Source organism: Orcinus orca, chromosome 16 (genome assembly GCF_937001465.1).
Source record: "Orcinus orca chromosome 16, mOrcOrc1.1, whole genome shotgun sequence".
NCBI lineage: Eukaryota > Metazoa > Chordata > Mammalia > Artiodactyla > Delphinidae > Orcinus > Orcinus orca.
The window spans coordinates 35,219,323-35,359,696 of NC_064574.1; the positions used below are offsets into that span (position 1 = coordinate 35,219,323).

At 38.4% G+C, this 140,374-nt stretch overlaps 1 protein-coding gene across 1 annotated transcript; it reads right to left on the reverse strand.

The window, feature by feature from the left end:
- Window positions 1-39,492: 39,492 nt before the first annotated feature.
- Window positions 39,493-104,717, reverse strand: HAO1 (hydroxyacid oxidase 1). The gene is made up of 8 exons (XM_004276456.3): window positions 104,557-104,717; window positions 97,463-97,614; window positions 78,725-78,980; window positions 70,313-70,488; window positions 48,998-49,089; window positions 42,350-42,508; window positions 42,165-42,234; window positions 39,493-40,248 (listed from the first exon to the last, which is right to left on the reverse strand). The coding sequence occupies exons 1-8, from the start codon at window positions 104,691-104,693 to the stop codon at window positions 40,178-40,180; spliced, it is 1,113 nt and encodes a 370-aa protein (XP_004276504.1). The 5' UTR covers window positions 104,694-104,717; the 3' UTR covers window positions 39,493-40,177.
- Window positions 104,718-140,374: the final 35,657 nt, after the last annotated feature.

Sequence of the window (140,374 nt, forward strand, 5' to 3'; positions counted from 1 at the left end):
GCTTTTTCACACCCATGAGTCTTTTTGCACTCTGTCCCCTCCAGGTAGAATGGAAAGCCTGCCTCTCGACCCCCAAACATCACATCTCTTTTTCTTGCTGGTGAGCTTTTCAACCAGTGAGACTCTGCTCAAACAACCTTTCTTCCAGTAGTGCCCAGAATGTTCACTAAGATTCTACTGGCTTTTATCAAATGAACTATAGTTATCTGAGTCTACCCCTCTCCTCCCGCTAAATATTGAGGTCCAAAAAACAGACACCTTCTCCTGTTCATCTGTGTATAACAGTCTCTAATATATGCTCATACTAGACTCTCAAAAGTACTTGAATTAGTAAGTGAAGGAATAAAGACTCTTGTCAGGGAAAATTATCCAAGACTTGGAAATGTATTTTTAAAAATTACATTCTGTAAGGGTGACTGCTAATTTGTAGAAAATGATAAGCAATATGAATGATCACTGCTCACAGAATCACAGATGAATTATATAAGTTCCAGTAAGCCAAATTCTCATGTTTTAACATATTACTGGTTCCCTCATTTATTGAGTTAAACAAAATCTTTTACACGTACTCATTTTATATTTGCGTGAGTCATGATTTTACCTTTTTGAAAATTATGCTTTGACACTATAACTGAATATCTTTATTTACTGTGTCTGCGCATAAACTACCAAATAGTTTAGTGTAGGTTGAGTATGTGTTAATAGAATACAGAGAATGTTTTCTATTGAACAGCCTAATACAATAGTTGCAAGGTAATATGAAAGTAAAACTACTATACCTGTTAAAATAATAACACTAAATGAAAACATCAACAGAATAATACAATAGAGCCTGGTATATATACATATTAATATACACATATTCATATACATATGTTAAAATGTCACCAATATATTGTAGCCAATATGTTTTCCATACAGTAATTCTCAGTTTGTAGGTTTCTGAATCACAAGTATGTATCACACTCTATTAAAAATGTGGTCATAAGGGCACAATGTTAACTGTGTTGCTTAATCATTATTACTCACCCTTGCCTGTTATTTGCTTTTCCATCATTCTCCCTAACTAAAGCATATGTATCATTCCCCCACAGACATGGTCCCACTTATTCAAGTAGAAATAGGAGTGTTTCTCCATAAAGGCAGCTGAGCAGATCACATTAAGCAAAAGTTCCAGAGCTAATGGCCCATTAGTCATAGTCAACTGATGATCCACCGAAATGACTGACCAGGTAACTGGGTCAACTAGCTCAAGGGAATAGTTTATGAAGCCAAGGAAGCATTTCATTGGGTCGTCAAGGAGCCCTTCCTCACCCCATCCCCAAACACATAACCAGAAGATTTGTGCATTTGGTAGGGCTGACTACATCATTCCCTAAAATGGGAATAGCTCTCACTTTCCCAAAGACAAGTACCCCAGCTTCAGCCTCCAACTACAAACACAAGATGTGGTACCAAGAGCCTTGCAGTGCAAATTTCTCATGGAGATATGCACACTTGAAAGGAATAGGAGGAGTACACCCTCTTCCTAGGACTGAAGTTCAGATTCCTTCTAAGAAAAGGTCATTATACTTCTCAGGTTAAAAAAAAAAAAGCACCACATCACTTCTTAATATATATATTACATATGATTAGAACTTTATTCTATTTTTCTCCCTCTCTTAGCTGGCATTCCTCAGGAGTGGAAAAAAGAAATCAAAGGCATTCCCACACAAAAGTCCACATTGAAGTATGTTTAAGTGTCAGATTAAAACTAACAAAAGACAGGAAACAGGGAGTTAAGACCTTTCTCAGTCCTGAACTCACCCTATTGTGCCTAGGTACCAAGGGGTCAGGAAAGAACGCTTAGGTTCAGAATTAGCCACTTCTGTTTCCTTTCACTGCTGAGATATTAAACTTCAAAAAATATTAAATGGACAAGAAATCCCCAAGTGCCCATAACCCATACAGGGTGGTAATCTGTGCCTATCTCTAGCTTTGAAAGGCATGTTTCAACCTTATACATTTTCAGAATTAGAAAAACATCTGCTCCCTTTGGTAAATCCCCTTTCCTACCTATCTATTTTGTGGCTGTTCTGAGTCCTGTCACTTTCATGGAAGGAAGAAAGAAAGAAAAGAAAGAAAGAGAGAAAGAAAGAAAGAAAGAAAGAGAGAGAGAAGGAGACAGAGAGAGGGAGAGAGAGAGAGAAAGAAAGAAAGAAAGAAAGAAAGAAGGAAAGAAAGAAAGAAAGAAAAAAAGAAAGAAAGAGAAAGAACGAAAAGATGCCAAGAGTAGGAAAAAGCAGGGATTTCTTATCAGGTAATGACCACAACTTATTTATTTTTAGTTTTCTTACATTGGATCTCAATTTTCTAATCTAGGATGACCTCCAATGTCACGTATGATTCTGATTTTTTCCTGGTGATACATCCTATAGTAGTAATTTTTAAATGTGTCCAGTTTAACTGTGGGGGATGGGGGTGTACCACCTCCTCTGCAAAAATAGACTTCTCTTGGAGACTGTCACATCTTTGCCTGAAGTTCCCTCACCCCAGTGCTTTAATAGACACTACTCAGTTATTTGGAACTGGGAATGCATTCTGTGTTTCGTATAATGATAAAGCATAGTTAGCCTTCCATGATCTCTAATATTGCTGAAGAAATTGGGGGGTTATTAATACATGCACAAGCACACATGTAACAACAAGCATACCTGGGAAGAGATGGTCAGGGTTCTAACGTCTCAGGGTCCTGAGACTCTTCTCCTTGGGTGCTCTTCATGCTGCTTGAGACAGATGTTCAAGCAGGTCTGTCTCTCCAGGGATGAGAAACAGGGTTCATGTTAGTGCAAATCTCTCAGGTGAGTTTGCAGAGCAAGCCTGCACCTGCCGCCCAAGAGGGCCCAGGACCGATTTTCCTTTCCCACCACTTCTATAACTTTGTCTCCTTTTTCAATCCCCAGAAGAAGTGAGCAAATTGCCAATCTTCCTTTGGCCAAGAATCACAAAGCCTTTCTTTACATCTAACAAGAGTAGGAGTAATGTGGAGTGAAAACGGCACACATCGGAACATTCACAGAGTTTAAATAAGAAAGAAGGTAGTGTCCTTTCTCAGTGGGGTCAAAGTTGAAAATTTTCCCCTGTTTGCTGGTGAACACCTCTCCTGCCCCTCTCTCCACATGCAAACAGACAACTTTCATTTTCACTTAAATCTTACAAGAGAGACGCACAGGCATTGAGGAAAATGTCATGCATTAGCCGTTCAAAGAAATAGATCGGGACTTTCAGACCATGAGAAAGTCCACAAAAAGAAAACAGTTAAAGATACAAAGTATGATCATGTAGTTTACCATCAAAACTGCTTCAATTTTGGGAGTGAAAAGGGGCAGGACAAATGCTAAACTGAACTGATCCCTGCCCTCATACAGTTTTTATTCTAGGAAATTATAAGATAAGAGACGTAAAGTGGGAAAATCCCAGGCAAAGGTGGATGTGGGGTTTTCGTAAAGCAAAAGCGACAAAGGTGTCTGCAGTCATTTTCAGGCTTTTGTACTTAGAGAAGCAGTGAGGAGCCAGAGGGTCTTAAGCTGGACAATGCCTGGCTGAACTGAGTTTTATAAAGTGCCTACCGAATTTAGATGCAGGATGGATTTGAGGAGCCCCAAGGAAACAAGTACACATTTAAGTTATCACTCTAGACCTTTGATAGGTAATGGAAGCTTAAAACTGGCTGATATCAGTGGGATAAAAGTGAGATAGTATTGATGTGAAATGAATAGGCTTCTGCAACTTATCTGAAGTGGGAAATCTCACATAGGGTGAACCAAAGGTATTTTTCTGGATACCTGAGTGGTGCTGTTAGCAGTATTTTGGGGGAAACTAAGGCCAAAAAGTTAAAGTTAAGTAATGTGTGCAAGTTCATCAACTAATAACAATATGGCCTTCAGGTCTACTCTTTAGTAAAGATTTCAATATAATAAAAGCCAAAAAGAGGATATGTACAGGAAATTCTGAGATCATAGGAATTGCCTCTATTTTTGCAAGCTGTGGTAAGATGCTGGACTACAAATCTGAAGATGTGCCATTGAGTCCTGCTCAATCAAGCTCTAGCTTTATTAACTTGGAAAATACCCTTCTTCTGGGCTGGGCTCTTTTAAGCATCTGGAGGCACTGGCAGGCCGGCTACTCTGGGAGGGCCTCAGCTAGGACAGCTGTTCTCTGCTTCGTGTTATCTTCCACCCTCCACCTGGCTATCTCAGACTTTTGTAGATGGCAGCAGCAGAGTTTTGAGAGAATGTGGAGTACACAGTCTCCACCACATTCTGTTGACCAAAACAAGTCATAAGGCCAGCCCTGATGCAAAGGGAGGAGCGGAGAATTGGAGCCATTACTGCACTAAATCTATCATCCAAACATAGAGTATGAGGTTTAAGGCCTGGGATTGTGAGATTGTTTGTAACTCCTATATAGGAAGCCATCCTTAAATTTATTTTTAGCTAAATGTTTGCTCTGTTTAATTCACAGAGCTGTTGAAAGAACCTGCTGTTTCTGATTCCACAGTAAATTAAAGGGGAGGCTTTGGGGGGCACAAAGAAACAAATACTATACCACAAACTGAGTTGCTGCTGGTATAATTAGATCTTTGGGTGTACACTTGCAGGGCAAGATTTTCACCCATCTCTGGGGACTTTGGAAGGAGAGAAGGAAGGAAACCAATTGACAGAAGAGCTTCAGATCCCAGTTGATGTTTGAAAACTGAGTTAACACAGAGCAGTCCTTATCCTTGCCATCCAATAATGACCACTTATCATGTCCAGGGAGCATGTGCTACTTCTGGTTGGGAGAGTACTTATCTTTATCTGGAAGGAAAGCTTCCCACCTGATCAATGTAGGACCTCCCAGAACAATCTTAATCAAAGTATCCCCACCTAGAATTTGTGAGGTGATGTTTTACAAAGGAACATTATTGACCTTGATCAAGTCAGGACTAGATAGCAGTGTGTCCACTGTCTCAAAAAACCAATGAGCACTCCACCTCTGATATGTGATCTGTCAGAGACTGGCTAGTTGCTCATTAAAGTGTTTCCTTTTCCTGGGCACACAAACAAAATACATGGGACTGGTTCTTGCCAATGGAATGTGAAGGGAAGCCATCCCTTTTGGTGGAATGTAGGGGTCAGCAAACTATAGCTTACAGGCCAAATTTGGCTTGCCACCTGTCTTTGGAACCCAGCCACCTCCATTCATTTACATACTGTCTATGGCTGCTTTCACATTGTAACAGCAGAATTGAGTAGGTGTAATAGGGAATATGTGTCTCCCAGAACCTAAAATATGTACTATCTGTCCCTTTACAGAAAAAGGATGCCAACTTTTGGTTTAAGGCATCTTAAAGTTGAGTGCCTATTCCACTCTCTCTTCTCCTTGTTTGCTGTCTAGAAGTTGTCAAGATGATTTTGAAGCCATGATTGCACTTTGCAGAGACTCATCATGAAAAAATGTGTGTCCCTGAATGACTGTATGGAACTGACGCCTATGTCCAGACAACCAGCCCACCGCCACTACTTTGAGATCCACACTGGATTATGAGATGGGTAAAAAATTTTTAAATTAGTATGTTAAGATACTGTGTGGCCAGGGGCTTATTTGTCACAGCAGTGAACACTACTTACCTTGGTTAATATAAATGGAAAAAAGATAGTACAAACATGATATTACAAATTTGAGTAACTGCAGCACAGAAAAATTAAGGCATTGGTACAAGGCCTATATCATAACTTGGAAGAGACAGGAGTGGTTACCATTTCCCCCCATACTACGATGAGATGAATTGGCAGAAAACCACTGGAGACCGATTCTAGTACCAATCTTAAGGTCTTCCTCAGGTAACATGACTTGAGGAAAATTGGAATGTCAAGCCCAAAAGAGTATTTCCCTTCTGGTTTGTCACTAATGCCTGCCTGATTTTTTTGTTGTTGTTGTTATTATTATTAAAGGCTGCCTCATTATTGTCTCAGTGCAAACATTCCAGAAAAGAGTACGTCAAAAATCATCAGTTACTCCATATTAAGAAGGACATTATTATACCCTTTGAAAAAGAAAACTAGATAAGCAAGCCAGAAATATATTTTTTATGATCTCAGAGACAATTAGAATCCTAGATACCTGGAAGAGAGGACTATAAAAAGAAATGTAGGTACTTCTTGGAAAAATGGAAAGCCGCATAACTGCCCCCTTTGCTAGGTACGGTGCAGCTCTGGACTCTGATATAATCTAAACAGGTATCAGAAACCTATCAGTTGCCTTGAACTCAGAGGCCAAGCTGTATTCCTGTCCACAGCATCCTTGTCCTTCACCTACCTTTACCCCTTCTCTTCACCAGGAGTCATTTCCTCTGGTAATTCTTCCCTGGCCACTCCCCATGTGTCCTTTTGTCTTCTGTAACCCCTGAAATTAATAAATGCCTCAGGAAAGCATTAATTACACTCCAAGTATCATTGTAAACACCCGTCTCTCCTACCAGATGTCAGCCTGGGGCCACTCCCTGGTATAATTTCTGGGATATAGAATATGCTCAATTAATATTTGTTGAATTAATGGGAAACTGTTCTCTAGGACAGTGAGTTTCCAAATCTGTTTAAGAATTAAAATCACTTGGGGAACACATAAAAGTATGTATTCTAGACCTATTGAATCCGAGTACCCAGGAGTAAGACCATGAAACTGTATTTTTCACAAGGTGATTATGGGGCATTGATTTCCATGTTCCAGTCCTTCTAACCAGGAAATCTTCCAATCCCAGGAAACTAGTTGAGCTGTAGTACTTTCTTTTGGTGGTTCTGCCAGGACCTTAGACCATGGAAGTGAGTTGGAGAACATCATTCATGCATTCATTCCTTCAGTCACAGTTATTGAGGGTCCCCTATGTGTCAACACTAGTCTAGGCTTTGGGGTTACTGTAGGGAAGAGAACAGATAAGGATCCCTGCCCTCATACAGTTTTTATTCTAGGAAATTAGGGGGTGATGATAAGCATGATATGTAAATACAGATTGTAATATGTTTCTAATAAGTGTTGAAAAAAATTAAACCAGGAAAGGAATAGGACTTGATTATAGAGGAGTTCAATTTTAAATAGCATTACCAGGGAAGACCACAGTGAGAAGGTGACACTGAGTAAAGATCTGAAGGACAAGAGATTAAGTATGGTATCTGGGCAAGGAGTTTTCAGGAAAAGAAGAAGTGAACAGACCCCAAGGCAGGAGCATTCCTATCAGGTTTGAGAAACAGGCAGGAGGCAATGGGTGAGTGAGAGGATAAGTGACACAAACCAGGGTCCCAGAGGTTAGAAAGGGCCACATCACTTTTCAGGTCACTGTAAGGTGTTTGCCCCTCCTCTATGGGTGATGGGAGCCATGCATGGATGATGGGTGATGGGGTCTGGGAAAAGGTCTCCTCCTCCATGGGTGAGGGGGCTCTAGGCAAAGGTCTGACTTGCCTTTTAATAACCCCACTATGGCTACTGTGCTGAGATTACACTGAAGTAGGGACAAGAGTTGAAACAGGGAAACCTGTTAGAAAACTGATGTCCTAATTCACACAAGAGATGATGGTGGGTCAGGCCAGGGTGTATGTAGTAAGGGAGGTGGTGAGATGAAGACAGATTCTGAACATACTTTAAAGGTAGAGTCAACAGGTTTTGCTTGTAGATCAGGTATAGGGTAAGAAAGAGGGAGTCAAGAGCGACTCCAAAGTTTGAAGCTGAGAACGGAAATGATGACTTTGTGATTTCACCAAGACAGAGAAGACAGGAAATTAAGCAGATGGGGGATGGATATCAGAAGCTCAGTTTTGGCTCTGTTAAGCTGAAACACCCAAATGGAGATCTAAATGAGGTTAGAGGTCATTATTAACCAATACATTTCTTCCTCACCAATCTCTCTGGCTTTGACCTCCAATGCCTTAATCCGAACCTCTATTTTCTAAGAAAAGGGATAATTACATATGTGAGTAAAATTGCTTTGTGAAACCATAAAGTACTGTAAAGTGTAAGCTATTACAGTTTATACGTGGAAACTCCAGGAAGATGCCATCAGACCCAAAAAGGGCCTTTTATTTGGCCTTTGGAAAAGCAGGCTTTAGGAAACACGCAAGAGTCCATAGCCCCTCAGGGTTGTGGGGCCAGAGAAGTACAAGCTGGGTTATTTGCAAGCAAATACAGTGCCTTTTCTGGAAACCTTCACAGTTAGCTAAACTTTTGGAAAATTAAACACCCACCATTAAATCATAACCTAAGGGAACCTGAAGTAACAACTGACCATCCACCCCCACCTCTTCTTATGTACAGCTAGAGGCAATATGAGTTCAATCAAGAATATCTGAAACCCATGGATTTCCTTTCTAAAGTAACCATAGTCCATTCTTTCAATCCATCTCCCACTTCCATCCCATCTTGCAACCACCAGCTCTGCCCTTGCCCCCACCCATCAAATCTTGGTAGAAACAGCTGTCACCACAAAAGCCATAGCTGGGCCAAGGCAGCCAGCTGGCTCTGTGACTCACAAACAAATTAACCTTGGGATTTTATTTTGAGCAAAGGGGCTTCCTATCCTATGTTCTTAGTGGCCATCCATATTTTTGCTCTTGGATAAACAAACACCAACTCAAATGTCACACAAGTCTGAGCCATATTGTGGGTTTTCAGGGCCACTACCCACTACTGCTTTTTAAAAAATATTCTTCTTAATTAAAAGCTTTTATCTCCTGACAACTTTTCCAGTGACCAGTTTAAATGATCTGATCCATGCCTGGGGTTTCATTTCTCAAAGGCGGAGGAGTGTGAACATCATTGTTCCATTAACAATTTAGCAATCAGTTCTCAAAGTCAAGGCGTAGAATTAACAGATGACATCATATGATATTTACAAGTTTTAGGAAATCAGCAAATACATGTGTTGCAGCACAGCACCATCTACTGACCAGATAGGGAAAGAACGTAGGAGAGAGAAAAAGAAGACAAGAAGATACGGGCACAGAAAGGGGGTGAGAAAGAATGAGAAGGCTAGAGAGGAAGGGAAAAGGGGAAAGAAGAAGAAAAGAAAGGAGGAAAAGTAAGGGAAGAGAAGGGAAGGAAGAAAAAGGACTTTGGATTTCTGCTAATCCACTAATGCAAATCTTCATTCCATATGTACAGAAACTGACCTCAGAAAGTTTAGCTGAATTCACCAAGGGGGTAAAAGACTCTCAGGTTGTCTGTTTATAAGAAAAATCATTTTCACATCTTCAAGTTTTAAAAAATAATTAGCTTGGTGTGGTATTGGCAAATGAATACATATATAACTCAAAGGAATAGAATGAAGAATCCAGAAGTAAACTCACACATTGAGTCTATTATTTTTCTACAAAGGTACAAAGACAATTCAATGGAGAAATGATAGTCTTTTCAACAAATTGTGCTGAAACAATTATACAAAACATGTGCAACCTCAACCCATACCTATCACCTTATATAAAAATTAACTGAATATGGATTATAAGTCTGAATAAAACATTTTCAAATGTTAGACTAAACTTTCATACCCAGAATTTATCCCAGGTATGAAAGACCAGTTAAACATTTGATAATCAGCTAGTGTAATACATCACACCAAAAACTAAAAAAGAAAAGCTACACCATCATATCAATAGATATAGGAAAAGCATTTACAAAATCCAACACTCTTTTATGATAAAAAAAAAAAACTCTCAGTAAACTAGGAATAGAGGGGAACTTCCTCAACTTGATAAAGAATATCTACAAAAACCTACAGCTAACATCACACTTGATGGTGATAAAGCAGAAAGCTTTTCCACTATGGCCAGAACAAGTTAAGGATGTCCCCTCTCACCACTCATTTTCAACATCATACTGTGAGTTCTAACTAACATAATAATATAAGAAAAGGAAACAAAAAAATATACAGATTGGGAAAAAAGAAATAAAACATTGTAGATGAAATGATCATCTATGTAGAAAATCTTAAAGAATCAATAAAAACTTCTAGAACTAGTAAGCAAATATGGCAAGACTGAAGGATACAAGGTTAATATACAAAAGTCAACTGCTTTTCTACATACCATCAGAAGTAGAATTTGAAATTAAAAGCACAATGCCATTTACATTAGCACCTCAGAAATGAAATACTTAGGTAAAAATATAACAAAATATGTACAAGTCTACATGAAGAAAATTATAAAACTCTGATGAACAAAATCAAAGTAGAACTGAATAAATGGGGAGACATTCCATGTTCATGGGTAGGAAGACTCAGTATTGTCACAATGTCTGTTCTTCCAAACTTGACCTACAGATTTAATTCAATTGAAATCCAAATGCCAACAAGTTGACTTTATAGATATTGACAAACTGATTCTAAAGTCTATCTGGAGAGGCAAAAGACTCAGAATAGCCAACACGATATTGAAGGAGAACAAAGTTGGAGGACTGACACTACGAGACTTCAAAATTACTATAAAGTAACAATAATCAAGGCAGCATGGTGTTGGTGAAAGAACAGAGAAATAGATCAATGGAACAAAATAGAAAGCCCAAAAATAGACTCACAAATATAGTTGACTGATCTTTGACAAAGGTGCAAAGCAAGACTGAACTTCGCTATTAAAATAAAAAAAAATATCTAGAAACAACTCTTACACCCTTTACAAAAATTAACTCAAAATGAACCACAGACATAAGTATAAAAAGCAGAGCTATGAAATTCTGAAAAAATAATATAGGAGAAAAATCTAAATGACTTTGGGAGTGGTGATGACTTTTTAGATAAAATATCAAAGGCACAATCCATGGAAGAAGTGATTACTAAGTTAGGCTTCCTTAAAATTAAAAACATCTGACTTCCAAAAGACAATGTCCAGAAAATGAGAAGACAAGTTATGGATTGGGAAAATATATTTGCAAAAGACACATCTGATAAAGAATTCTTATCCAAAATATACAGAGTCTTCGAATTCAGCTGTAAGAAATTTAACAACCAAATAAATAAATAAGAAGAACATGAACAACTATATTAAAAAGTGGGCCAAATACCTTAACAGATGCCTCACCAAAGAAGAAGACATATGGCAAAAGCATACAAAAAGATGGTCTACACCATATGTCACCACAGAAAAGCAAATTAAAACAACAAGGTACCACTACATACCTAATAGAATGCCAAAATCTGAAACCCGGATGACACCATATGCTGGCAAAGATGTGAAGCAACAGGAACTCTCGTTCATTGATGATGGGAAAGAAAAATGGTACCGCCATTTTGGAAGATATCTTAACAGATTTTTACAAAAGAAAATAAACATTCTTACCATATGATACAGCCATCATGTTCGTCGGTATTAACCCAAAGAAGTTGATAAAACTTATGTCCACTCAAAATCTTGTACATGGAAGTTTATAGCAGCTTTATTCTTAATTGCCAAAACTTGAAATCAACCAAAATGTCATTCAGAAGGTGAATGAATAAATAAACTGTGGTACATCCAGACAATTGGATTTTACTTAGTACTAAAAAGAAATGAGCAAGTAAGCCATCAAAACACATGGAAGAACTTTAATGTACATTACTAGGTGAAAGGAGCCAATCTGAAAAGGCTACAAACTGTGTTATTCCAACTATATGGCATTATGGAAAAGGAAAAACTATGTCGACAGTAAAAGATCAGTGGTTGCCAAGGGATTAGGTGGGGAGGATGAATAGGTGAGCAGAAAGGATTTTTAGGGCAGTAAAAATACTCTGTATGGTACCATAGTGATGGATACAAGTCATTATACATTTGTCAAAGCCCACAGACTATACAACACCAAGGGTGAACCATAATGTAAACTATGGACTTTGGATGATTATGATGTGTCAGTGTAGGTTCATCAGTTATAACAAATGAACCACTCTAGTGGGGATGTTGATAGTTGGGGAGGCTATGCATGTGTTGGGCATGGGGTATATGGGATACCTCTGTGCCTTCCTATTAACTTTGGTATGAAACTAAAAGTTCTCTAAAAATTAAGTCTTTTAAAAATACTAGAAGAGGGCTTCCCTGGTGGTGCAGTGGTTGAGAGTCCGCCTGCCGATGCAGGGGACGTGGGTTCGTGCCCTGGTCCGGGAAGATCCCACATGCCGCAGAGCGGCTGGGCCCGTGAGCCATGGCTGCTGAGCCTGCATCCGGAGCCTGTGCTCCGCAACGGGAGAGGCCACAACAGTGAGAGGCCCGCGTATTGCAAAAAAAAAAAAAAAAATATATATATATATATATATATATATATATATATATATATATATATATATTAGAAGAAAAATCTTACATAATTATTCACAACACGGGATAGCACTGGGGGAGAGAAACAATGAAGGAACTACTGATTTACCTAATAACATGTATGAATCTCAAATGCATTATGTAAGTGAAATAAGCCAGTCTCAAAGGACTACCTACTGCATTACTTCATTTAGTGGCATTCTGGAATAGAGAAAACTCTATGGCCAGAAAATATATCTGTGGTTGCTGGGGTAGGAAGACAAAGTGACTATGAAGGGCATAGAGGAATTTGGGGGGTGACGAAATTATTTTATATCTTGATTGAGCTGGTGATTACATACTTATTTGTCAAAACTCTCAGAACTGTAAAATAGAAAGAGTGGATTTTACTGTATGTAAATGATACCTTAATAAAAATGTAAAAAGTAATTAACCTTAGTCTAATATGTTACTTATATTGAAAAAAAAATGGAATTAAAAGTATTTTCTACTCTCATACACTATTTGTTTAAACTCATTAATTTATTCTTAAAAGAAAGCACTTGCTAAACAAAAACTAATCCTGGCTCCTGTCTAAAATACCCTACATTTAAAAATAATAGAATATGAATTAGTAAGTTTTTAGTGTAACATGAACAGTTACATCATCTACTTTTAATGATCTAAATGTATTATAGAGAGTGGATTATACTGGCATTTAATGCAATCTTTGACTACACTTTTAACCTGAATGTTTTTCCTTCAGAAATTCTTTCTGGTAGCTTACATTATACAAAGAAATCACTACATAGTTCTGAAAGCTGTCCCTTTCTTTTCAAGCTCCAGATTATATCTTATCAGCCTTCCTGGAGTCATACTTTTGTTCTTACAACCCAGGTGACTTCTCAGCCCCAAAGAGAAGAGTTCAAAGGTAGCCATCTATAGGCAGAACATTTATTGTGTTGGATTTATGCTGCCAAAAGTAAGGGTCAACCAAAGGAGGAAGGGGAGGAGGGAGAAAAAACACTAAAACTCTCACAGCATCGAAGGCCATTTTGCCAAACTAATATTCATTTCATCAGTGGTTTGATCACTGCTCTTTGGATGTTTCTTCCACTAACATGATTTTGGGGCTATACAAAATTTATTTATTTAACAATTATTTCTCATAGGTCTGATAATTATTTCTTGTAGGTGCCAGAAACAAACTTGGGATACGGTAGCCAACAGAAAGACAAAGGACCTGTCCTAAGACAGGTCACCATCTTTGGGAGAATGTAGATGCATTAAGTCAGAAATGATGGCACAGTAGGATCAGAGTTGTCATGGAATCTGAGGAGTTCAGCGAGGAAGGCAAATGCCTCAAAGCAGGGGTCCAAACCAGGGAGGCGTAGTTAGCAATGAAAAAAATTATGAGGTCAGGAACATTAACCTATTTGGTGACTATTAACCAGGTAGACTGGGGAATATAAGCAGTAAGAGGAGACAATCACAGCAAAGCTCTAAAGGTTTACAAGTCTATAACCTTATATAATCATGTAATTAAAGTTTTACCACATGAAAAAATATGCTTAGAAAATATAAAGACTCAATAAAACTGTAAAAAAAACCACAAACTTCTCCTTAATTGATTTGTAGATATCTAATTGAAGTAACCCAATTGATGCTAAGTGTAAACAGAGGGAGCAAATCTAATCTAGAGAAAATTCCATCCCCAAATAATATCATTAATTTGTCTTTAGTTGGGGAAAACATTTTGGCATTAGGGTGGCTTATGCTAGATGACCAAATTCTCATAGAACATTCTCAGTTGCATAAAAAAGCAAAGTGTATTAGTCAGCCTAACCCTTTCTAGTTCTGAAACTCTGTGCACTTGGAGGTAGACTGTGACCAGACTGATTTGATAGATTTCATTTTAGAAATAGGTAGTAATCTCTTAATTTTTATGCATTTCCTGCAACACAAATATCTTGCACATTTACTTTTACTATTTCTTTGTATAGAAGCTTATCATTCATAGAGAAAATGTTCATTCAATCCAACAAATCTTTATCTGGTGCCCACAATATGTCATGACTGAAAATCCTCATTTGTATTATGCACTTGAGTTCACATCGGTCATATATAAGTCTGAAAATGCACATAAAATTACTTAACCAGTAGCTTAAATGCTTAGGTAAGCTTTCCCTCAAACCTCAAAACCAATAGTAAAATGAAGGCTAACATGTCACAAACCTAGCCATATTTTTGATCTGTACCATTTTTTAGTATAGAGTTTCAATAAACATTATTCTTTTAGCATGCCATAAATTCACTTCTCTATAGCTTAAAAAGCTTGTTCATAGTTTTATTGTTCTCAGTTTTAGTGAATTTGTCCATACTCAACCATCAGTCTTTACCCTCCCAAAATATTCATAATAAATAATTCAGAAATAGCACGCCCTTAGTTTTCCTGGATTTTTCCCTCTTCTTTATTTTAGGTCTCATTCTATCCCCATTATCCAAAGAACATTCTGATGTTTAATTGTGGTGGTAACTTAGCAAAAGGTAATAATTTTGAAGGGGCCCATGATAGTTGAAACTTAAGACCAAACAGCAACCTGGCTGACTTTATATATATATATATATATATAGGAGCATAGTTGATTAACAATGTTGTGTTAGTTTCAGGTATACAGCAAAAGTGATTCAGTTATACATATACATGTATCTATTCTTTTTCAAATTATTTTCCCATTTAGGTTATTACAGAATATTGAGCAGAGTTCCCTGTGCTACACAGTAGGTCCTTGATGGTTACCTATTTTATACAGTAGTGTTTACATATCAATTTAGAAAGAGTTTAAGAATAACCAAGAAGCCAGCACATCGATGATTTTCTCAATGAACTGAGCAATGGCGGATAGAAGATTTCTCTTCTTCACATACCCCTATAATAGTCTGAGACATACTCTTTCAGCTATTTAGCTGGAAAATATTTCTTTGAATCCCCGTTTCTCCTAAGCAGTGATACAAGGTGGACTGTTTAAGGCATGCTTTCATGTGGATACGGTATTGCTGCAGGCAGAAGGAAGCACTCCTATAATAAATCCTCTGGGTGGGACTGTTTTATAAGGGTCTTGAAAAGTGGAGAAAAGCAAAGAACCAAGTGTGAAATTTGAGGCCATTGTCACTGACAACACATGGAGTTAAAAGCACACACCTGCCCAAGATATGCTTGGTAAATCGACCAACTTCTCACTCACCCTTTTTTATTTTTATAAACCAAGAGAGGAACACAAGAAGAACAATTCTCACTTTTATTTTTTAACCCAAGAGAGGAAAAAAGTGAATTTTGCAGATTATTTACTCTTACTTTGGGGCAGTCATTATTAACTCTTAGAAGTTAAATCAAAAGAAATACAGGATTCCATCAATCTTGGGCAGTGCTGGAGAATATTCAGTCTCTGTCTTCACTTCCTACATGTGATGCACTTTCAGAATTAGATGTCACAGCATCATTGGAAGCAATTGATTGTTGCCAATGTTGAAGGAAACTGACAAAGGGTAGTTGCTTATTGTCCCCTACCCACATGGTATCTGCAGATATTTTGTTCAAATTCCCTCTGTTAATGTCTAACACATGGTTTGGTACCTGATTTCATTCAAGTGTTAGTACTCTCTTCATAAAATCTGATTGTAAGTCTTCACTAGTGCTGAACCTACATGCCATAACCCTGAAGTCTCGCTACAACTAAGAGCTTTATGTGGAGGATGAAATAAATACCTTAATTGAAATTCCAGTCCTCAATCTCACATCTAAAATAATCTCTACCAACACCTAGTTATTCCTTAGAGAACTGGTTATAGGAAGTGGCTGCTATAGGGGACACAGCTGACCTCCATCCAGAGGCCCTTGAATTCCCTATGCCCTGTCTATGTGCCCATCCACAGCTTTGGTGGGCCTTGATTCCTACAGCCTGCACCTGTTACTTCCTTCAGAAGGCTGACCTTGGACTACTGGAGCCACTTTGCTGCCCTGAGAGCCAGAAGTACCTGGGAATTTGCATCTTCCAAGGGTGTCCCACCAGCCCAGTTTGCTGGATACTGAAGTGTTTCCCAAGATGTGGGATTTTCAGTGCTGAAAGCAGGACAGTCCCAGGCAAGCTGAAATGGTTTTGGTCACCCAAAACACCCCGTCACCACTAGCAGGCAGTCCTTAGTTAATTTTCTGACTAATGCAGGAGTATGAAAGCCCAATTCCCTTGTCTCAAGTTGGGACAAACATTCAGGTACAATTATGTTCCAGAGCTCCTTGCAAGATCCAGCTGAGGCTAAAATTTCCCTTACTTGGCATCTTCCCTTCTGTACCTTGTCTTTCCTCTGTCACTTCCCCATGTCTTCTAGAAGCACTTCCTTCATAAATCATTTGTACCCCCTCCTCATCTCAGTGAAGCACTTCTGGATATCCCCACTGAAGTCACCTGCCTTTCTGTGAGTGTGAGAAAATCACAGGATGTATCTGTTGTTGAAATCCACAAGGCGGTCACAAATTTGACTTCAGCCAAATTTTTGAGCTTCTTCTCCTTAATTAAAATTGATTATAGAGGGCTTCCCTGGTGGTGCAGGTGGTTGAGAGTCCGCCTACCGATGCAGGGGACACGGGTTCGTGCCCCGGTCCGGGAAGATCCCACATGCCGCGGAGCAGCTGGGCCCGTGAGCCATGGCCGCTGAGCCTGTGCATCCGGAGCCTGTGCTCCGCAAAGGGAGAGGCCACAAGAGTGAGAGGCCCGCGTACCGCAAAAAAAAAAAAAAAAAAAAATTGATAATAGAATTATGAGCAGGTGGAAAGCTTATATCATCTTGGTGAGTTTCCTTTTCTTGTTTCCACAACTGTGGTCAACTTGAAAGTGGTAAAGATGGCAGAAATGGCAGCAGAGGGTAAAGGTGGCTCTGATGGGCAAAGAAGCAGTTAAAAGGAGAGAGACACAATTTAAATAATCAACTCCAAGTGATTAATTTGATTATTTATTATTTAGTGGGGCTCAAGGGGCATTTTTTCTGAAATAAAACTAAAACCTCTAGCACATTGTAAAAAAATAATTTTCTCTACTAGGATATTAGTAGAGTTATGTAATTCTATCATTTATGTATACTTACAGATATTCTTCTGAAACCATAACTCAATAAAATATTAACCTGGCCTGGCACTGTCTTTTTTTGTGTTTAAAAGCTCTTGGTCTCTGACCTGCTCTTTCTTTGAACCGTTGAAGTTACTATATGATGAGGAGCAATTTGCAATAATTTACCAAAATAAATAAATAAATATAAAGAAAAATAAGGTAGCTCTATATCCTGTGTGTTTGATTTAAGGAAAAGCGTTTTCCTTTCAGGAGCCTATGAATGTACAAGGTTCAAACAAAGTGCGGGGTGCTAATGAACAGACTCTTCCTGTGCCGGGCCCCTGAACAGAATGACTTCATTCAGGGCTACTGCTCGTGCATGGAAAGTGCTGGTAAAAAATCCCACAGAGTTCAGACGACCTTTTCCTAACTTTCATTTTTTTTTCCCCTGTTTGTCTTTCGGGTCTAAGCCAGGGATAACATAAATATTCATCAGCTGATATTTGCAGTAGCTGTGAAGTTATGAATGAGGCCATGCGGCTTCCCTCTTGTCCCATCTACAGAATGGCAGCTTCTCCACTCAGCTTCCAGCCAAAGGACACTTTCCAAAATCCCCAAAGTGTACTAGTAGGCTTTTCAAATTCAGTCTTTTTTTCTTTTTTCTTTAATGCTGAAAGCATAAATGCTGTCTGCTTAATATTTACCCTGGGATTATAGAAGAAGAAAAAGAAAAACACTACTTTGCCAAGTTTTAAACTTTCAGATGCCTTGACATAACAGGCAAATGTGTTAGTAGCTCAAAATATTGGTGGCATATATCAATGGTTATGATGGTTGCAAGTTTTCTTTTTATATTAAACGCCAGACAGGTAGCTGAGGCATTTATTGTGTGATGAACAGGGAAAATAATCACAGCTTTGATCTGTTTCTGTTGCTTTGTTAGTCACCTGGGCAGGTGTTGGAGAGAGATGTTGGAAAACACTTTTGAATAAGACAACTTCAAATAGGTGCTTGATGTTGAGACATAAAAATATAAAACCTGTGCCTGTCATACAGCCCAGAATGGAGCTAATCTTCTTGTAATCCAGATTTCCCATAAATCAGCCCTTTAGAATCTGGACTTTTTTTTTTTTTTTTTTTTTTTAATTTTCCAGGGCCTCTCACTCAAAAAAAACCTAAGTAGAAAGAGAGTTGTAAATGGGAACGAGAGACTGTGCAATAGCAAAGAGCCAATTGATGAATCAACCCCCAATGGCTAATAAACATAAGTAAAACATGTTTTTATGGGTACAGGATAAATGATGTTGATGTTCAATATTATTTTTTGATTTTGCTTACCAGAGTGTTTTATTAAAAACCCAACATTTGGTCTGTCCTTGTCTCTGTAGAAATGTTCCCTACATGTATGAGTTAGCTGAGTAATTCTAGGACATGAGGATCATTTTTAAGAAGTATTACTCTAAGAGCCATACTTGGAAGAATCTACTTGGGAATGTACTGTATTTCTGAATGTTAAATAACAATTGCAGATCAAAATCTCCTACCATCACTTTTCTGTAGGTTTCCAGGTTCAGCCATGTAGGATAAGATGACATTCTTGACAGTGGAAATAATTGTCTAAACCACAAAACCATAGAGATGGAAGATAGAAGAGCAGGAACTCAGGTGTTCCAATAAGGACCAGATCCCCACCTGGTGAGAAATCTGACTGGAACAGATATTCATGGCTGGATTCCCATCTCCATCTTCATCCTGGAGTCCAGCCTTGCCAGGACTAGAATGGGAGCCAGAGGCAAGTGCACAACTGTATTCTCCCTGGCTTCAGCCCTCAGCAGAATAAGACCTGATGAAGAGTTATTGGAGAGAATCAAAGGCAATGACCTTCTGCAGCAAAAACTAGACAGTAGACAGGAACGATGGATTGTCATACATGCGCAGAGACATTTGGGAGGCCAGATGAGTTAGAGCAGGCAAGAAAGCATTTCTTCTCCCTCTCATCCTTTCCCAGTACTGAGCATTCTGATCTGGAAGTAGCAGAAGGGACAATTAGATGTTGATCCCTCTCTATGAAACTCTTTTTCAAAGCATATTGGATTGCAATGTCAGAAAGAATTCCAATTAGAAACTTGTTACTCTTATCACAGAAGAGAATACCCTTATTCAACAATAGCCTGTAAAATCTTGTGTACAAGTGACTCTATATTTTGATCTTGAGCACAAGCAACCAGAGATATTTGCTTGAGTATTTTTCTATGGTTTTAAAGGACTATTTACCTGTTAAAGGCCACTTCCTGAGTTCTAGCTTTCCTTTCTTCCCCCTGGCCTCTCCAGGAACACTGCATTTTTCCCACCAATACCTCATCTGTTTAAGTACATACTTGGAATTTTCAACAGTACAAGACAACTTCAGGTTAGTCAAGGCACATCAAAGTGCCTTCATCAGTCCATATTGTTCCATCAGAGAGACCCATGTAATTTATATTCCAAATTGGGAGAATTTGGGAGTAAATGGGGCATTTACACTGGGAGAATGAATATAAAACCGGGACTGCTGTGGGCAAACAGGAGCATATAATCACCCTATACATGGAGACTTCTGGTTGCTTCTCTCTACTTTTAGCTTCAGTTTCCTCTTTTGTTCTCTGGATAATGATTTATTTTCCTATTAGGAGATTTAATGTCACTTTATTTGGCTGCTATTCCAAATTATCATCGGTATACCTTACTCAACATATATCCTATTGAAGTTGCTTTGGGAGATGTCATCTTCCTTCTTTCTTTCCGTTGATGGTTTTAATGATTTCTAAAGCATATCCCTTAAACAACTGTGCACCTGTCTGTATGTAGGACAAATACTATCCCAAGAAAAATAAGATTAGATTGCTGATTTCTCTTGTTTCTGAGAGATTACTTGGTGGATACTGGATAACCTACTGTTGGTTCTCTACACTGAAGTACCCTCAGCTCCTAATAGTAGGATACAGATAATTAATTTACAAAGGGGCATCAGACTATTTCCATGGGCTCAGTGTCCACGGATGTTAGAGAAGAGCACTTTGGAGGAATAGCAACTCCAACACATTGGTTTTGGCTTAAGGGCTTCGTGATGCCCACTTATTTCCAGCTCCTCTGTGGTGAATTCCTTTTACTCTTTGGTGATCGTGATGAACCACTGTACCTCTTTTGCTTCATAAAGTTCCATCAGTATTGCAATGTGGAAAATAAAATTGCACCACTTCAAAGTTCATAATTTTTTGAAGTAATAATTACCTGAAGTCTACAGATGCTATTTAAATGGATGAGGAGTGTTCTGACAAGAATTTGTATTAAACAAGTTTTTTTTTTAATTTCTTACCATTTAATTTTGATTTATTTTGTTATTAAAACTTTATCAATTATCTCCAGTTCTGCCACTATTAGTTGACTGGACTTGGGTAAGTCATAACCTTCTTGGTCTGTTTCCGAAACTAAAGATGAATAAGTTGGATTTTTAGCATTTCTTACATTGCATTCCATAGAACTTTAGTTCCATATTATATTAATTGTAGACATACCCGAAGTATTTATGGAAAATACCTGATTTAATAAAGGTAAGTAGATTTCTTTAATATAAGATTTGAGATACATTAATAAGCAGATGTGTCTTATCAAACCACAGGACAACTTTAAATTACTATGATTAATTTATGCACTTCAATAATAAAGCAATCAAGAAGTTAAATTTGCAAGAATGAACACACTAGCCTTGGAATAACATGTTAAACTTCCATCAAACATTCTGTGGTCTGAAACTGACAGTATGTTTCTGGATCACTGATGTGTGGTCAGGCAAAGAAAGTAAGACACTACGCACAGTGGGATTCAAGGCAATTCCCTGGGCAGTTTCAAATTTCCCAGTTGCCAAGTGATGCTATACCCTTCAGGTGTTATAAGATTAAGGTCAAAGAACTCATATGTTTCCTAAGTTTCTTTTTTAGTAAAAATATCTCCAGAAAACATTAGTTAATTTGTAAGGAGGCCCACAAAATAGCACACACACATACAAAAAATATATAGAATGCCAAGTTAAATTTGAATATCAGATAAAGAACACATTTTTTTTAGGATAAGTATGTCCCAAATGTACGGGGTATACTTATAGTAACAACAACAACAAATGCATTTGTTGTTTCTACAAGGAACACCTATTGTTTTGCTGGCCACCAAAATTCCTCAAAATTTCTTACTCTGGAAGCAGCAGCACTCTTTCCCTTCCCTCTTTTCCACACTACCATATTTAGGATTCACAGCATCCCCATATTCATATTGTACCTTTTCTCCCTGACTGTGTTCAATTGATCAAGGGGTGCACAAGTTAGTATTCTGCTTTCCGATAATCTTGAACTGGAACTAGAACATGAATTCTTGGTGGCAGAGCCAGGGGATGTGAATCCAAGGGGCTGCTGGTAGCCATGTGACCTACCAAGATGAAGTTGCCCATCTGCAGTGAGAAAGTAGTGAAGCCAACATTCTGGGAGAACCAAAGGGAGAAAAAAGCAAAACAAGTCCTTGGAACTTTTAAATCCCTGGAACCAAGTTTCTTAAGAGCCAACTGCATTCATATTCTTCCTGAGGCTTGGCGGTTCAATGCTTCCTGTGATTTAGTGAGATACTTAAAAACCCCTCCTATTGCTTGACCTAATTCAAATTGTGTTTTTTCTTTCCAACGAAACGTCATGAGCTATAAAATCTTAATGGGACATTGTTTAGGATGCTTAAGCAAAAATTAATTTTCTCAGAAGAACTAAAGAAATATTAATTACCCTTTTTAGGGATGGACTATTGTGTAATTGAGATGTGGCATACCCACAACACCAAATTTGCGTGGCCAAGACTGATTATGCAGGGAGTGCATCATAGGGCTTGCCCATAGTACACATGTGAGTAGTATTTGGCCACATGGTCTAACATATTCCAAGCAACTCTAAAATTCTATGACTTGGTGACATTTCAACAATTTCTCTTACTCAACTTGGTAGTTATTTGCTACAGAAACGTAATCAAAGAAACAGTGCTGTTTACAAATAGCAAAGACATGGGAGCAACCTAAATGTCCATCGACAGATGAATGGATAAAGAAGATGTGGTACATATATACCATGGAATATTACTCAGCCATTAAAAGGAATGAAATAATGCCATTTGCAGCAACATGGATGGACCTGTAGATTATCAGACTAAGTGAAGTAAGTCAGACAAAGACAAATATCATATGATATCACTTATATGCTGAATCTAAAAAAAAATGATACAAATGAACTTACAAAACAAAAACAGACTCACATTCTTAGAGAACAAACTTATGGTTACAAGGGGAAAGGGTGGGGGGAGGGATAGACTGGGAGTTTGGGATTGACATGTAAACACAGCTATATTTATTTATTTATTTATTTTAGGATCTTTTTATTTATTTATTTTTTAGAAATTCCATGTAATCTCTGAAACACTTATATTAACATATTTCCATACAAATAACCCAAAGAAAGTTTAGTATTAGCTGTTTTTTTGTTTGTTTGTTTATACTGCAGGTTCTTATTAGTCATCAATTTTATACACATCAGTGTATATGTGTCAATCCCAATCGCGCAATTCAGCACACCACCATCCCCACCCCACTGCAATTTTTCCCCCTTGGGGTCCATATGTTTGTTCTCTACATCTGTGTCTCAGCTTCTGCCCTGCAAACCGTTTCATCTGTACCATTTTTCTAGGTTCCACATACATGTATTAATATACGATATTCATTTTTCTCTTTCTGACTTACTTCACTCTGTATGACAATCTCCAGATCCATCCACATCTCAACAAATGACTCAATTTCGTTCCTTTTTATGGCTGAGTAATATTCCATTGTATATATGTACCACTTCTTCTTTATCCATTTGTCTGTCGATGGGCATTTAGGTTGCTTCCATGACCTGGCTATTATCAATAGTGCTGCAATGAACATTGGGGTGCATGTGTCTTTTTGAATTATGGTTTTCTCTGCGTATATGCCCAACAGTGGGATTGCTGGATCATATGGTAATTCTATTTTTAGTTTTTCAAGGAACCTCCATACTGTTCTCCATAGTAGCTGTATCAATTTACATTCCCACCAACAGTGCAAGAGGGTTCCTTTTTCTCCACACCCTCTCCAGCATTTGTTGTTTGTGGATTTTCTGATGATGCCCATTCTAACTGGTGTGAGGTGATACCTCATTGTAGTTTTGATTTGCATTTCTCTAATAATTAGTGATGTTGAGCAGCTTTTCATGGGCTTCTTGGCCATCTGTATGTCTTCTTTGGAGAAATGTCTATTTAGGTCTTATGCCCATTTTTGGATTTGGTTGTTTGTTTCTTTAATATTGAGCTGCATGAGCTGTTTATATATTTTGGAGATTAATTCTTTGTTCATTGATTTGTTTGCAAATATTTTCTCCCATTCTGAGGGTTGTCTTTTCGTCTTGTTTATGGTTTCCTTTGCTGTGCAAAAGCTTTTATCTTTCATTAGGTCCCATTTGTTTATTTTTGGTTTTGTTTCCATTACTCTAGGAGGTGGATCAAAAAATATCTTGCTGTGATTTATGTCAGAGAATGTTCTTGCTATGTTTTCCTCTAAGAGTTTTATAGTGTCCAGTCTTACATTTAGGTCTCTAATCCATTTTGAGTTATTTTTGTATATGGTGTTAGGGAGTGCTCTAATTCCATTCCTTTACATGTAGCTGTCCAGGTTTCCCAGCACCACTTATTAAAGAGACTGTCTTTTCTCCATTTTATATCCTTGCCTCCTTTGTCATAGATTAGTTGACCATAGGTGCATGGGTTTATCTCTGGGCTTTCTATCTTGTTCCATTGATCTATGTTTCTGTTTTTTGTGCCAGTACCATATTGTCTTGATTACTGTAGCTTTGTAGTATAGTCTGAACTCAGGGAGTCTGATTCCTCCAGCTCCGTTTGTTTTCCTCAAGACTACTTTGACTATTTGGGGTCTTTTGTGTTTCCATACAAGTTTTAAGATGATTTGTTCTAGTTCCATAAAAATTGCCATTGGTTATTTGATAGGGATTGCATTGAATCTGTAGATTGCTTTTGGTAGTATAGTCATTTTCACAATATTGATTCTTCCACTCCAAGAACATGGTATATCTCTCCATCTGTTGGTATCATCTTTAATTTCTTTCATCAGTGTCTTATAATTTTCTGCATACAGGTCTTTTGTCTCCCTAGGTAGGTTTATTCCTAGGTTTTTTATTCTTTTTTTTGCAATGGTAAATGGGAGTGTTTCCATACTTTCAGATTTTTCATCATTAGTGTATAGGAATGTGAAAGATTTCTGTGCATTAATATTGTATCCTCCAACTTTACCAAATTCATTGATTAGTTCTAATAGTTTTCAGGTGGCATTTTTAGGATTTTCTATTTATAGCATCATGTCATCAGCAAGCAGTGACAGTTTTACTTCTTCTTTTCCAATTAGTGTTCCTGTTATTTCTTATTTTCTCTGATTGCCATGGCTAGGGCTTCCAAAACTATGTTGAATAATAGTGGTGAGAGTGGACATCCTTGTCTCGTTCCTGATCTTAGAGGAAATGCTTTCAGTTTTTCACCATTGAGAATGAGGTTTGCTGTGGGTTTGTCATATATGGCCTATGTTGAGGTACGTTCCCTCTGTGCTCACTTTCTGGAGAGTTTTTATCATAAATGGGTGTTGAATTTTGTCAAAAGATTTTCTGCATCTATTGAGATGATCATATGCTTTTTATTCTTCACTTTGTTAATACGGTGTATCACGTTGATTGATTTGCAGATATTGAAGAATCCTTGCATCCCTGGGATAAATCCCACTTGATTGTGGTGTATGATTCTTTTAATGTGTTGTTGGATTCTATTTGCTAGTATTTTGTTGAGGATTTTTGCATCTATACTCATCAGTGATATCGGTCTGTAATTTTCTTTTTTTTGCAGTATCTTTGGTTTTGGTATCAGAGTGATGGTGACCTCATAGAATCAGTTTGGGAGTGTTCCTTCCTCCACAATTTTTTGGAAGAGTTTGAGAAGGATGGGTGTTAACTCTTCTCTAAATGTTTGATAGAATTCATCTGTGAAGCCATCTGGTCCTGGACTTCTGTTTGTTGGAAGAGTTTTAATTACAGTTTCAATTTCATTACTTGTGATTTGTCTGTACATATTTTCTGTTTCTTCCTGGTTCAGTCTTGGAAGGTTATACTTTTCTAAGAATTTGTCCATTTCTTCCAGGTTGTCCATTTTATTTGCATAGAGTTGCTTGTAGTAGTCTCTTAGGATGCTTTGTATTAAAGCATTTCTGCAGCATCTGTTGTAACTTCTCCTTTTCCATTTCTAATTTTATTGACTTGAGTCCTCTCCCTCTTTTTCTTGATGAGTCTGGCTAATGGTTTATCAATTTTGTTTATCTTCTCAAAGAACCAGCTTTTAGTTTTATTGATCTTTGCTATTGTTTTCTTTGTTTCTATTTCATTTATTTCTGCTCTGATCTTTATGATTTCTTTCCTTCTGCTAATTTTGGGTTTTGTTTGTTCTTCTTTCTCTAGTTCCTTTAGGTGTAAGGATAGATTGTTTACTTGAGATTTTTCTTGTTTCTTGAGGTAGGCTTGTAGAGCTATCAACTTCCCTCTTAGAACTGCTTTTGCTGCATCCCATACGTTTTGGATTGTCATGTTTTCATTGTCATTTGTTTCTAGGTACTTTTTGATTTACTCTTTGATTTCTTCAGTGATCTCTTGGTTATTTAGTAACGTATTGTTTAGCCTCCATGTGTTTGTGTTTTTTACTTTATTTCCCTGTAATTCATTTCTATCTCATAGTGTTGTGGTCAGAAAAGATACTTGATATGATTTCAATTTTCTTACATTTACTGAGGGTAGATTTGTGAACCAAGATGTGATCTATCCTGGAGAGTGTTCCATGCGCACTTGAGAAGAAAGTGTAAACTGCTGTTTTTGAATGGAATGTCCTGTAAGTATCAATTAAATCTATCTCATCTATTGCATCGTTTAAAGCTTCTGTTTATTAATTGTCATTTTGGATGATATGTCCATTGGTGTAAGTGAGGTGTTAAAGTCCCCCACTATTATTGTGTTACTGTCGATTTCCTTTTTTACAGCTGTTAGCAGTTGCCTTGTGTATTGAGGTGCTCCTATGTTGCATGCATATATATTTATAATTATTATATCTTCTTATTGGATTGATCCCTTGATCATTATGTAGTGTCCTTCCTTGTCTCTTGTAACATTCTTTATTTTAAAGTCTGTTTTATCTGATATCAGTATTGCTACTCCAGCTTTCTTTTGATTTCCATTTGCATGGAATATCTTTTTCCATCCCCTCACTTTCAGTCTGTATGTGTCCTTAGGTCTGACATGGGTCTCTTGTAGACAGCATATATATGGGTCTTGCTTTTGTATCCATTCAGCAAGCCTGTGTCTTTTGCTTGGAACAGTTAATCCATTCACGTTTAAGGTAATTATCGATATGTATGTTCCTATGACCATTTTCTTAATTGTTTTGGGTTTGTTTTTGTAGGTCCTTTTCTTCTCTTGTGTTTCCCACTTAGAGAAGTTCCTTTAGCGTTTGTTGTAGACCTGATTTGGTGGTTCTGAATTCTCTTAGGTTTTGCTTGTCTGTAAAGCTTTTGATTTCCCCATCAAATCTGAATGAGATCCTTGCCGTGCAGAGTAATCTTGTTTGTAGGTTCTTCCCTATCATAACTTTAAGTATATCATGCCACTCCCTTCTGGCTTGTAGAGTTTATGCTGAGAAATCAGCTCTTAACCTTATGGGAGTTCCCTTGTATGTTGTCATTTTTCCCTTGCTGCTTTCAATAATTTTTCTTTGTCTTTAATTTTTGCCAATTTGATTACTATGTGTCTCGTTGTGTTTTTGCTTGGGTTTATCCTGTATGGGACTCGCTGAGCTTCCAGGACTTCTGTGGCTATTTCCTTTCCCATGTTAGGGAAGTTTTTGACTATAATCTCTTCAAATATTTTCTCAGGTCCTTTCTCTCTCTCTTCTCCTTCTGGGACCCCTATAGTGTGAATGTTGTTGTGTTTAATGTTGTCCCAGAGGTCTCTTAGGCTGTCTTCATTTCTTTTCATTCTTTTTCTTTATTCTGTTCCACAGCAGTGAATTCCACCATCATGTCTTCCAGGTCACTTATCCAATCTTCTGCCTCAGTTATTCTGCTATTGATTCCTTCTAGTGTATTTTTCATTTCAGTTATTGTATTGTTCATCTCTGTTTTTTTGTTCTTTAATTCTTCTAGGTCTTTGTTGAACATTTCTTGCATCTTTTCGATCTTTGCCTCCATTCTTTTTCCGAGGTCCTGAATCATCTTCACTATCATTATTTTGAATTCTTTTCTGGAAGGTTGCCTATCTCTCTTCATTTAGCTGTTTTTCTGGGGTTTTATCTTTTTCCTTCATCTGGTATATAGCCCTCTGTCTTTTCATCTTGTCTATCTTTCTGTGAATGTGGTTTTTTCTCCACAGGCTGCAGGATTGTAGTTCTTCTTTCTTCTGCTGTCTGCCCTCTGGTGGATGAGACTGTCTAAGAGGCTTGATGGGAGGGACTGGTGGTGGGTAGAGCTGACTGTTGCTCTGGTGGGCAGAGCTCAGTTAAACTTTATTCCACTTGACTGTTGATGGGTGGGGCTGGGTTCCCTCCCTGTTGGTTGTTTAGCCTGAGGCAACCCAACACTGGAGCCTACCTGGGCCCTTTGTTTGGGGTAATGAAGGACTCTGGGAGGGCTCATGCTAAGGAGTACTCCCCAGAACTTCTGCTGCCAGTGTCCTTGTCCCCACAGTGAGCCCATAGGCCCCCAGCCCCGCCTCTTCAGGAGACCCTCCAACACCAGTAGGTAGGTCTGGTTCAGTCTCCCCTGGGGTCAGTGCTCCTTCCCCTGGCTCCCGATATGCACACTACTTTGTGTGTGTCCTCCAAGATTGGAGTCTCTGTTTCCCCCAGTCCTGTTGAAGTCCTGCAGTCAATTCCCACTAGGCTTCAAAGTCTGATTCTCTAGGAATTCCTCCTCCCATTTCCAGACCCCCAAGTTGGGAAGCCTGATGTTGGGCTCAGAACCTTCACTCCAGTGGGTGGACTTCTGTGGTATATGTGTTTGCCAGTCTGTGAGTCACACACCCACCAGTTATGGGATTTGATTTGACTGTGATTGTGCCCCTCCTACCATCTCATTGTGGCTTCTCCTTTCTGTTTGGATGTGGGGTATCTTATTTGGTGATTTCCAGTGTCTTTCTGTTGATGATTGTCCAGCAGCTAGTTGTGATTCTGGTGTTCTCACAAGAGGGAGTGAGAGCACGTCCTTCTACTCCACCATCGTGGTTCCTCCTCAGCTATATTTAAAATAGACAACCAATAATGACCTACTGTATAGTACAGGGAACTCTGCTCAATATTCTGTAATAATCTAAATAGAAAAAGAATAAATACATGTATATTTATAACCAAATCACTTTGCTGTACACCTGAAATGAACCTAAAATTGTTATGCAACTATACTCCAATATAAAATAAAAATTAAAAAATATTGATAACCAAGGCCTATTTTATAGTTTCTATAATTAATTATATTAAAATGAACTTTGTAACTCACAAAAAAGAAATTTTTACATGACAAAATCTATCCGTGAGAAAATTATACTTCTTAATATTTTAATAATTCCCCTTTTCATTTCTGTTTTGAAAATCAAACCATTTCACAATAGCAATTTATGATCATAAAATGCTCATGTATAAAATCAGTGTTCTCAAAAGACCCCAAATTTTCAAAGCAATCTTGAGAAAGAAAAATGGAGCTGGAGGAATCAGGCTCCTGGACTTCAGACTATACTACAAAGCTACAGTAATCAAAACAGTATGGTACTGGCACAAAAACAGAAATATAGATCAATGGAACACAATGGGAAGCCCAGAGATAAACCCACACATATATGGTCACCTTATCTTTGATAAAGGAGGCAAGAATATACAATGGAGAAAAGACAGCCTCTTCAATAAGTGGTGCTGGGAATACTGGACAGCTCCATGTAAAAGAATGAAGTTAGAGCACTCCCTAATACCATACACAAAAATAAACTCAAAATGGATTAAAGACCTAAATGTAAGGCCAGACCCTATAAAACTCTTAGAGGAAAACATAGGCAGAACACTCTATGACATACATCACAGCAAAATCCTTTTTGACCCACCTTCAAGAGAAATAGAAATAAAAACAAAAACAAACAAAAGAGAACTAATGATACTTAAAAGCTGTTGCACAGCAAAGGAAACCATAAACAAGACAACCCTCAGAATGGGAGAAAATATTTGCAAATGAAGCAACTGACAAAGGATTAACCTCCAAAATTTACAAGAAGCTCATGCAGCTCAATATCAAAAAAACAAACAACCCAATCCAAAAATGGGCAGAAGACCTAAATAAACATTTCTCCAAAGAAGATATACAGATTGCCAACAAACACATGAAAGGATGCTCAACATCATTAATCATTAAAGAACTGCAAATCAAAGCTACAATGAGGTATCACCTCACACTGGTCAGAATGGCCATCATCAAAAAATCTACAAACAATAAATGCTGGAGAGGATGTGGAGAAAAGGGAACCCTCTTGCACTGTTGGTGGGAATGTAAATTGATACAGCCACTATGGAGAACAGTATGGAGATTCCTTAAAAAACTGCAAATAGAATTACCATATGACACAGCAATCCCACTACTGGGCATATACCCTGAGAAAACCATAATTCAAAAAGAGTCATGTATCACAATGTTCATTGCAGCTCTATTTACAATAGCCAGGATGTGGACACAACCTAAGTGTCCATCGACAGATGAATGGATAAAGAAGATGTGGCACATATATACAATGGAATATTACTCAGCCATAAAAGGAAATGAAATTGAGTTATTTGTAGTGAGGTGGATGGACCTAGAGACTGTCATACAGAGTGAAGTAAGTCAGAAAGAGAAAAAACAATACCATATGCTAAAACATATATTGGAGTCTAAAAATAATAATAATAATAATAATTCTGAACTACATAGGGGTAGAACAAGAATAAAGATGCAGACGTAGAGAATGGACTTGAGGACACGGGGAGGGGGAAGGGTAAGCTGGGACAAAGTGAGAGAGTGGAATGGACTTATATGTACTACCAAATGAAAAATAGATAGCTAGTGGGAAGCAGCCACATAGCACAGGGAGATCAGCTCAGTGCTTTGTGACCACCAAGAGAGGTGGGATAGGGAGGGTGGGAGGGAAAAACAAGAGGGAAGAGATATGGGGATATATGTATATGTATAGCTGATTCACTTTGTTATAAAGCAGAAAGTAACACACCATTGTAAAGCAATAATATTCCAATAAAGATGTTAAAAATAAATAAAAATTTAAAAAAATCATTGTTCTTAGAATATTCCATCAGATATTGTGATTTAAATTTTTTTAATGGAATGCTTTAAGTATTTGCTATATTTTGATGTCAAGCATAGAATGTTAGAGTTCATTCTTAAAATTTTCTATAATATCCATGACAAATTTTCATTCATTACTGAGCTGCTTCAGTAGTGCAGACAAGGGCTGATTATGAGCATTTTCCAACAGGGTCTGATATTTCTCAGTTTCATTCTTAACCCTTCGTTTGGTGGAAGCAAAACTATAAATGAATCTAGACTAGGAAATCACCTTGGCTTTTACACCGGATTGGAATGCTTAGAATACCTAATTTATGTTTTGTTTCTGAATGAGTGTCAAAAACTCCAAAAGGTCAGCAGTCCATGAAATAAACTGAAATGGATAGGAAAAGATGGATTCTTGGAAGATGTGAGTCTTATCTATCATCTCTCATTTCCTTCTATTGGGAAAGGTAAAAAATTTGGAGGACCACATGAACCTTCATCATCAGGAAGTTTTGGATAAGCAACAAAAATGGAAAATTTTATAAAAGTTATTACAGTTGAAAATTTTTAATTAAGTTATCATACATCTTTTCAAATTAACTATTTTTTAACTTACCTGAAGCCTTTGAAGAACTTTGGAAGTACAAGTGTTAGCAGAGAGGGTATTTAGTAGAGGGGGAAGAGCTTTTCTTTCTTGAACTCCTGGGAGAAGGCATCTCAGATGGAGAGGCAATTTGGGCATTAACCTCCTGTGCCCTCTTAACCACCCCCTTCCTGAGAAAGATCCAACAACTGTGGGGAGTGTCTTGCTTTCCAAAGACCTTTCTTTCTATGTTTATTTGCTTGCCCTTGCATCATTTTCTCCATCATTTGCCTGCCCAATAAAGGATGAGCAAGAAATGGCAAAAGAGTTGAAAGGCAATCAAACCACCTGGATAAATTGTTAGCAGACCTGGAATAAGATTAGCCAAGAAGCATTTAGCTAAAATAAGGTTTGGGGGGAAATATGTGGATTTCATTTAGATTGTGTTTACATGACAACAAAGCATCTGGTCAAGTTAGTGGAAAGTAGGCAAATTGTTTATGCAGTTGTGTAGACAAAACCACCAGTTGATCCAATAATTGCATTTTCAAATTTATGGATTCTGCCTTTCATATACACTGCCATGCCCATAATCATGAATATCTAACAGTTGCATAAATTATTATTTTTTCTTTTTTTGGGTAGATTAACAGTTTACTAAAATCTCAATCTTCAAATATTTTTGTTGGCTTGTTTTATTGTTGCATTTTTTTTTGTAGCTATATGATTGGGAGTGTTGGAAACAGTGAATTTTAACTTTATTCAGTTAGTTTATTGAAGAATTGTTTAACAGAGTTTCTTTCTGACTACTTTTTAGTGGATTCTTTTTTAAAAATCACTACTGAAGACAGAAATGTTCATGTCATAACACATATTATATTAAATTACTGTTATTCATAAATTCTCCAAAAATTTGGAGTTATATTGCTCATTAATATTTCAACTAGGGGCTTCCCTGGTGGGGCAGTGGTTGAGAGTCCACCTGCTGATGCAGGGGACACGGGGTCATGCCCCGGTCCGGGAAGATTCCACATGCAGCAGAGCGGCTGGGCCCGTGAGCCATGGCCGCTGAGCCTGCGCATCCGGAGCCTGTGCTCCGCAGCGGGAGAGGCCACAACAGTGAGAGGCCCGCATACTGAAAAAAAAAAAAAAAATTCAACTGGATAGCATGGTTATAACAACTAATATTCAAACTAAAAATATATTCTTGACTAGGGCAAAACTATTGTCTACTATTATTCAGAAACTTTTTAAAAATCTGAGAGGTGTGTTCATTAATATTAAAACCAGATAACATGATATCAACAATAAAGGAAAATCTCAACCAAAAGTGTGTTCTTGACTTGGGCAATGCTACGTGTTCATTTGGTAAAGAAATCTGTGCTCCTGGATCAAAGAAATGCCAAAGTTCCTTAGAGAAAGGCTCCTTATTGGTGCCAGTTGGCTATTTAGGATACAGGATTTTATCTACTCAAAAGGACATTATTTCACTCTGTCTAACAAACTTTGCTCATTATTTTCAGATTTCCAAGATGTCAGTCATTACACTACATGCCAAATATTTTTATTACAAGTATTTATATAATAGCTTACGCATACATCATTTCTTAGTTTAAAAGAGCATCACTACTCATTAGTACATACTACTAAATAGTGTTATGACTATTCCACCTAAAGGATGAAAATTTATGTTCAAGATTATTTTCTCACGATGTTGTGTTCAGTCCATGGCTAGTCTGAGCCATGAACTCAAGACTTCAGACAAAATTTCTGGGATCTTCCCAGTAAATCATAAATGAAAAGATTAACAAGAAACACAAACAAAAACCAAAGCTGCTTTAGATCAATATAGTATTTTCTTCCAAATAATTGTAGACATTATTACATTTATTACTGCAATTGAAGTGCCTACAATACAGATAAGAGCTGCTATAACATTTTATTCTTTAAATTGGACTACATTGAAAAGACTTTATGTCACTTGCCCAGGGTAACCATGTAGCAAGGTTGGTCTTGAGTCTATTAAATAAAGTTTCTTCTCGGCCTAAGATTGTTCTGCATGTCTACATCTGGGTTACCCAGGACTATACCAAGTGGCCACATGCAACTACTTAAATTTAGAATAATTAGAATTAAATGAAGTTAAGCATTCAATACTGGGCACATTTCAAGTGCCCAATAGCCATATGTAAGTAGTGGCTACTATATCAGATGGCACAGAAATACAATATTTTCATCATCACAAAACATTCATGGGGTAGTGCTGGTCTAGATAATAAGAATCTTTAAATGTTTGTTTTAACAGAACTAATGTACCAAAATTTATAATAACCACTGATGTTACTATTGTTATAACATTGTTAGTAAGGCTAACATAGAAAATAGAGGACAATGTTAATAATATATAATAATTCATATGAGACATATACTAATTAAGTTGGGACTTTTTTCATATTTAATTTAAAATTAAAGCAATGTGCTAAGCATAGTCTTGTTTTTAAATTGTGAGTCATGGGGCATGTAGCATTACCTCAGCTGAAGGTGTTGAAATTCAGAGATAAAGAAATCATTTTTCAGGCATCAGGTTTTTGTATTTGTTTTTGTTTTTTTGGTGGGTGGTGTTAGCAAGAGGAGGAAAGCACGCCAGTCTGGATTTTGCCAGATGCCAGATGGCAATGCAAAATGTCTGACAAAGGCAAGTGTGACCCCAAAGTATTATACTCATCTCAGCTACCATTCAAATATAAACACATCAGGCCAATTTTCAAACACGCAGAAACTCAAGGAATACAGTTAATTTTGAAAATATAATTTACCAATGAAATCAAAGTTAAGAACCAAGGAATAGAGAAGCTCTGAAGACTATTGTAAGTACTAAACCTATTTCAATGAAAACTAATAGTAAACAATTTTGGAAATTATTGTTACAGAGGAGGATGCTTTATACTTTGATAGTAGACAAATATTAAGAAAATTGGGAGAGAAAGGGAGAAAAAAGAAAAGAGACTAGGTGTAAGGGCTAATTTCTTCATTTTTTACAGTGATGAGTTAATTGATACTGTCTGAAATTGAAATATGTATATGCCAGAAATAACAAATTACTTCAACCTCTTAAGTTTTAAATAATTTTCAAAATACAATGAACAAAAACTTATATGCTATATTTCTTTTTGGACGATCATTTACCTTAATTTTAAGAATTCCTTCAATTTCTCTTTCCCTTCTACTAAATTCAAGTAACACTAAATTGAATATTTTACTTAAATGTAACATTTATTGTGTAGTTTTATTTCAGCAAAGCCATTTCTATCTATGTATCCAGCTGCTATTTAATATATATATATATATATATATAGCAATGTCTGAAATGGTATTCATCTAATATAAATAATAATTATCTCTATGTGGTAAAATATGTGATTTTTTTTTACTCTGTTGAATTGCTTGAAATACGTAACATTTTCACAAAAAGTCAAAGTTTTGAAATAAGTAATATAAAAACAAAATACGTATTTGAACTTATCTCTCCAGATAATAATTATTATGAATAAGACTTTGAATCTCAACTTATAATTCACGATACATTCTCACATATTTCACCATGCTGTGTTCTCATTTCACGGCTGAGAATCTGAGGGTGCTAAGGTTAAATAATGTTTCACATAGCTAGTTACTCAGATCTTCAGGATCCTAACCCAGTGCTTTGGGGTGGGTTGGCTTTCAACTTCATTTAGTGAAGCTTTAATATATAATGAAAAGCATATTGCTATAAACTAGTCCATCAATAAGAAGATCCCCATACTGTTAGACTCAGGAGTTTGACTATAATGGAAAACAAATCAGCTTTAAAGATAGATGATCTAACCAGAGGACACAGGTAGGAAACTGAGCCAGAGTCTTTTCCCCAATGAGGCTGAATCAAATGAACAAACAAAATCAAATTTATTGCTCACTTGAATTCCAGCCCTTGTATTGACATTATTCAGGATAACACAATTCTTGGTTTTCAGAAGATCCTGGAAAATTTTCAGTTGAACCTATGCTTATTATCTAAAATGATATTCAGGAAAATATCAGTAGAAAAACAAACAGATAACTGGATAAAAATAAGCTTTCTTATTTCCCCCAAACAACTATTAGTGAGGAAATAAGATACTGATTGCTCAAGTTAGATTTGGATAAGGACAGGAAATTACATCTTTTTAAATAGGTAAGATTTCCCATCACACAAACATATAATAATACCCTTGTGTCATTTGTGTTAACATTTGTATTACCTAAAATAAACTCTCAACTTGATGTTCTTCTATAACTGGCATGTGACAGAGCACACATTGAAGAAAATATAAGTTCAGAAAGCATCCTCTATCTTTATGTTATAAGAAAACTTCAGTCTTTCCTAAACAGACAAACTTTATTTTGTTGCTATGCAATGGACATGCAGTACAGTTCATCAGACAATAAATAAATTATGGATTTTACTATGAAAGATCTTTTCTCCTTATTTGAGAACAAGCCACCACTTCCTTTCATGCTATACTAATCCACCACAGCCCTCTAAAACTGTTTCACAAATGTTAATGTTTTGGCAAGATAAACGAATGAGTAACACAGCAATGACATAGATGCAGTTTGCAAACTGCAGGATAAGAAGCATCCATACTACTTGATTTATTCCTACAGGCCTGGGATTCTGGGCTCCCCAAGCCTGGTGGAGACAAGGAAGTTTATTTCACACCCACGTTCTTCCACATAGCAGAATATAAGCAAGCTTAAACAAAAGAGAGTCTGATTAATTCTGTTAGCAGGCACCCATTACTGCTACATATCTCAGTCATGATTCTGTGTAGGGGCATAAGAGTGATTTTAGCCATGAGGGAAAGATCTGTGAGGCCAAGATGTTACAAGAGTTGAGAACTCGTGCCTCATGCACCAGACATGGGCCATGCCCATGTTTAATATGACCCGCTCCATGTTTAGATTGTTAAATATTTGCCAGCCTTAAAATCTTCACATAAGAATGTTGATGTCTAGCTTTTCTTGAAAATTCAGAAAATAACACTGAACTTGCATTTTCGCTAAAATCAGTGGGAATCAGCTTCCAGCAGAAAAAACAACCCAAACATGTAACAATAGGAGAATGAATCAATAAATTGTGGCATGTTCATGCATTGAATAAACAGAACTAATTACTGATATACTCAACAACATGAATGGACTTCACATACAAAACAAAAACAGTAGTACGTACTGTATGATCCCACATATGAAGTTCAAGAACAGCCAGAACTAACCAATGGGGATGGAAATTAACGTAAGTTTATTTCTGGTAGAGGCGGTCATTTGGGGATGATGGAGAAGCTCCAAATCTTGATCTGGATGCTGATGGTCACGTGAGTGTATGTGTAAAGTGTTTAAACCTCTGACAAATTTGAGCACTTAACACACATCACTGTAAGTATTTTGTGCCTCTATAAGAAATAAATTTCAACAAGAAGAATCAACTGGCTGAAGAAAAGGTGGCCTTTTTAGGTGGGGTGTCATCCATATGCAACAGCTGGCTCATTACATGATCTGCTTGGCAAATAGGAATTGATGCTTCTTGCTCTAGACGAGACCGGTGGTTCTCAAAGTGTGTGTCTACAAGAGTGGTATCAGCCTCCCCTGGGAGCATGTTAGAAATGAAGATTCCCAGGCCACACCCCAGACCTGCTGAATCAGAATCTATGAGTGTGGCCCCAGCAATCTGTTTTAGCAAGCCCTCCAGGTGATTATAATACACTCTCCAGCTTGAGAAGCACTTCTTTAGGGCACCATATACATTAAACACACAAGAAAAGCAGTCTTGGCCTATATTAAACTATCTGTTCTCTATTATCCCCTCCCTCAACATATTTTAAGAAACTCAGGAACAGAAAAATCAGTTGTCTTCCTCAAAGAACTTCTTTCAAGTTCAAGTGAGAAAATACCCAGCAAGGGATGTGCAACAAACATGTCCCCCTTTTTGTCTCAGACATCAGACAGATTTGGTTTTAACGTTGTTACAACTGGACTGGAGACACTCTCAAAACATGTAAAAACAGCTTTATATCTTCCTGATTATGGAAACAACACACATCATGAAGCATTTAGTTGTATTATGACTCTGAAGAAAAAATGGATATCTACGTTTTAGGAGGTAGTGTGGATGTGGGGGGTCATAAAAATGTTTAGAAATTCACAAATTAAGACCATTCAGGGGCTTCCCTGGGGGCACAGTGGTTGAGAATCCGCCTGCCAATGCAGGGGACACGGGTTTGAGCCCTGGTCTGGGAAGATCACACATGCCACAGAGCAATTGGGCGTGTGAGCCACAATTACTGAGCCTGCGCGTCTGGAGCCTGTGCTCCCCAACAAGAGAGGCTGCGATAGTGAGAGACCCGCGCACCGCGATGAAGAGTGGCCCCCGCTTGCCACAACTAGAGAAAGCCCTTGCACAGAAACAAAGACCCAACACAGCCATAAATAAATAAATAAATAAATTTAGAAAAAAAAAGATCATTCATCATCATTCTCATAAGACTCACTTAAAATGCCATTGTGAAGATCTCCATTTGCTGAGAAAGCTATCAAGTTTTTAGCAGCTACAAACTATAATGTAGCCAAAGTGGACGTTCTTTGCAAACAGCAAAGGCACTTCTGAATCAGTTGGTGGGATCAAAGAAGTGCTTATTATAGACCTATTAACTGATCAATATTAATTGGAAAAGTACAAAACAATTACGTGATATGACAGTCATATTCTTTCTTAGTATTTGGAGAAAAATTTAATTTCTTTTTATCAGATAAAATGATTCTTTTTTTAACTTTTTTTTAAAATTTATTTTTAAATTTTTTATTGTATTTTATTTTTTTATTTTTTATATTTTTGACCGTGCCATGCAGCATGTGGAATCTTAGTTCCCCAGCCAGGGATCGAACCCGTGGCCCCTGCAGTGAAAGCATGGAATCTTAACCACTGGACCACCAGGGAAGTTGCTAAATGATTCTTCTTTATCAGACCTAGATATAAGTTCAAAAAGAAAGATATATGTTTGTGTCCATCATAGTATTTACAAATATCTTAGCATTTAAAGGAAAAGAGAGAAGGAGGGAAGAAAGGAGAAAGAGAGACACAGAGAGAGAGACAAAGAGAGAGATCTGAGAATGATCAAACAGTATAATAAAACAAGAAGACATAATATCATGGTCATATTTCAAGGTAGTGATTCTCTCAATTGTTTCATTCAGTACTTCACACTAAATGAACAACCAGAGAGATGGTGAAAAGACAATTTCAGACTCACCTTGGTTACCAAGTTTACCTATAATCTGTCAAATACCTGGTTGGGGAATAAAAGTCACGTGACAAGGGCTTCCTGGACAGTTCACCAATACAGTCACACAGGACTCCAGGCTCCAAAGGGGGCCTCAAGCGTAAGTTTAGTGTTCTGTTGTTGGCTTGAAATTCTTAATAATTTTATCGTTAAGTTTGTGTTTTATAATAAAGGATGATGGGACCATGGAACACATGCTGGGGCCTGGTAGTCTAGAATCACACATTATCCCCACCCCGCACCTCCCCCCACCCTACCACCCTGCCACCACCTCCCCACATTTCCTGAACGAGTCCTTGGCTGCTGGCTGAACCACCGGCCCAGTGGCAGTGCCGCCATCCACCCCCAGCAGGAGTTGGGACAGATCACAGGATGGTATTCAGGCACCGGTGAGGATCCCCATGCCCAAGGAAACATGACATTAAATAGCAAAGAAAAGGGACCTTGACAGGTTAAGAGAAAAACCTTGAAAGAAAGGAAAAGGCCTTTTTCCTGCTTTTTTGAACAGGGGGCCCACATCTTCACTTGGCATGGCCCTCACAAAGCATGTAGCTGGCCCGGCACGTGACTGTGAGTGGAAAGAAGCAAACGAGTAAAGAAGAGGAACTAGGAGGTATAAGAGAATGAATGGGTATGCACAGGGAACAGAGAGGTAGTTCGGGCTCAGAGATTAAAATAGTTGAATTCCACAGTTACAAATTGACCCGATATCTTCTTTTCAAAAAATGCTTTATTTCTCTCTGAATAAGAAGCAATCTATATCATAAAATACTCAGATATATTCTGATACTAAAGCTGTGAATGGAAATCTACATTCAAAGAAGTAGAATAGCCCAGGGTGTTAAAAAGTATCTAGAAAAAACACAAATTACCACCAACTTATCCTAATTCTCTCAAGTGCTATCTCCTTAGTGTTGTGAATTCAAATCTCCTGTTTCTCCAGGCACATCCAGCCTTCTGAACCTGCGCTTAGATTTTAAGAACACAGTTTTAGGGATATCCACACACAATGCAGGTTAATAAACAGGGAGATCATTATCTTTTTACCTCTGCACTAGCTATGTCCAATTTCACCCAAGGATATCTTTTGTTTTGTAGCACGTGAGGCTGCCAGGGGATGACGTTGTCTAAATCCATTTTCAATGTTTTCTTTTTAACAGTTAATATATTTCCAGGATGCAAGTCCATTTCTTTCTAAAAGGTCCTAGGACACTCATTGAAAAGTCAAAAGCAATGAACTTAAAATAGCAAGGGATTGCTATTTTGTTGGAGAAGAACGACACCCTTTGTATCGAAGTGGGGAATTACAGACTGTGGTCACCCTCTGCACAGTGTCTCTTTGTCAAGTAATACACGCCAAAAAAAAAATAATACAGATGGGAAAATATTGTGCACTGTCAGATCTTGGAAACGGCCAAAAGATTTTTCCTCACCAATGTCTTGTCGATGACTTTCACATTCTGGCACCCTGAAAAAATAATGCATACATTTAATATGAAATGAATGCAATAATAATCAGGCAGGTAATCGTTTTCCCAAGGAATGTAAAACTTGACAAATGTAAGGTTTATGATTCAAGGTAAGCTTGCCAAATCTTATGTGGCATGAGACCATTTTTATTACCTAAACAGTCCTTAACACAAAATGACTGGCACATATTTTTATTAACACAAAGAGTATATTCTTTTCTGCCACATTTAATAGAGAGTCAGTGGCTGAAAGCTCTCTTTTAGGATATGTCTGTAGCAAATTAAAATGCAGAGTGAGGATTCAGAGAATGGCGTTCTTCTCACTGATGCTGTGTCCACACAGCCTCAGCTCAGGAGTGTGTAGACCACTGATCTCCAGAATTCTATCTGTGGGGACAATCTGAGTGACATGAATCACAGAAAAGGAAGCCCTCATTACTTTCAAAAGTGGAGGAGGTGATAATTGACTCAAGGTGATTCTTTCCATCTAGAGGTCCATTCTGAGTCAAATTCAGTCACTAGGAATAATGGTGATTATTTACTTGTTCGTTCCTTCAGCAAATACTTATTATTTACATGCTATGCACGGCTCTAGACACTGGGGATACTGCAGTAAAGATAACAAAGATCCCTGCCTCAGGATTCTTACTTCCAGAGAGGAAACAGAAAATACATAATGCATGTAATTAAAAAATTAATTATGTGATAGATTATCTATAGAAGGTGTTAGGTGTTATGGGAAAATAATGAAATAGTAACAGGGAAAAAAACTGGAAGTTGAGTGGGTGGAGAACAAATTGCCATTTTAAATACGGTGGTCTGAATGGGACACTGTGAGAAAGTAGGATGTAAGTGAGACTTGAAGGACATGGGAGAGTTAGCCACGTAGATATCTGGGGAAAGAGCATCCAGGTAGGAGGCGCGGCCAAGGCCAAAGCCCTAAGGCTGAAATATGTCTGACATGGTCAAGGATAATCAAGGAGGCAAATGTGGCCTGGGTGGAATAAGCAAGAGTGAGAGTGGGAGGAGCTGAAGTCAGAGAGGTGACAGAGGTCAATCACATAAGACCTCGTAGACCATCGTAAAGACTTCAGCATTTACTCTGAATAAATTGAGAGCCATTGGAGGGTTCTGATCAGAAGAGTGATATGACCTGAGTTCATGTTTAAAAGGATAGTCCTGATGCTGTGATCAGAATAGACTGGGACAGGGATGGAAGCAACGATAGACAGGCTGACCCGAAATTCCCTAGGAAAGAGAGACAACGATGGGAAGGATACACAGGAAGACCATCACAATATCCAAGATGAAGAAAGATCATGAAGGCTCCAGACAGGCTGGTGGCAGAGGAGGTGGTGAGTAGGTCTCTTTTACAGAAAGCACCTCTGTGGATGTGAGGGTATGAGAGACAAAAGGAGTCAAGAGTGACTTAAGATTTTTGATCTGAGCAACTGAGATAATAGTATTAACATGAACTGAGACTGGAGAGTTGGAAGGTAGAGCAGGTTTAAAGGGGAAAGTTGGCAGTTTAGTTTTAGACAGGTAGACTTTGAGATGCCCCTTAGACATCCAGATGGAGCTGTTGACTAGCCAGTTAGATTTCTCATTCATGTGTTAAGAGAGGAGGAAGGGTTCAATGTAGTGTTCACCATTAAGGTACTAGTAAGACTCACCAAAATATCCCTGAGAAGACTGTCAAAGGCTAAGTGACCACTCCAGACAGCACACACTGTGGAGTTTCTCCGTCCAGAGAGCACTCTGCACTACAGCTGTGAGTATGCAGCCAACGTTAAATTGAATTACACTCTAAATGATTCCATCCTCTTCCCCTTCAAATTCACTTCTCTCCACCAAGGAGCCTGGCCTAAAGACACCCAGAAGAAAAGAAGTTGTAAATGAGAGTACCAAGTCTTACCACTCAGAGCCATGGCCAACCAGAATTCTTCCTTCAGTATCTCAAGGACATCCTGAACGCCTTTCTCTCCCTAAGCAAATAGAAGACACAGATCTTTTGAGTAAGTCAGTCTGAATGGTTTCACAGATTTATTTCACAGTTGAGTCATCCTGTTTTATATATTTATTGCTTTGTCCTCTCATTACCTGCAAAGCCAGGCCCCAAATGATTGGTCTCCCCACAAACACAGCCTTGGCTCCCAGGGCCAGAGCTTTCAGAATGTCGGTCCCCTTCCGTACACCCCCATCCAGGAAGACTTCCACCTTCCCTTCCACAGCCTCCACAATTTCTGGCAGAACGTCAATCTGTGGAGACAAGAGGTCAGTAAAGTGATACTATGCATGCTGAATTGTTCTCCAATTCAACTTCCTCAGGCCACCAACCACCTGACAGGGCTTAGAGTGAAAGAGGCTAGGTTTAGAATCAACAGTAAAGCTATTCCCTCCTAAAATAAGAGGTGCAAATGCTAGTAACAAAAAACCAACTAAATTTGGAACTGACTTATTTTTCTATCAAAATCCAAGGGTTTTATTCTATTCCTGATATTCAAATTCAAATATCATGATCCAAAAAATATATAAACACAATTTAAAAGCACGTAATGATCTTAAAAGACACAGAGCTGTTTTTTCATTAAACACATAAATATAAATGAATTATCTTGCTCATATAAATTATTCTGAACATTATTTACTCATTGAAAAATGAGTTGTTAAAATTCATACTCAGGTTGTGGTAGAAGAAATGGTATATAAAAATGCAAACACCACCAGTCACAGAAAATCTTAGTCTCTGATTTTCCCATCCAAAATACGGGAATATGTACAATAATGTAGCAAATATATATAATAATATAGGAAACATCCAGCTGTACATTAGAGAATTCTCCCTGATAACATTTTTCTTGCCTTTAAGGAAAATGACCACATGAAACTTGAAGATCCTCATCTTGATTGGCAATTGATGATAGGCTTATATCAGCACTAGAGAATATAAGATCCTCATTGAGGTCGATCTGGTAGATTGCACTATTGTTCTTAATTCTTCACACCACTTTGAACCCACTTTTTCCAAGACCACTTGGCAGTGTTTCCTACTAAAAGAAACAGAGTGCACTTGCCACTACTCGACAGTGGCCTTGGCCTTGCAACTACTTTGGCCAATGACACTTGAGCAGAGGTGGCAGAGTGCCGTTTCTGGGCATAGGCCTTAAGAGACCTCGTGCATTTCAATTTTCTCCTGCACCTTGCATGGGAGGAGAATCCCCCAGGCAGTGCTTTCCCTTTAGCTAGACCCAGAGAAAATATTCAGCAAGCAGAGCTGCCCCATCCAAGCCCAGCTGGACCTGAAACTTGGAGCACAGCCATCTAACCAGTACCAAATCTAGATCGGCAGACCCCCAGTTGACACAAAGATTCATGGGAATAAAGACTCTGTTGATTTAAATCACTGAGTTTTTAATCTTTTGTTTTCTAGCTCATAACGTTGGCTAATAGCCAACAATTTTAATAGCTAGTAACTGATACAATTGGCTACTTTGATGTGAATCTTTGCACTTGAGGGTGGAAACAATCCTCAAGGTGACCTGTAGATGAAAATCTGTAGAAATTATCCACTTTCATCCCCAAGTATTTAAATATAAAATTAAGTCCATACATTCAAGTGCAGTTTTTCTAGAAATAATTGTGCTGAAATCACTCAAAAACTTTCCCACTTCTCCCCTAAAATTTTAGAGGCTCAACTTAAAGAGAGTTTTGTGTAAAAGGTTGAAGACCAAACCTGACTACAGATTTGGAGGAAGTGAAGGCAACAGTTGGAGCAGGGCCCCTAAAATGTTTGGCAGGTAGTGTGATTTTCCCCTTTTCCTTTTGGCTTTTCTGCCTGGCCAAACATGCTTTGGATCCATTTACATACGTCCCTTTACCTATACATAGTCCTCTTTTTACAGTCAGGCAAGTTACATCAACATATAAATGCTACAATTTCCAAGTGATGATGCAAGCTATAATTAAGCATATTTCCCCATTTGAAACCAAAACCAAAGAAAAATATTAGCTAGCTTGAGTTCAATACACATTTTCACAGTCACGCAAATCAAGTCTGTTTAGGATATTTCCAATGCCCAAACTAGCCTAAAAAATAAACTAATAAGGGTACTTAAAATGTGAATCCTGGGTTATAAAATTTAGTCCAGATTGGTGTTTCCTGTGTCCTTGGACAAGGATGTTCTATCCATAGCTGAGCATTTCTATCCTCCCTTTCTTCTTTCTGGAGCTGCAGTTTTACTGTGTATATATTATGCAGAATAATTCTGATCAGAGCAGATTAAATAAGTAAATGTAGTAGAAAAATCCACTATTTTATGACTGTTCTGTTTCCCTTTTTTTCAGCTTGCTACACATCTAAGAGACAATTCATTTCAGCTTTTCTTTCCTTAAAGGTTCTTTAGACAACTAATTTCAGGCTTATCTCCAGCAGAGTTAATCTACAGGAAAATACGGTAAGATTCCAATGTACTACTACTCACTCATCCATCCATTCATTGATTTTTTTTTAACATCTTTATTGGAGTATAATTGCTTTACAATGGTGTATTATTTTCTGCTTTATAATGAAGTGAATCAGCTATACATATACATATATCTCATTCATTGATTTATCAAACACTTTATTGATTACCTGGCAGATTCCAGGCATTATGCCAGGCAGTTTAAGGAATCCAAAATGAATCCCACAGGGATCTGACTCCCAAAGAGCCCCCCTCTTTCCTGTTCCTGCTCAAGGTACACACTTCCAGGTCCCCCCTGTCCCACAAAACTTCCACTCACAGGGGGCTTCCATCTTTCTACATTCTTATAGCATCCAGTCCTATACTCTTGATTTCCAAACCAAAGCAGTTGAGCACAAACAAAAGCAGAAAAGCCAGAGGTGCTTTAGTTAACAGTGAAGGAGACAGATTCCAGGCCATTGCCCACAAGTCCTCCTCTGACTCTCTACCCATCACGCTTCACCAGGCAGCCCTGCCTGGGGGTGGGGATGTGAGTTCTACTAAGCACGTTTAGAAAATCACTGGTCCATATAGGTCTGGCGATTGTTTGCAACTGTAAAAATGACTGCAACTATTTCCTACCCTATCTCCATTTCCTTGCAACATGACATTTCTACTCCTCCCATCATGAGGGAGAAATGGGGCCAGAAGAGTCTACTTCCTCACCCCTTGAATCTAAACCAGCCTTGTGACTTGCTTTCACCAATAGAACAAGAGAGAAGTGACAGTGTGCCTGTTCTAAGCCTAGAGCTCAAGAGGCTTTGCATATTTCCACTTGCTCTCTAGGAAACCAGGCCACCTAATATGCTAGATGTGAGACGATGCAGAGTCATCCCTGCTGATGTCATCCTACACTAGTCTGCCCTAGTAGACCCAGCAATGGACCACATACGCATATGAGTGAGCCCAGCCAGGACCAGAAAAACCTCCCAGTGGATATCAGCTCAAATTGCCAACACACAAAGTTGTGACATGAATAAATGGCTGTTGGATTTTAGCCAGTAAATTTCAGAGTGGTTTGTTACACAGCAAAAGCTAACTGATATATCAAGTGTCTCTCAAAGGTAGAATTTCATGAATTCCTTTCAGAAGGAAAAATGAAAGATCTCATAGAATATGCCCAAGGACTCAACTTTAGAAACACTGATTTAACAACCCAAAGTTTATTTTCTGAAAAGGTTTTACAGTTGAGAATTTTGACTAGAAAGGAATGTCATATTTTTAAGTTTAAGGTATTTTGGGTCCAGTTAGCATCAAAACAAAAATGAAAAAAGAATTCTCCTAGGGTTCAAAGACTCCAGAGAATTTGTCTTTAGACCCCAGTTTGAGATGTTCCAGTACTGTGGATTTTGGAAATTGATTTGATTCTGCCATATCATTCGCTAATTACTCCAAGACAAGTCTTGGCCACATTATTACCTTCAGGGTAAGGATCTTAACATGAACTTATTTTTAAACTCTTTGCTGTAGCAGGGGTCTGGCAGTGGTTCTTGGTAGCATTGCATTAAGATGGACTTAAGTCAAACTCCTGTTCTAGGACTCTTAATGATAAGTATTTCTCCATACAAAGAAACTCTGTGATTTATAGAAATGTAGAAATCATATAATCCAGATGTTCTATTTTTGCAACCAACACAACGTTATGAAGAGGCTCAGGCTGAAAAGTTTGAGCAACTTGCTCACCCAGCTCTCACCCCTCAGAGGAGGCAAGACAAGGACTTGAACCCAAAACTCTGGGTTCATTTCAATGCTCTGCCAGTGAAATCATGTTGCCTCTTTGGCTCTGAATTATGATGTCACAGAATGTGCAGGAGAGCAAGTCCTTCTGTGTATCTACTGAAAAGTTCTACACCACAGCATCCTCCAAGCCTTTTGCCACACACCTCAAAATCACCATACTGAGAGAAAAGCACCTTCACTATAAACTCAATACTGTTTCACATTCCTCTCATTGTCATGCACCTTAAATTTCCTCTAAAGTAGGAGGCAAAACTCAAGCAAGCATCTCCTCTCATGCACACATCATGCAAAGGAGAGGGTAATTGTTTTTCTTAAAATAGTCTCTGAGACCACAACTCAAAAAACTCTTTTAGATAAGTTTCCATATTCCCTCAGCCAGAAGGAAATAAATCACACCATTTAGATATTTTTCCCTTAAAATCTAGTTAGATTTGATTTCAGTAGATTTAAATTTTATTTTTAGAAAACAAACTGAATTTGGCCTGCACACTAAGTCTACATCTTCATACAAAAGAGAGTCATAAATCAGCGGAAAAGCCTTGAACTGTGACCATCTTCTCCCTGCCCAAAGGAGCTCTTCACCCTCCACTGCAGGCAATGTTTAATATCACCTAAAAAGATGGGTCTTTATAAGTAATGCTGAATTGGAAAGAGCTGACAACTTCCAATTTTATGATTTTAATTATTGACTGCGTGCAAAGACTTGGTTCATTCCTATCATTAGCCCATTAGTGCTTCACGAAAAAGTCTGAGTGCAAATGCGTATACCCAATAGCTCCCTGTCATCATTCAATCTGCCCTAACCTACACAGCATCCGTGGCTTTAGCTAAATCAGCCTGCTAGTTTAATGCAACAGTAATCCACTACTACTTTACTAAATTATTTGAATAAATTCAAATATTCATCCCAATTAAAGCCATCCACTATTAACTATGACTAAATGGTTCTGACAAAAGGGGGAAATGCATATGATGATCCAGCTCAGAAATGATGGCCTAGGAAGTCCATCCACATTATTTTGTAGATACATATTTATTTAAGTTTTGTTACATGATGCTAGCTTACTTTGCCTATGATAGATAATTGAGATTATAGAACACTAAAGTTTAAAGGCACCAAAGAAGTAATCTAATTGATTTTTAAACTTTAAAAGATGAAAAAACTGAAATTCGGAGGGACTATTGAGTCCTTCTGCCCCATAGCAGGTCAGGCCCTTCTCTCTTTCCTTGGCTCTCATAATTATGTGGGCCACCTCATTGATCTTCCTGTCCCCTGTAATGCCACAGTCCAATTTGTGATACTCGTTGCTGCTAACTCAGGGCTTTGCTATTGCATATTCAATGACATAATATTAAAGGACCTCCTCCCAGACCTCTCCTAGCAGGTGTATTTCCCAGGACTCCCAACTCCCACCAGGTAGTGCAAACAAAATGGATTCCTTGGTATTCCCCAAACACATCTCACTCTTTCCCATTCCACTTTTAGACTCACACTCGTAAAAACAGGGGTCCACATGAGAACAGAGCAGAGGTGAAAGGCAACTGCAGTCCCATTGCCTCATCTAAAAGAATCTTGGTCATGTTCCCACAAGTGGACAGCCTGTAAGGGGACCCCACCCCACTCCACCTACAGCTTCTGGCCTCCATTCTAGATCATGGATCCATGAAATCCACCCCTAGATATGTGTCTGCCTCCATGACTTTTGGTCCACTTCTGGGCCCACCAATCCTTGATCTTAAAATCAACCCCTGGTTGGACTCCTTGGCTCTTGGCCTTTTTGGAGCTAATTGCTCTCCTTTACAGTTTTAACTCCATCCCAAATCATTCCAACCAGCTTAGTTTACTTTTATATCTGGATTCTGGACTCTTATTTGCCTAGCACAGTGTGTACAGTGTATACAAAACATAGATTCACATTGGATCTCCTGGGTAGCTGTCAAAAATACTAGTGCCTCTGCCTCCCCTGGTCCTGCAAGATTCTGATGGATGGATCTAGGGTGCAGCCTGGGAATTAGGATTCTTTACAGTTTCCCAGGTGATTCCAATATGCAGCCAAGGTAGTTCACAGCTCCAACAGAGTAGCTTGTTTGCAGCAGACATCTCCTCACCTGGACCACAGGATTTCTACCTCCTTTCCCCACCTGCCCTCACTCTGCAGTTCTTCAACTCCCACCTCCAGGAAACTCATGGCATAATATTTTCTTTCATACTCCAATTTATAATATACTTATTGGTATATTTATGAAAACAGGAATAATCCCTGCCTACTAATGGCTTGGTATTTAACACAGACTTTTATAAGTTTACAAATAAATAGACCAAATAGTGATCTAATTTAGGTAGTTACTTGCCACTAAACTTAAAATCTGAGCTCTTACCTATATTCATACATATTTTACCTTGAGTATTCACACAAAAATATATACACAAGGAAAGACAGTCATAGAGATAGCCAAAAGTGGGATAGAAATGGGAATACCAGTTGAGGCATTTGCCAAAACTCACAGTGGCTGGCACCCCGTCGAGCTGTCGACCCCCATGATTTGACACCAAGATCCCGTCCAAACCATGTTTAACTGCCTCCCTGGCATCATCACCTAGAAAGAGCAAGACAACCATTGTATGGAAAAGGCAACTTAATAAAGGCTTGAGTTCTGAGGCCAAAGCATCCCAGTCAAAGGGAGCCTGACCTCATACATACGTATCTTGCTTGGAAATTTTAACACAGAAATACACTCAAGGGTTAAATCTGGAATTATAGTGATGGCTTCTTTGGCCAAAAAAGGTTAACACTTAGAACAATTTAATGATAAAATAGAATTATCAATAGACAGAAAATTGACATGCAGTTAAAAATGTATTTCCCTGAAAAGTAAATACTCTTGCTAAGTAATTTTGTTATTAACAAGATCATATTATTTAGCATTTAATATAAATATTCCTCTACAATTTAATAACATAAAAGAACATCCAAGTAGCAAGCACTTTCAGTACAACAGGTGATGAACAAGTCTATTTCCAAAACATTCCTTAATATAAAGATATAACTTTAATAATTATTTTAAGTAATAGTGTTCTATAATTAAATGTATTTTTCCCATTGAAATATACAAAAATGTAATATTAAAATTATATGCTACACCTCTAATCATGCTTCAAAATTTATTGGTTTCTGAAAATATAGTTTTAAATAATAGATTAACATTTTCTTAAATCAGTTTCCAACTTTTTTTATACTTTATATTTTAACTATTATTTTCAATATTCTCCCAATAAAAAATATTTTCTAACAGAATTACAAAAATAACACTGGTTCTCCAATTTAACACTCAAAGATAGTCCAAGGTTGTAGTGAAATCAGATTTTGGAAACTTAAGCAGATAGATACAGAACATTGTATATATTCATAAATTCAGCAATGGAGATCAAAGGCAGACCTGACAAGAATAATAAAAAAAGATTCACAGGAGAATTTATAATTCTGGTTGTTTGAAAGTTTTATGCTAAATCACCATCTTCCAAACTGTGTTTCATGGAATACTGCTTTTTAAATGTTCCCATTTTTCAAAATAATGCTAGAAATATTTTTCTTCTAAAATTATAGGTACATGGAAATGTTAAACCCATGTGGTATAGACTGAATATTTGTGTCCTTAAAAATTCACATGTTCTAGATTGGTCCAAGATAGCAGAGTAGAAGGATGTGCATTCACTCCCCCTTGCGAGAGGACCAGAATCACAACTAACTGCTGAACAATCATCGACAGGAAGACACTGGAACTCACCAAAAAAATACTCCACATACAAGGACAAAGGAGAAGCCACAACAAGATGGTACGAAGGGTGCAATCACAATAAAATCAAATCCCATAACTTCTGGGTGGTTGACTCACAAACAGAAAAACAATTATACCATAGAAGTCCACCCACAGGAGTGAAGGTTCTGAGCCCCGTGTCAGGCTTCCCAACCATGGGAGGAGGAATTCCCAGAGAAGCAGGCTTTGAAGTTAACTGGGATTAGATGGCAGGACTTTGACAGGTCTGGGGGAAACAGAGACTCCACTCATGGAGGGCACACACAAAGTAGAGTGCACATCAGGACACAGGGGGAAGGAACACTGACCCTATAGGAGACTGGATCAGACCTACCTGCTTGTGTTGGAGGGTCTTCTGCAGAGGCAGGGGGCGGCTGTGGCTCACCACAGGGACATGGACACTGGCAGCAGAAGTACTAGGAAGCACTCCTTGGTGTGAGCCCTCCCAGAGTCCACCATTAGCCCCACCAAAGGGTCTGTAGGCTCCAGTGCTGAGTCATCTCAGACTGAACAACCAACAGGGGGGAACTCAGCCCCACCCATCAGCAGACCAGCAGATTAAAGTTGTATTGAGCTCTGCACACAAGAGCAATGCCCAGCTGAACCCACCACCAGTCCCTTCCATCAGGAAGCTGGCATAAGCCACTTAGACAGCCTCATCCACTAGAGATCAGACAGCAGAAGCAAGAAGAATGACAATCCTGCAGCCTGTGGAACAAAAACCATATTCACAGAAAGATAGACAAAATGAAAAGGCAGAGGACTATGTACCACATGAGGGAACAAGATAAAACTCCAGAAAAACAACTAAATGAAGTGGAGATAGGCAACCTTCCAGAAAAGAATTGAGAATAGTGATAATGAAGGTGATCCAAAACCTTGGAAAAAGAATGGAGGCAAAGGTTCAGAAGATGCCAGAAATGTTTAACAAAGACCTAGAAGAATTAAAGAACAAACAAACAGAGATGAACAATACAATAACTGAAATGAAAAATACACTAGAAGGAATCAATAGCAGAATAACTGAAGTAGAAGAATGGATAAGTGGCCTGGAAGACAGAATGGTGGAATTCACTGCCATAGAACAGAATAAAGAAAAAAGAATGAAAAGAAATGAAGACAGCCTAAGAGACCTCTGGGACAGCATTAAATGAACCAACATTCACATTATAGGGGTCCCAGAAGCAGAAGAGAGAGAGAAAGGACCCAAGAAAATATTTGAAGAGATTATAGTTGACAACTTCCATAACATGGGAAAGGAAATAGTCACCCAAGTCCAGGAGGTGTAGAGAGTCCCAGGCAGGGTAAACCCAAGGAGAAACACACCGAGACACAAAGTAATCAAATTGACAAAAATTAAAGACAAAGAAAAATTATTAAAAGCAACAAGTGAAAAATGACAAACAAAATACAAGGGAAGAGGCTGAACAGGATGATGGCAGAAGAGTAAGACGCAGAGATCACCTTCCTCCCCACAGATACACAAGAAATACATCTACTTGTGGAACAACTCCTACAGAACACCTACTGAATGCTGGCAGAAGACCTCAGACCTCCCAAAAGGCAAGAAAGTCCCCACGTACCTGGGTAGGGCAAAAGAAAAAAGAATAAACAGAGACAAAAGGATAGGGACGGGACCTGCACCAGTGGGAGGGAGCCGTAAAGGAGGAGAGGTTTCCACACACTAGGAAGCACCTTCGCGGGCAGAGACTGCGGGTGGTGGAGAGGGAAAGCTTCGGAGCTATGGAGGAGAGCACAGCAACAGGGCTGCGGAGGGCAAAGCGGAGAGATTCCTGCACAGAGGATCGGTGCCGACTGGCACTCACCAGCCCGAGAGGCTTGTTGTCTCACCCGCCAGGGCGGGCGGGGCTGGGAGCTGAGGCTCTGGCTTCAGTCGGAGCGCAGGGAGAGGACTGGGGTTGGCAGCGTGAACACAGCCTGCAGGGGATTAGTGCACCATGGGTAGCTGGGAGGGAGTCCGGGGAAAAGTCCTGACCTGCTGAAGAGGCAAGAGACTTTTTCTTCCCTCTTTGTTTCCTCGTGTGCAAGGAGAGGGGATTAAGAGTGCTGCTTAAAGGAGCTCCAGAGACGGGCGCGAGCCGCGGCTAACAGCGCGGACCCCAGAGAAGGGCATGAGACGCTAAGGCTGCTGCCACCGCCACCAAGAAGCCAGTGTGCGAGCACAGGTCACTATCCACACCCCACTTCCAGGGAGGCTGTGCAGCCCACCACTGTCAGGGTCCCGGGATCCAGGGACAACTTCCACGGGAGAACGCATGGCACGCCTCAGGCTGGTGCAATGTCCCGCCAGCCTCTGTCACCGCAGGCTCGCCCTGCACTCCGTACCACTCAATCCCCCTGGCCTGAGTGAGCCAGAGTTCCCGAAGCAGCTGCTCCTCTAACCCCGTCCTCTCTGAGCGAAGAACAGACACCCTCCGGTGACCTACATGCAGAGGCGGGGCCACATCCAAAACTGAGCCCTGGGAACAGTGAGAACGAAGAAGAGAAAGGGAAATCTCTCCCAGCAGCCCCAGAAGCAGCGGATTAAAGCTCCACAATCAACTTGATGTACCCTGCCTGCACCTGTGGAATACATGAATATACAGTGAATCATCCCAAATTGAAGAGGTGGACTTTGAGAGCAAGATTTATTATTTTTTCCCCTTTTCGTCTTTTTGTGAGTGTGCATGTGTAGGCTTCTGTGTGAGATTTTGTCTGTATAGCTTTGCTTCCACCATTTGTCTTAGGGTCCTATCCGTCCGTGTTTTTGTTTTGTTTTGTTTTTTGGGGGTTTTTAAAAATTTTTTCTGAATAATTACTCTTTATTTTAATTATTTTATTTTATTTTATCTTACTTTAATTTATATTATTTTATCTCTTTCTTCCTACCTTTCTTCCTTCTCATCTTCCTCCCTCCCTCCCTCCCTCCTTCCCTCCCTCCTTTCTTTCTTTCTTTCTTTCTTTATTTATTTATTTATTTCTACTTTTTCTTCCTTTTCTTCTGAGCCATGTGGATGAAAGTCTCTTGGTGCTGCAACCAGGAGTCAGTGCTGTACCTCTGAGGTGGGAGAGCCAACTTCAGGAACTGGTCCACAAGAGACCTCCCATGTCCACATAATACCAAATGGTGAAAATCTCCCAGAGATCTGCATCTCAACACCAGCTCCCAGCTTCACTCCATGACCAGCAAGCTACAGTGCTGGATACCCTATGGCAAACAACTAGCAAGACAGGAACACAACCCCACCTATTAGCAGAGAGGCTGCCTAAAATCCTAATAAGCCCACAGACACCCCAAAACATACCACTGGACGTTGAACTGCCCACCAGAAAGACAAGATCTAGCCTCATCCACCAGAATACAGGCACTAGTTCCCCCCACCAGGAAGCCTACACAACCCACTGAACCAACTTTAGCCAATGGGGACAGACACCAAAAACAACAGGAACTATGGACCTGTAGCCTGCAAAATGGAGACCCAAAACACAGTTAGATAAGCAAAATGAGAAGACAGAAAAACACACAGCAGATGAAGGAGCAAGATAAAAACCCACCAGACCTAAGAAATGAAGAGGAAATAGGCAGTCTACCTGATAAAGAATTCAGAATAATGATAGTAAAGATGATCCAAAATCTTGGAAATAGAATAGACAAAATGCAAGAAACATTTAACAAGGAACTAGAAGAACTAAAGATGAAACAAGCAATGATGAACAACACAATAAGTAAAATTAAAAATACTCTAGATGGGATGAATAGCAGAAAAACTGAGGCAGAAGAACGGATAAGTGACCTGGAAGATAAAATAGTGGAAATAACTACTGAAGAGCAGAATAAAGAAAAAAGAATGAAAAGATCTGAGGACAGTCTCAGAGACCTCTGGGACAACATTAAATGCACCAACATTCGAATGATAGGGGTCCCAGAAGAAGAAGAGAAAAAGAAAGGGACTGAGAAAATATTTGAAGAGATTATAGTTGAAAACTTCCCTAATATGGGAAAGGAAATAGTTAATCAAGTCCAGGAAGCACAGAGACTCCCATACAGGATAAAACCAAGGAGAAATACACCAAGACACATATTAATCAAACTGTAAAAAATTAAATACTAAGAAAACATATTGAAAGCAGCAAGGGAAAAACAACAAATAACACACAAGGGAATCCCCATAAGGTTAACAGCTGATCTTTCAGCAGAAACTCTGTAAGCAAGAAGGGACTGGCAGGACATATTTAAAGTATGAAGGAGAAAAACCTACAAACAAGATTACTCTACCCAGCAAGGATCTCATTCAGATTTGAAGGAGAAATTGAAACATTTACAGACAACAAAAGCTGAGAGAGTTCAGCACCACCAAACCAGCTTTACAACAAATGATAAAGGAACTTCTCTAGGCAAGAAACACAAGAGAAGGAAAAGACCTAAAATAACAAACCCAATACAATTAGGAAAATGGGAATAGGAACATACATATTGATAATTACCTTAAATGTAAATGGATTAAATGATCCCCCCAAAAGACACAGACTGGCTAAATGGAAACAAAAACAAGACCCATATATATGCTGTCTACAAGAGACCCACTTCAGACCTAGAGACAACTACAGACTGAAAGTAAAAGGATGGAAAAAGATATTCCATGCAAATGGAAACCAAAAGAAAGTTGGAGTAGCAATTCCCATATCAGACAAAATATACTTTAAAATAAAGACTATTACAAGAGACAAAGAGGGACACTACATAATGATCAAGGGATCAATCCAAGAAGAAGCTATAACATTTGTAAATGTTTATGCACCCAATATAGGAGCACCTCAATACATAAGGCAAATACTAACAGCCATAAAAGGGGAAATCGACAGTAACACATTCATAGTAGGGGACTTTATCACCTCACTTTCACCATTGGACAAATCATCCAAAATGAAAAGAAATAAGGAAACACAAACTTTAAATGATACATTAAAAATGATGGACTTAATTGATATTTATAGGACATTCCATCCAAAAACAACAGAATACACATTTATCTCAAGTGCTCATGGAACATTCTCCAGGATAGATCATATCTTGGGTCACAAATCAAGCCTTGGTAAATTTAAGAAAATTGAAATTGTATCAAGTATCTTTTCCGACCACAACGCTTTGAGACTAGATATCAATTACAGGAAAAGATCTGCAAAAAAAACAAACACATGGAGGCTAAACAATACACTACTTAATGACGAAGTGATAACTGAAGAAATCAAAGAGGAAATTAAAAAATACCTGGAAACAAATGACAGTGGAGACACAATGACCCAAAATCTATGGGATGCAGCAAAAGCAGTTCTAAGAGGGAAGTTTATAGCAGTACAATCCTACCTTAAGAAACAGGAAACATCTTGAATAAACAACATAATCTTGCACCTAAAGCAATTAGAGAAAGAACAACAACAACAACAAAAAAAAACCAAAGTTAGCAGAAGGAAAGAAATCATAAAAATCAGATCAGAAATAAATGAAAAAGAAATGAAGGAAATGATAGCAAAGATCAATAAAACTAAAAGCTGGTTCTTTGAGAAGATAAACAAAATTGATAAACCATTAGCCAGACTCATTAAGAAAAAAAAGGAGAAGACTCAAATCAATAGAATTAGAAATGAAAAAGGGGAAGTAAAAACTGATACTGCAGAAATACAAAGGATCATGAGAGATTACTACAAGTAACTTTATGCCAATAAAATGGACAACCTGGAAGAAATGGACAAATTCTTAGAAATGTACAACTTGCTAAGACTGAATCAGGAAGAAATAGAAAATATGAACAGACCAATCACAAGCACTGAAATTGAAACTGTGATTAACTATCTTCCAACATACAAAAGCCCAGAACAAGATGGCTTCCTAGGTGAATTCTATCAAACATTTAGAGAAGAGCTAACACCTATCCTCAAATTCTTCCAAAATATAGCAGAGGGAGGAACACTCCCAAACTCATTCTATGAGGCCACCATCACCCTGATACCAAAACCAGACAAGGATGTCACAAAGAAAGAAAACTACAGGCCAATATCACTGATGAACATAGATGCAAAAATCTTCAACAAAATATTAGCAAACAGAATCCAACAGCACATTAAACGGATCATACACCATGATCAAGTGGGATTTATTCCAGGAATGCAAGGATTCTTCAATATACGCAAATCAATCAACGTGATACACCATATTAACAAACTGAAGGAGAAGAACCATATGATCATCTCAATAGATGCAGAGAAAGCTTTCGACAAAATTCAACACCCATTTACGAGAAAAACCCTGCAGAAAGTAGGCACGGAGGGAACTTTCCTCAACATAATAAAGGCCATATATGACAAACCGAAAGACAACATTATCCTCAATGGTGAAAAACTGAAAGCATTTCCACTAAGATCAGGAACAAGACAAGGTTGCCCATTGTCACCACTCTTATTCAACATAGTTTTGGAAGTTTTAGCCACAGCAATCAGAGAAGAAAAGGAAATAACAGGAATCCAAATCAGAAAAGAAGAAGTAAAGCTATCACTGTTTGCAGATGACATGATATTATACATAGAGAATCCTAAAGATGCTACCAGAAAACTACTAGAGCTAATCAATAAATTAAGTAAAGTAGCAGGATACAAAATTAATGCACAGAAATCTCTGGCATTCCTATGCATTAATGATGAAAAATCTGAAAGTGAAATCAAGAAAACACTCCCATTTACCACGGCAACAAAAAGAATAAAACATCTAGGAATAAACCTACCTAAGGAGACAAAAGACCTGTATGCAGAAAATTAAAAGACACTGATGAAAAAATTAAAGATGATACGAATAGATGGAGATATATAACATGTTCTTGGATTGGAAGAAACAGCACTGCGAAAATGACTCTACTATCCAAAGCAGTCTACAGAGTCAATGAAATCCCTATCAAACTACCACTGGCATTTTTCACAGAACTAGAAAAAAAATTTCACAATTTGTAGGGAAACACAAAAGACCCCGAATAGCCAAAGCAACCTTGGGAACGAAAAACAGAGCTGGAAGAATCAGGCTTCCTGACTTTAGATTATACTACAAAGTTACAGTAATCAAGACAGTGTGGTACTGGCACAAAAACAGAAAGATAGATCAATGGAACTGGAGAGAAAGCCCAGAGATAAGCCCACGCACATATGGTCACCTTATCTTTGATAAAGTAGGCAGGAATGTACAGTGGAGAAAGGACAGCCTTTTCAATAACTGGTGCTGGGAAAACTGGACTGCTACATTTTAAAGTATGAGGTGAGATCACTCCCTAACACCATACACAAAAATAACCTCAAAATGGATTAAAGACCTAAATGTAAGGCCAGAAGCTATCAAACTCTTAGAGGAAAACATAGGCAAAACACTCTATGACATAAATCACAGCAAGATCCTTTTTGACCCACCTCCGAGAGAAATGGAAATGAAAACAAAAATAAACAACTGGGAACTAATGAAACTTCAAACCTTTTGCACAGCAAAGGAAGCCATAAACAAGACCAAAAGACAACCCTCAGAATGGGAGAAAATATTTGCAAATGAAGCAACTGACAAAGGATTAATCTCCAAAATTTACAAGCAGCTCATGCAGCTCAATAAAAAAAAACCAAACAACCCAAGCCAAAAATGGGCAGAAGACATAAATAGACATTTCTCCAAAGAAGATATACAGTTTGCCAACAAACACATGAAAGAATGCTTAACATCATTAATCATTAGAGAAATGCAAATCAAAACCACAATGAGATATCATCTCACACCAGTCAGAATGGCCATCATCAAAACATCTAGGAACAATAAATGCTGGGCAGGTGTGAAGAAAAGGGAACACTCTTGCACTGCTGGTGTGAATGTGCATTGGTACAGCCACTGTGGAGAACAGTATGGAGGTTCCTTAAAAAACTACAAATAGAACTACCATATGATCCAGCAATACCACTACTGGGCATATACCCTGAGAAAACCATAATTCAAAAAGAGTCATGTACCAAAATATTCAATGCAGCTCTATTTACAGTAGCCTGGAGATAGAAACAGCCTAAGTGTCCATCATTGGATAAATGGATAAAGAAGATGTGGCACATATATACAATGTAATATTACTCAGCCATAAAAAGAAACGAAATTGAGCTATTTGTAATGAGGTGGATGGACCTAGAGTCTTTCATATAGAGTGAAGTAAGTCAGAAAGAGAAAGTGAAATACCGTATGCTAACACATATATAGGCAATTTAAGAAAAAAAATGTCATGAAGAACCTTGAGGTAAGACAGGAATAAAGACAAAGACCTACTAGAGAATGGACTTGAGGATATTGGGAGGATGAAGGGTAAGCTGTGACAAAGCGAGAGAGTGGCATGGACACATGTACACTACCCAACACAATATAGATAGCTAGTGGTAAGGAGCCACATAGCACAGGGAGATCAGCTTTGTGACTGCCTGGAGGGGTGGGATAGGTAGGGTGGGAGGGAGGGAGACACAAGAGGGAAGAGATATGGGAACATATGTATATGTATAACTGATTCACTTTGTTATAAAGCAGAAACTAACACACCATTGTAAAGCAATTATACTCCAATCAAGATGTAAAAATAAATAAATAAATAAACAAAAATACAAGGGAACTCCCATAAGGTTAACAGCTGATTTCTCCGCAGAAACTCTACAAGCCAGAAGGAAGTGGCATGATATATTTAAAGTGATGTAAGGGAAGAACCTACAACCCAGATTATTCTACCCAGCAAGGATCTTATTCTGGTTCAACAGAAAAATGAAAAGCTTTACAGACAAGCAAAAGCTAAAAGAATTCAGCACCACAAAACCAGCTCTACAACAAAGGTTAAAGGAACTTCTCTAAGTGGGAAACACAAGAGAAGAAAGGGACCTACAAAAACAATCCCAAAACAATTAAGAAAATGGTAATAGGGACATACATATCGATAATTGCTTAAAAGTGAATGGATTAAATGCTCCAACCAAAAGACACAGGCTTGCTGAATGGATACAAAAGCAAGACCCATATATATGCTGTCTACAAGAGACCCAGTTCAGACCTAGGGACACATACAGACTGAAGGTGAGAGGATGGAAAAAGATATTCCATGTAAATGGAAATCAAAAGAAAGCTGGAGTAGCAATACTCATATCATATAAAATAGACCTTAAAATAAAGAATGATACAAAACACAAGGAAGGGCACTCCATAATGATCAAGGGATCAATCCAAGAAGAACATATAACAATTATAAATATATATGCACCCAACATAGGAGCACCACACTACATATGGCGACTGCTAACAAATATAAAAGAGGAAATCAGCAATAACACAATAATAGTGGGGGACGTTAGCACCTCACTTACACCAATGGAGAGATCTTCCAGACAGAAAATTAATAAGGAGACACAGCTTTACATGACACAGTAGACCAGATAGATTTAATTGATATTTATAGGACGTACCATCTGAAAATTGCAGAATACACTTTCTTCTCAAATGCACGTGGAACATTCTCCAGGATAGATCACATCTTGGTCACAAATCAAGGCTTGGTAAATTTAAGAAAATTGAAATCATATCAAGCATCTCTTTCGACAACAATGCTATGAGATTAGAAATAAATTACAGGTGAAAAAACGTAAAACACACAACACATGGAGGTTAAACAATACATTACAAAATAACCAATGGATCACTGAAGAAATCAAAGAGGAAATAAAAAAGTACCTAGAGACAAATGACAATGAAAACAAGATGATTCAAACCTATGGGATGCAGCAAAAGCAGTTCCAAGAGGGAAGTTTATAGCAATACATTCCTACCTCAAGAAACAAGAAATATCTCAAATAAACAAACAACTTTTACAGCTAAAGGAACTAGAGAAAGAAGAACAAGCAAAACCCAAAGTTAGTATAAGGAAAGAAATCACAAAGATCAGAGCAGAAAAAAATGAAATAGAAACAAAGAAAATAATAGCAAAGATCAATAAAACTAAAAGCTGGTTCTTTGAGAAGTTAAACAAAATTGATAAACCTTTAACAAGACTCAGCAAGATAAAGAGGGAGAGGACTCAAATCAATAAATTAGAAAAAGAAGTTACAACTGGCAAAGCATCCTAAGAGACTACTGCAAGCAACTCTATGCCAATAAAATGGACAACCTGGAAGAAATGGAAAAATTCTTAGAAAAATATAACCTTCCAAGACTGAACCATGAAGAAATAGAAAATATGAACAGACCAATCACAAACACTGAAATTGAAACTGTGATTAAAAATCTTCCAACAAACAAAAGTCAAGGACCAGATGGCTTCACAGGTGAATTTTTTCAAAATTTAGAGAAGAGCTAACACCCATCCTTCTCAAACTCTTCCAAAAAATTGTGGGGGGAGGACCCCTCCCAAATTCATTCTACAAGGCCACCATCACCCTGACATAAAAACCAGACAAAGATAATACAAGAAAAGAAAATTACAGAGTAATATCACTGATGAAAATAGATGCAAAAATCCTCAACAAAATAATAGCATACAGAATCCAACAATACATTAAAAGGATCATACGTCATGATCAAGTGGGATTTATCGCAGGGGTGCAAGGATTCTTCAATATATGCAAATAAAACAATGTGATACACCATATTAACAAATTGAAGAATAAAAACCATATGATCATTTCAATAGATGCAGAAAAGCTTCTGACAAAATTCAACACCAATTTATGATAAAAACTCTCCAGAAAGTGTGCATAGAAGGAACCTACCTCAGCATAATAAAGGCCATATACGGCAAACCCACAGCAAACATCATTCTCAATGGTGAAAAACTAAAAGCATTTCCTCTAAGATCAGAAAGAAGACAAGGTTGTCCATTCTCACCACCATTATTCAACATAGTTCTGGAAGTCCTAGTCACAGCAATGAGAAAAGAAAAAGAAATAAAAGTAATCCAAATCAGAAAAGAAAAAGTAAAACTGTCACTGTTTGCAGATGACATGACGCTATGCATAGATTATCCTAAAGATGTCACCAGAAAACTACTAGAGCTAATCAATGAATTTGGTAAAGTTGCAGGATACAATATTAATGCACAGAAGTCTCTTGCATTCCTATACACTAACAACAAAAGATCAGAAAGAGAAATTAAGGAAACAATCCATTTCATCATTGTAGCAAAAATAATAAAATACCTAGGAATAAACCTACCTAAGGAGACAAAAGACCTGTATGCAGAAAACTGTAAGACACTGATGACAGAAATTAAAGGTGACACAAAAAGATGGAGTGATATACCATGTTCTTGGATTTGAAGAATCAGTATTGTGAAAATACTATACTACCCAAAGCAATCTACAGATTCAATGAAATCCCTATCAAACTACAAATGGCATTTTTCACAGAACAAGAACAAAAAAATTCACAATTTTTATGGAAACCCAAAAAACCCCAAATAGGCAAAGAAATCTTGAGAAAGAAAAACGGAGCTGGAGGAATCAGGCTCCCAGACTTCAGACTATACTACAAAGCTACAGTAATCAAGACAGTATGGTTTTTGGCACAAAAACAGGACTATAGATCAGTAGAACAGAATATAAAGCCCAGTGGTAAACCCACACACATATGGTCACCTTATCTTTGATAAAGGAGGCAAGAATATACAGTGGAGAAAAGACAACCTCTTCAATAAGTGGTCTGGGACAACTGGACAGCTACATGTAAAAGAATGAAATTAGAACACTCCATAACACGGAACACAAAAATAAACTCAAAATGCATTAGAGACCTAAATGTAAAACCAGACACTATAAAACTCTTAGAGGAAAACATAGGCAGAACACTGTATGACTTACATCACAGCAATTTCCTTTTTGACCCACCTCCTAGGTTATGGAAGTAAAAACAAAAAGAACCCAAATAGGACCTAATGAAACTTAAAAGCTTTTGCACAGCAAAGGAAACTATAAACATGATGAAAAGACAAAACTCAGAATGGGAGAAAATATTTGCAAACGAAGTGACTGACAAAGGATTAATCTCCAAAATATACAAACAGTTCATGCAGCTCAATATCAAAAAAACAAACAACATAATACAAAAATGGGCAGAAGACTTAAATAGACATTTCTCCAAAGAAGATATACAGTTTGCCAACAAGCACATGAAAGGATGCTCAACATCACTAATCATTAGAGAAATGCAAGTCAAAACTACAATGAGGTATCATCTCACACTGGTCAGAATGGCCATCATCAAAAATTCTACAAACAATAAATGCTGGAGAGGTGTGGAGAAAAGGAAACCCTCTTGCACTGTTGATGGGAATGTAAATTGGTACATCCACTAAGGAGAACAGTATGGAGGTTCCTTAAAAAAACTAAAAATAGAACTACCATACAACCCAGCATCCCACTATTGGGCATACACCCCGAGAAAACCATAAGTCAAAAAGAGTCATGTATCCCAGTGTTCATTGAAGCACTATTTACAATAGCCGGGACATGGAAGCAACCGCAGTGTCCATCGACAGATGAATTGATAAAGAAGATATGGCACATATATACAATGGAATATTACTCAGCCATAAAAGGAAATGAAAATGAGTTATTTGTAGTGAGGTGGATGGACCTAGATTCTGTCATACTGAGTGAAGTAAGTCAGAAAGAGAAAAAGAAATACCATATGCTAACACATATATATGGAATCTAAAAAAAAAATTGTTCCTGATGTACCTAGGGGCAGGACAAGAATAAAGACTCAGATGTAGAGAATGGACTTGAGGACACGGGGAGGGGGAAGGGTAAGCTGGGACTAAGTGAGAGAGTGGCATGGACATACACACTACCAAGTGTAAAATAAATAGCTAGTGGGAAGCAGCTGCATAGCACAGGGACATCAGCTTGGTGCTTTGTGTCCCCTTAGAGAGGTGGGATAGGGAGGGTGGGAGGGAGATGCAAGAGGGAGGAGATATGGGGGTATATGTTTATGTATAGCTGATTCAGTTTGTTATAAAGCAGAAACTAACACACCATTGTAAAGCAATGATACTCCAATAAAGACGTTAAAAAAAACCAAAACAAACAACAAAACAAAACAAACAAAAAACAGATCGGGAGATATACCATGTTCTTGGATTGGAAGAATCAATATTGTGAAAATGACTATACTACCCAAAGTAATCTACAGATTCAGTGAAATCCCTTTCAAATTACCAATGACATTTTTTACAGAACTAGAACAAAAACTCTTAAAATTTGTATGGAGACACAAAAGACCCCGAATAGTCAAAGCAGTAGTCAAAGCAATATTTTCTGAGGGGAAAAAACAGAGGTGGAGGAATCAGACTCCCTGAGTCCAAACTAAATTACAAAGCTACAGTCATCAAGACAATATGGTACTGGCACAAAAACTGAAATATAGATCAGTGGAACAGGATGGAAAGCCCAGAGATAAACCCACACACCTATGGTCAACTAATCTATGACAAAGGAGGCAAGGATATACAATGGAGAAAAGACAGTCTCTTTAATAAGTGGTGCTGGGAAAACTGGACAGCTACATGTAAAAGAATGAACTTAGGACATTCCCTAACACCATACACAAAAATAAACTCAAAATTGATTAAAGACCTAAATATAAGGCCAGATGCTATCAAACTCTTAGAGAAAAACATAGGAAAAACACTCTTTGACATAAATCACAGCAAGATATTTTTTGACCCACCTCCTAAAGTAATGGAAATAAAAACAGAGAAAAAATAAATGGAACCTAATGGTACCTAAAAGTTTTTGCACAGCAAAGGAAACTATAAACAAGACGAAAAGACAACCCTCAAATTGGGAGAAAATATTTGCAAACGAATTAACGGACAAAGATTAATCTCCAAAATACACAAGCATTTCATGCAGTTCAATATTAAAAAAACACAAACAACCCAATCCAAAAATGGGCAGAAGACCTAAATAGACATTTCTCCAAAGAAGACCTACAGATGGCCAAGAAGCACATTAAAAAGTGCTCAACATCACTAATTATTAGAGAAATGCAAATCAAAACTACAATGTGGTATCACCTCACACCAGTTAGAATGGGCATCATCAGAAAATCTACAAACAACAAATGCTGGAGATGGTGTGGAGAAAAGGGAACCCTCTTGCACTGTTGGTGGGAATGTAAATTGATACAGCCACTATGGAGAAGAGTATGGAGCTTCCTTAAAAAACTAAAAATAGAATTACCATATGACCCAACAATCCCACTACTGAGCATATACCTAGAGAAAACCATAATTCAAAAGGCCACATGCATCCCAATTCTCATTGCAGCACTATTTACAATAGCCAGGTCATGGAAGCAACCTAAATGCCCATTGACAGACAAGTAGATAAAGAAGATGTGGTACATATATACAATGGAATATTACTCAGCCATAAAAAAGAATGAAATTGGATCATTTGTAGAGACATGGATGGACCTAGAGACTGTCATACTGAGTGAAGTAAGTTAGAAAGAGAAAAACAAATATTGTATATTAAATCAAGGCATTCTGAAATGCCTTGTGATGTTAAACTTTCCACTTATATACAAAGAAGAAAGACTAGGGAGCTAATATAGTCTTCTGGAGCTGTTTTGCAAATCAATTTTATTCCTGCCAAGTCTTTGCCTGGAGAAGAAATTCTTGGAACTCCATGTGGGACAAGACAAGGAAAGTCAACTGAGGGGCTACTGGACTGTGAACTTCAGTGTCAGAATAAGGACAGTATCATGGCATGTTGTGAAGGTCATCCACCCATAGGTTGTCCCAGCACCCATTTAGTTCATTAAAAAGGAGCAAGCTACTATGCCAAGTTGCCTATTATTGCACTAGGGGGACAGGATTATTGGCTGGTATGTGAGCTTCACAAACAGAACTCCAATTAATCCCCTTGCTTTTCAGTTTCCACTTTTCATCCCCCATCTCTGTCACACTAGACACCCAGAGCCCCTTGAGGCATCCCATTATATGACTTGCTCCTGCTGTCAGGGTTCCCATAAAGACTACCTGCAGAGGCAGTTTTCTTTTCATTTTCCTCCTGTCAACCCGACCTCTTACATTTTGTTTCTTTCACAAATTTCTTGAGGTTTCTCTGCTGTTTGTGCCTCTTATTTTCCTTTGCTTTTTTTGTCAGAAGTGTTATATATTTTTGGACTTCTATACTTTAATTTCAGTGGGGTCTTAGTTTTGGTAAGAGTTTTTTGAACCAAAAGCCCAATATACCATCATTTAAAACATGTTTGGAAAATGGTTCTCTAAAGACACAGCCTTAATACAGTGCAGTCCAATCAAACTTTGCTGTGATGATAGAAATGTTCCAGATCTGTGTGATTCCATAAAATAGCACATGTAGCCATAGAGTAATGGGAGTGTGGCAGTGTAAGTGAGAAACTGGACTTTTACCTTTATTTAATTTTAATTAACTTGAATGGCCACATTTGGCTAGTGGCTGCCATATTGGCTAGCTCAGCTTTAATGTCTGCATGAGTTTACTACTCTGATAAAGAGATGTAGTGTGGTATTTTTCTAAAAGTCTAGATATAACCATAAGTAACCTTAATGAACAATGTAAAATGTATTTGGAATTGCCCTGGTTATCTAGTTGTGTATGTGATACCAAACATAAAATCAAAAGTTAAAAAATCAAAATATATGAACTATATATGAACCCCGTGATTGAAGATGTACGAAATCCTCCTATGGATATGCAGATACCTGCCACCGTGTAGCTATAACCTGTGTTTTGAGATATTGAATACTGTCAATAAACTGATCCTACACAGTATGAAAAAGAGATTACACTTTAGGCTTTGTAATAAGACCACTTATATTTGAATCCTATATCTGCTACTTGCTTGCCGTGTAAGTGGCAAGTTATTTAACTTTTTCTTGTGCATCAGTATACTAAATTACAAAATGGGTATAAAGATGCACATAAGATTGGTTTGTGGATTAAAGGAGTTGAATGAATACTTCGAAAGTGCCTGACACATGTTGAGCACTCAGATGAATATGCACTATTATTATTATTATTTTCATCTGATGATGCAGGGAGCGTTAACTAAGAAGATGAGTAGATAGAAGAAGATTCATTTGCTGGATATTTTTGGCAAGTTTGTTTGAGTTTTGTTTATAACAATAAATTTTCATCCTAGTGAGGATTATGGTTATTATGAGCCTTTCATTTTGAAGTAAGTGCTACTTAAGTCATAGTTTGTTGTTTTCTATCATTTCAAGTGGTTTTCTGTGTCCTTCCAGGCAATGCTGGGAATGTAGGGAGAAATGACAGAGTGATTTGCTCAGAAGATAGGATCATGAGTATCTAGAGAAAAAAAGAAAGTAATCATTTAGGACCAGATACGAGCCCCTTTCACTACTTGCTTATGAAATCTTGTCCATAGTTTTACATTTTATTTTAACCCAGAGAGAAAAAATGTTTCCTTAATGAGAGAGTCAAAATGGCTTTAGCAAAATGTTGATGAATCCTTGATATTTTCATTAATCCCTAGAGTTTACTGGTATGCCATTCCACATTTGTTGATTTGCCAGTTAATACACTAATTGATCGACAAACACAATAGTCAATAGTGAACAGCACTATTTCCTATCTTATTAACACATTATTTCCATACTTAATCTAAAATACCAAAGTGAAATGTAAGTACTCAAGATTTACCCTCAAGCCCTTGGAGTTTCTAACTCAGGACTCTGTGCTATCTCAACAGGAGTTTAGTAACTAAATCCTAACTCCATGGCAGCAGCTTTAAACACAATCCAGGAACACTGAATATTCTTTGAAAATGTCTTTAAAAACTGTAGATAGGAAAATAATGAGTTAGAGAAGTTTCTGAGAGACCAAAATCCACTACCGAAGTGAGACAGCCTAGTTTAATTTTGTTTTAATTAAAAAAACCCACAACTCTAAAAAGCATGTGTCTGCTCAAATGCCATTTGTTAGTGTGAGTTCTGGCAAAGACCTAATCCTGCTTCAAGTACATGTTTGGAGTCTGTGTTAGTTTTCCAAAGGCAGAGTTTAACCACAGCAAGAGATTACATCTTGCAGTCCAATTTGCATTCATTAGAATGCAATTCTTAAAATGGTGGTAAGGGGGGATGTTTCACTGAGATCTTCTCAGTTGCCCATGATTTCATGTTCCTACAAATATAATCTGTGTCTTTCTGGGAAAATGGAAATGAAGGAGGATAGATGACTCTCAGTCAGTCCATGTGACTTCTGGATGAAGATCTGTGAAATATTGACACCTGGATTTCCCACAACTGGCCTTGCCACACCTGTCTCCCCTCCACCCAGATTGAGCATGTGTACCACCTGATGTAGCTGTTGTCATAGTGATGATCCTTGTTTGTTAAATAAATGAAATGAATAGTTACAGAGAAACTAGACAATGTAAACTGTACATGTATAGATAAGTTATTTCCTTTCAAATGCCAAATGCCCTATCTCTCCTTCTCTTGCTTTTGTGCTCTCTCTAATTACAGACATTCATGTAGTTTTCACTGAGGATTTTACTTAACAAACATTTGGACTGTGTACTGGGTGCAAAACATAATGAAAATATGACAAGCAAGTAAATAATACATATGGATAAGAAGAAAAAAGAGAGGTGATGGTGGTGGTGGTGGTCCTTGGTAAAAATGACCATAGAATGAAGTTCTAGAAGCCAAAGTATTTATTTTTTATTATTATTATTATTTTTTGCAGTACGCGGGCCTCTCACTGCTGTGGCCTCTCCCATTGTGGAGCACAGGCTCCAGACGCGCAGGCTCAGTGGCCATGGCTCACGGGCCCAGCTGCTCTGCAGCATGTGGGATCTTCCCGGACTGGGGCACAAACCCATGTCCCCTGCATCAGCAGGCAGACTCTCAACCACTGCGCCACCAGGGAAGCCCCAAAGTATTTTTTTAAAATAACACATGATAGTAAAGTCTAATTCAATAGATTTATGTCATATCCTAGAGGACAAAGTTGTAGAAAATTATATATACTGGGAATCCAAAATTGAAAAGTTGGTTAAAAAAATTAAATGACCTTGGTGTTTTTAAGCCAGCTTCTGTGATGAGAGTGAATTAAATACTTGAAACAGAACTAATTTTGTAAAATAACTACACTCTCTCAGATTCCTCACTGCCATTACTGGAGGTCAGCCACAATCATCTCTTGTCTGGGCAACAGCAGTTTCCTAAATAGCCTCCTTGACCACAGCTTTGCCACCTCCATTGAGAAGGTCCATGACACAAAGCATGATTTTTCTAAGATGCTAATCTGATGAGGCAGCTTCCCTGATCAATATTCTTAGTGGTCCTCAACAATCTTAAAGTCTACATTCTCTAATATGGCTTATATGTTTTAACATTGTTAACTTGTGACTGCTGTGTTTTGTCACGATTGAAGTCTGAAAAAGAGTCTTTTGACCTGATATCATGGCAAAACTCAAGGATCAGCTTTCATTCTGTAATGAAACCTTCCCTAACTCACTTTTATAATTGTCTAAACCCTATTTTCACCCTCACCCTTATGCTGCATAGATTTCAATCTCAGCACCTGTTAACATCTTATTGCACCCAAATTCTTGCTTTTATGTCTGTCTCTCACAAGAATGGGGTGTCCTTTAGGCCAAGGACCTCAAATTATTTTATTTTAGCACACAGTAAGCATGATAAATGTTTATGAAATGAATAAGTGAGTGAATAATTGAATGGATGAATGAAGAATGGGGCAGATCTTCAGGTTAATACTTTAGTATCTACAGTTGAATATAGCTACAGGAAGTAGCACTAACAATCATGGACTACAATATGGATGCAAGCAAGGTCAGTGAAACTGTTGTTTAAAGGTGTCTGTAATATCAGGGTATGCTCAATGAAGTATAATCCACAGAAATTTTGAACTAAGACAATGGTCAACAGGAAATAATGTGACAATTTTGTTTTAAAATCACAGATTAAGACAGATCTGGATTTAAACATATCTCCACTACTTAAAAGCTTCATTAGGTCCATTCTTTTACTTGTATTAGCTTATTTTTGTGTACAGAATATTAAATAAAGTCGAGGACATGCCTAGAGTTTTATAAATAGGGGCTATGGGACTCATACATATTCAAGTAAAGCCTATGAAAAAGTTTTGATTCTATGTCGTTGTTAACCCTGAGATAAGTTAATAGAATCTCTCAACCCAGAGACACTAACTTAAACATTTCCATTTAAAATAATATGTTTGGGGCAGTTATTCATATAACAGTACTTAAGGAATGTTTTCAAAGGCAAGAAAACATTTTTGTGGGTGAACACATTTACACTCCAAATTATTATAGTCATTGGTACCTCCCTGCGGGATTTGCATACATGTGGATACTGGGGAAGTGGTCAAGTTCCTTAATACCTATGGCTTGATATTTGAGGATTTTAATGTTCTTGTCAGACTTTCTTTAAAGGGAGGTGATGTGGGATTCACCACACTCAGAAAGTCAGTTCTAGTCATTGGTACTGGGAGGGAACAGGACAAAACTAGAAAATGTTCTTTAAAAAGGTCTGGCTGTCATAATATCATCCTTGGGGCTTTTTGTTGTCTTAGAGCAGCTGTTGGCAGCTTTCAACCAAAGCAATGAACTCAAGACCTTCTACCTAGATTTTGCCAAGCTCTGTGATTTGATGACAGTTCTGAAATAAGGCAATGTCATCCCAATTCTTTAGAAAAGGTAACTTCTTAATTCATGAGAATCCTGTTCTCCTTCAGAATACTACCTAAGAAGAAGGAAATATTTACTCACTAACACCAAAAGGGAGAATTGAGAGATAAGATGTCTCTATTTCCATACTCATTTTTCCTGATTATTTTCCCTGAAAAAGTATTATGATCATATCCATAAAGAATCATAAAATCATGGTGAACTCAAGTAGAGAAATAAACAAACCTCTCAAAATGCCTTTTGCAACAATGGGCAGGGATGTCAGTCTTCTCAGCCATTTAATATCCTCCCAGCTGATAGATGGGTCTATTGCTTTAGCCACATATGCAGCAAGTCCACTGTTGTCTCCAAAATTTTCCTTGGGAGAAAATGCTAAATCATTGGTTTCAAAATTTTTCATTCTGAAATAAAGAATTGCATAAAATGAGATATTTCCCAAAGTTAAAGATATCGTTACAATGACTCATTCAATGAAAAAAAAAAACAGGGTTCCCTTTTCAAATCAATGGGCTGTTCACTCTTCAACCATCTACAGATTGATTGCATTTACATTTTCCATGTTTTGGTGGATGATTCCAGGCTAAATGTGACAATCGAGTGGACTTAATTGGTCACTTACAGTTTATTTTACATCTTAGGTTTTTTACATAAATAAATCAGTTTAAAGGAGAAATGTTTGGCCAAGTTTAAATATCTCTACATTTTTAAGCCACTTTATGAATATAAACAATAAATTTGATGCTATTTTCAGCCAGCAATGCATACTAAGCATAAAGATGAACACTTGCTTGGTGCATTACAATTTACAAAGGGCATTCATATAGCCACAATTTTAAAAGCTTCTGGAAAATAAAATTGATACTCTATAATTCCTATTTTATGTAGAAAATAAAACCAGAGCTGCAGAATGAGATGCCCCCAAGTATAAAACTAGCTAAGGCAGCATTTGAGTTCCAAACTGGGTCTCTTGACTCCTAATTACATTTTCTTCACTCAGATCTCAATTGCATTCTGGCAATTGCATTTGACTTCAGAAATCTTTCAAAGTCCTTGTGGAAAATTCTAGAGGAGACTGGAACTGCAGTAACATGTGTTAACAACTTCTATCTGTTGTTGCTGTAGACTCTTTTCCCTGTCCTACTATTAGCGTGGTGGTGGTGGTGGTGGGCATAGGGAGAATTGGGAAGTGTTTCCCAGCAAATGAGTTGTCAGCTCTTGCTTTTCCCTCCGCCATTTAGTTGCTTTCTCTGAGGCTCTCTCCCTGCTGACTCAGACTCCCAAATCTTCCAGAAAATCCTGAACAAGACATGAGTTTTCCAATTATCAAGACCTTCCTTACTTTGCCTGTGATGTGATGGTTAGTTTTGTCAGCTTGACTGGGCTAAGGGATGCCTAGGTAACTGGGTAGAACATTATTTCTGGGTGTGTCTGTGAGATTAGCATTTAAATCAGTAGACTGAGGAAAGATGTGGGTGGGCATCTTACAATCTGTTGAGGCCCCAAATAGAACAAAAAGGTGGAGGGAGGACAAATTCATTCTCTCAGTTTGAGCTGGGACGTCCATCATCTCCTGCTCTTGCACATTGGAGCTATTGGTTGTCAAACCTTCTGGCTTGACCAGGACTTACACTATGGGCCCCCAGTTCTTGGGCCTTCACACTCAGACTGGGACTTATACCATTGGCTCCCCTAGTTCTCAGGCTTTCGGATTTGGACTTGAACTACTCTGACTTTCCTGGGCCTCCAGCGTGTAGATAGTAGATTGTGGGATTTCTTAGCCTCCATAATTGTGTGAGCCAATCCCTCATACTAAATCTTTCTATAGATATAGATACTAATATATAGATATGGATATCCTATTGGTTCTGTTTCTCTGGAGAACCTGACTAATACATATGACTTTTTCTTGCTCTTGGAGCCTGAGTCACCATCTACGCAGAGGACTCAACTTGTCAAGGGTGTTGGTATATAAATACCCCAGCTTCTTCACACATAGGCAGACTAACTCTGAGAAGTATTCTACAAGATCTCCCAGAGTTTCCCAGCAGAGTTAAATTTTAGTTGCCCATAGCTGTAGCTGTCTTGAAAACATGCCCATTGTTCACTACCTCCCCTCCCTTGCACCTCTTCCTTATTCCTTTCATCTTCCAAAAGAACTACTTGTACTTAAAACAGTGCCTTTCACTCTGCTCCTAAAGGAACCCAAACTGAGACACACCCCATTGAGTTGCTGCCTTCTCCTATGTCTAATTTTGTTAACCCAGCTTAGAACAGTATTTTTCTAATTCACCTGTAAGACTCTGCTACTGGCTTACTCTATACCTGAAGTCTTTTCTCTTAGTCTAATATACTGATATCTTGACTAGATTTTGGCAGTTCTCCAAGCTAGGGATAAAGTCTTTCCTGCCTGCACCTCTGACCACTAACTGGATTGATGGCCATCTGGATACACAATGGCACCATCCATGTGACTTACCTGCCCTACAGACCCAAATCCAATTACCTACTTCATTTCTCTAAAAAGCTGATTTTGAATGATGACAATGATCTGGACTCACCTTGCTGTTCTGCACATTATAAATTACCATGCTAGCAAATGTCTTCTTTGCATAAAAGTACAACTGTATCTCTCGCTTAGTCATAGGTTTTTATTCCCTTCCACTGGCTCTGCCACTGAACACAGAAAGGATCTTGGAGCCAAGCCTATAGCAATTTTTATATAAACTTAGAAGCACATAGGCACACTATTTTTAAATTTTTTAAGAGAATCATAAGACTTCAGGACTTCCCTGGCGGTCCCGTGGTTAAGACTCCATGCTTCCACTGCAGGGGGCATGGGTTCAATCCCTGGTTGGGAAATTAAGATCCCGCATGCTGCACTGTGCAGCCAAAAAAAAAAAAAAAGAGAGAGAGTGAATCATAAGACTTCAATACAAAATTAGGTTTAATGCTTTTAGTGTGCTTTCAGCTAAAATAGCTGGTTGTGTAGCTTGGGTGGCATCTATTAACATAAGGACATGAACATTCATATCCCAAGTAACTCTTTTCAACCACTGGCAAAGTTTTCTCAATAAGGATTGAATAGTTAGTCTAATAATTTCATTGACTCAGGTGGCCATTAAATATCACAGAAAATTCCAACTCCATGAGAGTCATACTGGTATCCATCTATTTGCTGAGTTTTGGTTTGGATTTTAGCTGAAATACTTGGTTTTTTTTTTAATCAACCCACTTATGGTTGTACATTTTATCAAAGACTTTGGTCTTCTGTGGTCATCCTAACTTTAATTAAGCTAACCTTCTGATCAATAAACATACCCTTACTATGGAGAGCTATTCCATTACTTAGAAATGATATTAAGTGATATTAAATGCCAAACTCCTAAATAATATTGTTAATAAGAAAAAGGTCCAGTCTGTCTATCCTATAGCAAAACCAGGGGGAAAAATAAGAATAATATCTGTATGTGTATATTCTCTGCATAGCACCCCACCCCCATCCCAAACAAGCTGCAGTGTTTCAGCAGGGGTGGGGTGAAAGGGTGAAATGGATAGGAAAAAACAGAAACATGGATAAAATTATATAAATAACTGTTGTTATTCTTGGATGGTGAAATGCAGATCAACACTTGAATGAATGTTGCCTTACAGAAATTTCAGGGCACAATGAAGCCTTGTTGTTACTCTAAAACGTTGTTCAAAGCCAGAAGCCAAGAAAAAGTTTTCAGATATCTTGACAGAGACCCACGATGGAGTGTTTTACCCATGGCTCTGAAGGAAACCTCCATGAATGCTATTTTTATTAGAATTATGACATATACACAGAAAAACACTTAAAGCGGCTTCTGATAACCAAAGTACTCCATTTCATAAGGAAGGAAAAGGGCAACATCAAAATAATAACATGATTACTTGGGACTTAATTCTCCAAATCCCAATCTGTTTAATGACCCAAAGGCAAGGGATAGTATTTCTTCTTTGTAAGAGACTCATTGTGCCTTGAATGGCCCCCAAATATGCTTTTTAATCTAATATAAAAATGATCTTAGTTTTTAGTAAGTTAGTATTATAAAAAGGTAACAACTACTAAAGAAAGTTAACTTTATTAAATAACCAGTTGTAACGTTGATAAAGATGACTATTACTGAGAAATATACAATATTTTGCATTGTAAGTATTGATAATGTGACATTAAAGATATAAAGATAAAGCCATATGTCTCCACTGTGGGAAACAAACTATAAAATAACAAACAGTATAACACACGGTATCAACACAATATGAGAGAGAGACATTCATAATACATTATAGAAATTGGCGCATGGAATACTAGCGTTTAATTCTGTGGTTAGGAAAACATCTCTATTGATTGCATAGCCCTGCTAATTTCTTCTTCAATGTGGCTGGGCAGTTGGAAGAAAGGTTCAGGTCAAGGATTTTAAGTATGAGCCCAAACCCTTGTTCAACTTCTTGCTTTATTGGGTAAATCTCTTATGATTTAGCACATTTTTATTGACTGATTCAACCTTACTTATTTAGCACCTACTATGTGCCAGTGTTTTAGTAAAATGGTCAAAAATGCCTGGCCACCTAGGGTTGATATTCTAAGCAAGGGAGACAGAAACTAAACAAGGAACATAATAAGTAATTTATGAAGCATGTTAGAATATAAGTGCTATACAAAAGAAAGGAAAAAAAAGAGCAGAATAAGAGGAATGCAATCTGGTAGATGCTTAACTTGAAAGTTTAAATATGGTAAACATGGTCTCAATGAGAAGATTTAGAGGAAATTGGCAGATCTGTGCTTTTGTAGTTGTGTCCTGTTGCTGCTATAACACACACACACCTAGAGGCTTTAAAGTGACACAAATTTATCATATTACAGTTCTGGAGGTCAGAAGTCCAAAATGTATCTCATTGGACTAAACTCAAGGTGTCGTTAGGGCTGTTTTCCTTCCAGAAGCTGTAGGGGAGAATCCATTTCCTTTCCTTGTCTAGCTTCTAGAAACCACCTACAGTCCCTGATTCCCGATGCTATCACTCATATCTCTGCTTCTCTCATTGCACCTCCTTCTCTGACTTTGACCCTCCTGCTTTGCTCTTATAAGAATGCTTTCCATTACTGTGATAATCCAGAATAATTATCCCATCTTGAGGTCCTTGACTTAATCACATCTGCAAAGTCCATTTTGCCATGTAAAATATTAATAACATATTCACAGTTTCTAGGGATCAAAACATGGACATCTTTGGGAGGTCATTATTCTGCTTAATATTATGTGAATTATACTGTGAACATTTTCCTAACCAAATAATTCAGAGGCTGTTGGGTCATGTACAAAGTCCTCCTTCAAATCCTTTTCTCCCCTCCACCTCCACAACCCAGGATCCCCACACATATTGTGTCTCTATTCTGATCTCTACTGTTTAGTTTTTATTTTTGTTTCCCAACATAAAGACATGTAGAGTCACCTCTGATGTCAAAATGTAAAGGAAGTGAAGTTAGTTATGCATTGATTTGGGGAAAGAACTTTACAGGCAGAGGGAAGAGTCAATTCTGAGGTTCTAAGGGGCAGGTGTCTTTGGCATGTTGAAAGAACAGTAGGAAAGCCAGAGGTTCTAGGAAGAGTGAATGAAGTTGAGGGAGCTGGGCAACGAGATCAGAGAAGCAAGGGGGACACTCACTGGCCACTTTTATCCAGAGAGACCGGGGAAGACAGTGCATTCTGATCTCTTTTTGTGGGCTGTGCTCTGGCTGTTGTGATGAATACATCATTTCAGGGCATAAGGAAGCATGTCCCTGGGCAAATCATCAAAGGTGTAGGTGTTATGATTTACCTTGATCTTAGTCGATGATTGGAAATTTCTTTTCTTTTAACTGCCTTGATGCTGCACTGAAGAGCCAAATCTTAACCCGGGATAAATGAGCCACCTCTGTGGGGCATGGAGATGGAAGGAGGTCCCTGCCTCAGAGCCTCAGGAACCAGTCTGGTAAATTGGCTTCAATCCTCTCCTCTGCCGAGAGCAGACGAGAATTCGCTTTACTCCCCCTGAGTTTCGGGGACCTCTGGGCCACTTATACTGCACACATATGTGTGTTTTGCATATAGACCAAGCAGAGATTACCAAACTCCTGAACTCTGGCTGGTCCCAGACGCCAGGAGTCAGGTCCCGCCCCCTCCCCTCCAGGCAGAGGAAGCCGTGAGGGTTGGAAGGAGCCGCCGCTTTACAGACTCATTCTCCTCTGGATTTCCTGCCTCCCTTGCCTGCCAAACCTCATTCTGAACAGCCCGGCTTCACCTTCTGTGAGTCAGGTCAGTTGAGGAAAGAAACCTGATTTCATATCAGGCTGTAACAGATGAGCTTTTTGGTAGCATGTGGCCTCCAGCGGAAGCCTGGGCCTCCCATCATGTGCTCTGCCTTCACTGCTGAATGTGGGCCCCAGGGTGCTGCCCCCCTGAAGCCCACAGGGACAAACAGGGCCAGTGTATGCACTGGGGGCCAGGGCACCAGCAAGGGGTGTTTCCTGTGTTCCCCGTAGCCTGGATGTGTGGCTCATTATTTGATCATCTTCAGACGGGAGATGTGACAAGCTGGGGAGCCGTGGCCACTCCTGTGCACATTGACAGCTGAAAAGGGCCTTTGTCTCCCAGTCCCTCACGTCATCTGGGCAGGAGCCTGGGAGCAAAAAGGGGGAAAAAGCAAAGCAGCCTTACCATTCCTGGCTAAATGGCCCTGGCACCCAGGAGCAAGAGATACCGGCCAGAATTAACACATGTCATCCCCCATCTAAGTAGATACCGCTCTGAACCACTTGTTATCCTGAGCAAGAAACTGTTTCCTAAGCTTAAAGAAAACCTACTGTATTATTTATTATTGTTGTTCTTGCTAGTAGAAGTGGTAAGAGGAGGAGGAAAAGGAATAGTAAATTCCTTTTTAAACGGCCAAAGCAAAACAATGAGGGACACTTCCTGTCAGAAGCCTAAATACTGGGAAACTAATTATTTTAGAAAATCTAAAAATGAAAGCAACCAAAATAGAGAAATAATGTGAATACAGGTTTCATATTAAGGAAATTTGAAACCATCTACTTTCTGACGAATTTGGCAAGAAGTAGGAATATGTCAGGGACGTTTGTTTTTGTTTTTGTTCTCTTAGAAAGACAGGATGTTTGTGCAATTCAGTGTCTGGGATGCATGGAGCGGGGTGATTGACAGCTGTCGGGGGAGCATTTTGTCATTGGGCCATTGACAGTATCCCATACAGAAATAATATCTTAAACCTACCTAGAAGTGTCACGGAGATAACATCACACAGCTCATTTACTTATGGTTTAACAGCAAGATTTTATGCACAGTAGCTTATACTTAAATAAGTTTACATACAGCAGAGCTATATGACAGTTATGTGACACTTACATAAGGCTATGGACTTATGTGATGCATGAGAGACATCCCATTCTCTAATACATATGGAATTCCTGGCTTCCAACAATCATTGTCCTTATGTGGAATGCTGATTTGATTTTGAATCTTTTAGATTTTGGATCTTTTAAAAGGATTAACTTTATATGTAGACAAAATAAGCAACAGTCCGTTTGAAGTGAGGTCTAGGATTCCAAAGAAGGCATCCCTCATTTCTTGTACTCTGATGGATGCTTTGAAATCCCATCATCAAAATGTCCTCCATTAAAACTAAGATTTGAGTTCCTGGTCAAAGAGTTTTAGCCCTATGAAAAACATAAGGGCAGATTTTGGTGGGAACTGAGGGAAGGTAAAAACGAAGGGGAGGGGAGATCTGTAGCTTAAGGAGGTTGGGGGTCTTTCTCAATAAACTCCATTGAGTTTCTAGTTTTAACTCAAGATGATTCTAATCTTTTACAGGGAAAAGGACAACAATTCCCTGCTGATGGATGGGCTCACAGTTTAGTTTTAGATTACTAGATACATTGTTTTTGCTAAGATGAATGAATGAGTAAATGGATCAAAGAATGAATGAACCAGTGAATAAGTTAATGAATCTTGATCCATGGGTGAACCACAACAAAAGAGGAATATTGCTGAAAGAAGAAGTAGTAGATGAAGGAACAAATGTGTGGCTTCTTTTGTCTCCATTCTTTTAGCTTTCTTCAATCTTCCTTGCCAGATTTGTTCCAAATACAATAAAAATAAAATTAAAAGGGTGCTTTTTTATTTCAGCAGACAAAGAAATAGGGTATTAGGATCACAATAACAAGCTGTTGTTTAGTTTAAATTAAATATCTTCTGTCTATATGGAAATTCATCTTACTCAAAGCCCTTAATGCACTCTGAGACATAATTTTTTTTTGACTTTTACAAGTATACGGCAATTCCTATCTCTGTTTTTATAGCTCAAGTACGTGACAACCATATAAGGGGTGTGATTTGCTGAGGATTATGTGGATATTGGACAATGGCACCATCTCTAGAATCCAGACCTTATCATCCCTAGACAAATCCCAGTCAACCATACTTTGGCACCAACATTTTGTGAAGATCTAATTCCCCAGGGCACCCACGTAGAAACTGGAGAAAGTCTTTAGAGTTGGATCATGACAAGAGCAAAGAGAATTAGAAAACCAGCTCAGGGACCCAGTGATCAGAGACCCATTATTACCTGAGTTGGGGTGGCAGTTTGAACCTGTTACGCACATCATTGAAGCGGTTGCCCAAGTAAGGTGTGTCCACCGTCACAAATATGGCCTTGTAGCCCATCCACTCAGCCCGCCGCACCAGCTGCTTGGTAACCTCACGGTCCTTGTAGATGTACAGCTGCAGCCAGCGAAGTGCCTCAGGACCAGCTTCTGCCACTTCTTCAATTGAGGAGGTGGCCCAGGAGCTCAACAACATGCCCGTTCCCAGTGACCTGCAAGCTTGGGAAGAAAGGAGAAGATCAAGGTCAGTCTGGCATTTTCCCTACTCCAAAGTCTTCAAGTTATGGTTCCAGGGGTAAAGCCATCTACAAGGGCAATTTGGAAATAAGAAGTTAAGTCTTTAAAAGTAAGAAATATGCATTCTTTTCCTCACTCTGTGAACCGATCTTGAAGACAAAAATGACTCAAATAGCCAAAGATGTGCTATGTATTTGGATAAAAAAATTGGAAGCAACTTGAATCTCCAACTTTAGGGGATTAGATAACCTATAGTTCATAAATAAAATGAAATATACACACCCATGGAAAGTAATATTTTTGTGATGGTTAATTTTATGTGTCAGCTTGGCTAAGCAATTGTGCCCAGATATTTGCTCAAATATGTCCAGGATGTTGCTGTGAAGATATTTTTTTAAAGGAGGTTAGCATTTAAATCAGTGGACTTTAAGTAAAGCAGATTACTCTCCATAATGTGAATGGGCCTCATCTAATAAGTTGAAGGCTTTAAGAAAAAGATTGATTGTTCTTGAGGAAGAGGGAATACTGTCAGCAGACTGCCTCCAGACTCAACACCAGCTCAGCTATTCCTGGGGTCTCTAACATGTCAGCCATAGATTTTGGACTTACCAGTCTATACAATTGTATGAGCCAATTCCTTAAATCTCTCTCTCTGTCTCTCTCTCTCTGTCTCTCTCTCTCTCTCTCGTGCGTGCACGCACAATCCCCCTTTCATTCCACCCCTCTTCTTTTTCTGACTATGACAGTTACAAAAGAATAACATTGACAGACATAGACAGTTTTTCAAGGTATATTAAGAAAGCAGGGAATTCCCTGGCAGTCCAGTGGTTAGTACTCTGCGCTCTCACTGCTGGGGCCCAGGTTCAATCCTTGGTCGGGGAACTAAGATCCACATGGCACAGCCACCCCCCCCCCAAAAAAAAAGAAGAAGAAGAAAGAAAGAAAGAAAAAGAAAGCAAAAATCCTCCAAAATAACATATATAACATGATTTGTACAAATGTGATTATTGGTGTATGAACCTAAACAAACTAATTGTTAATTATAGGTGGGGAAGTTTAATTTTTCTTCCTTTTTAACTTTTTAAATGTTATCTTTTAAGCTTTTGTTAAAGGTGCATCTACCATTTATGTTGTCTTTTAAAATTTTATACAATTCATATGTTAGACATTTCAAACAGACATCAGTTACCTCACAATCTTTTAAACAAGATATCAAAAAATGAGCAAATAACTGAAAAATTAGATAAAATCATGTAACTTATTGTCTTAGAGAACTTGAAAGAACATGGGTGATAGGCTTTTTTCCAAAAATAGGTAGTCAAATTGGGGTCAGCTTTAGTGCAGGAGAAACTGATAAAATGTTTGTATGCCAAATGCCAAACATACCAAGAGATAAATAATAAATATATAAAACTGACTGTGTGACCCTGGGTCATTCGACTTACCTGTGTCCCTGCCATATATCAGTTGTGAGTAAAAGTCATCCAAGTGACACTTACAGGGTGATGATAAGAATTAGATGACATGCTGTTTATAAAGCTACTCTGAGAGGTTAAAATGCTTTCATGCTTCTTGAACTTTAGCAGGCAACCAAATCCCCTGGAGTATTTGTGAAAACACAGGTTGTGAAAAACACCCCTAGAGTTTCAGATTCAGTCGGTCTGAGATGGGGCCCAAGAATTTGCCTTTCTAACCAGCTTCCAGGCGGTACTGATGCTGCCAGTCCCTGGACCACACTTTGACATTTAAATAGCATTGTCATTTGATAGTAGAACTCTAAGTTCACCTGGTAACAAAGTGGATTTTGTTTTTGATAAATGTTACTTTTCCTATGTCATTGAAGGTGTTTTTCATCCCTATTTTTCAGGTCACAGGTCAAATAAAGAAGACTTAAGCTGGAGATTATATTATCTATGGGTCACTAATCTGTTTCCCCCAAGTGTTCCTTTGAGAATTTCTCTCATAAGGACTCATGATTTGCAAAATATTGTCCAAAAATACCACATTTTAAGTAAGTAATAATAAGTAGTGATATGTATGAACATCCTGAACCATAGTGTTATTTTCATTGAGTTGTAAATATGGAAAATAACTCTAGGTCATCCAGTGCTGTTTGGAACAAACACTAGAGTACAATGATTGCTGGGATCAGAATCTCCTAACCATCAATTTACCACAAAGAAAATGTGTCCTGAAGAGGATGTGGCCTAAGTAAGGTCACAGAGAGATGGGCAACTGAGTGAAAAAGAATCCAGCATGTCTGACCACTCCTGCAAGGCAATGATTTTCCTAGAATTCCCAGATGCTCAGAAGACTCCCCTGGTATCAAATATGGATAAATGTACTCCTCCAATCCTTCAGGGCCATGACACCCAAGGGACACCCACAGTTTTCCATATGCCTGAGGGACAATACCATGGCCAGAGTTCTGTGAAAGCATGGGAATTTGGAAACCAGTGGGTAAGGCCTGCCATTGGTTTCCAGGTGCAGACTGTGGCTGCACAAAGTGGTCCAGCTAAGAGGACTAGCACATGATAAGGCACATTTTTGTAGTTTATGAAAAAGCATCATGCAGGCAACAGCAGCTCTGCTAATAAGGATCAAAAATCCTCAAACAGATCTCCTTGAATTCATAAGAAATATCTACAGACATTCCACACAGATTGTTAAAACGCTACAAACCAATACACCAATAATATTTACTTTACTTAAACTATCAAATTAGCAGGAGGCTTCAGCCTTAACAAGTATTTTGCCCATTTCCCTTGGGTAAGCATGTCTGGAGTAAGGTAAGGCCAGTCTGTGCCATCTGGTTCCTGAGTCTTCTGGCTTTGATACTAATGGTTCCTGATGCTATTGGTGCTTGAGGTTCATTTTCCAAGATTAAATCATACAGGACTGAAATTTTGAATCAGGGTCCCCCCAAATTCTAAGTTACCATTGTTTCCAGGTATAGGCATTCAGTAAATACTTGGTAAATTAATAGGTTTACTCCAAGACAGTCTCCTGGATGCAGGGGGAATATCAGAGTCTGTGCTGACATATTATGAGTTGAGGCTAAGATGCTACTCCCAAGAGAGAACAGGAGCAAAACTGAGACAGCTCCATGTTTCTTGGAACATATATTACCAATGTGCTATGATCCCCATTAGCTTGTGATTATTTGCTGTGATAAAGAAAAACATTACTCTGAATAGCCAAAGCAATCCTGAGAAAGAAAAACAGAGCGGAGGAATCAGGCTCCCTTGACTTCAGACTATACTACAAAGCTACAGTAATCAAGACATTATGGTACTGGCACAAAAACAGAAATATAGGTCAATGGAACAGGATAGAAAGCTCAGAGATAGGGCTTCCCTGGTGGTGCAGTTGTTGAGAGTCCACCTGCCGATGCAGGGGACGCGGGTTCGTGCCCCAGTCCGGGAAGATCCCACATGCCACAGAGAGGCTGGGCCTGAGAGCCATGGCCGCTGAGCCTGCACGTCTGGATCCTGTGCTCCGCAACGGGAGAGGCCACAACAGTGAGAGGCCCGCATACCGAAAAATAAAAGAAAGCTCAGAGATAAACCCATTCACATATGGTTACCTTATCTTTGACAAAGGAGGCAAGACTATACATTGGAGAAAAGACAGCCTCTTCAGTAAGTGGTGCTGGGAAAACTGGACAGCTACATGTAAAAGAATGAAATTAGAACACTTCCTAACACCATACAAAAAAATAAACTCAAAATGGATTAAAGACCTAAATGTAAGGTCAGACACTGTAAAACTCTTAGAGGAAAACACAGGCAGAACACTCTATGACATAAATCACAGCTAGATCCTTTTTGACCCACCTCCAAGAGAAATAGAAATAAAAACAAAAATAAACAAAAGGGACCTAATGAAACTTAAAAGCTTTTGCACAGGAAAGGAAACCATAAACAAGACAGCCCTCAGAATGGGAGAAAATATTTGCAAATGTAGCAACTGACAAAGGATTAATCTCCAAAATTTATAAGCAGCTCATGCAGCTCAATATCAAAAAAACAAACAACCCAATCCAAAAATGGGCAGAAGACCTAAATAGACATTTCTCCAAAGAAGATATACAGTTTGCCAACAAACACATGAAAGGATGTTCAACATCACTAATCATTAGAGAAATGCAAATCAAAACTACAATGAGGTATTACCTCACACTGGTCAGAATGTCCATCATCAAAAAATCTAGAAACAATAAATGCTGGAGAGGGTGTGGAGAAAAGGGAACCCTCTTGCACTGTTGGTGGGAATGTAAATTGATACAGCCACTATGGAGAACAGTATGGAGGTTCCTTAAAAACCTAAAAATAGAACTACTATATGACCCAGCAATCCCACTACTGGGCATATACCCTGAGAAAACCATAATTCAAAGAGTCATGTATCCCAATGTTCATTGCAGCACTATTTACAATAACCAGGACATGGAAGCAACCTAAGTGTCCATCAACAGATGAATGGATAAAGAAGATGTGGCACATATATACAATGGAATATTACTCAGCCATAAAAAGAAATGAAATTGAGTTATTTGTAGCGAGGTAGATGGACCTAGAGTCTGTCATAGACAGTGAAGTCAGAAAAACAAATACCATATGCTAACACATATATATGGAATCTAAAAAAATAAAGGTTCTGAAGAACCTAGGGGCAGGATAGGAATAAAGATGCAGACGTAGAGAATGGACTTGAGGACACAGGGAGGGGCAAAGGTAAGCTGGGACGAGTGAGAGAGTGACATGGACATATATACACTACCAAATGTAAAACAGATAGTTAGTGGGAAGAAGCTGCATAGCACAGAGACATCAGCTCGGTGCTTTGTGACCACCTAGAGGGGTGGGATAGGGAGGGTGGGAGGGAGACGCAAGAGGGAGGGGATATGGGGATATATGTATACATATAGCTGATTCACTTTGTTATACAGCAGAAACTAATACAACATTGTAAAGCAACTATACTCCATTAAACATGTTTAAAAAAAGAAAAAACATTGATGAATTACATCCACTGTTTTCAACACAGTTTTATGTTAGAAGGAGATAAGGGAGCCTGGGATTTGCAAGGACCACTCACAGAGACAGTCAAAAATTTTCCTACCTCCACTAAGGACAGATCTAAGATTCCGTTGGTACATACCAGCATGACAATTCAGCTTGTTGAAATATTGAAATACTTCCATTCCTGTTTGTAAATAACCATGGCTCCAAAGTAAATGACCCCTCTTCCTGAGTCCCTTCAATGTGACATCTCTCTTTTCTCTCACTAAGGAGTCTCTGGATTCCCCAAACTCCACACACCCACACAATCCAGCAATTTAAAGGCTGGTGCGTGGCAGAGCTGGGTACATCCAGACCACCATTAGAGCACTAGAGAAAAACATCTGAGCATCTCTTGCAATTGGTCAAAGTCTTTGCTCTACAGGTTGCTAAATATTTCAAATATCACCTTGGCCTCAGAGATAAACATGTGTCCTTCCAGCTCATATTATTCTTTGGGGGGCAAAAATTATAAGCTTTTGAATTTTGTAAACCACCTAGCATAGTCAGATTTTGTTGAGAAATTCTAATTCGAGTTATCCTAGTCTAGCGTCAAAAGCTCAAAATGGTTGAAGTCCATTTTCTCTCCCTATTCATTTTCCACAAAGAAACTCTCACCTGCTCTCAAAAGTAGCAACTGTCAGATTTCATTTTACAAAGGGCAGGGGTCAACTTTCATAGACCTCCATTCCCAAAATGTGGTGCAGCAACAGAAAACTCCAAAGCATGTCGCCTTTTCCCAACACCTGGCAAAATGGAGATCATCTCTGAGGTGATATTATTGTAAAGGCAAGGCCTGGCTCTTGCCCATGATGAGGATCCCCAGTATTTATCCAAGTCTAAAAATCTTGGCTTTCATAATAGTGAGGGTATCCTAGAAACAACGTACCCAGGAGGCTACACCATTAAGTAAACATTGATCCCATATGACTATTTCCTTACTTCCACAAGCTCTTTGTTTCATCATCCCTAAGATATATCTTCAAGGATAGACACCTAAACTTTAAATGCTCTAGATATATTCAGACTTTGTTTATATTTGACATTTCTTTTTCTTCTTTATTTAGAGGCAATAGGAATACATTATGCCATTGCTATTAAAAAATGCATATCACTCACACACACACACACACACCACTAAATGAGACACTAGTAAGGTTTTGGACCTTGAAACATCAAAGATAAAACCCTATAAATGACCTACGTGATAACATCTATCTCTCAGAAAGACAAGATCCAATGGATTGAGAGTCAGAAGGCCTGGGCTACAGTCCCAGCTTTGCCAACTGAGGCACATTTCATCTGCAAAGTTTGTCTAACCACAGCTGCTGCCCTGCCCACTTCATAGTGTTGTCAGATGGTCCACTGAGACAATGTTTGTGGATGTTTTCTGGTAAACTCTAAAGCTAAACAATTGTAAAGGGTTAAGTGAGAGAATGTCTAATACTATTTGGGAAAAGAAGTTCTAGATAGCTTTTTAAATTTTCCGAATTTTGCCGAGGACCTGGATTTCTCCTCATTATTCACAATCTTCTCAACACACAGCTTTCCTCTGCAATGGTTTTGATGCGTAAGACACTCATTTATCCTTGCAAATATATGGGCAAATTCTCACTACCTGAAGCAAGAAAGCACTTAAGGGAGAGAGGAAATTTCTCCAGGCCAAGGAATTCTGGGCTAGGGCTGATCATTTCCATTAATACATTCCGAGGGTGTACATCTTTTTGGAAAGTCAGGGACAAAACAAAAGCAAATAATCTAAGAGGTGTAACAAAAACATGCATTTCCCCACTCCTCATGCCTACCCTTTATTTGCCTACAGACTTTCATGGAGAGAACTGTGTGGTAAATCTATGTGGCTGCCAGCTTTTGCTAAGTCCAGCCATCTAGCAGTAATACCTAGAAGCAATGGTTTCAAATTCTCCCTACACTTTTTGGTTTCTCTCCTCTTTTATTTGCAATACAACTGCAAATATAATGATATGGAAATAATGAGATTAGCATCATTGTTTATTATCAGCTATAACCCCTCCCCCAACCCCAAAGTGGGCTATGGGCTAGTGGAAAATGTTGGTGCATTGTGTTTAACAGAATAAAAGTTATCCTCAGACCTATCCAAATGAAGTTTCTTATTAGAATTAAATCACATGCCCTAGGCTGGGGAAATGCTTCAGGGTTTGCAATAATCTGGCATAAGATCAAGTTAATTCTTCCTCCCCAGACCACCATTCAATAGAAATAACTCAGTTTCCTACACTATGAAACCTGTAATCAACTACCAAGGTTTACATCACTTCATATTAGATATGAATTCAGCCACCCCTGGGGTTGATGCAAATGCTAAACTCCGATGTTTAGCGATTTGGCTGGGCTAGAACAGGTAAATAGCTTTGCAAAGCAGCACGAGCTGGCAAAATCCTCCCTGTGGCTACGGAACGCAATTGTACTTCTAAATTTTGCCAAGGTTTCATTTTACATCAAGCCTAATGACAACATTTATTTCTAATCCAGGTAATCTGGATGTGAAGTAGAGAAGACAGGAAACCTATCGTGGCCTTAAATTTTAGGGATGCTAAGTCTGCCTGTCCCAAATCTTTAATTGAAAACTGCTTTGTACACGTCTCTCTTGTGTATCTTAGAGTCTGCTTCGCAGTTCCTGCTCACTGCAGGCAGTCATCACGAAATCAGCTGGCTCTCAGAAGGTCTTAGAGGATCTTCGGATGGAAATGATATTCATGCTACACCCAAAACTGTTTCATCTTTGAGGATTTAAGTTATGCCTTTGGCTGGGAACCACCAGAAACTTTCATTCCAAGTCTTTGTCCAGTGCTTCTCAAGCTTCGACATGCACAGGAATCACATGGGGATGTTGATAAAATTCAGATTCTGACTCAATAGGTCTGGGATAGGACTTAGATTCTATATTTCTAACAAGCTCCCGAGTGATGCTGATGCTTGTTTCATGGACTATACTTTAAGAAGAATGAAGTAGATATCTTCTTTCACAAGGACTCATGCAAGTTAATTGGATATATCTGATGGCCTGAGTAATGACAGGACCTTATAGGAAACAGGAGGGAGAAACTGACCAGTGGTGTTACGGGGGTGGGGGGGCGTGGGGGGGGGGGTAGCAGCTGGCTCCTGTCTTGTCAGTTGCCAGCCACATACTGCTGAATCTTTCTTCTCCATTGTTGTCCCTCTGGAGAGGGGCACAGGTACCTTTGCAACATTTTCTTATGCATTCATCTTTTGCTAGATTTAAAGTCAAGGAACTAAATTGCATTACAGTAACAACCTCTCAGCACACTTAACCATTATCAGACATACTTTATAACCTTGCTTATCCAAGATTTTCCTAGCTTCCTAGATTTCAAATTCAAGGCAAAATTAAGCAACAGAATAAAAATAAAATGACAGAAGAAGAGGAAAAAGAAGAAGATGTTTCTCAAAGTTAAGAAGGCACAATTTACCAATATAAAATAGCTTCCAAATGTTTAATGTCAGCACCAACAACCTTACATATATAAATAAGCTGCTGAATCATCAAATAAAACTAAAGTTCATCATGCTAGGCTTGACAAGGGAGAGAATTATAATACATTTGAGAACGATGTTTATACACCACCACAAAAAAAAAAAAGAAAAACAACAACAGAGAAAATGTAAACTATTAGTTATCAATGGGAGTCAATGTCTGATATTTGGAACATTAATTCATGTGGGATAAGTCATATATCCAGATTAGAGCAGAGCGACTAAGCAATGTGCTACTTTGGGTACAAATTATTTCCTTGAAAATAACTTTCCTATATGGGAAAAGTGAGTTAAGCTTCCAAAATTATGTATTTAAAGGAAAGGGGATAATATGATGAAAGGGCCCAAAGGGGCTTTTTTTAGGTACATTTGATTAAAAAGCTCCTGCAAAACTTAGTCACCAGAACAGCTGTGCTGAAAATTTTGCTGAGAAAACGCATTTTGTCCTCTGCACAGGAAGTCATTATGTAATGGGGAAAATATGCAATGACAAAGTACCAAGCAGTTGTGTGGTTCTAAACTCAGGGTCTGACACACTGAAGTGTTCTCATCCTACCAGTTTACCCTACCAGCCAGTGAGTGGGTCAGCCTTTCTTTGCACAGGAACTATTATTACACAGGTTTGTTAAAGACACAATTAACGTTATTGTCTTAATGTCTAAAGTTATCATTGAGATTACCCAGAAGAAGAATGTTCTGAAGTCAGTCATCTAAGGGAAGAACAAAACTTCTACTATAATCATGAGTGAAATACTTAGAAGTGGTCAAACAAATATTCATGTACGATTTAGAAAATTTAACCGATTTAAATACTGCCCCAAAAGGCCAAGAAACCAGTGTTTTCATGATGGTTCATTGTCTGAATTTGGAACAGTAACCTTGAGCAGTCATAATGTCACTACACCTCAAGAACTCTTTTTCATTGTATGGAAATATTTTCAAGGAACAGTTAGTCCAATGACATCTTAGCCCTCCCTTCCTTGCTCCTACTTTATCTCTGGGGCAGAATTCTGCAATAGACAAAAACATTAGCTTTACTATACCGATTCCCAGGTTATTATTCTGTCATTTTATTCAGTCGTCAGGTCCTGTCATAACTGGCTGATGGCATGGAGATGACACCACAGTGAGATGCCTTTTAATGATGGTTTCAAGGAGTATCAGGTTTACACGTGGTGACTTCAATCAACCTCTCTCAATTTAACAACCTCAGTATTGGAATATATATGTCAGCCTCTGACTTCTCACTGTCACATCTTTAAGGTCATCAGGCACACTAATAATTTGAGAAGAAGCACTCTCATGCTCTTGAGAAAGCTGATCAATAGCTGAAATTCTGGTGCAAAATACTAGAAATTATTTCATTTGATGTTGGTCTTTAAGATAGCTGGAGTCTAATTTTTTAATAGCTGTTTTGGATTAATGAAGTTTGTCTCATTGCAAAGTGATTTCAACACTGAATCTATCACTTTTTGAAAAATTTTATATATGAATTATACATTTTTATATATGCATATATAAGATGTCCATAATCATTAATATATATGCATGTGTATGTAGATGTAACATGTGTGAGTGTATGTACAGAAAGAGCATGTCCACTGACTTTTTTTTTTTCTTTTTGCGGTACGCGGGCCTCTCACTGTTGTGGCCTCTCCCGTCGCGGGGCACAGGCTCCGGACGCGCAGGCTCAGCGGCCATGGCTAACGGGCCCAGCCACTCCGCAGCATGTGGGATCCTCCCGGACCGGGGCACGAACCCGTGTCCCCTGCAATCGGCAGGCGGACTCAACCACTGCGCCACCAGGGAAGCCCCTACTGACTTTTGATTATTGAAAAAGAAGGTCCAGAACACAAAACTGAGATAAAAGAGTTTGAAAATAAAAGCAAGAAAAGGTATGAATTGATTTTTTTTACTACAATGATGCAAAGAGATATCCCTTTCCAAATGTTTAACTAATGTAATTTGGACAAAGTTTTAGTGAACTATCCTTTCTCCTTTATTCCTCCCTACTTTTGTTTCTTCTCTGTAAAAGTGATAAAATAATGGATGAAGACAAATAACTGGGTTAAACTCTAGAGTGAAACAGATCAACAACCTCATCTTAACCACTCACCAACACTAGACATTGGTCAAAGGTGTCCTTCTCCTCCACTGTCAGCTGAGGAGAATGATAAATAATAATGACCTCACAGATCTATTGCGAGGATTAATAATAGGGATGAAAAGTCCAAGCACCTGGTGCATAAAAGGCACTCACCTCAGAAAGAGTAAAATTTCATTTAAAGCAAATCTGGTGCTTTTCCTGGATTTAGATAAAATTAAGAATAATGGTGATATTTTCCTTGTAGGTATGCTGAAATGTATATCTACTTGATCACCTAGTACAACACATAAATATATCAATAAAGCTTTCAAAAATACATCGTTTGGGTCTGGAGTAAAGGAAATGACAATTTTTCCTGCCGAATGGTCTTTCACTCAGTGTTAAGGCTGATCACTTAATCTCGGAAAATCCAGAAAATTCAACAGCTAAAGCTCTCACCTACACCCTAATTCAGTTCTTTGGGGTCTTTGTGTTACTCTGCAATCTGTTCCACCTGCACCTTAATAGGTGGCCAAGTCATAGCTGAGTCCCAAAACTTCACTTTGGAATGTTCTGGTCTTTTAGGCTCAAAAAGAAAGTGTTTAGACTTAATGGTTTTATGACCCATCAAATTCTGTGTGGTAGCCTCTAATTGCATCCAGGGGCAGGAATTTCTTTTTTAAATCTTTTTTTTTTTTTTTTGACAGTTTAATAAGAATTTACTAATATGCCGAGCATTCCTGGAATGCATTAAGTGGGTTTTAATTTTTCTCTATTTGAGGTCCCAGCACTCCCTCATGTGGCATTTGTCCACATAACAAGTCAGAAGCAAAAGGATAAGTAAATATTTAATCTCCTTTTTTCTCTTTCTTTTTGATTTCCCATGATTAAATGGAGCAAAAGAGCTAATGCATACCTCCATGGAGTACAAAATAAAATTTTATTACAGCTACTGTGCATAAAACCAGAGAGATTTTCACCATAATGTCCTAAAAGCCTCAATGCTATAGTAAGCATTTTGTTAATTGGTTCTTTGAGAAATCAGAAATGTTCTACTTATTTTGCAAGATGGAAATTTAACCTAATGAGACCACCTCCCTTATGTGCTACTAGCATTTATGTTTATTATTGCTATTTTCTTCAATATTTTAAATATTTTGGAGAAATGATTCTGTATTCATCCCTGAGGCTTATGTGAAGGATAAAACTTAAAAAATCAAAAACCAATCTAGTAGAGTTTCAAACGATATGCCATTATAAGTAGAGGCATTTATCTGACTGCTTAAATATTATAATAATGGTCAATTATTAAAATGTTGACTAAATCATCCACTGCAATAAATCTCTTATTCATAAAACAATGCATAGCAAACTGCTCTCCACTGAGTGTTTTCTGGTTATTTTCCTTCCATCTTAAAAGAGTTTTAATTTTCATTTGTTTAAAATTCAAGCCCCTTTATTTATGCTCCTGAATTTTGCACAAGGCTCTTATTTCCTAATAAGTTTCATATTCTGTGGCTTATTCCATACTCTCAAAACTAAAAGGATAAAACTGTAAAAACATAAAACACTTATAGTAAATATTACAAGACTATAGCATACAGCTTGCCTTAGGGGTCTTGCTGCAGTTAATGACATTTGGAAATATCAGCAACTGACCAGGGTATCATAGACAGCATTGTGTAAGTGATTAATAACCTTGAGCAAGGTATTTAATCTCTCCAAGCCTCAGTTTCCACATGCACAGGAGTCAGAGAAAGATCCTCAGGGCTTGGGGCTCACACATTTTAAGACAGTGGTCAGGGATAGATGAGTTAATAAATTCAAATTGCCTGGCACACATTAATTGCTAAATAAATGGTCGTTATCATCATTTTCCACAAGACTTTGAAGTATCACTTTTAAAATTTATGTAAGCATTTATTAAACACCTATTTGTTTTCAGCAAGATCTAGAGATCAGTAATTATCTGATCGTTCTCTTCTATCCCAAGAATGCAGTTTTGAGAAATGAAAATCCAATGTAGGCAGATGCTCACTCCACAGTCTATATCCTCCAGGGCTGGCATAGAGTGGAAAGTAAAGGAGAGAGGGGGATTTCAGCAATGTCAGGAGGGGCAGGTCTTGACTTTGGTCTCTTTTTTTGTATTTGATGTCATCTTAAATGGGCACAAAACCAGTTATTTGTATGCTGAAAAAAATTGTAAAGATCATCTACTCCTGTTGGGAGTTTTATGTTTTTGAGTATTCTTTTTGTTTTTGTCTTAGCAGCAGAACTTTTTCTTTAAAGCACCGTTCTTTTCAGTCCCAACAAGCAACACAAGTAGCTGTGTGCTCAGTGACACACTTAACTTCCTTGAGATCATTGGAAACAACTCCAGCCTCCTTGCGACACCAGAAGTGAACCACTGATCACATGTAAGCAGCTCACTTTATCAGTGAGGAAACATAATCCTAGAGAGTGAAACTAGTTAGTGGTGAATTTCCACATAAATCAGATGCCCCAGCTGGACAGCCCAGGGGACAGTTGTAGCCCACAAAAGTATTTGCCTTGGCCCACACATTGTTGCTCCAAACAGTGTTTTAAAGAATTTTGATTTATTTGCCAACATTTAAAAACCAGGACATTGCACATTAAAATCAAGATTTCTGGCTTCTCTTAAATTTTTGAAGATTTGGCAACCACCCCACATCCTCACTCCCATGGGGCATCAGTTAGCTAGTGCCAAGATGTGGCTGCCCTCCTTCGATGGAACCTGCAATCTAGGTTTGGTACCCTCTCCACCACTGAGCTTGCATTATTGTTTTCTTAACTTCATCCCTCCTTGGATATTTACATTACCAGCCTGGCCCTTAAAGTCATTTTTTGAGGTTCCTGCATAAAGCTTAAAACAAAAACATCTTTAACAAAGTAAAAAGAGCAATTTTTTACTCCCACTAAGATATTATAAATGGAGTATACTTTTCTGAAAGTGAGTTTTTAATGTATGGGAGAGAAATATTTTAGGGACTTGGAATCTCAGGGGCAAATAAAAATTGAGCCCCATTTTGGGAAGCTTTTCCTAGTATTTATCTCATGTGACCCTCACAAGAGCCTCTAGAGGTAAGATCTCTCATTTAACTAGGGTTGCCGGCTGTAGCAAATAAACATAGGATACCAGTTACAAATGATTTGGTTTTTATCTGAAATACAACTATAACTAGTTCCCTGTATTTTATTTGGCAACCCTATACTCGTTGCCATTTAGAAAATGAAGAAAGAGTAGCTCCATTGGTCACTCTACAACCACACAGTCATGTAAAGAAGAAAGCTCTGCTCTTGGGCTTAGTTCAAAATGCGGACATGTCCTACAGTGGTGAGGAGAAAGACCAAATGACCCCTGAAGCAAGTCTCTGTGAAGAAGTCTGGAGAACCAGCTGCGAAGGCAAGACCATGGTACCACAGCAACTTCCAGAACTTTCTAGATGCTCATTCTAATTATTCAGGCCAGACCATTCCCTGGGGATTTTATTTCACCTACTCTTACTGACCAGGCTAACAGGAACACTTTCTCCAGAGATGGCTTCTAACTAACCCCTACCCTCTGAACTTGGCCCCAGTTTCTCCTTCTAGCTAAGGACAAAGACCCTGGAAAAAAGAAAACTTGATTAGGGGCCAGATAATTAGGAGGGTGGGGAAAAAAATCCTCCACAGCAACATCCATGCATAGATCTCACAGTTTCCCCAAGGATCAGGCTAGCTTGAGAGAGTTTCCATATTTGGAAATGATAGAGTAAATCAAATATCAGCTGCATAATTCCATGTTGATTTTCTGAGTTTTGAGAAAAGAAAGCAGTGTCTACCAAATACGTACGTTCCTCCACTCTTCCTTAAATTTGCCTGTGGCTGTACAAATACTCAGTTAGTCATTGTCTTGGTTTGCATTCTTCCAGAAACTGACAATGAGACAATGCTATGAGCCTGAGTCTTGTATTTGGGAATGATGGCAAGGTGAGCTGACGGAGTAGGAAAGTGAAAGAGGGATGGGAGGCAGCCAGTGAAGGGTGTGCTAATGGGCAGGTAACTTCTGAAGGCAACTGGGGCTCAGTCTTATTAGGGAAACCCTGGGTGATGGGATTAGAAGATGCTTCAGTTATCCTGATCAAAGAGAGCTGAGGTATTTATCCACCAGCCAGAGGGATGCCCTTCCACTCACCCACTTCCAACCACCACCCCCATTCATCAGCTCCTGCTGCCAGAGAAAATGTTAGGCAAAAAGCTGCAGGTTCTGATAAAAATGCGAAGTAATAAGGGAATATATCCTGGGCACCAATAGCATCTGTTCCAGGCACACATTCTTTCCTTCCAAGTAACCTGCCATCAAAATGTATCAGCCAAGGAATACTCTTTGTTATGAGCGGATCAGCACCTGTTTGGGGGATTAATCTTAATATTAAAAAGACCATCAATCCATAGACAGTAATTGGAAGGTCGAAGAAAACCTTAAGAATGTTGAAATCCTTGAGGGATGATTCTACCACAAATCTGGAATATAAACAGTCATGTCACTGCCCTGACAGGAATGTGTTCAGGATCTTGGCTTCTCCAACCTGGTGTGTATAACCTTTCATTGCCAGTTCCTCTGCGTCCTCAGTGTCACCACATCCTCTTTGTTCTGCCTGTTCTACCTTATGCTAATGTCTATCAAGTATTTCAGTCTCCTGCACTCCCCCGGCGGGGTCTGCTCTGCGTGCACCTTAAGTGACAAATTAATTACTTTTAGGGAATGTGATTTACAGATACATGGGCTTCCCTTCATGATACTTATGGGATTTTCTGGAAATTAAAAGCAGCACAAGGTGGTTAAGAGCCCAGACTCTGGAGCCAGACTGCCTAGGTCTGAATCCCATCTCTATCATTTATGAACTGTGTGACCCTGAGCATCTGCCGTGTGCCTCTGTTTCTCCTATATAAAATGGGCTTAATAATAGTACCTACTTCTTCGGACTGTTCAGGGGATGTGATGTTTTGTTTTTGTTTTTTTGGGGGGTTACGTGGGCCTCTCACTTCTGTGGCCTCTCCCGTTGCAGAGCACAGGCTCCGGACGCGCAGGCTCAGCAGCCATGGCTCACAGGCCCAGCCGCTCCGCGGCATGTGGGATCTTCCCGGACTGGGGCACGAACCCGTGTCCCCTGCATCGGCAGGCGTACCCTCAACCACTGCGCCACCAGGGAAGCCCGGATGTGATGTTTTAATACTTGTAATGTGCTCAGAAAAGTGCCTGGAACATGGTAATCATTTTATAAATAAATAAATCTAAAGGGATAAGACTCCAATAGGCATTTAATAATGTTTCATGGTTAATGCTAGAAGGAAATAATGTTAGATAAAACAGTACTGCCTAGGCTGTCAAATTATAGTTTCTAAGTAAGCTTTCTTCTCATTTTTCTTTCCACCCCACCCCCAGGAAAAGTAAGGAGCCATCAGAGGTGATTTGGAGAGTAAGTCCTATCAATTACTAACTATGAAAACCTGCTTTCTATGGAACTAGCTCTTTGCCCATAAAATGGGGACAGTGACACCTGTCAAATAGCAAATAAAATGATATATGTAAAAATACTTTACAGGCTCCAGGGCATTTTACCAAGTGAGCTTTGCTTATTGCCTTCTTCACTTCCTTTCGTTCGCTTCCACTCCATGGTTCCTTCTCCAGTTTTCTCTCTTCTTTTAAATTTAGCTTTTATTGGTCTCTTCTTGCAAAATAATTCAAAGAAAACTGTATACACATGGACCAAAATAAGAAGACTATAGAGTCAGGAATAGTCCCATCACTCATAAATAAAAATTTGTAAAGTGTGGTCTACGTTCTTGGTCTTCAAAAATAAATATATTATATGACCTTATTATTGTTTGTAACTGCTTTTTAAAAATTATTATATTGTAACATATTTCCATGCCACTCAACTCTTTCTATAATATGATTTTTAAGTGTTTAGCCCATATTTATGCATCCTATTTTTTGCAACCAATCTCCAAATATGGGACATTCGAGTGTTTTCCTGACTTTTTTCTTATTAAAAATAACAGGCATGAAAATCCCTGCAAAGATGTCATTCCTCAAAATCATAATTATTTCCTTGGCATTCCTAGAAGAGAATTCATAACATCACTTGGAATTCATATTTTCAAAGCTTTGATACATAGTGTCAAATTATTTTCTAAAAAGATTATTCTATTTTTCACTCTTCCTACCAGTATTTGAAAATGCACATTTTCAACATGCATATAACCTAATCACCCTATGTAATCTTAAAATAATAATCTGATATTCAGAAAATAAAATTATAATTTTATATTTGATAATTATGGATGGGATAAAAATTGAATGCTTTTCATACATTTATTTGTTATTGTTATGCCTCCATTTGTGAATGTCTTATCTGCCTTTTTTCAATTGCATCTTTTACTCCATTTTTGGGTTATATGTTATTTTATTATTCAAATAAAAGAGCTCTTTACACAGGAAGGACATTAACTCTTTGCAGTCTCATTTTTCAATTCATTTTAGTTGGTCATTTGTTTTAAACTTTTATAGATATTTGAGAGTGTGGAAATTTCCATTTTTGTGTGTGTGCTGATTTGTTTGCTTTTGTTTCACTGGTTGCTATCTATAGCATTCTTGGAAAGTCCTCTCTTATCCTAACTTTAAATAGACCGATACATTTCCCTTTTTTCCCTCTCCTTCTCAATATTTCAGAATTACTGTAGACAAATGGCTGTGGCCACACTTATCTGTGTGTGGTCCTAGAATTAAAGCGACTCCAGACTCTAACCTAAGTCTCTCTAGCACAACCTCACTGTGTCATGCTGACAGTCCAGGCAGTATTTTGTGAAAGACATTTCAAGGAGGGAAGCGAATCCACAAGATCCTTAATTCTTAAAATGAAAATGTTTTAAAATAGTATTTAGTTCCTGCTCTTTGGTCCTGAATTTCCTGCCTTGCTCAGCATCAAAAAAAAAAAAAAAAAAAATCAGATAGACTTCATTACCAACTTTTATATGTGTTTCTGAAGCAGAATGTGGGGAGATTTATCACTGCACATATCCTTTCAAACATTCATAGTTGCTAGGGGACTGGGAAGTTAATAAATTAGCCCTAATTAGGAATTTCTGCATATCATATTTGAATTTCTCATCATTCCCTCCTAAGGCAGTTGGAAATGCTCTACTGGGAATATAACCTATCAGTAAATGAATCATGGTCCAAAACCATGGCAGAAAACACAACCAAGTCACTGCATTTGCTCTTTGATGGTGAGAATCATGTGGTTTGGGGGAAGCAGCAAGGGCTTTGAAATTAGGTAGCCATGAAGTTGAGCCCATCTCTGTACTGCCTAGCTGTGTGACCACGGGTGAGTCCGTTTCTCAGACCTCGATATTTTGAGATATTGATATTGATACTCATAATACGACTAAAAGTCATTGAGCCACTACTCTGTGCCAGGCACTGTTTTAGATACTTTATATATGTGAACTCAGTTAATCCTCACAGTAACCCAAGGAGGTAGGTACTATTTTTATCTCCATTTTACAGCTGATAAAACTGAGTATCTTGCTAGAGTCATACAGCTAGAAGGTAGAAGAGCAGGACATGCAAGAACAGGCATTTTGATGCCAGTCAATGAGCTTAACTTTTGTGAGTATAAAGACATCCAGGGAAGTGTTTGCTTGATGCATACAGAGAAGGGAGTCACTAAATATTAGCCCATTTCTGTCTCTTTGAGTGAGAACCTTGTTCCTACCTCGCACAGTTGCAAGCTCCCCATCCACGTGAGCCATGCGCTGCATGGCAGTAGCCCCGATGCAGATTGGCATGCTGACTCTCTGCCCTAAAACAGAAGTCGACAGGTCTATTTCAGCAACGTTCCGGAGCATTCGTGGATAAAGTTTCCACCTAGAATGTTTGAAAAAGAAAAAAAGTTTTTAGAATTTCAAAAGCATAACCAAAGCTTTGACATTACATTTGAGTTAGAAAGAGAAAACATTCTTCTATTTTTCCCAGCAAGCAAAGTCCTTTACAAAGCTCAAGGAAATGCGGTAAATCTTAATAGTTGTTAAGATGGAGAGTTAACAATAAGATGAATGATAAACTTCTCAAGCCATTATTCTTAGTAGGTATAATTGACATTTTATAGAATTAAACCATTTGAGTGTATGGTTTTTTGCCCTTTGAGAAACGCATGAAGTTGTGTAACCAGACAATCAAGATCTAGAACAGTTCAGTCATCCTGAATATTTGCCCCATTTCCTTTTGTAGTGGAACTCTCCCCCATCCAATCCCCTAACAACCACTGATCTTTTTCTTTTTTTGTCCCTATAGTTTTACTTTGCAAGAATATCATACAAATGGAATCATATATAGTCGACCCTTGAACAAGGCGGGGGGCGGGGTGGGTGGAGGGGGTCAGCCCTTTGCACAGTGAAAAAACTTTACAGTCGGACCCTCCCGATCTCCAGTTTCACATTCACGGATTCAAGCAAAGATGGATCGTGTAGCACCGATTCAGTGAAAAAAATCTCTGTATATGTGCACCTGCTCAGTTCAAACCCACTTTCAAAGGTCAGCTCTAGTATGTAGACTTTTGAGTCTGGCTTCTTTCACTTAGCCTAATGCTTCTGAGATTCACCCATATTGCTGCATGCATCAATAATTGTTCTCTTTGGTTGATGACTAGTATTCCACTGTAAGAAGGTAGCACAGTTTGTTTATCCATTCTCAAGATAAGAGACATTCGGAATCTTTCAACTTGGGGTGATTATAAATAATGCCACTATAAACATTCACTTAAAGGTTTTTGTGTGAATATAGCTTTCATTTCACTTCTTCCAAGCCATTTTCAAGATGGTATAGAATGGCATGGAGGTTAGATTAGAGTTTAAGAAGATATCCTATGTCTACTTCAGCAGTATTTTTTCTTACAGACAGTAGCTTCAGGGAACTACTTTTAAAATTTGATGTGGTTTCTTCAGAATCCTTGATCTGAATTCAGTATCCATTGAAATATGATGATAAGGGAAGTTTTTATTTTAGTTTAATTGAGCATTTTCATGAACAATGTTATTTGGCAAAGACGAGTTTTTGGCTTGAATTTTTGACCCCTGAACATTATCTTAAGTTACTTTTTCTGTAATACTTTTGTGTAGCAATGAAAGTTACTAACAAACCAAGAATCAAACTAGTAAATTTTACAGGAAAACTAGTTCTCTTTTCTCTCAGCAAAATTTGTATCTCTTATTTGTTCAGGATTATTTTCTCCTCATTAGTAACTGATTAAAACTGAAAAAAATACAGCCCCATTCCTAATGAGCACTAAGGCAATAAACATGTGAGTACACACACATACGTACCTAACTAGCACTTACCTTTCAGGACCTAGATTTAACTCCTGCTTCTAGATAGATCAAGATTTTTTATCAATACAGTGAAGTGTGATTTAGTAAGGGAGTCACCAAAATAAATCAAACCTCCCAAGTCTTAACTGAAGCCTACTTCCTGTAGCAGAAGAAGAAGTTCTGTCTTCGTGTTGCCTTGAGGAATAGCTAAGGGTCTGTAATATAACCCTTCCTCACATAATAAAGTAAAAACATCCAGCCCTTGCAAGCATAATAAAGAAGTTTAACTGTGATTTCTCTGCAATTCCTTTGAACATCATAATTGTCATGATTTTCTGTCACACCACATGCTCTGCTGCTGGAAGTCTGTTCTTCTCGACTGACCCTCACAGCGTAATTCTTTGATCTCCATTCTGATGGGGGAGAGGCAGAAGCCTTGAAGAGAGTTTTTTACTACCAATCATCTCTAAGTGTATTATTAGAATGAGAGAAAAAGATTTAATAGCAGCCGTTGGCACGCTGGCCTTGGAAGGCATTAATATTTACATAGAGCTGAGGAAACAATGAAAGCTTTTATGAAGCATACACACAGAGCTGCGGAGCATCAGCCGTGTGTGTGTGTGTGTGTGTGTGTGTGTGTGTGTGTGTGTGTGTGTGTGTGTGTGTGGCAGAAAGAACATTTTCAAATATCCAGTTCCCCTTTTTAAGGCAAGGTTCCCCCTTTTAAGGCAAGCTACTTCCATCTCCAGGCAGTAGCTTTAGGCTTGTCCACTAGGTGGCGCAGTCACTTAAATAACTGTTCTTGCTTCCCACACACGTTATTTCCTGCCTTGAGGATGGCATTACAGACACCCGTCAACCAATGCACAAAATGCAATTCCTAGGCCAAATTAGATGAGATCAATGGAGTGGGAAATGTATGTTCTCTAGAAAGTCCTCCATATTTTGAAATCTTCCAAAGAGCGATTACAACTAACCTTGTCAGGTAATTCCAATAGCTCTCCAAGCCCCACCCAATCCCATCCCCCAATTTAAGAGATTTTTTTCCCACAGTCTTACATAAAACAGTAGCTGACTATAACCTTGGACTCTGCTCTTATAGGACCTCCACTTTGGAAAAAGTTATGAAGATTGACAAAATAATCGAGCCAATTGAATAATAAACCTCTTTCATAGGTTTCCTGAGTTAAAATAAGTGGGGCAAAAGTTGGGATCCATTTTGTTAGGGAAACCACTGACTGAAACAGCCTGCCCTGGCCAGGCCCAATAGTAAACACTTGCATGAGTTTTATTAAACAGGAGGTCCTGGTAAGGAACGCGAAACTAACAAGCCACCATCAACCGGAAGAATTCAGGAAAAGTCGAAAGGAGAGGAGACTCCAGTGATCTGTCCTACCAACTTCACAGAATCCTCCTCACTGGAATCCATCTTTGCTGAGTGATGCGTGCGCCACCAGGAAGGACCCTGAGTCAGAATGATTGGCCAGAGACAACGCGGAAACTAATTCCATCACCGTAAAACCCAAGACTGCGAGCCACGTGGCAGAAAAGTCCTCCTGGTTTCCTTTACCCTGCTGCTCTCCGTCCGGGCGCCCCTTCCCAATAAAGTCTCTTGCTTTGTTAGCATGATTGTCTCCTCAGACAATTCTTTTCCAAGTGTTAGACAAGAGCCCACTCTCGGGCCCTGGAAGGGGTCCCCCTTCCTGCAACATTTTCACATCCAACAAGGACCTTGATTTTAATTTATCATAAATCAGGTGATACACACAGTCCTCAAGAGGAGGTACACTGATGAAAGAAGACACCTGCTCATCACCCAGCTTTGAAGTCCTGTGCTGTTATTGAATCCCACCAACTCAACACACTGAATTAATAAGTCCAGTAAGATGATCATATTGCATCTTAATTTCTCGAAATTAGTTATTCTAAGCATTAAAAACACATGAAATATATGTATAAACCTACAGAATGTGTGTATATATGTATATAAAATACACCACAGTATTTGTAACCATACTTTTTACCATTCATTTGTAATATCGAGAGATCTTTAAGATTATTTAACTGAATTATTATCAACCTCTGAGGCACCCTGGTAAAGGAAGAAGGAGGGCAGGAATTTAAGTCTGAAGAAAACACAGTATGGTAAACATATTTAAATAGTCAAGCCATTTTTGGAAAGGCTCCGTGTGTAGTTAAGTTTCAGAAGGCCTGTGAATCTCCTGAAATGGTATGTGTGTGTGTGTGTGTGTGTGTGTGTGTGTGTCTTCAAAAAACAAGAGACAATTAGCTGCTTTTCATAATGCAAGAGAAAAAGCAGCTTACTTACCTGTTGTGCAAATGAGCTGAATGATCCTGTGACGTTTACACGTATGAGAAGAACACTGCCAGTGCCACTGGTAAGTGTAGATTGCTTCTCAAATATTAAAGAGAGGGAATGATTTCACTTTTACCATCTGTTATTTGAAAGAAAACCACACAATTTTCAGGGTCGCTAAGTGATCTGCGAGGGACGAGGAGAGCTTCCTTTTCTAATATTACAGGACTTCTAAATACCCAAATCAGAGAATTATATTCCATCAGTGATAATTTCACAAGAAGCCGCAAAATATGTGCAGATCACGGTTTAGAAAGATACCCTGAGTTAATGTGTAAGAGAAACAAAGTACTGTTCTTTTGAAAATTAACTCCAATCAGGTCAGGCCCCATGAAACCTAGCAAGCTGACATTTTTCTCTGTTCCTGTTATAATTGCGATAGGAAACTGTTCTTCTGGGTGGTTCTATCTATTTGACTTTATTTGTCCTTTTTTATGTGGGGAGTGGACACAGTAGGATTAGAGCCCCAAGTCTTAGCCAGAAATACCTCCAAGCAACCATTTGGTCACATAAGTGGCCTGTGTCCCCAGAACTCCAAATCGTGGTTGTCAGGGCTGGTACAGAGATAAAAGGTGTCATTGTGAATGACCATTTGCTACACTTGTGGCATGGGGAGGGGTATAAATGTCATAACTGTCTTTAAAATACTCTGTCATTGTGTCACAAGGGGTTATCTGGAGTTTATTTTGCCATCTTCATTTGAATCAAATGAGACGTTTCCGACTGATTGCCTTCATCCCATCAAGCCAAAGCCACCACCACCTCTGCAGAACATCTATTTTTAGTTCCACGTGATCAGCTTGATGACACAGGGTGAGGACTGAAAGGCCACCCAGCAAGTTACACAGCAAAGGAGGAGCTGGGATGTTAGATAGGCAATGTGTGCTGCAATAAAAACTCCTCAGGTGGTTGATAATAATCCTCTCTCCTCCAGAGAAAGTTGATTAATACATTTTTCCCTTCTTTAAAGCTGAACAAAATTGAATGATCAAGGTTCGTGGAAAAGGTGGCATTGAAACCTCATTCTCATTATCTGTGTCTTGACCCTAAATTACTCAGTACTTAGGCTGAGTAAGCTGAGAATACTCACTGCAGAACCAGGTAATTCACAGAAGTTGTGAGGTACTTTTCCAGTCCACATCTTGGAAGTCACCACAGTCTTCTGTGTCTCACCGGGTTTCTAGAATTTCTAGGGTTGAAGAGGTGTTCTGTCTGCTTTGCTACACCCCTTTGCTTCCTCTTAAAGGCCTCCAGTGGGCCAATTGTTTTGGGTCCAGTTTGCATCAATTCAACCCACCAGCACTATGGAGGCCCAAGGTCAATGTGCATCCACTGGAATGTAAGCTCCTGTGGACAAGAATTTTCTTCATCTGGCTTACTGCTCTATCCTCAGCATGTAATACTGAATTGAGCCCATTGAGAGTCTTAATGTGTGAGGTAATTAATCAACTAGCATGGGGTGAAGGGTGGTAAGGGGTGAGGAAGGCTGTGTATAAGTGGAGTAGGTGGTCACCTGAGCATTGTGCCCCAAGGAATGCTGAGGGACACCAACTCCATCATCCTGTCAAGGCCCTGAAATTTCCTTGGTTAAAATTACCTATTTGTGGGCTTCCCTGGTGGCACAGTGGTTGAGAGTCCACCTGCCGATGCAGGGGACACTGGTTCGTGCCCAGGTCCGGGAAGGTCCCACATGCCGCGCAGCGGCTGGGCGTGTGAGCCATGGCCACTGGGCCTGCGCGTCCAGAGCCTGTGCTCCACAATGGGAGAGGCCACAACAGTGAGAGGCCCGTGTACCGCAAAAAAACAAAAAAAAACAAAGTTACCTATTTGTGTTCAAGTGTTGCTTTCAGGAGACTACTAATAGGCAAACCACATCACCTGGTGATGAGTTGAGATGGGCCCAAGAAGGGGCATCTTCCAAGAGCAGAAAATGTTGAAGGGACCCCAAAATATTACATAACAGTTGGAAAAAATCATGCAGAATTTTAAGCCACTCCACTCTTTGCCAGCTTTTCCCTTCCCATAGCTCTCCCAGCGTCCCAGAAAAGATCTGAGACAAAGCCAAGGCTTGAAGGAGCTTTGGGAAGCCCCCCACCCCCTTTCACCCCACTCTCAGGCTCCTGTATGGATTTGCAGATGAATCGGTGCTGCTTGCCAGGAACCACCTTGGTTAGAATGATTTCATTTCTCCTAACTTACACATAGAAAAATGATTTTGAGTGATTTTGCTCTAGGCTAAAGAAGAAATGAGGAAGGCAGGCAGATTCTTTCCCCTGGATACTTTTTACCTGTTTTCTTTAATTTTTCATCCTCCATGAGTGCCCGCGACATTTGCTGGCTTCACTAAAAGCTATTATATAAGATGAATGAGCCCCAAAGACTATAGTATATGGAGGGCTCGCCTCCCCTGCTCCAGCAAATAAACCATTTCCTAATTGCTGAGAGAAAAAGGGGTTTTCCTCCTTTAAAGTTATTTTGTTTCTTGTTTTTATTACAAATAGAAAACATAAACCATGATATCTACCATCTTGGGCTTTGAAATATGAAAGTCAAGGGAAAACTAATTTGGGAAGACAGATGAAGCACTTTGAAGGAGAGATGAAACAGCAAAGTTGAAAGAGTAATGCTATATGGACAAACTGGAATCTAAGGTGAAAATTTAGACAATGGTAATCAAAATGAATGATAGTGGAAAGCCAGCAGGATGGGAACATCTGAGGCAACCATCCGATCTGGTTTGACCAGATAAGATGGTTATCTTATGTTTAATATTAATAGTTTCCTACACCATAAAATAGACCATCACTGTCATACTCAGAGAAAAAGAAAATGGAGTCATCAGAATTTGTCACCATTTTTATACACAGTTAAGTGTATAAAAATGTATGTATCCACATAATTCCAAGTGAGGAAAGTTAGGGTTAGCTTTTTTCAAGATTCCCAGGTTTGGAATATGTTCAAACAAGTTTAAAGCCCAACATTTCTCACAGCGCTATGAATTTCGCCTCTCTACTAAGCATAATATCTAGACAAATAATTCCACACCATCAACATTAAAGCTGAAAGATCTTGTTTTGATAGAATGTCTCTGTGTAATTTTTAAATATGATTTAAAAAAATTCTTACCTGGAAAATGCTGCAATATTATCAGCCAAGGTTTCCTGATCATTTGCCCCAGATTTATAATAGTCATATATAGACTTTGGAAGTATGGATTTAGCATGTTGTTCATAATCACTGATGCAAACAAGCCGGGTGAACATTTTCCTGTTGCGAACCCTGGGATATTTTTCCTTTTTTTCCCTGTGTTGCTTTCTACATCCTGACAATTCTGTTATTTGTCAATTATTAATAGACTTTTTCCAAAGTTCAGATTTAGTTTTCTGTTGTGTACATTAAGAGAGCAAACATATGCTTAGACTTTGAAATTTTATTTGCAGCTGTCTGCCAAAGAACAGGTAGTACACCTAAGCCACAAGAAGTTGGGTTGGGGAGGCAACAGGAGGGGATTAGGTGTTTGTCACATTAAAAAGGCAGAAGAAAAAACAAACAAACAAAAAAAGGCAGAAGAATGAGTAAAAATTAAAAACCTAGAGAAGTACTTGCCTAAAGCCGCTCTTAACTCAGTTCTGCCTAAGGCTGCTTCTTCCCCGGGGCATGTGCCTTTGCTGCCTAACTGGTACTGGAATAGGCTGCCCATTCATTTTCATTCCATGTTAGCATTATGCACATATATGAAAAAGAGCTTATGAAATGAATGGGGCATGTGTTACTGGAAGGGGGACCCCTTCCAGGGCCCGAGAGTAGACCCTTGTCTAACACTTGGAAATGAATTGTCTGAGGAGACACACGTACTGACAAAGCAAAAGACTTTATTGAGAAAGGGCGCCCAGGGGGAAAGCAGCAGGGTAAGGGAACCCAGGAGGACTGCTCTGCCACGTGACTCTCAGTCTCGTTTTATGATGATGATAATCTCATTAGCTTTCCAGATAGTCTCTGGCCAGTCATCTTGCTTGTACCCATATTTGGTCTGACTCAGCATCCTTCTTAACTCTCCTCTTGCCTTCTTGGCTCGCACCTCTCAGCCAAGATAGATTCCAGTGCAAGGTTTCTGGGAGTGTGGCAGAACATATTATGGGCTGGAGTCTCCTCCTTCTTTTTGGCCCCTCTCGAATTCTCCTGGTTAGTGTTCGGCAACAGCACTGTGTTCCTTATCAGGACCTCCTGTTGAGACAGCTCATGCAAGCCATTTATCATCATGCCTGGCCAAAGCAGGAGGTTTCAGTCCGTGGTTCCCTTACACATCCAGTAAATGCAGGGTGTCTACACAATATGAAACTCAGCCGATTATAAACATTTGGCTTTAACAAGGAACATTAAGGCCAAATTTACAGTTAATTCTTAGAACTTTTTCTTGCTCTGGAGAGGATGCAAGCAAGTGCCAGTCCAAAAGATCATGTGATCTCAATCCAAATTTCACTCAGTCATGGAACGAACACCTGGGGCAGATTCCTATTAGTAAGAAATGACTCAGAAAGCAATGGCTTTGACATCAGTTAGACCTGGTTTTCAATCTGGGAGCCCCCACTTAAAACTGCTCACGTGCTGTCCAGCAGCTGAATTCCAACAGCCTACACCTCTCTGAGAATGCTCTTTTAAATTTGGAGCCTGCTTTTCCATCCACGTGGCATGCTAAAGTGTTATGGAATCAATGCCCCCGGAATAATCCTCCACCGAGGGCTTAGTGGAACTGGTATATAAATACCAAATCCCTCACTCCTCTGGGGGTTAACTCGTAGGTGTGTGTTCTACAGTGCAGGCTTCAGTTGCCCGCAAGTGTTAGTAGGTTGCTAAGCCACCCTGTGTTGGCTGCCTTCCCTTACAATCTCACTCCCCTAACAATCTCACTCCCCTCCCCTTTAATTTAATCACAGAGCTGTTAGGATTAACTTTGAATTATAGATAGGTTTATTCCTAAAGTTCACAAATGCTTACTTTTTGCTTCAGTGTAGTGATAAATAAATTGACCCTAAAAATACTATTGGAATGTGAAATTCTGTTAATATGTTAGGGGAGTTCTAAAAGAAGTAACTCCATCGCACAGTTAACAAAATCATTATGAAAATTGATCTGAGATCTTACCTGCTGCGAGAACTGATTCAAAAGTTGCATATTAAAGCAAGACCTTTTATTTACATATGCATATTCATTTATTTGCAACTTCGACATATTAAAACTTTTAACACCTTGCAATTAAAGTAATTTTGATGCAGAGGCAATTTATCATTCTAGAATGAACCTTAAACAGGTCAAGTGCTTGAAAAACTAAAGGAGATAAGGGCCAGTGGTTCCCAAAGGGTGGCCCTAGACCAGCGATGTCAGCCTCACCTGGAAACTTTTGTTAGAAATGCAAGTTCTCAGGCCCCACCCCTGTCCTGCTGAATCAGAAACTCGACAGCCTTTTGTGCTGTAACAAGCTTTCCAGGTGACTCTGATGTACAGTATGGTTTGAGAACCACTGCTCTGGCTCGATTGAGAGTAAAGGAGGATTTATTTTAAGAAGCTCGAATTAAAAGAAAAAGAAAAAATTCCACTCTCATCTGTACTATTGCAGCGGCAGCTGATTTGGTGTACAAACCATCTTTGCAGATAAACTAAATATAGTCCCCAAATCATTTCATGAATCTCTTGGTGGAGAGAACTAAAAGAAGTGGGTGGAGTTTAGAACTGCTTCTGTTAATTTGTGATAATTACGTTGTTTAAATATCTCACATTTTTTCAGAGACAATACATTCTGTAAAACTCCGCTCTAGGCCTCTGTGAAGTGAGAAGCTTGTTCAAGCTGCTAAAGGTTGCACTTGCCCATCGCTGCCGACCACCCAGTTTGGGAATCAGGATGGTAAATGGCCAGGAGATGGCCTCTGCTGCTGGATTTGAGCTAAAAGATAGAGGGGTTTTTTGCTTTTTTTTTTTTTACACTGGACTTTCTTTATTCGTGTCAACGCTTCTTAACATCCCAATAAAATGTTCAGCAGAATAATGCCTCTTATAAGGGTAAAAAATATTTCATTGTGAGTTTGTTAGCCGGAAACTGGGTTTGCCTTTTGGTGGGTGTTGATAAAATAGACAAAATCAAGCCAACGATCTGGAGAAGGAAGGATTTATTATTACTTGCAGAAAGTAAGGGAAGATTTATTATTACTTGTGGAAAGTAAGGGGTTCTTTCCCAAAGCAGTGTCTCCCCTAACAGCAAAATTGGGGAAGTTTTTTTTTGGAATTTTATTTTATTTTTTTATACAGCAGGTTCTTCTTAGTTATCCATGTTATACATATTGGTGTATATATGTCAATCCCAATCTCCCAAAAATTGGGGAAGTTTTAAGCAAAGGGTAAATGTATATTCATGAAGGAGCTGGAGCAGAGAATTCAGCATAGAATTAAGGCAAAGGTCGACAGAGTCCAAGTTTTAGTTGATTGAAGTTAGGAGGGTCAACTTAATCATTCCATCCTCCACCTGGGGGGAGGGGGGCTTAGTTCCTACCGAATTCAAAGATACTTTATTACATATATCCCTTGAGGAGGAACTAGGACTCTGCTTTATCACTGCACTATTGTTTGACTGTCTTTTCTCTGTTCCTGCATTCCTTTGTTCCCTTGAGATCATTAATTACCGAGACCTTTTCAAGGGCAAGCATTGCAGCCATGCTTAGATCACTAAAATGGCTCAGGCCAAAATGGCTTCTTTTATGCCAGAAAAAGAGAAGCCAAATGTGGTCTTTTCTTCTGGGGACCTCCTACCCTATCTGCCTACAGTTTTACTTTGCATTTTCCTGATTATTAATAAATTTGATAATCCTTTTATGTTTGTTTATTGGCTTTTTATGTTTCCCAACTTGTGAAATGCTTGCTCATGTCTTTGGTGAATTTTTGTATTAGATTTATTGTTGACAGGTAGAATTTCTTTATATACTTTGGATACATCTTTTGTGGTTATACATATATAAGGTACATTTTTACTAAGTTCTTGACATTTTTCCCACACACAAAATGCCAATGTCAGTCTCAAAGCTGCCTGATTGAGGGCAAGTGGTTAGATAGTTCCCATTTTCCATTTTCTTTCTCTTCCTTCTTTCCTCCTTTTCTTTCTCCCTCTCCCCTTCCTTCTCTTTGACTTCATCTTTAACTTCATTTTCTTTCTCTTCTTTTTCTTCTTTTTCTTCCCTTTCCTCTTCTTCATCCCCCTCATTCTCTTACTTTTGTTCCTCTTTTATCCCTCTCATTCTAATTAGAGTCAAGTTCTAAATGGGCAAGTTGCCTCTAGCCAGGTGAATTTTTTTTTTTCTGGTTCATCCACTAAATGTGTTGCCCTTTGAGGTCCTGGCTTTGAGCTGCAATGAAAGCATGCACAACTGTTGCAAGCTTCTGGAAAGTTTCCCTCTTTCATTCTGTGCAAAAAGGCAGGACTTTGTAACAGTCCCTGGCAGTGGTCTGAAGATGGAGATGATGTGCAAAGAGTTTTCTTGCGCTTCTCCCCTACACTGGTTAACATCTTTTTGAGTATCCACCTTGAAAGTGATATGGTTTGTCTTCTGTTCCCCAAGGTCCATGAAGCAATTAAAATAGAAATCCAATTCAAGGGTTCAGCACATGCCCTTGGAGGAAAAGTGGGTCTGCTTACCTCTCTGGGCTCTTGCTCTCATTCAACTTTGGTCTGTTTATTCCTTACTATTTTATGAAGATGCCGATGCCTTGTGCACTGTGTTACTCATTATTGCTCTTCAGCAAATAGATCTCTTGTCTTCCAGGCTCATCCTAGTATTGCATGTCCTGATTTACATGTGGTATGGTTGGGTCATAAAACCTGTTGGCCAAAGAATCATGGGTGGAAGTGTAGTGTGTCAATTCTGGGACAGAGAATTTAATAGGAACTGAAACCCTCTGGGCCTGTTGTTTCCTCTGCCATGATAACTAACAGTATTAATACCGGACAGGGCCCTGTGGAGCTCCTGGGCACAAAGGTTTTCTGTGTCCCCCCTTTCTTTGATTACTGGAAATAGCCTTCATTCAGCCTCCGTGACCTTCCCTGAGTTCCAAGGGGCAAATTCAAGCAGTTGTTAATTAGGGAAGGGAGGGGATGCAAGATAGGGGAGAAACAGACAGTCAAGAGAAACAATAGTGCAGCCTTGGGGCAAGGTCCTTGTTTCCCATCAAAGGATATACACAACAATATCTTTGAGTTGTTTTACAGATACTGAAACCCCCTCCAGGTGGGAAAAGTTAACAATTAACAATGGTATGCTGCCCACAAGCAAGTAGTCCCCAGACCAGTTGGAACCTGAAGGTTGATGATGCTGACTCCTACTTACCTCACCATCAACCCATCAGAAGAATGTCCATGAGTGGATCACACCCTCTTTGAACCATTACTATAGAACTTCTCACTATCCTCTCCAAGTGGGGACACATAGTTTTTTGAGGCAGGAGGTCACTGTGTCCCCCTTTGCTTGGGAAAGTGACAAAGTTTTCCTTTTCTTCTTTACCCAAAACTCTGTTTCCAAGATTCAATTTGGCACTGGTGTACAGAGAAGCTGAGCTTTTGGCATCAATTTTCCAAATAGTGGCTGTTCCAGCAGCCTGAGTTCCAAAATGTGGGCATCATGGAGCATAGCCTCTAGCCAGTACAAAATGGTTACAGAGTGTGAGCAAGAATAAACTTTTGTTGTTTTAAGAGACTGACAGTTTGAAGTTTTTTACTACTGCAGTACACCCTGACTGACTTAAAAATAGTATTAGAGAAAGAGTAACAAAAAAGAAAAAAATGTTGGGTATTTGGTTAGGGGGTGAGTAGTAGGAAAACTATTAAAGTTAAGAAGGATTAAATTTCATGTCATGCAGTGACAAAACCATTATTATTCATATCACTAGCAATAACTTGGAAGGCAGATCACCTACTTAATGAACCCCTAAGGGAAAGAGTTGGAAAGCAAATATATAGCATGTGTTGGCTACTATTTAGCTGTGTTGGGTGCATTACTATAAGAAAAACAAGCTCACAAAGACTTGACTGATTTATGCACAGGGAAAAAAAGATCCCCAAAAAGAGAGTCCAGAAATGTGGAGATTTGAAAGGCTTGCAGATGCTACTTCTTCCCAAACCCTGTCAATAAAAATTTAAAAGATGTTTGGGTGATAAAGGTCATTTCCAACTCAGTTCTGTGCAAGGATCAAATCTAGGGCACATCCCTCACACTCCTTGTTAACACAACTGAATGAAGTAAGCCATCTCAGAGCAAGACCCAGATAAGAATATGATGCTCAATAAATCCTTTCAACAGGACAGCATGACAGGGAAAAGAGTAAAAAGGAGTGGCTGAGATATCCAAGTTATGACCCAGTCCTTCATCATCCCAAATTTAGTGACACAAAGCAAGATCTGTTTTGATATGCTCATAGATTCTGTACATCAGGAATCCGGACAAGGCAAACAGGGATGGCTTTATGCTCTTCCATGATGTGTTACCTCAGATGATATGACATGAATATATGGGGGCTAGAATCATCGAGGGGCCAATCACTCACATATCTGGCACCTTGGCTGGGATGTCTTAAAGGCTAGAGTCAGCTGAGACAATCAATCAGACAACCTATAACATTAAGCTTCTTCATGTCACTAGGATTTCTTCACAGCAAGGTAGCTCAGGTGATTGAACTTCGTACATGATGGTTTAGCACTCAAAGAGTGAATGTTCTAACAAACAATGCATAAGCTACATGGCTCTTTACAACCCAGACTCAGACGTCACATAGCACCACTTCTTCTGCTTTTGGTCAAAGCCATCTCAAATTCAAAGGAAAGGAGACACAGACTTCAACTCTTTTTTTTTTTTTAATGGACCTACAATTATATTTCAGGTGTACAAGATAGTGATTCAATATATTTTTCTTTTTAACATCACTGACATTTATTTATTTATTTAAATTGAAGTATAGTTGACATACAAAATTGGTTTCAGGTGTATAACATAGTGGTTCCACATTTATGTACATTATGAAATGATCTCCATAATAAGTCCAGTAACCATCTGTCACAATACAGTTATTACAATATTATTGATTGTATTCCCTATGATGTACATTACATTTCCATGACTTATTTATTGTATGGCTGAAAGTTTGTACCTTTTAAAACCCTTTACTTATTTTGTCCATTTCCCTACCCCCATTACTTTTAGCACCACCAGTTTTTCTATATCTATGAGTCTGTCTCTGTTTTCTTCTGTTGGTATATGTATTTGTTTTTTTAGGTTCCACAAATAAGTGAAATCATGTAGTAGTTGTCTTTCTGTCTGACTTATTTCACTTAGCATAATACCTTCTAGGTCTATTTATGTTGTCCCAAAGGCAAGATTCCATTCATTTTTTTAATGACTGAATAGTATTCCATGGTGTGTTTGTACACACACACACACCACATCTTCCTTCCTTATCCATCCATTGATGGGCACTTAGGTTGCTTCCGTACCTTGGCTATTGTAAGTCATGCTGCAATGAACATAGAGGTGCACTATCTTTTTGAATTAGCATTTTCATTCTCTTTGGATAAATACCCAGCTGTGGAATTGCTGGACCTTCTGGTTGTTCTATTTTTAATTTTTTGAAGAACCGCCATATTGTTTTCTATAGTGGCTGTAGCAATTTGCATTCCTACCAACAGTGCACAAGTGTTCCCTTTTCTCCATATCCTCACCAACACTTGTTACTTGCTGTCTTTTTGATAATAGGTATTCTGACAGGTGTGAGGTGGTATCTCATTGTGATTTTGATTTGCATTTCCCCATGATTAGTGACGTTGAGCATCTTTTCATGTACCTGTTGGCCGTCTGCATGTCCTCTTTGGAAAAATGTCCATCCAGGTCCTCTGCCTATTTTTCAATCAGATTTTTTTTGATACTGAGTTATATGATTTCCTTGTATATTTTTGTATAAGGATATCAAAGCCTTATTAGATATGTGATTTGTAAATATTTTCTCCCATTCAGTAGGTTGCCATTTTGTTTTGTCGATGGTTTCCTTCACTGCGCAAAAGCTTTTTAGTTCGATGTGGTCCCATCTGTTTATTTTTCTTTTGTTTTTCTTGCCTGAGGAGACATAACCAAAAAAATTGCTAAGACTTATGTCAGAGAGCTTACTTCCCATGTATCCTTCTAGGAGTTTAATGGTTTTAAGCTTACATTTAAGTCTTCAATCCATTTTGAGTTCATTGTTTTATTTTATTATTATTATTATTTTTGGCTGCCTTGGGTCTTAGTTGCAGCATGCAGTATCTTCACTGAGGCATGTGTAATCTTTCATTGCAGCACATGGGCTTCTCTCTAGTTGTGTCATGCAGGTTTTCTCTTTCTAGTTGTGGCACACAGTCTCCAGGGTATGGGGGCTCTATAGTTATGGCACACGGGATCCAGGGTGTGTGGGCTCTGAAGTTTTGTGGCACACAGGCTCTCTCGTTGAGGCATGTGAGCTCAGTAGTTGTAGCATATGGACTTAGTTGCCCTGCAGGTTGTAGGATCTTGGTTCCCTGGCCAGGGATCAAATCCATGTCCCCTGCATTGGAAGGCAGATTCTTTACCACTGTACCACCAGGGAAGTCGCTGGGTTCCTTTTTTTTATATATGGTATAAGACAGAGACTCAAACTTTTTGTTGTTCTTGTTGTTCATTGCTATATTTTCTTTTTTAAAAAAACACCTTTATTGGAGTATAATTGCTGTACACTGCTGTGCCAGTTTCTGCTGTATAACAAAGTGAATCAGTTATATGTATACATATATCTCCATATCCCCTCTCTCTTGCACCTGCCTCACACCCTCCCTATCCTACCCCTCTAGGTGGTCACAAACCACCAAGCTGATCTCCTTGTGCTATGCAGCTGCTTCCCACTAGCTATCTATTTTACATATGGTAGTGTATATATGTAAATGCTACACTTTCACTTCATCCCAGCTTATCCTTTCACATCCCTGTGTACTCAAGTCCATTCTCTTTATCTCTGCATCGTATTCCTATCTTGACCCTAGGTTCATCGGAACCATTTTTTTTAATTTTTAGATTCCATATATATGTGTTAGCATACGGTATTTATTTTTCTCTTTCTGACTTAATTCATTCTGTATGACACTCTAGGTCTACTCACCTCAAAACAAATAGGCCAATTTCATTTCTTTTTATGGCTGAGTAATATTCCATTGTATATATGTGCCACATCTTTATCCATTCACCTGTTGATGGACACTTTGGATACTTCCAAGTCCTGGCTATTGTACATAGTGCTGCAATAAATATTGTGGTACATGTCTCATTTTGAATTATGGTTTCTTCATGGTATATGACCAGTAGTGGGATTGCTGGGTCATATGGTAGTTCTATTTTTAGTTGCTTAAGGAAACTCCATATTGTTCTACATGATGGCTGTATCAATTTACATTCCCACCAACAGTGCAAGAGGGTTCCCTTTTCTCCATACCCTCTCCAGCATTTACTGTTTGTAGATTTTTTGATGATGGCCATCCTGACTGGTGTGAGGTGATACCACACTGTAGTTTTGATTTGTATTTCTCTAATGATTAGTTATGTTGGGCATCCTTTCATGTGTTTGTTGGCAATCTGTATATCTTCTTTGGAGAAATGTCTATTTAGGTCTTCTGCCCATTTATGGATTGGGTTGCTTGTTTTTTTAATATTGAGCTGCATGTGCTGCTTGTAAATTTTGGAGATTAATCCTTTGTCACTTGCTTCATTTGCAAATATTTTCTCCCATTCTGAGGGTTGTCTTTTGGTTTTGTTTATGGCTTCATTTGCTGTGCAAAAGGTTTGAAGTTTCATTAGGTCCCATTTGTTTATTTTTGTTTTTATTTCCATTTCTCTAAAAGGTGGGTCAAAAAGGATCTTGCTGTGATTTATGTCATAGAGTGTTCTGCCTATGTTTTCCTCTAAGACTTTTATGGTGTCTGGCCTTACATTTAGGTCTTTAATCCATTTTGAGTTTATTTTTGTGTATGGTGTTAAGTGTTCTAACTTCATTCTTTTGCATTTAGCTGTCCAGTGTTCCCAGCACCACTTATTGAAGAGGCTGTCTTTTCTCCATTGTATATTCTTGCCTCCTTTGTCAAAGATAAGGTGACCATATATGTGTGGGTTTATCTCTGGGCTTTCTATCCTTTCGATTGATCTAAATTTCTGTTTTTGTACTAATACCATACTATCTTGATTACTGTAGCTTTGTAGTATAGTCTGAAGTCAGGGAGCCTGATTCCTCCATCGCCGTTTTTATTTCTCAAGCTTGCTTTGGGTACTTGGAGTCTTTTGTGTTTCCATAAAAATTGTAAAATTTTTGTTCTAGTTCTGTGAAAAATGCCATTGGGAGCTTGATAGGGATTGCATTGAATCTGCAGATTGCTTTGCATAGTATAATCATTTTCAAAATGTTGATTTGTCCAATCCAAGAACATGGTATATCTCTCCATCTGTTTGTATCATCTTTAATTTCTTTCTTCAGTGTCTTACAGTTTTCTGCATACAGGTCTTTTGTCTCCTTAGGTAGGTTTATTCCTAGGTATTTTATTCTTTTTGTTGCAATGATGAATTGGATTGTTTCCTTTATTTCTCTTTCAGATTTTTAGTCATTAGTGTATAGGAATGCAAAACATTTCTGTGCATTAATTTTGTATCCTGCTACTTTACCAAATTCATTGATTAGCTTTCGTAGTTTTCTGGTGGCATCTTTAGGATTATCTATGTATAGTATCATGTCATCTGCAAACAGTGACAGTTTTACTTCTTCTTTTCCTATTTGGATTCCTTTTATTTCTTTTTGTTCTCTGATTGCTGTGAGTAAAACTTCCAAAACTAGGTTGAATAATAGCATTAAGAGTGGGCAACCTTGACTTGTTCTTGATCTTAGAGGAAATGGTTTCAGTTTTTCACCATTGAGAACGATGTTGGCTGTCAGTTTGTCATCTATGGCCTTTATTATGTTGAGGTAGGTTTCCTCTATGCCCACTTTCTGGAGAGTTTTTTCATAAACGGGTGTTGAATTTTGTCAAAAGTTTTTTCTGCATCTATTGAGATTATTATATGGTTTTTACCCTTCAGTTTGTTAATATGGGGTATCACATTGATTGATTTGCATATATTGAAGAATCCTTGCATTCCTGGGATAAACTCCACTTCATCATGGTGTATGATCCTTTTAATGTGCTGTTAGATTCTGTTTGCTAGTATTTTGTTGAGGATTTTTGCATGTATGTTCATCAGTGATATTGGTCTGTAGTTTTGTTTGTTGTGACATCTTTGTCAGGTTTTGGTATCAGGGTGATCATGGCCTCATAGAATGAATTTAGGAGTGTTCCTCCCTCTGCTATATTTTGGAAGAGGTTGAGAAGGGTACATATTAGCTCTTCTCTAAATATTTGGTAGAATTCATCTGTGAAGCCATCTGGTCCTGAGCTTTTGTTTGTTGGAAGATTTTTAATTACAGTTTCAATTTCAGTGCTTGTGATTTGTCTGTTCATTTTTTCTTTTTCTTCCTAGTTCAGTCTTGGAAGTTTGTACTTTTCTAAGAATTTGTCTATTTCTTCCAGGTTGTCCATTTTACTGGCATATAGTTGCTTGTAGTAGTCTCTCATGATCCTTTGAATTTCTGCAGTGTCAGTTGTTACTTCTCCTTTTTCATCTCTAATTCAGTTGATTTGAGTCTTCTCCCTCTTTTTCTTGACGAGTCTGGCTAATTGTTTATCAATTTTGTTTATCTCCTCAAAGAACCAGCTTTTAGTTTTATTGATCTTTGCTATTTTTTCCTTTATTTCTTTTTCATTTATTTCTGATCTGATCTTTATTATTTCTTTCCTTCTGCTAACTTTGGGGTTATTTTGTTCTTCTTTCTGTAATTGCTTTAGGTGTAAGGTTAGGTTGTTTATTTGAGATATTTCTTGTTTCTGGAGGTAGGATTGTATTGCTATAAACATCCCTCTTAGAACTTCTTTTGCTGCATCCCATTGGTTTTGGGCTGTTGTGTTTTCATTGTCATGTGTCTCTAGGTATTTTTGGATTTGTACAGTGATCTCTTGGTTTTTAGTAGCATTTTGTTTAGCCTCCATGTGTTTGTATTTCTTACAGTTTTTTTCCTGTAATTGATATCTAGTCTAATAGCATTGTAGTTGGAAAAGATACTTGATATGATTTCAATTTTCTTAAATTTACTGAGGCTTGACTTGTGATGCAAGATATGATCTACCCTGGAGAATATTCCATGAGCACTTGAGAAGAAAGTGTATTCTGTTGTTTTTTGGATGGAATGTCCTATAAATATTAAATAAGTATATCTAGTCTAATGAGTCTTTTAAAACTTGTGTTTCCTTATTTATTTTCATTTTGGATGATCTGTCCATTGGTGAAAGTGCGGTGTTAAAGTCCCCTACTATGATTGTGTTACTGTCAGTTTCCGCTTTTATGGCTGTTAGCATTTGCCTTATGTATTGAGATGCTCCTACGTTGGGTGCATAAATATTTACAGTTGTTCCGTTTTCTTCTTGGATTGATCCCTTGATCATTTTGTAGTGTCCTTCTTTGTCTCTTGTAATAGTCTTTATTTTAAAGTCCATTTTATCTGATATGTGTATTGCTACTCCAGTTTTCTTTTGATTTCAATTTTCGTGGAATATATTTTTCCATCCCCTCACTTTCAGTCTGTATGTGTCCCTAGGTCTGAAGTGGGTCTCTTGTAGACAGCATATATATGGGTCTTGTTTTCGTGTCCATTCAGCGAGTCTATGTCTTTTTGCTGGAGAATTTATTCCATTTACTTTTAAGGTAATTTTCAATATGTATGTTCTTATTACCATTCTCTTAATTGTTTTGGGTTTGTTATTGTAGGTCTTTTTCTTCTCTTGTGTTTTCTGCCTAGAAAATTTCCTTTAGCATTTGCTGTAAAGATGGTTTGGTGGTGCTGAATTCTCTTAACTTTTGCTTGTCTGTAAAGGTTTTAACTTCTTCATCGAATCTGAATGAGATCCTTTTTGGGTAGAGTAATCTTGGTTGTGGTTTTTCCCTTTCATAACTTTAACTATGTCTTGCCACTCCCCTTTGGCTTGCAGAGTTTCTGCTGAAAGATCAGCTCTTAACCTTATGGCATTTCCCTTTTATGTTATTTGTTGCCTTTCCCTTGCTGCTTTTAGTATTTGTTCTTTGTAGTTAATTTTTCATAGTTTGATTAATATGTGTCTTGGAATGTTTCTCCTTGGATTTATCCTGTATGGGCCTCTCTGTTCTTCCTAGAGTTGACTATTTCCTTTCCCATGTTAGTGAAGTTTTCAACTATAATCACTTCAAATATTTTCTCAGAGACTTTCTTTTTCTCTTCTTCTTCTGGGTCCCCTGTAATTCGTATGTTGGTGCATTTAATGTTTTCCCAGTTGTGTCTGAGGCTGTCCTCAATTCTGTTCATTCTTTTTTCTTTATTCTTCTGTTTGGCAGATATTTCCACTATTTTGTCTTCCAGGTCACTTATCCGTTCTTCTTCCTCAGTTATTCTGCTCTTGTTTCCTTCTAGAGTATTTTTAATTTCATTTACTGTGTTGTTCATCACTGTTTGTTTGCTCTTTAATTCTAGGACTTTGTTAAATGTTTCTCGTATTTCCTCCATTCTATTTCTGAGAATTTGATCACCTTTATTATCATTACTCTGAATTAGTTTTCAGGTAGACTGCCTATTTCCTCTTCTTTTTTTTTTTTTTTTTTTTTTGGTCTGGTGGGTTTTTACCTTGCTACTTCATCTGCTGCATACTTCTCTGTTTTCTCATTTTGCTTAACTTACTGTGTTTGGGGTCTCCTTTTCACAGGCTGCAGGTTCGTAGTTCCTGTTTTTTTTTGTGTGTGTGTGCCCCTAGTAGGTGAGGTTGATTCAGTGGCTTGTGTAGGTTTCCTGGTGGAGAGGACTGGTGCCTGTGGTCTGGTGAGTGGGGCTGTATCTTGTCCTTCTGCTGGGCAGAGCCATATCCAGTGGTGTGTTTTGGAGCATCTGTGAACTTAGTATGACTTTAGGCAGCCTCTCTGATAATGGGTGGGGTTGTGGTCCTGTGTTGCTAGCTGTTTGGCATGGGGCATCTTGCACTGGAGCTTGCTGGCCATTGGGTGGATCTGGGTCTTAGTGTTGAGACGAAGATCTCTGGGAGAGCTCTCGCCGATTGATATTACGTGGGACTGGTAGGTTTCTGGTGGTCCAAAGTCCTGGACTCAGCCCCCCCATCTCAGAGGCTCAGGCCTGACAGCCAGCCGGAGTACCAAGACCCTGCCAGCCACTCAGCTCAGAAGAAAAGGAAGACAGCTTTATGGCATAGAGTGTTCTGCCTATGTTTTCCTCTAAGGGTTTTACAGTGTCTGGCCTTACATTTAGGTTTTTATTCCATTTTGAGTTTACTTTTAAGTATGGTGTTAAGAGTTCTAATTTCATTCTTCTACATGTAGCTGTCCAGTTTTCCAAGCACCACTTATTGAAGAGGCTGTGTTTTCTCCACTGTATATTCTTGAATCTTTTGTTGTAGATAATTGACCATATAAGTGTGGATTCGTTTCAGGCTCTCTATTCTATTCCATTGATCTATGGGTCTGTTTTTATGCCAGTACCATACTGTTTTGATGACTGTAGCTTTGTATTATGGTTTGATTTCAGGGAGCATGATGCCTTCAGAATGTTCTTCTTTCTCAAGATTGTTTTGGCTATAAGGAGTCTTTTGTGTTTCCATACACATTTTAGAATTATTTGTTCTAATTCTGAAAAAAATGCCAGTGGTATTTTGATAAGAACTTCATTGAATCTGTAAATTGCCTTGGGTAGTATGGTCATTTTAGCAATATTAATTCTTCCAATCTATGAAAACAGGATATTGTTCCATTTGTTTGTATCGTCTTCAATTTCTTTCATCAGTGTTTTATAGTTTTCTGAATACAGGTTTTTTACCCCCTTAGTTAGATTTATTCATAGGTATTTTATTCTTTTTTTGATGTGGTTGTAAATGGGATTATTTTCTTAATTTCTCTTACTGATAGTTCACTTTTACTGTACAGCAATAGATTTATCTATATTAATTTTTATTGTGCAACTTTACCAATTCACTGATGAGCTTTAGTATTTTGCTGATGGCATCTTTAGGATTTTCTATGTATAGCATCATGTCATCTGCAAACATGACTTCCTTTCCAATTCGGATTTCTTCTATTTCTTTTTCTCATCTGATTGAGGCTAGGACTTCCAATACCATGCTGAATAAAAAAGTGGTGAGAGTAGACATGCTTGCTTTTTTCCTGATCTTAGAGGAAAAGCTACAGTTGAGTATGATGTTAGATGTGAGCTTTTCATATACAACTTTTATTATGTTAAGTTATATTCCTTCTATACCCAGTTTGCTGAGAGTTTTTATCATAAATGGAGGTTGGATTTTGTCATTTTTTTCCCCACATTTATTGAGACAATCATATGATTTTTATTCTTCAATTTGTTAATGTGTTGTATCATGTTGATTTGTTCTTAGATATTGAACCATCCACCTTGCATCCCTGGGATAAGTCCATGGTGTATGATCCTTTTAATGTGTTATTGAATTCTGTTTACTAGTATTTTAAGGTTTTATGCATCTATTTTTATCAGTGATATCACCCTATAATTTTCTTTTTTGTGTGATGTCTTTGTCTGATTTTGGTATCAGGTGATACTAGCCTCATAGAATGAATTTGGAAGCGTTTCTTCCTCTTCAACTTTTTGGAAAGATTTGAAAAGGAATGGTGTTAACTCTCCTGTAAATGTTTGGTAGAATTTACTTGTGAGGCCATCTGGTCCTAGACTTTTGTTTGTTGAGAGTTATTTATTACTGATTCAGTATCATTACTAGTAATTGGCCTCTTCATATTTTGTATTTATTCCTAATTCAGTTTTGGGAAATTGAATGTTTCTAGGAATTTATCCATTTCCTCTGTATTGTCCATTTTATTGGCATATAATTTTTGTAGAAATTTTTTATGATATTTTTTAATTTATGTGTTGTTCATGAGTTTTCCTTTTTCATTTCTGATTTTATTTATTTGGATCATCTGTCTTTTTTTTTTTTTCCTTGATGATTCTAGCTAAAGGTTTACAAATTTTGTTTATCTTTTCAAAGAACCAGCTCTTAGTTTCATGATGTTTTCTAATATTTTAGCCTATTTCATAATTTCTGCTTTGATCTTTATTGTTTCTTTCCTCCTACTAACTTTGTGTTTGTCTGTCTTTTTTTAGTTACTTTAGGCATAGTTTTAGGTTATTTATTTGAGATTTTTCTTGTTTCCTGAGGTAGGCTTGTATCTCTATAAACTTTCCTCTTAGAACTGTTTTTGCCATGTCCCATAGATTTTTGAATTGTTGTAGTTTCCATTTTCATTTGCCAATAGATACAGTTTTGATCTCCTTTCTTATTTCTTCAGTGACCCACTGGTTGTTTAGTAACATACTGTTTAGCTTCCACGTGTTTTTATTTTTTACAGACTTTTTCTTATAGTTGATTTGTAGTCTCATGGTACCACAGTACTGTGGTCAGAAATGAGGCTTGATATGATTTCAATCTTCCTAAATTTATTGAGATTTGTTTTGTGGCCTAGCATGTGATCTATTCTGGAGGATGTTTCTTGTGTGCTTGAAAAGAATGTGTATTCTGCCTTTTTAGAATGGAATTTTATAAATATATTCTATCTGATCTAATGTTTCATTTAAGGCCAGGGTTCCCTTATTGATTTTTCTGTCTGGATTATTGGCCCATTGTTGTAAGTGGGATGTTCAAATCCCCTACTATGATTGTATTACTATCAGTTTCTCCCTTTACGTTTGTTAATATTTGCTGTAGGTATTTATGTGCTTCTATGTTTGGGACATACATATTTAAAATGGTTATATCTTCTTATTTGATTGATCCCTTTATCATTATGTAATGTCCTTCTTTGTCTCTTGTTACAGTCTTTGTTTTAAAGTCTATTTTGTCTGATATAAGTATTGCTACTCCACTTTTCTTTACATTTTCATTTGCATGTAATACCTTTTTCCATCTCCTTACTTTCACTCTGTGTATGTTTTTAGACTGAAGTGACTCTCTTTTAGGCAGTTTTATTTTTTAATCCATTCAGCCACTCTATGTCTTTTGATGAGAGTATTTAGGCCATTAACATTTAAAGTAATTATTGATAGATATGTAATTTTTACCATTTTGTCAATTGTTTTCAGGGTGTTTTGCAGTCCTTTCTTGTTCCTTTCTGCAGCATTTGCTCTTTTCCCTTGTCATTTGATGACTATCTTTAGTGTTGTATTTGGATTCCTCTCTTTTTTGTGTTTGTACCTATTATAGAATTTTGGTTTGTGGTTTCCATGAGGTTTATATGTAGCAATATATATATATATTTAGGTTTATGATCTCTTAGGCTCAAACACATTCTAACAGCCATGCATTTTTACTCCCCCACCAACATTTAATATTTTTGACATCATATTTCACATCTTTTTGTTTTGTGTATTCCTTAACTACTTATGGTTGATGTAGAAGATTTTAATTCTTTTGTCTTTTAACATTTCTACTAGCTTTATAAGTGGTTGATCTACTACCATTACTACCAGTGAGAGGTTTTCATTCATAATTTTCACACGTCTAGTTGTGGTCTTTTCTTCTGCACTTAGAGAAGTTCCTTTCATTTCCTTTTGAAGTTGGTTTAGTGGTGCTGAACTCTTTTAACTTTTGCTTGTCTGTAAAACTCTTTATCTCTCCTTCAAATCTGGGTTATAGTCTTGCTAAATAGAGTATTCTTGGTTGTAGAATTATTCCTTCCATCAGTTAAAAAATATGACATTTCCTTCTGGTCTGCAAAATTCTTGCTGAAAAATCAGCTCATGTTTTTATGGGAGTTCTCTTTTGCATGACTAGCTGTTTTTCCCTTGCTGCTTTTAATATTCTCTCTTTAGCTTTAATTTTTGCCATTTTAATTGTAATGTGTCTTGATGTGGACCTCTTGAGTTCATCTTGTTTGGGATTCTCTGTGCTTCCTAGACCTAGATATCTGTTTCATTTCCCAGGCTGGGGAAGTTTTTAACTATTATTGCTTCAAATAAGTTCTCTGCCCCTTTCTTTCTCTTTTCTCCTTCTGGAACCTCTATAATGCAAATGTTAGTAGGCTTGATGTTGTCCCAGAGGTCTCTTAAACTGTCCTCATTTTTTAAAATTCTTTTTTTCTGTTTAGCTTGGGTGATTTCACTATTCTGTCTTCCAGTTCACTGATGTGTTCCTTTGAATCATCTAATCTACTGTTGATTCCTTCTAGTGAATTTTTTATTTTAGCTATTGTATTCTTCATCTCTGTTTGATTCTTATTTATATATTCTGTCTCTGTGTTAAACTTCTCACTGTATTTATCCATTCTTCCCCTGAGTTCTTTGAGCATCTTTATGATCTTTACCTTGAACTCTTTTTGGGTACTTTGTTTTGTTCTATGGTTTTATCTTCCTCTCTTTGGAACATATTCTTTTGTTACTTCATTTTGCCTAATTCTCTGGCAGGGGGCATTGTACATATCAGGTAGATTGATTACTTTTCTCAATCTTGGAGAAGTAGCTTTTTATAGGAGACATCATATGGGGCCCAGCAGCACACTCCCCTCTGGTCACCAGAGATATGTTATCTAGGGGTGTCCCCTGTGTTGGCTGAGTGGGCCCTTCTCTTTTAATGGGGCCAAATACTGTGGGTGCACTGGTTGGTGGTGCTGGCCCCTGGCCTGGTTGACTGCCAGGCCCTGTCTTGTACAGAAACTGCTGACCACTGCTGGGCAAGGCTGGGTCTTGGTGTGGCTGGCTGCATGGCCCAGGGGAACCTGGGGCTGGTGTCAACTCACTAATGGACAGGGCCTTGGCCTTGAAAGTCCTGGGCTGGCCCTGGCCTGCTGGTGGGCAGTGCCAGTGCCAGTGGATTGGGTGGTAGGGCCCAGGGGTGCTGGCCCACTAGTGGGGGCCAGGTCCTGGTGTGGCTGGCTGCAGTTGCTAGGGGAGCCCAGGACTGGTGTCAGCTGCTGGTGGATGAAGCTATGGACCCACATAACCGGCTGCTTGGCCTAGGGTGTCCCAGAGCTGACGCTGGTTCGCTGGTGGTTGGTGCCAGGTCTTGGCACTGCTGAGGTCCCCTTTCTTGAATGTGTAGTGCAAAACCAGAACTACCAACCACCTTGGTCTGTACAGAGAGTGCTTCAACAACATCTTCCACTGGTAATTTCAATACTAGTGTATTACCAAGTAGTATTTTCTAAATTGATATTACATACAGGTACCACAAGACTCTTTCAAGTATTTGTCTCTTTCTTACCAAATTTTACATTGTCAGGTCATAGGAAAAAGAAACAGTGGTTAAATTTCATGTTGGTAACCTCTGCTGCCAAAACGGTATGTTTTATGTGTTAAAAGAAAAACTTTACCCTTCACCTCTCACCTTCCCCATGGCCCTCCCCTCTAAATACCCTTCTATGGAGGATGACTCAGCCGACAGTTCCATTCTTTGCCTTTCCCAGCCTTTTCCCTCTTTCTTCCTGACATGCAGTAAGCTCCAGCAATTATAAGACAAGGATGGGAGTCAGAGCTAAAGATGGTGAGACAAAGAGACAAAGAGCCTGGGTCCTGAGGCTCACAAAACCACCTTACCAACTCCAAACCACCTGCCTCCCAACTTCTTTCATATAATGGAGTATAACACTTTATCTTATTTAAGTTCTTTATATTTGGGGCATCTTTCACTAGCATCCAAACACAGTTCCTAATTGACCCAGACCTCAATTCATTGGAATGCCCAGGAAAGAATTTAATAAGGTAATAAGGTATATAACATATTATATATACACATATACATACCTATGTTACATATGTACATACAATTTTTTATGTATACAGATAGATGAAATTGCAGTTTTAATTAACTAAGAATTAAATGTAGCTTAATAAAAAATCTATAGAATAGAGATAATTAGAATTCATTGAGATTAGTCTCAGTACAATCCCAGAAGCATTCATTAAAATATTACTTCCAGTTGTTTTGTTTTCTTCCTACAAATTTATTGGGATGAAAATGGGGGTGTGCATGGGTGTGTGTGTTCTGTGATTTTGACACTGAACATTAAAAAAAATTTCCATTTGGAAATTCTGTTTTGGTTCTTATCAACTGAAATTTCCCAGTCTATTCAAACACTATCAATGAGGGCAGGACAGAAACTACAAGAATATTCATAGTGCCTAACTGTAGTTTCTGATGCCACAAGAGTAGACTGATTAATTCCTCTCCAGTTTCTTTATAAACTATCAATACTGTTTTTAAGTTATATGCCCCCAAACTGGAGGACCTCTTAGTTTCTTAGATTGCAACCAGATAAAATATGTAATCAACGACTAAGTCAGTCACTCTGCTTATTGAAATTTCAACAGAAGAAAAGTTCTGCTCTGTATACAAAAATATATAAAATACATATATTCTGGTTGTGAACATCAGCACCCCAGATGGACATTACCCCTCACTGCTGAGGCAGGGTAGCACTAATGGGATTTTGGCCTGAGTGATGTCTCTTGCCTCTTAATGAACCCATCCAGCATCTGTCAGGCTCAAAGAAAGGCTCTCAATCTATTAAATGAGACCTTTACTATCCCAGCTCTCTCCTCAATAATAAACAACAACAGAATGTTCCCAAGCTTCTGTAGGTTATTATAAATTTACCTCCTGCCAATAACCTCATTACAATCGGGAAAACAAAGGCTCTTTTCAACTTCTGTGCAGCACCTGAGTGAAGTTTACCAGTCAGCTCATTACAGAAAATAAAAGCAGATGATTTTTCAGGTGTTCAATTCTTTGCATCTCTGTTAAGCCCCAGCACCTTGAGTGAAAAGACAAATCAGAGTATTTTTTTCATGGCTGTCCTTCTTTCTATGCTAGAATGAGATAAAGTTGTAATGAAACATTGTAGCCCTTTTCTTTTCTAAGCCATTCCTTATTCACTGTGAATTAACTTCTAAAAATTAAATACATATGTGTTTAAAAAGCCTATTGTATGTAGGCCTTGTCTAACATGGAGAAAATTACAAAAAAAAAAGATAGGAATTGTTGAAAAAAACATGATGAATTCGCAGCAGAATGACAATTGGAAAAATCTATCTTAACCTTCCCCACATCAAGTGGCTTTCAAAAATTGTCCCCTTTGAGCTCTTAGATCACTTCTGAAAACAATAATAAATTAGCCTCTGATGCTTTTCCACAAGTCCTCAGCACATCCTCATCTACCTTTTTCTTCTCTTAGTAGCCACATTCATCTCTTCAGTTCAGTTAGAGAATATTGGGAACCAGGCCAGCTCTATAATTCTGAGCCCTTTTATCTTAATAAGATTTTCCAGAAATCATGTGGATATGGAGCATACAAATTAGTCTGCCCCTTCAGCTTTCAGTACCAGGAAAGTGTCTGGTAATGAGATTTCAATATTGATAGACAACTACATTTTCCAGAAAGGAGATGGCATCATTTTCAATATGCAGGAAACAATTTTTCAAAGGATAGCCAAGTTCAAAAAACACAGGAAATATAAAATGATACACTTAAAACTATGGTCATGTGGGCAGGTTATTTATTTGGGGCCAATATTTCTCAGCAGAAATAAATGTGTTTTTTTTTTTTTTTTTCCCAGTCTGGAGTCATTACCTATTGCTCCAAAAATCAATATTTGATAACGTTAAATAATTCCTGCCCACAGAGGATATGTAAGCTCTCAAAATGTTTGGATAAATATAAAAGAGTGGTACCCGGAATTCAAGTTCAACTAATGAGGCACATAATCTATTTTGTATCTGCCATTTTTCATTTCCTGTGATTGGCATACTCACAGAAAGGCAGCTGATTCTAAAGTCATTTCCCAAAGTGGGTTCCATGGATCACTAATATATTCCTTGATAGAAATATATACGGAAAAAATATTGCTTCAATGAAAAATTATGATTGTTTAGATGACAATCTTCCAGGTTATCTGATTATAGTGTCTCACCATCATTGAACAATTTTACAACCATGTAGGTTGTAAACAACTGAAGGAAATGCAAAATAATTCTTGATTATAGACAGAAAATTCAGTCATGTCCATAGGAAATCAATAGACTTCCCTCACCATCTTGTAGAAACACCAGTATTACTTCCGTTTGCACATTCATCTCATGCTCCTGATCTAGAAATATGTCTGTCAATGTTTTCTGTCTGGTTCTCTCACTGATTATGAGTTAAATGAAATTGTTAACGTATATTCATTTTTATATCTGTGTGAGAGTCATTTTACCCCTGTATAAAAATGATCTTTTAACATGTATATATATTTTTTAATAATACAAGTTTGGGGAAAGTTTGGGTATAGAGGACAGGGCACTGAGCTGAGACTTGATGGCCTGAGTCTCTTCCAGACTTCTATTAACAATAGGATGACTATTGCTTAACTCTGTATTATGGAAAATTTCAAGCAGATTCCAAAGCAGAAAGAACAGTAAAATGAGCTTCCCTCCATTTAACCATGAGCCAGCTTTTGCATTTGCCAACTCATGGTCAAGCTTATTTCTTCTATCCTCTCCCCACAGCATCCTGTGGGGTTATGTTGAAGTAAATTCTAGATATAATATCATTTTGCATATCTCTAAAAGATAAAGTCTCTTTTTAAAAAAATATATAGCCATAATACCATTATCACACTTGAAATTGAACAAAAATTCCTTTAAATCATGAAATAATTCAATTACTTTTCAAACTGTAATCTATTGACAAGTCATCTACTGGCTCTAAATGGCACTTCTTTGGCAAAGAGAGACCAAATTCCTAAGACCCCATCCATCTCTGCTGCACTGTTTGAAAATATGTCTTTGGGGATATCTTGCTTTTATGCAGTGGCTACACTTCTGAAACACTGAACTTGGTCTGAAATTTTAGAAACCAAACCCTTGTTCAAATGTGCCACAATGAACTACTACTTTAAGAAAATGAGCAGTAAATAATTTTGACTGAGAACCTCCCATTAATGTGTTCGTGTTTCTAGATTTTTAGGTGTCAGCTTTCCTAAGATGAGCTACTGCTTCACTATTGATCTACTTCAAGAAGTCCTATAAAATGACTATACCTCAGATGCACAAGCAATCACTGAAATAGGAGTCTGAACATTTCTACAATGTCATGAACATAAGAGACATTCATTTCAAATCTTTAGAGGTGCCTCTAACATACAAGCCATTAGGAAGCACTCTGGAATCAAGAGCTGGAATTGTCTTCACTGTTAATGGTTGGAAGCTCTCTTAGTTCAGGCTGCTATAACAAAATACCACAGATGAGTGGATTAAACAACAAAGTTTAATTTTTTTCCCAGTTCTGGAGGTTGGGGATCCCAAGATCAAGGTGTCAGCTGCTTTGGTCCCTGGGGAGAGTTCACTTCCTGGCTTTGAAATGACCACCTATTTAGTGTGTCCTCACACGAAAGAGAGAGAGAGAGGGAGAGAGAGGAACACGTTCTGATATCTCTTCATCTTATAAAGGCAACCAGACCTATCAGGTTGGTGCCCCATGCTTATGACTTCATTTAACTTTATCACATTACAGGCCTTATCTCCAAACACTTTGGGGGTTATGGCTTCAACATATGAGTTTTAGGGGGACACAATCGGTCCAGAAGAATAGCTTAATCCAATAATTTTATCTTTTGTGTATCATTCACCCAGGTGCTCAGGCCCAAATCTAGGAAATATTACTAAATCTTCTCTTTCCCTTTGACCTCCACATCCAATCCAGTAGCAATTCCTACTGGCTTAATACTAAATTATATCCCAATTCTCCTCACTAATCAACACTTTTATTTCAACCACTGTGGTCTAAGCCACCATCCTCATTCACTTGAACTGATGATCACAAGATGAACTTTAAAACAAGTCAGATCATGTTAGTCCTCTGCTTTCAACCCTCCAGTGACTTGCCATCACACTTTCAATAAAATCTGTACTTCTTACCAGGTGGCTTTCAAGGTGTTACTAATCTGCTCATCCTACCACACACACTCTGTGCTTCATCTCCAACAATTCTCTTATTTTTGCTTGAAGATATCAGACTTATTCTAGCCCCAGAGACTTTATAATTGCTCTTTCTTCTCCAAGAAACCCTTACCTTCTAGATTTTTCTATAGCTGGATCCTTATGCAAAAAACTGTTCAAATGACATCTTTTCAGAGAGGGCTCCCTTGACAGCCCTACTGCACCCTCCTTCCCTAACCCTGCCCCTTATCCTGCTTTATTTTCTTCACATCACTTATGAAAATCTGAAACTAAACTTTTTACCATTTTTTTAAAAGTATTGGTGCCCCCCTACTAGAATGTAAACTATCTGAAATCACAGTTTCATCTCTCTTTTTCACGGTTGAATCTCCAGTGTCCAGAACTGGACCTTGGAGTGTGTCCTATAGGATGCTATGGTAGGCTCAATAACTTCCCCCCTCATCCCTCAAGGTGTCCACATTCTATTCTCTGGAACCTGTGAATATATTACCTTGAACAGCAAAGGGACTTTACAGATGTGGTTAAATTAAGGATCTTAAAATGGAGGAGACTATCCCAGATTATCCCAGTGGGCCCTAAATGTAATCACAAAGGTTTTTATGAGAGGTCAATAGGGGAGAAGGTGAGGAGGTGAGGACAAAAGTAGAGATTAGAGTGATATGGCCAGAAGCCAAAGAATGCTGGCAACTTCTTGAAGCTGGAAGAGGCAGGGAAACTGATTCTCCCCTGGAGCCTCCAGATGGAAACAGCCCTGCACCTTGATTTTAGCCCCCTGAGACCCATCTTGAGCTTCTGATCTCTGGAACTGTAAGAGAACATATTGCATTGTTTTAAGCCCCTACATTTGTAGTAATTTGTTACAGCAGCAATAGGAAACTAATATAGATGGATTTAACAGATATTTGCTTAATGATCAAATTCCTTATAGAGGCAATATAATCAATGATTGAGAGCACAGCTATAAACTAAGACTTTTTTTTTTTTTTTTTTTTTGCGGTATGCGGGCCTCTCACTGTTGTGGCCTCTACCGTTGCGGAGCACAGGCTCCAGACGTGCAGGCTCAGCGGCCATGGCTCACAGGCCCAGCCGCTCTGTGGCATGTGGGATCTTCCCGGACTGGGGCACGAACCTGTGTCCTCCGCATCGGCAGGCGGACTCTCAACCACTGCACCACCCGGGAAGCCCTAAACTAAGACTTTCTTGAATTCAAATCTAATCTGTTAGATTAATGAGATAGTATGTGCAAAGCACTCAATACAATCACTCAGTAAATGTCAGTTATTATTATTGTGGTTTTAGTCCAAAGATAAGTCCTAGTCTTATGTTCCTTAACCCATGGTTGTATACCAAAATCGCTTGAAGAGGTTTAAAATGCTCATGTTTATCTCCCAAAGGCAGGGTCAGCTACATAATATACGGAGCCCCTTATTCATAAGTTATTAAGAATTTCAAAATAGCAACAGCATAGCATTTAAACTGAGCTTTCAGCCCTTCTAAGTATGAGGCCCTGTACCACTGCACAAGCTGCATCCCCATGCAACCTACCTTGTGCAAAGGTTCTGAAAATTTATCTAGGGTGGTGTTCTGGTATCTGTGATATTTAAGTCAAGTTATTCTAGTATAAAGCCATAGTTGAGAACCTCTGATATAGTCCAAAATTACATTTAATAAGTCAAAAATGCTGAGACCTATGTCCTGTGCTGCCTCTCCAGAGCATCACTAAAACAGCCTGTTGTTAAGACAAAGTTGAGTTTACTGCTCACTCTGGTAAGGCAGAGAGATGAGCACTACCTCAACACTCCAGAAACATCTAAGAGAGGGAGAGACAAAATTGTGATATAGATTAAAATTTGCAAGTCTCCTTTAAGGTTTATGTTTTTTAAATTTTTGCTTGTTTTGTTTTTCTCACAAGTAAGGACAGGCTTGGTTAGGACTGGGTAAGAATCAGGAAACAATAGTTTAGGATCAGTGAACACAGTAAAGTGGAAAAGACTTATAAACTACCATTTGATGCCTTCTGTTGAAGAGTGTGCTGGGCCTTTTAGAAAGCTTCTGGAAATACCTTATTTAAAAGTTATCTGTAACTTTTAAAGTCCTGTGTAAGTGTTTCCAGGAATAGTAAAGTTAAATTGATGAAGACAATGGAATAATACAATAATGTTAATATATATAATAAGTTGTGCAGACAGTCTGGAATTTCCCCCAGAAATGTTAAGTAATTGGCACAGTATCACTCAAGTAGTGGGTGAGTCAGGCTAGACACTAAAGTTTCTGATTCTGAAGATAGTGTTTATACCACCTTACAGGCTGCTTCTATAGAACCATAGGTTGTATAGCCATCTAATTAAAATCTCTCAGGCTACACTCAGAATTCTCACAAATGGTATTTCAAAGACAGTATTCACAATAGGTATTAAACTTCCAGAAAATTGTAAGAGTAAAGTATAATTGGATTTTATAATAGAAAAGTTCAAAGGATTACTTTTTCATCATTAAAAAGATAATAGTTTCAAATCCAAAGGTAAATTTGAGGATTTTAAAATTGTTATGCCACATATGTAATATATCCGTGCATCTTATACTTAAGTTTGTTTCTGAAAATACTTGAGTTGGTTCAGTAATCAGATTTGAGAAGGCTTCACAAATTACTATTTCATGGCTGTTACTGTAAATTGAAACACATCTCAATCTTTCAGTCTAAGTTTTTTCATTTTTTCAAATAATGCAGCAATGTATGTTTTAGAAACTTTTACAAGAAATCCCCATCTTTCTGGGTTCACTGAGTTACACCAAGAAAAGAAGTCTTTATTGAATTTTTCCTAAACTAAGTTGTTTTTCTGAAAAATAAGCCCATATTTTTGCAGACTTTTACAATAAATTCTGTTTAATTTCCTATTGGCATTAGCTATTTTTCTAAAGAGAACTAATTAATGATGCTTTCTTTGATGAAGAGATTGTTTCCTTGGGTTGCCAATGGTGTAATGCTGAGAGGACTTGTATAACCCTCTGGAGACAGTTTTACATATAAAATTAAATTCCATACAGAAAAGCAAACACACAAGCATCATCAGCCATTGCACACTCTTTCTTTAAAAAATTATTTTATTTTATTATTTTTAAAAATTTTTTAACATCTTTATTAGAGTATAATTGCTTTACAATGGTGTGTCAGTTTCTGCTTTATAACAAAGTGAATCAGCTATACATATACATATGTCCCCATATCTCTTCTCTCTTGCATCTCCCTCCCTCCCACCCTCTCTATCCCACCCCTCTAAGTGGTCACAAAGCACCAAGCTGATCTCCCTGTGCTATGTGGCTGCTTCCCATTAGCTATCTATGTTATGTTTGGTAGTGTATATATGTCTAGGCCACTCTCTCACTTTGTCCCAGCTTACCCTTCCCCCTCCCCATGTCCTCAAGTTCATTCTCTAGTAGGTCTGCATCTTTATTCCCGTCTTGCCCCTAGGTTCTTCTGACCATTTTCTTATTTTTCTTTTTCTTTTCAGATTCCATATATATGTGTTAGCATACGGTATTTGTTTTTCTAACTTACTTCACTCTGTAGGACAGTCTCTAGGTCCATTCACCTCACTACAAATAACTCAGTTTCGTTCCTTTTTATGGCTGAGTAATATTCCATTGTATATATGTGCCACATCTTCTTTATCCATTCATCTGTTGATGGACACTTAGGTTGCTTCCATGTCCTGGCTATTGTAAATAGTGCTACAATGAACATTTTGGTACATGACTCTTTTTGATTTATGGTTTTCTCAGGGTATATGCCCAGTAGTGAGATTGCTGGGTCATATGGTAGTTCTATTTTTAGTTTTTTAAGGAACCTCCATACTGTTCTCCATAGTGGCTGTATCAATTTACATTTCTACCAACAGTGCAAGAGGGTTCCCTTTTCTCCACACCCCCTCCAGCATTTATTGTTTCTAGATATTTTGATGATGGCCATTCTGACTGGTGTGAGATGATATTTCATTGTAGTTTTGAATTGCATTTCTCTAGTGATTAATGATGTTGAGCATTCTTTCATGTGTTTGTTAGCAATCTGTATATCTTCTTTGGAGAAATGTCTATTTAGGTCTTCTGCCATTTTTGGATTGGGGTGTTTGTTTTTTTGATATTGAGCTGCATGAGTTGCTTGTATGTTTTGGAGATTAATCCTTTGTCAGTTGCTTCACTTGCAAATATTTTCTCCCATTCTGAGGGTTGTCTTTGCATCTTGTTTATGGTTTCCTTTGCTGTGCAAAAGCTTTTAAGTTTCATTAGGTCCCATTGTTTTTATTTTTGTTTTTATTTCCATTTGTCTAGGAGGTGGGTCAAAAATGATCTTGCTGGGCTTCCCTGGTGGCACAGTGGTTGAGAGTCCGCCTGCCGATGCAGGGGACACGGGTTTGTGCCCCGGTTAGGGAAGATCCCACATGCCGTGGAGCGGCTGGGCCTGTGAGCCATGGCCGCTGGGCCTGCGCGTCTGGAGCCTGTGCTCCTCAACGGGAGAGGCCACAACAGTGAGAGGCCCGCATAACGCAAAAAAAAAAAAAAAAAAAAAAAAGATCTTGCTGTGATCATTGCACACTTTGTTGGGAACTTATGGTGGAGCCATGGAAGGAAGGAAAGACAGAGGGAAAATTCTTCTTATGCCGGAGCAGCAGGTGTGAGATTTTCTTTTTCTACACCCTCAAGGCTAATTTACTTCCAGGCAAACAGAAAACACTGACTGGAATTAATATCACTAACTTGGGAACTCATTGTAACATCTTTCACTCAGATGTGAAATTTGCTATACGTAAATGTCGGGGAAGGAAGAACTATTGTTTTATTTCTAGTTTTAGGCTGAATGCTCAAGGTGTCAAAGAGAGAGAAAAAAGATGGGAGCGGGGAGGAAGGTGATGGGCAAAAATATGGTCCAGAGAGGCAACAAATTATATCAGCTGTAATTTATCATTATTTCCTTGTAATGTGACAGGGATAGTATATTAACCTATGAGTATTTGATGATTTCCCCCAGAAGGCAATAGCATAGGTGTCTCTCATTTATTCCTTTGTCCTTCTTCTACCCCCTAGACTTTATTACACAAATTCAGAGCAATCAGTGGAGCAGGGGAACAAAGGAAAATAAAAGATTAAAAGATTTTTAGAAGAAAAGGGTGAGGTTTATTTATGAAATCAGGAAAAAATGAGACATGGAAGGAGGAGGGAAAATCAAGAGCTTATGCAAAAAGAGTCCAGGGGAACATTTGTGGGGAAAAGAATGGAACGTGAGAAAGAGGTTGAGGTTGAAGGGTAGCCCATGCACCCTCGTATGAGATGGTAGAAGAATAAAAGAAATGAGTTGGAGCTTTTGAGCACTGTTAGTCTGGATAATGAATTGGACACTCCTTAGTACTTTTCCAGAGATAAAATTAAGTATTCATGTTCCTGGGTTTAGCTGTGTTGGCTGGAAATACTGAACCATGTAGACTCACTAAATTTAGATGGGTTACACTTTGGGAGTGAATCTCCAAGTCTTTGGATTTGTGATGTGACATCCAACTGTGCTTTGAATTAAATTATCACCTGAGTCAAAAGTGCATTTTGGTATGAAGGCCAGACTTTTGGAACAATGAAATAAAGTGGGAACTGAGGAGTGTGGTCTTAAAATAATTCTAGAAAGCCAGAGCAACGTGGTTGAGGTTTTGCTGAAATGGAAACTGTAATTGGGAGAGGAAGAAGGAAAAGTAGTTCCAATTTGGATATCAGATTTATGAAGCAAATATAATGAATGAAATTGAGATTGTCTTTAAAAGGAAAACTTCTCTTGTGAAATTGCAAACTGGACATTTGTTTTAAGGCAGCTTCAATGGCCACTTAAATTCTTAAGGAATTGTATTCCCTTCTCAACAGAGAAAGAAGGCCTATGTCAATCCTGCTTGGAGCACACAAAATATGCTGCCTTGCTCCACTGGTGGTGAACACATTTATTCCAGGGCGATCTGGCTGCTGCCGTGGAAGTCGACTTCAAGCAGATTTTGGAACCACCGAAACAAAATAATAGCTCCCAGAAACTTGAGAAATCTGTGGGAAATACCATGCCAAGGAAGGGCCAAATAAAAAAACTTGAGTTGTGATTTGACCATTCCACCAAAATGATACAAAGATGCACAGACACAGAAATAACGAGATGCTAGCATCTAACATCCTCCACCAGGGGTGATTTATGAAGTCAAAGCTAGAAAAGCTGCCATTAATGTTATGCATGGTTTTGAGAGGATGTGCCCATGAGAAGTAAGTGGCAGAAAGAATTCCCAAGGTGGACCATCTGCCAGGGGTGATGGAATGAGGCTTGGCAAACTGACTTGTTGGTGCAATTAGGTGAGGGGGGTCACGATTTGCTGGATGTTAATCTTGAAGCAAGAGCCTCATGAATTCTCACTATTGGTGAAGTAGACCTAGGCTGAGGAGGATAAAGAATGGATATTAATGGCCTTCAGGATCATCACCTAATGGGGTTCATGTCAGAGACCTTGAGCACATCTAGGGAACTGGAAATTACAGCAGGGATATTCCCTCTTATTGAAGTCTCCTCAGGGGGTCATAAATAGGACCCAAATCCCAGTCAGGGACCCCAAAAGACAGCTCTTCTTGCAGGTTGGGCACTAATTTGCTTCCAGTGCAGGTGGTTTTCCTATGATGAGTGGAGATTTGAAAAAAACCTGCAGGGGTGAGTCCATGCAGGGCTCACCCTCGGCCTGTGTGGTTGGACCTAGAAGGCTGGGCATGGCCACTGTCCCCATCTGCCTTGGAGAAGAGGGGGGTCTAGTGGTGGCCTCCGCCTCGAGGGGGCTTTTCAGATCAATCATCTTTCCTTATTTGAGGAGCAGAGACTGGAGCAGAGGGCTTGAGATTCTCTGGGGAGGCAGGGGTATTATTTACTAGATCTGATATATTTCTAGAAACTCCATTAGCGAATTTTCCCATTCTCTGCTTCCAAAGTTTCTGGAAAGGACAATAGTGAATTTTGGCAGAAGCTGCTGAGCCTGATAGTTTCTCCTGACAGAGACCCCTGACAGGGACTTTTATCTGCCTGGAATAAACTAGAGAATTTGGGGAGTAGCAGATGGAAAGTGTAATAGGCGCAGTTACTTTTGACATATGGGCATTCATGGCCTCTCCCCCATCTCCCCTCCCAATCAAAGAGAATTCTGGCAATGTCATTTTTGTATTTACTATTTTTCTGGAGCTCTGTGGCTTATTGTACAGTGAAGGAAACTTAGGAACTAAGATAGGGTATCTATATCAGAAAGGATCTGTGGAGAAAGGGTCTTTCTCCAGAAAGGGTAAAAATAGAGAGGTAGTAGGTGAGAGGAAAATGGAGGTGAAGAGAGACCAGTGAATGTTCACACTGGGGACACCAGAGAGAATTTTTCAGGAATAGATTAGAGAATAAAAGGAGGGAATAGTGCTGGCTCAGGGAAGGGGGTTGATCGCTTTGGGGACTAAAGGAGGCAGAAAAGGAAAGGAATATAAGAAAATCAATATTTACTTTTGATTGCTAGATTATGGTCCTTTGAATTCAATAATCCACAAAGACAGGGCTATATTAGCCCCAGGATTTATTTAAACCATGAAATCCTACCTCATAGCAAAGTGAAAAATGTTAAGAGAATCCACCACTCAACTTAAGAACCCAGTTATTACCAATTTCTTCCTCCCAGCATCTGCATTTACTTCCAGGATCACCTTATCCTGCTTTCAGGAACTGGATAGACCAAGGTTGTGCCTACTTCTGGTTCATCCTCATTCCTAGCATGAGCCCTTTCAGAGATCTAATCCAAACCAGGGGGTTTCACAGGCCATCCCACCCTTAGCCAGTCCTTGTCTCCTCAATGAGACAAAGTTCTCAAAAACATCACTCAGCCTTTCACTACACTCACCACCCCCACATCTAGAAATAGCAAGTGTCCTCAGTAGAAAAGCTGACCCTAACACCAGGATCACATTCCTGACCTTTCCATCTCCCCTGACCTGGTAATCCTTCATTATCTTATAAACTCTGATGCTCTTAAGCAAGATGTGTGTGTATGTAAAATTTATAATATATTACCATTTTAACATTTATATACATAAATATCTATATATATATATACATACATATACATGTATATATATAAAGTAGCTTTTCTAGCTGTCCTCATTAGGAGGGTTGGTTAGAATTGTCTAGAATGTCATTAATGGATGTGGAAGTCCCTTACTATGCCCACTGTAAAGATGAGGCACAGAGAAGTTAGATAACTTGCTCAAGTTCACACCACTGGCAAATGGTTCACCCCCAGGAAGACTTGCTCCAGTATCTGTTTTCTCAAGCATCTGCTCCCTGCAAGGGTGAAATGCATTGCTTTTTGGTGACATAAGAACACATCTTGGAAAATCCTTAGGATATATTTCTAACATTCATTCCAATATTTCTACCACAGATTATTAGTAAAGTAGTTCAGGAATGTGTCATACTCAGAAGATAACATGGACCAGCCAAGAACTAGAAATACTCTGCATGTCTATTAACAGAAAAATAAACAATGTGTTGTATATTCACACAATGAAGTCTACACACCAATAAAAAGGATTGAACTGCTGATACATGCAGCATGGATGAATCTAAAACATTATTCTAAGGGGAAAAAAATGCTCTCCTTTTGTGTTTTATATTCCTTCTATCCTTTTAGTAATTTTTAAAAGTTTGAAGTTTTTATCTGATATTATTATCTCAAGGATTAGGGCAAATCTAATCCTGCTGTCTGATGAATAGTTTTCTTGTGTATTTTGTAATTTTGAATTGTGAGTGCATTTTAAGTGGGCTTCATCTATGGGAATCTTTATGCCAGGTTGAAGGTGTTTTCAAGAGTACTTCGTTTTGTGCTCACTTTTGCTAGTATACCCTCCTGACCCACTTTTTATGAGAATTTCTTGATTTGGGGCCTTTTGAGACTATGAAGCTTGTGTAAATTCAAACTTCAGTTTGTAAAGGTCAGGCCTGTGGTTATGATTTCCCAGGGAAGACTGCTGTTTTCAACACACAGACCAGGCCAAGACAGATAAGCTTTCCCCATGTGCTAGTGAGCAGACTTTTCATTTCACTGAGGATGTGGCTGGGAATTTTATGCCATTTTTGATCCCAACTTCCCACCCAATGTCAAGACATTGTACCCTGTAACTATGTGGTCAAAAAAACCCACACCCTCTTGTTACCTAGGACAGCAGCTTCCACAACCACCATCACCCCCACCACCATCACTCCCACTGGGGCAGTCTCAGTACCAGGTCATGTTTATTTACTTCATGATTTTTGGCCCGTGTGAATTTTTCTTTCTTATGTAGTTAGCTTTGCCTTTAAAAGATGTCAGTTGTATTTTAGCCAACATTTCTGGTTTTTGTAGTGGGAGAGTTTTCAAATTTTCTGTTCCCTCAATATCACTTATCAAATAAGTTTCAGAAATGCTAAACTCAACTCTTCCTTGGATATTCACATCATTAGCCTGCTAAAGGACAATTTAAATTTAACCTTTTAGGAACAATGTACACTAAAATCTCTCTTAACTTGGGCTTGCCCTTAAATCACTATTTTGTTTGCATATTATGAATGAGGCAGTTTCCCTCATGGGAGAACTCAGGAATAATCATGGGCTTAACTGTTTCTCGAGGCCACTACTTTAACCTGTCACTAGGATTATGTTGTACTCACAGGATGGAGCGGGTGAGGGGGTTGTCCTTCTGCTACAGCATGAGAGCAGGCATGCACTTTTAAAACAAATGCCAATACTATTTATGTGTGTTTAAAAGCATAGAAGAAAAAAAATCACCCTATTTTATGCCAATTAATAGGGCAGTTTGCTCTGTTAGGAGGTAACACTTTTCCGGAGTCAGTAGAATAAAGGCTCTGAAGGAGGATCAAAGGATTTGATACCACAGTATAACCATGTGGCTTTGCCCACAGCTGGCTCTCATCTATGGAGGAGTCAAGGGTATGAAAAGTCTTAGAATACTCTGTACAATATTGTTATTAGTTGGAATAGTTAAAAGTCAATGGTTAACCCAAAACCTGCTGGTTTCTAATGCTATTTATTAGATCGAGACTCATGCTCAGAACTTATTGCACAGAGAACTAACGATTGAGGGACAATCCTATAGAGTGACAGCTCTGTAATTTTGTAAACCTGGCAGGTTGTCCCTTTGAGTCTGGGTCTATCCTATGGATTCTACAGAGTAACTAGTTATAATTTTAGGAATTATATGCCCCACCAGGGACAACAGAACACAAAGAATGTTGATGGTATAAGCCTTTCCAAAGTATAATTTTTAAGGTTAACATGATTAATCAGATATCTATTAACTAGAAACCATTTAGGGAGATTTATGGAGTTTATAAATTACTGATTAGATATCAAAGACATTGAAATAGTAGAAAAAGCTCATACTAAGATTAGTAACTGTTCCTTTCTCATTCCCTAAAAGGAAAATGAGGTCTAGAACTCACTCTGAATGCTCAGCAAAGAACCTCCCACTGAAATAAATATTAGTCCTATTTTTCCATATGTGCATCTTAAAGGTTGCTTGCGTGCATCAGAGGGGCTCCAAATCCATCTCTGCCTCAGAAACCACTAATCCTGCCCTCCTGGTCACATGTACCATCCAAACCCTCAGCCTAGATCAGCTTCCTCTCTTATAAACTCACATAGCATCTCTTAACTCTTCTATTTGTCATTCTTTTTTTTTTAAGCTTACTCTTTCTTTAAAATTTTTATTGGAGTATAGTTGCTTTACAATGTTATTTTCGACTGTACAGCAAAGTGAATCAGTTGTATGTATACGTATATCCCCCGTCATTCTTATTGCACTTATTAATGTCCATCTTTCCAAACAAAACACGAACTCTATGAGAACGCACGACTCACAGTTTGAAAACTCTGGTATCTTGAAGACCAATTATAGGCAAGTGCAGAGGCAGACAACCAGCACTGGGACCGTATGTATTCTTCCCTCTCCTGCGACACGTGCATTCATACGACTAATCTTCATGAGGCACTCAGGTTACAAAGGCAGGTAAGAAAAAGTCACTGTGGCAGACACGCTAGCTCTCAATCCCCCTTTTTAAGGACACGGCAAGATTACACAGCCCAGTCCCCCTTTAGGTTAGGCGTGACCTCTCTCCCAGCGAACATAAGTGACACGGCCCAGCTATAACACCTCCCAGGAACACTCCTCGTGCTCTCTCCACTTCCCAGTGACCGGGGGTGAAATGAACACAGTCACCTCAGAAGCCACAAGTTAGACAGCAGAGCCTCTCTTGACCTGGGTCCCAGAAAAACTTGCATGAAGCAGGGCCTCTGCTCTCTGGGATGCCTGAACTCAGTGAAACACTAATAAATTTCTCGTTCTGAAAGTTCCTGAGATTTTGGAGTCTGTTAACACAGCCTAGACTAGCCTAATCCAGTTCTCAGCCTCAAGAGGATCACATGTCCTAAGAAAGACGTGTCCTATTATTGTGGAACAGGTTCCAAATAGCCTCCGAGATTGAAGCAAAGCAGGGGATTGCATTTTGCACCTGAAGTGCTGTTGGCTTCAAAAGATGCAGGTTTTGCTCCCAAGATGTATGACCACGTTCAAGTAGGCTGAGATACCACATAATGGATATTTTTCCATTCGCATTCTGAGCCAGTTTCTCAGAGGGGAAGGATTTGGTGGTATGGAAGTTTAACCACATTTTTTACTACACCCCCCCCCACCATCTTTCCAAAGTGAAAAATCCAA

Coding starts and splice junctions, on each gene's coding strand:
- HAO1 (XM_004276456.3), bottom strand. CDS start 104,693: ATGTTCACCCGGCTTGTTTGCATCAGTGATTATGAACAACATGCTAAA. Junction 42,235..42,349: donor TTTGGGGCCTGGCTTTGCAG/GTAATGAGAGGA, acceptor CTATTTGCTTAG/GGAGAGAAAGGCGTTCAGGA. Junction 40,249..42,164: donor GTTGGCCATGGCTCTGAGTG/GTAAGACTTGGT, acceptor TTATTTTTTCAG/GGTGCCAGAATGTGAAAGTC.